The sequence below is a fragment of the Orussus abietinus genome, unplaced genomic scaffold (genome assembly GCF_000612105.2).
Source record: "Orussus abietinus isolate OABI.00-Male unplaced genomic scaffold, Oabi_2.0 scaffold258, whole genome shotgun sequence".
Taxonomy (NCBI): Eukaryota; Metazoa; Arthropoda; class Insecta; order Hymenoptera; family Orussidae; genus Orussus; species Orussus abietinus.
The window spans coordinates 1-135,702 of record NW_019394414.1 but is presented as its reverse complement, the minus strand read 5'-3'; the positions used below and the strand labels follow the sequence as shown (position 1 = coordinate 135,702).

The 135,702-nt window shown below is 38.1% G+C and overlaps 6 protein-coding genes across 19 annotated transcripts; 3 read left to right on the top strand and 3 right to left on the bottom strand.

Annotated features, from left to right (window-relative positions):
• Window positions 1–34,342: 34,342 nt before the first annotated feature.
• LOC105702693 (sodium-independent sulfate anion transporter) lies at window positions 34,343–62,261 on the top strand. 3 transcript variants are annotated; one of them, XM_012430443.1, is made up of 12 exons: window positions 34,343–34,353; window positions 34,819–35,033; window positions 51,867–52,045; window positions 53,004–53,199; window positions 53,851–54,071; window positions 55,831–55,975; window positions 56,727–56,891; window positions 57,066–57,227; window positions 58,583–58,723; window positions 59,598–59,743; window positions 60,921–61,082; window positions 61,843–62,261. In XM_012430443.1, the coding sequence occupies exons 2-12, from the start codon at window positions 35,012–35,014 to the stop codon at window positions 61,984–61,986; spliced, it is 1,683 nt and encodes a 560-aa protein (XP_012285866.1). In that variant the 5' UTR covers window positions 34,343–34,353; window positions 34,819–35,011; the 3' UTR covers window positions 61,987–62,261. The 3 variants fall into 3 exon arrangements, with proteins under 3 accessions (XP_012285866.1, XP_012285865.1, XP_012285867.1); XM_012430442.1 differs by having other exon boundaries at window positions 34,343–35,033; XM_012430444.2 differs by lacking the exons at window positions 34,343–34,353; window positions 34,819–35,033 and adding an exon at window positions 51,089–51,273.
• A 7,060-nt stretch (window positions 62,262–69,321) lies between these two features.
• LOC105702694 lies at window positions 69,322–77,264 on the bottom strand. The gene is made up of 3 exons (XM_023432240.1): window positions 76,665–77,264; window positions 73,686–73,817; window positions 69,322–70,132 (listed from the first exon to the last, which is right to left on the bottom strand). Exons 1-3 carry the CDS (start codon window positions 76,845–76,847, stop codon window positions 69,929–69,931), a joined length of 519 nt encoding a protein of 172 aa, XP_023288008.1. The 5' UTR covers window positions 76,848–77,264; the 3' UTR covers window positions 69,322–69,928.
• A 686-nt stretch (window positions 77,265–77,950) lies between these two features.
• LOC105702695 (autophagy-related protein 9A) lies at window positions 77,951–86,945 on the bottom strand. Of its 7 annotated transcripts, none has more exons than XM_023432238.1 (8): window positions 86,891–86,945; window positions 86,146–86,812; window positions 85,336–85,655; window positions 84,799–85,265; window positions 84,531–84,715; window positions 82,072–83,019; window positions 80,305–80,676; window positions 79,346–79,498 (listed from the first exon to the last, which is right to left on the bottom strand). In XM_023432238.1, exons 2-8 carry the CDS (start codon window positions 86,197–86,199, stop codon window positions 79,346–79,348), a joined length of 2,499 nt encoding a protein of 832 aa, XP_023288006.1. In that variant the 5' UTR covers window positions 86,200–86,812; window positions 86,891–86,945. The 7 variants fall into 7 exon arrangements, with proteins under 7 accessions (XP_012285875.1, XP_012285874.1, XP_012285873.1 ...); XM_023432237.1 differs by having other exon boundaries at window positions 86,146–86,356; window positions 86,429–86,938; XM_012430448.1 differs by having other exon boundaries at window positions 86,146–86,254; window positions 86,429–86,938.
• Window positions 86,946–107,274: 20,329 nt separating this feature from the next.
• Window positions 107,275–112,501, top strand: LOC105702692 (basic helix-loop-helix transcription factor amos). The gene is made up of 5 exons (XM_012430441.1): window positions 107,275–107,378; window positions 108,434–108,591; window positions 109,972–110,083; window positions 111,782–111,993; window positions 112,379–112,501. The coding sequence occupies exons 1-5, from the start codon at window positions 107,275–107,277 to the stop codon at window positions 112,483–112,485; spliced, it is 693 nt and encodes a 230-aa protein (XP_012285864.1). The 3' UTR covers window positions 112,486–112,501.
• Window positions 112,502–118,258: 5,757 nt separating this feature from the next.
• On the bottom strand, window positions 118,259–125,138 carry LOC105702690 (transmembrane protein 26). Its single transcript, XM_012430439.2, has 5 exons — window positions 124,942–125,138; window positions 122,269–122,446; window positions 120,788–121,195; window positions 119,362–119,729; window positions 118,259–118,613 (listed from the first exon to the last, which is right to left on the bottom strand). Exons 1-5 carry the CDS (start codon window positions 125,133–125,135, stop codon window positions 118,259–118,261), a joined length of 1,503 nt encoding a protein of 500 aa, XP_012285862.1. The 5' UTR covers window positions 125,136–125,138.
• Window positions 125,139–126,968: 1,830 nt separating this feature from the next.
• On the top strand, window positions 126,969–132,854 carry LOC105702696 (sorting nexin-13). 6 transcript variants are annotated; one of them, XM_012430457.2, is made up of 11 exons: window positions 127,162–127,242; window positions 127,337–127,524; window positions 127,904–128,016; window positions 128,097–128,196; window positions 128,273–128,359; window positions 128,446–128,570; window positions 128,684–129,245; window positions 129,518–131,089; window positions 131,194–131,382; window positions 131,478–131,692; window positions 132,396–132,854. In XM_012430457.2, the coding sequence occupies exons 3-11, from the start codon at window positions 127,904–127,906 to the stop codon at window positions 132,724–132,726; spliced, it is 3,294 nt and encodes a 1,097-aa protein (XP_012285880.1). In that variant the 5' UTR covers window positions 127,162–127,242; window positions 127,337–127,524; the 3' UTR covers window positions 132,727–132,854. The 6 variants fall into 6 exon arrangements, with proteins under 6 accessions (XP_012285879.1, XP_012285877.1, XP_012285876.1 ...); XM_012430456.1 differs by lacking the exons at window positions 127,162–127,242; window positions 127,337–127,524 and adding an exon at window positions 126,969–127,102; XM_012430454.1 differs by lacking the exon at window positions 127,337–127,524 and having other exon boundaries at window positions 127,119–127,221.
• The last annotated feature ends 2,848 nt before the right edge of the window (window positions 132,855–135,702 follow it).

Below are 135,702 nucleotides of genomic sequence, written 5' to 3'. Positions count from 1 at the left end.
CGTTTGAATTCTTCTCTCGAGCTAGTGGCTGCGATTTTGTTCGGAGAAGACACAGGGTTTGAAGTTTTTGTGAGGAGTTCATCACTTTTTTAGCTTGATGGGGAAGATTGTTCTGTTTAAATTATTGATCTCTCGAGCTAGTGGCTGCGATTATTTTTGGAGGAGGTACAGGGTTTTGGAGTTTTTGTGAGGAGTTCTTCACTTTTTCAGCCGGTTCTCCGGCTGCCCAGATTTGTAACAGGTGGTAAGTGCATTAGCCGTCTGCATCCTCCACCGGAGGTCGAACAGGACGCGGTCGCTCGATCCCTCCCGTGAATCTCTCAACTCATCTCTGGCGTTAGTCATGAGACAAGCCAGCATTGCAATCGTTGGTGAAAATATTTTCCATACTTTCCCATGTGACTCTGTAATACGGTATTCTAAATTTTTCGAGCTAGGTCCTGAAACTCTTCATTTTCGATTCCAAGCCTCTAAGAAGCGTAAAACATCGAAAACGTGCACGAACCACGAGCCACGTGGTTCCATGATATGTAAATAAATTTTTTCTCAAAAATGAATTTTCATGAGCTTCAGGGCCTACTTTTAAGGCCTCCATATTCGCGAGGTAAAATTTGAAACGAATCGGTACACCCAATTCGAAGAATACTTTCCCCATCGATTTGACTTCTCAGATATATATAAAGTGACTTTCATACCACCTTAAAAGACTTGTTTTAGCTGCTTTTCTGAAATGAGTATTAATGATTTCGCGTAATGAGTATCCATGGCCTCGAGGTACGTGCCATTATATACCGCTGAATATACAATATTCAATGAAAACTTTCTTTTTTCTCCGAAATGAAAATTGGTATCAATATAAAAGAAAGAAATCATTAAGTTAGGTTGAAGCAGCTGGGAAGGGGTTAAATAAGAATTTACGAGTGCGGGTTTTTAGACGTCTCTTTAAGATGGTACCTCGAGTAAGGAGTCAAAGTTTGCTTTAATTGGGAGGATGTGTAAAATAATTCGGGAATCCCCTGCGAGGCGAATTATGCGACGGAACGATCGGGAATGCATTTGCGTTTATACGATGGCCCGGTGCATTAATCAGAGAACATCCAAAGTTTACATTCCGCCTCAAGTTCACTTACAGCTAACGAGGAAAAGGGTTAAAATGTCCGAATCGGTATTACTCTTAATTGCGTGTCGTACGAAGTGAATGCATCTGCCTAGAATACTGAAATCGATATAATCCATAAATATTAATAACGAGGAGATAATCCCTCGAGCCCATATTTTCCACTTTCTCTATACAACTTTTGATTTATCACTTAGAATTTAATGTCGCACATTTACCTATATGATATTTTGATATTCTTATTTTATGTTATTCATATTTCTTTGGAAATAATGTATAAGTAAATTTAAAATGAATTGCGCTTTAGAAAAGCGGAGAATTTAATTTCGCACATTTACTTACAGTATATTTTCTTATTCTTGCATTATGTTATTCATATTTCTTTCGAAATAACGTATAAGTAAATTTAAAATGAATTGCGCTTTAGAAAAGCGGAGAATTTAATTTCGCACATTTACTTATATGATATTTTGCTATTCTTACTTTATGTTATTCATATTTCTTTAATAACGTATAAATAAATTTAAAATCAATTGCGTCTTAGAAAAGTGGGGAATTTAATTTCGCACATTTGCTATTCTTGTATTATGTTATTCATATTTCTTTCGAAATAACGTATAAGTTAATTCAAAATGCATTGTGCCTTAGAAAAGCGGCGAATTTAATTTCGCACATTATCCTACAGGATATTGTGTTAATCGTGCATTGTGTTATTCATATTTCTTTCGAAATAACGTATAAGTAAATTTAAAGTGAATTGCGTCTTAGAAAAGCGTCGGCCACTGATGAATGCATGACTTACTCGAGCGAAAAGCGACCATATGAACATCCCTTTACGGCGATGTCTACCCCTTAATTCTGGAAAACGTACAAGCGGGACGAGCGAAGGAGAAAAGTTGGATTTAGGTTCGGGTTATTGGGATTTGCTGATGTGCCCCGAACCGGAAACGGGTTCACTGTAAATCTTAAGCTGCCTATATGTATGGCCACAAAGCGGAATGCCAAATTTCGATTTTACGAACCACTAAAAACGAACTATTGAAGGAATATATAACTAATTATGATATGAAAGCATCCGAACCTAAAAATGCAAACTATTGTGTTTAGCTTTTATCAATGCGTTGACGATATATATTATATAACATATTTTCAATTAATGTTTATATTGACTAAGATTCTTATGCTTGCGTATCAAGAGACGCGATAATGTCACAGACAAGTTCAGTGGCGTAAACTATACCTATGGTTTAACTATTATGTTTATATGTCTTATCTTGTTGCTTATTAATTAATTTATGACGTGTATTAATGTATAGGGTGTTTCTGTGAAAACGATGGGAAAGGTTACTATTTTTGTTTGCGGTTAAACGCCATACAAAGAACTACTATTAGAATAAATATGTACTATTACTGTTACTTAAATTATTATTATTGTTATTTTTGGCAAGGATTTTACCATTGACACGTTCTGTTATAAAAGTGTGCTTAATTGCTGCAATATTGGAAATAGCTTTTTTGGAACTAATTAAAGAATGTTTAGGTGCAATAGAAATTTGTTATCTCCGTGAACATTACAGTTTGATTACTTTTCACAAGAATGCTTTTATTAGCATACTTCGCAAAAGAACGATTTTCATTAGCATACCGGTGGAAATTGAGTGCTGTTTGGAGAATCATTAAAAATTTTCATTTTCAGTAATGGGGTCGAATCATTTTGTCTCGATCGCAATTGACATTTCAAATTTGCGGAACCACTCAATTGTTGCGTACAAGCGTAATTATCTGCACAATCCACGTGATTCTTCATTTGCATACCCGTTGCAGATTCGACCGTATCGAATTAAATTGAGTACAAAATAAATTGGGTTTTCTGATCGATGAAATTCCCTGGAGCAACGTCATTCGACGTTCTTACTTTATTTTCACGTGACAATTTCGATTTTTAAAAAACACTACTTATTTTGTCATTTGCATGTCGCTGTGCGAAAAGATGGTGTCGTCTCCGGAATTCAATAGCATTCCTAAAATAGCGTTTTCGAGAAAATCCACTGGGATTCTGGAAAAAGTTCGATTTCTTTCAAGTTCTTTCAATAACCGTGCCGCTATTGTTATGGGACAATGTCTCGAAAATCTCAGGAAATCCGAAAATCTCTCGGAACCCTTCGGTATTCTCCATGACTTTGAAAAAACGGCCAGATTCATTCCAAAATTTCTAAGAGAGTTCAACGTTTCCTAAATCCTCATGATGGATCAATTTGATCCATCTCATCGATCGATTTCATTTTTTTTTCACGATTAATATACATTAAAATATCGATTCTTCGTTTTATCAAAGACACGTACAGTACGTCAGCACAAGATTTGTAATATTTTGCAATTTTGTTCTGTTTTCAATGTTATGTATATATCACTTTACCCACGACATATATATAAAATGCTCACCAAAAAAATTGCAACACCTAAAAATAGAAATCGTGCAAATCAGAGACTAACACATATTGTTTAAGATATTGTAAATAGGTAGTGACTAAAATTTTATTGAAAAACGATTTGTAATTGCTGTGGTATGGTTATATTTTTCTTTCACTATAGTAAATAATATACGCGGATGTCAATTATGCACATCTTCGACCTCGAAGTGCTCCAGTGTTTTTAATGCTATAATATCAATATAGCAGTCATAATACTATAATTGGATTATCTATTTTCCTGGATTTTGAGCTTCATTAACTAGTTAGCTTGGTTCATTCAGTTTTTTGAATTTAATATTCCGTGACGTTTATTAGTAAATAAAAGTTCGTTCTCGTCTCCCTCTCACTAATTATGCACATCTTCGACTTTGAAGTGCTCCAGTGTTTTTAATGCTATAATTGAAATGTCTGTTTTCCTGGATTTTGAGCCGTGAACTTCATTAACTAGTTATCTTAGTTAATTCAAATTTTGGAACTTAATATTCCGTGACGTTAATCAGTAAATAAAAGTTCGTTCTCGTCCCCCTCTCACTAATTATGCACATTTTCGACTTTGAAGTGCTCCAGTGTGTTTAATGCTATAATAGCATTATTGCAGTCATTACACTATAATTGGATTATCCATTTCCCTGGATTTCGACCCGTCAATTCCATTAACTAGTTAGCTTGGTTAATTCAGTTTTTTGAATTTAATATTCCGTGACGTTAATCAGTAAATAAAAATTCGTCCTCGTCCCACTCTCACTAACATATCTTCGACTTTTAAGTGCTGCAGTGTTTTTAATGCTATAATATCAATATAACAGTTATAATACTGTAATTGGATTATCTATTTTCCTGGATTTTGACCCGTGAACTCCATTAAGTAGTTATCTTAGTTATTTCAAATTTTTGAACTTAATATTCCGTGACGTTAATCAGTAAATAAAAGTTCGTCCTCGTCCCACTCTCAGCTAGCAGCAACTACATGGAATAAATGAGGAAAAACTTCTAAGAGAAATTGCATCCCAACACTCCTAACTGTTTAATGGATGGATCGTAACTGTGAGTACTCGTAAACTTGCAAGCTCGAATCGTCGGGGAGTCCGCAATGAGCACAAAGAGGGAACTTCATTATTTGCAAACACGACTAAATAAAGCTCGACAAAGTTTGAAGAATCTTTCGAAACTGGGAGGGATTTTCGCTGAAAAAGGCCGTCGGGAATTATTTAAGCACATTTGCGGAATTAGCAAGTTAGGGAAGCTGTCGGGGACGATTTTCGAATCTTCTGCTCCATCGATACCAACCGCCCATAAATCTATTGCCAATTGATCATGACCTGTCAGTGTCAATAGATTTGCGCGAATGCTATTCCGACGTACGTAAAAATATTTTCCGGTAAAGTGATTTGCTGTCGAATGACCTCGAATTAAATATTCTCAAAATTCATGTCTGCGAAATATTAAACACTTTTCTCGCGTAGGAACTGCCCGTCCATATGAAAACTATAAATCCTATTGTGTATGATAATATTGTAGACGTCGGGATGAATAATAAAATGATTTTACGGCACGCTCGGTTTTGCATATTTGTATTCTAAAGCACGAGGATTTGACAAACTTTCGTTGGAATTCATTTATAAGCTTCGGAAGGGAGATTTAAATATTTATCCTCCACTTCAGCAACTCGATGTCGAAAATTTTAAGCAATTCAAGTGATAAGCTGTACCCCATATATGTATGTATCGAAATAGGTGATAAGACTGTTCTTCCCTCGGTAGAAAGGGGAAGGAGGATATCAAGCGGCGTAGCATTACCCGGAGGAATTTATGAAATTAGTTTCCTGGAATATCATACCACATTCTGCCAGACAATTCCTGGAACGTCAAAAATACCTAAAACTTTCAAAGTTTAAATCCAAGGAAAATAATTTCTATATCTCATTAATCGTATAAATGAAAAATAATGTATATATCACGTCCCTCGTTCATAAAAATAATGTATATATCACGTCCCTCACCCATACCACATTCTGCCAGACAATTCCTGGAACGTCAAAAATACCCAAAACTTTCAAAGTTTAAATCCAAGAAAAATAATTTCTATATCTCATTAATCGTATAAATGAAAAATAATGTATATATCACGTCTCTCGCAAAGAAATATAGCGGGGCCATTTTTAGGGCTGGATGGAATTATTCTAGATGGCTTAACTAAAATTGCTTGTAGCACCGAGGGAATTGGAAACAGCTTGTTGGGAAGTCGTTTCGTATTCTGGTGGGCATTTCGCGACGCTTTCGAGAATGGCCACTTTCAAGGAGGAACCATGGCCCGATAGTAATTGGGAACCTCTTTCGTATCGAGCCTATGGGATGCCACGGGAAGATTGGAGAAGTTATTTTGGGAAAAGGGCCGATACCCCAAAGCGGCAGGGCGAATTAAGGGTTTGGTCCCTGACTATCTAAACGTCCCTTCCACAGATCGGGACCTCGAGGTCCCTCCTCGGTGTGACGGGAATCGAAATCCAATCCTCGTTAGTACCTTTCCGTCCAGGAGAATCCAAATCTGACGTCACTTTAAACAAACTAACCATTAGACGGCATTAAAGGAGTCCATCGTTCTCTCACTTCGCCATATAACATGGAAATTTATCCTTATCATTTGCGGATTTCGTAAACAACATACCCTGTACTAAAAATTTCATTAAATTTGACAGACTTATCGACACTCTTTCATTATTCTCCCATTATATGAAGCACACAGTTTTCCTGTACACGGTATCGAGTCTAGTAGATCTTAGGAACTGTCTAGATATTTTAGGAACTCGCTGTGGAAACGTATATCCCAAATATTTCTACATTGTAGACCCAAAATAAAGAGAGAGCGCATACAACCATGGGTTATTCAGACACGATGCCATAGATTGCGAATTTCATTGCTCTGCAAATTAATGTGCATCCTCCCATCGATGTCCGTGAGCCTCATTACCTACACGTTCAAGTAACAAAGCCCAAGAGCACCGTCTTGTAATTTTTTTAATTGCGTATTCGTTTAGAATTATATTTTATTTTCATAGTTAGTACCTGGAATAAAAATTGTTCGTATACACTTTGCTCATTTTCTCTTCCCAAAACACTTTATATTTTAGCTCTTACAAGCCATGGGGAGCCTTATTGTCTTAATCGATATTTCAGTCCCGGAAAAGGGGTAGAAAGCTAAAAAAAGTTGTTTCAGAAAAAAGGATGGAGCTAATCGTCCGAATCAGGGGTTTACTTCCTGGGAGCTCCGGAAATCCTTTTTTACAAGGATTTCCCTTCTCGATCCTTTCTGCTCGATTAGACGGAGGTCTGCAGCAAGGAGGCTGTCGAGAGAATCGTAAGGTGAGAAAAGGATCAGGAATCCCAGCAATTAGCAGGATTTACCGATGCTTTATTACGGACCGTCCCGGGAAGTCAGGAATCTACCCCTCCGCCCTTTTCCGGTCCTAATCTACCCTCTCGGGGGATAAATTATTCCTCCGGCTTCGGACGAGCGAGGGAAACTAAGAAAAGTGAGAAAAGTCCTCGAAGTGACGCCTCGGGTGGCTCGACAAATCGTCTTGTCTTTCGACAAAGTCGATGATGGAGAGTGATACAGGGCGAAGAGAAGAAAAGTTATGGAAAACGTCGTTAGGGCGGGGAAATTGTAATATATAGGTACGCGAAGACGACTTGAGAGTATATCGAGTTCCAAAATCGATGCTCATAAATAAATGAAAAGTACAGCCTAAAAGGGGCTTCCGATACCGCCGACAAAATCTCGATTTTATCGTCTACTCTTGGAAGGAAGAGCGTCGAAGTAAATTCGGCTTCCACCCCTCGAAAATCCGGGAGTAGAAATGACCCCTCGGAATCCCTGCAGGATTCAAATCCTGGGAAATCTACCAGGGGGGTGTACATAAAAACGAAAATGAAAAAGACAAAATTCTACCGGGCGAATAATAAGATTTCCCCCGACATTGATGAATCGCCGATCGACTTTGCGATCATTCCTCCTGTAAAAGTCCATCCGTCAAAGACATGCTCCTCGGTTTGGACCACCCCCCTTTTCCCACAAAACTCTCCATTTTTATGGGAACTTTCCATCCCTCGAGCTTCACCTCCTCTGATAAGAGATATTCTTAACCGATTAAAGCTCTGGAGAGAGATATGCTTTTTTCTTTCTTTCGTCTTCCAGGGAACGTTCTGTAGATTGGACGATTTCGAATTGAGCTTTCAGCTAATGTTTCCGATTTCTTTTCCGGGGGAATAAAATTCGGAATATTGTTATTGCTCTGTTATTTAATAAGGATTGACAGGACTAACCAGTGAAAATAATTTAGTAGGATTAAGAAATATGATAAGGCGATTGGAAATATGGATTAAGTGGTAGAACGACGAATGGATGGAATGATAAGAAAGTAAAATAGTATAGAATAGATCTTATATTATTATAAAAAATAAGGCACGAGAAAACTATTGCACTTAAGAGGATGCTGAACTTGTGTACTATTACCGGCTGAATGACAATTTACGAGTTCACAGAAATGGACATTTTTCCTCCACAAAATGAAAAGTGCTTTCCTAAAATAATAGATAACTAACGGATTAGTGGAATGACAATCCAAGTCATACTAAAATCGAGAAAACATAAAAATATTTCATAAATGTAGAATAAAAAATGGAACCCGTATTGGTATCACAATAACCCACATATTAAATCAGGAATAAAGTTCGACATAATCGATATTTCCAGAAGAATAAACACCCTCTGTCTTTAAAGCAAGATATTTCAGAATGTTGAACTAATAATGCTCCACCTTAAATTAGAGATTAATCACCGTAATTAATATCTCACCCGCAGGGTTCGCGTGATCCTTCGTTGCTAAAAGCGGCTGATAAGACGGTAATTACAAGGGGGACTGCTGTAAATCTAATTTTACATGTTCGGTGATACTAACTGGCTGATAGTACTATAATTTGATGTCCGGTGTTTAATCTATGCTCTTATCGTGCGCGCTAATTTGAAATATGATCCTTAAATCTGCTTGTTTGTACGTTTCCAAAAGCAAAAGATGTAATAAGCCAAGGATAATACTGCAACCTTCTCGTCGAAATGGTACTACACTGTCAACAAAATGTAGGGTAAAGTTGACTAAATCGTACCGGGTTTACAAAAATGCCAATAGAAACGTTTTTAGCAGGATATTTTAGTAAGCCAATTCATATTTCATTTATCTGTGAAATTCTGCATGCAATGTACACACATGCAAGTACATAAATGCTATTTAACACGATAGATATTCAGTAAAATATTCCTTACAATTGTACGATTTAAACAGTGCATCTGGTAAATCCTCCTCTTCTGTTATAATAAGGTCGGATAATTTGTACCACATACGAGTAATGGATTCAAAGCAACACATTGACCATATACGTAAAATTCGGAAAAGAAAATTGATTACATAAATCATATTTCACTACAAAAAAAACGAATATGTAGAATTCAATAGATTCTACATTAGCGCATTCTTCATGAAAACACTTTTTACCATTTAATGGCTTTTTTCGCATCTTAGGATGACCATGTTCCGTCATTCCTTTTGATGCCATTTCTAAACAGAATCACGTTTATCGAAGGGTGACTATTTAGATAACCAAAGTTTCAACTTAATAAACACAATTGAAATAATTGTACCGGGACGAATTACCCGATTATGTGGTGGGACAATATTGCCGACCGGGAGTTGTTTTCAGTTTAATAATTTTTAAAATGTCCGTTTAGGGTTGTGCAAAAGGTAATGCATGTATTTGGATGAAAATTACATTAACTTTTTAACAATTATTGGTAACAATTTTTGTAACGCACCCCATATGGTGTAATACCGCAAAATTAGTAACGCGTTAGCAAACTAATATAATATGCCTTTGACTATAATATTCACCAGTGCTGCTACCAAATAGTTATTATCGACTACCAGAGTGTTCTAAATTGTCCTGACCCTTTCGATCGAAATATGAGAACTCGACGCCATTTTGGTTCTGGTCTAGGCTGAGTTAAGAAATGTTTTTAAAAAATCCAAATTTTGAATGTCAGGACATTTCTTAAATGATCAGAAGTGATGTGTCAAAGTTTCGGACTGTTTGGTCTAATACCCTTAAAAAAAAAGTGTTGTATTCGAATTGACTGATTTGAAAGGGGTTTCTCTTCACCTTAATATCATTTTAAGTGAACATCAATTTTGAATATTCTTGCAGTAGTCGAAAGCGAGAAAGAGCGAAAATTGTCACGAAACGTCACGTTAGCCTCTCGAAATTGAAGTTTTTAAGCGGTTCAGGAGGTTCAAAGGAATTGTTCGCGAGAGAGTAATGTCGCATACGAGAGCATGACGGACATGCTGTGCGTGTCGGGGATGCTGAAAGTGTCAGGACAAGGTACAAAAGAGGCCATCAGGCCGAGGCGACACACGAAACGCTTTTCCCTCTCCCTCTGGAATCGAGCCCGCGGTTTCCCCGGGCTCCGAAATTTTCCTCGTTATTTCAAGGACTTTCCGAAACGACCAGTCTTCTCGGGGATTCAAAAAATCGCTCGAATACCGCGAACACCGTGAATCGCGCTACGTGGACGCGCCCTCGTAAATGAGACTCAGCCAGTGCGCTGATAATCCGCATTTGCAACTTTTAATGGAATTCTTTTCGCCCGCCGCTTCTCTGCCGATTCCCTGGTTCCGTTCTTGCGCCCCTTTTTCTCTCGTCCTCGAATTTCCTCCCCATAGGAAACGGCTGTGCGGTCAAGGATCACTTGATTAAATCACCCCAATCAGGAGATTTATTTCGAGTGGAGTTGTGTGCGTCGAGGCGTAAGGAAACTTTTCGCACTCGGCACTGCCGTCTGGAAAACCTCGTAGAGAATTTCAAAAGGATCGAGTCAAAATGGCGTGATTAAGGTGATATGAAAGGGCCATTCAATACATATAAAAATGTGAAAATATTTATGCAACTTTTCTCCAAACTGGGTGCGCCGAATTATCTGAAATCTTAACACGTGATTGTGGAGGCCCTAAAGAAGAACGCGATGATCGTGAAATTTAATTTTTCGAAAAGGAATGTCTTTTTCTGAGTTTTGTTCGAGATAAATACACATTTTTTCGAGAAATGAAATTTTAAAAAGGATCGAGTCAAAGTGGCGTGATTAAGGTGATATAAAATGGCCATTCTACATATATTAAAATGTGAAAATATTTATGCAACCTTTCTTCAAACTGACAATGAGTGCACCGAATTATCTGAACTCTTAACACGTGATTGTGGAGGCCCTAAGAAAGAACGCGATGATCGTGAAATTTGATTTCTAGAAAAGGGAAGGTATTGTTTGGTTCTTGTCCGAGATAAATACAAATTTGTTTTTCGAAAAATGAAATTTTACGAGCATCGTGTTCTTCCTGAAGACTATTTAGAATTTACCCTAGCGTGAAAACAAAACGAAAAAGCGGATCGAGAAAGGGTATCGTTTGTATTAAAAATGGGGTGCAACAACAAACGCATTACCAATGTAAGACATGTGACATAGGACTTTGGGTATACCCGTGCTTTGAAACTTTCCATACGAAATTACGTTGTTAAATTATATTTTCTAGTTGCATTATCAATAAACTTATCTTTTATCCGTTATGCATTAGTTTTCTTGCAATTTAAATAAAGCGTTAATAATTGACCTCACGTCCTTACACGTTAAAAGATACGTTCTCTCGGCAGTGAAATTTAAGGGCGTCTTCGTTGGGATTGCCCCGTACCGAGGCAGCACTTCTACGAGCCGATCCACTGTAGCGGAAAAGGTTAAAAGCGTGCAAACCTCTTGGAGCCCAAAACTGTTCCAATTCCCACCTAAATGTCGAGCTCGAAATTGGAGTGGAAAGGTTTAGGAGTCCTTACGATGGTTTACGTCGGTTCCCGGCTGTTTCTAAAGGTAATTGTTGCCCGCAATTCTGGCGACTTATCCGAAATCGTACGGGCGTCCAAAAGTTTCAAGAGTTAACAATAAGGAATAAGAACGCGGAAACGGAGTTTCATGGACGGTGGATGTTATGAAACTCTCATGGAGGTTGCTCTCGCTTTTTCCCTCTTCTTTCGTATCTCTCCGACTTTCATTTTTTTTACCTCTCACCCGGCGTCCTGGGCCTTTGACAAAATTCGATATCGGATTTTCCGCTGGTTTATCAGGGCCTTCCTTTTTATTCTTTTATTTTTTCATCTTTCCTTTTATCTCCTGAATATGTGCTGCTGATGGAATGAAGAATCGACCGAACAACTTGCGAGGAAGGAAACATGTGCGCAGAAGTTCGGAATTCATATCCAGAAGGAACAAAAATTATGATACGGGATGCATCTATGTAAATAATTGTACACCTTCTAAAGGTACATGTAGAAAACTTCTGATTATATTTGACTTTAAATAGTCATGATCTATTTTACTGTTGCTTATGGAACGAGAAAGGAGTAACAATTCTCAACTAGGAATGTTCCTTGAGACAGTGGAGGTTCTGAAATTAATTGCCAAAAGCGGGAAATCATAAAGATCGATAGGTACGTCTGGGGAACAGATTTTAGATCATCCGAGAAGAAAGGAAAAGAATTTTAACTCATACCGTACATTAAGTAGTTATGGAGTCGCATTGTCGTGGCTTACGGCAAACGAAATGGGCAGTAATTCTCAAGTAAAAAGGTTTTTAAGATGTGGTGGTTTTAAAGCCACTAGAAGCTAGATACGACTATGTCCAGAGAATCTAGATCAGATATGGATCTCGTTTTGACCTTACGACAAGACTGTATTAGAGTAACTAATGAAAAAATTGGCCCCTCTAACCCTGATTACTTTGATAAAATCGGATTGCATATTACGAAGAGATCCAAGATGACACAAGTCACAATTTTGGGCAGAATTAACGTATTTAAAATCAGTCACTATGAACTGATTCTTTAGATTTCATTCTGTAAATATAAGCCCACTCATTACGAATACAAGCCCAACATGGCCCATGGACATTTTCGATGTTTTACGCTTCTTGGAGGCTTAGAATCGAAAATGAGGAGTTTCAGAACCCAGCTCAAACAATTTTGCATACCATAAAAATGGAATATTACAGAGTCAGATGGAAAAATATGGAAAATACTTTCACCGACAATTGCAAGAGAATGCTGGCTTATCTCGTGACTAACACGTGTTTTTAGAGAAAAAATTTAGTTGCAGCTAAATGTCACAGATGGCGGCGTTGGTTCTAAACAGTCGTTAAAATATTGAATTCACGGAAATTCGATAGTTTAACATCGATCTCTTCATCGTTTCTTTACTAAAATGACACATGGAACGCTTCAGTTCGTATAATTATCAACGAAGACTGTAAAAGACTTCAATATAAATATAAATGTCGGTAATGAGACGCGCCAACTTATGTTACCACTCGAGTATTCAAAATGACGTCACCACCAAAAAGAGTATAGATGAATTTTATTTTATCGACCTCGATTAAATTTCTCAACGCCATTCATATCATCTTAAAGGTACCAATAGTTACTGAACCTGGTATATGCATAGGTAATGATCATAGAGATCGATGCTGCTAATTCGAAATTGAAAAGAAAACGTGTCTTATCATGTCCGGCTAGGTCGAACTCATCCAAAGCAAGTGTACAATTCTACAATTCGTAAATCTTTCTCATATTTCCTTCCCGCATAGCTTTGACCTCTTTATCACTCTAATATTGCCACTGCGGCTACGATTCACGTGCCAAGAAAAGATATCAGAATGCAAAAATGGAAAATAAATGACACTAGACAGGGGGCTTTGCCAAGAAAGAAGATGGCGCACTTTACTTTGCAAGGGTCAGATAAAAATTCCCATATAAACTTGGAGAGTAGCATGACCACATATATTCAACATATGCGACATCGAACGACGAGCCATGCAATGATAATAGAACTTTACTTATATATATATATATAGTATTTTCTGGTCAGCATTAAGGGGATGTGAACGTGGCATCCGAAAGCTCAATTGTTCATAAAACTTTTCTACGAACTAGGTGTCTCAAATCGTTTCATACTTTAAAACGTGAATATGGAGACCGTAAGGTAAGTCCTGAAACTTGGGAAATTTTTTTTTAAACTTTTTTTACTGACTGAACCATTTCTTGGAGAAAGTAATTTGATAAACTGTTGCAAAAAGCGCTTAATGTTGTTACAAAATTTTCACGGTACTTTATAATTTCGAAGTACAGGTTCCATTGTACATTGTCCTGAAACACAACAGGATGAACCGATTGTTCCCTCGGAGTACAGTGTCCAATCAAAACGCATTGTGTACTATCACTGAATGTCCCCTTCCTTTTCCCCTTTTCTATTCTCTTTTTACAGTAAAGGTCAGTTCTCCCTTTTTCCTGCAAATCACTTCAGCTTTTTCACTGCTTCAAGTATATCTTTATAAACGAAATACGATGTCATATTGGACACTTGATCAACGTTACATAAATAACTATAAATATAATACAGTGATTAATTTCAGACTACTATTTCCCCGCTCTACCTTTAATAAAAGGGAAAAAATAGAGAGTAAAAAATATTTCTATATATTAAATCTGCTAAATTAGAATTAGTTCTGTAATTTCAGCCGACAAGAAGCTGACAGCCCTTTCTTTTCAGAGATTTCTTCCAATAATTAATGTAAGATCTTGCAGATAAACGACGCGAACAATGTGTTGTCTAATAATAATGAAGTCCGAACAAAGAAAAAAATCTGAATGAGTTATTTATTTCCCTCTCTGTAGACCTAAATGATCTGTAAAAATCTGCGAGTAATTATTAAGGTGAAGTGAAACACGTTGAGGAACTTGATCGACGTCGATAAAGAAGATTTTTCTAAATGGCATACTCCACCTGTCGTTTTCGTACGATAATTATAAAGAAATCGAAGTAAAACTACAGAAATCCTCTGGATTCATGCTTTCTGAGGCCCTAATTAACTGCAGAGGGACCCCCTGCGCCATCTGTGATTTCCAGGTCGATTAAATTTTCACTCCGAGACCTCGTATTCCCATCGTTTTGGCATAGAAGCGCATACAACACTTTTTTTGCCTTTATCCCGTTCAAATGCGAGTTTATCGTTTACCAGAGTGTTTTAAATTGTCGTAAAATTGTCCTGACCCTTTCGTTTCTCATATCAAATCCCTCGATAATTGTATATTGATCGAAATATGAGAGCTCGACGCCATTTTGGTTAAAATGGCGTGAGTTAAAAAATTAAAAAAAAAATCAAAATTTTAAATGTGTCAGGACAATTCTTAGATAATCAGGGGTGATGTGTCAAAGTTTTGGACTGTTTGGTCTGATACCCTTTAAAAAAAGTGTTGGATTCGAATCGACTGATTTGAAGGGGGTTTCACTTCGCCTTAAGTATCCTCTCATTTAATTTATAGGGGAATTGCGGGGCTAGAATCAAACTTCACAGCTTTTCACGCCGTACATTATTCGAGTTGACTTCGTTGAATAATGATGTACTGCGGATTAATGCACGTACGCGTCACGTATCATAATTCCAGGGAGGCTTCGTCGAGTATTAAGCTCCAGGTGAATATTTAACGCAAAATATTTCTACCCCAGCAAGCTTAGTGCACGTCGATTAATCCCCGGCTTTTCTTCCTTATTTTAAGATGGACGCTGTTAAAACGTGACCAATAAATTTCTATCACGTCGGCTCAAGATTTACTGCAATAACGTACACATATAGCCTGCAATAACGAAACATATTAAAGTATTTTGAATGAAATCAAATATAATTAAATAAATAAGTTACGCGGCGAATAAAGGTGAAGTAAAACCCCCCTCGAATCAGTCGATTCGAATACAACACTTTTTTTTTTAAGGGCATTGGACCAAACTGTCCGAAACTTTGACACGTGACTCGTGATCATCTAAGAATTGTCCTGACATATTCAAAGATTTAAAAAAAAAATTGTTTAACTTAGTCCAGACCAGAATCAAAATGGCGTCGAGCTCTCATATTTCGATCAATATACAATTATCGAAGGCTCTGATTTGAGAATCGAAAGGGTCAGGACAATTTTACGACAATTTAGAACACTCTGGTAATCGATAAACTCGCATTTGAACGGGATAAGGGCAAAAAAAGTGTTTTATGCGCTTCTATGCCAAAACGATGGGAATACGAGGCCTCGGAGTGAAAATTTAATCGACCTGGAAATCACAGATGGCGCAGGGGGTCCCTCTGCAGTTAATTAGGGCCTCAGAAAGCATGAATCCAGAGGATTTCTGGAGTTTTACTTCGATTTCTTTATAATTATTGTACGAAAACGAAAGGTGGAGTATGCCATTTGGTACAATACCCAATATAATTCGACACAGCTGTTAATATAAAAACGACCATCGGTAACGTAGGCATTTAGAAAAGTCTTCTTTTCCGACGTCGATCAAGTTCCTCGACGTGTTTCACTTCACCTTAAAGGCAGCATAAAACGTAAATCGATAACAGACTTTCGGCGGGTTGTCTCGAAAACTTTTCAGAATATCGATTTCTGCTGTCTGTTTCGTACGAAATGCGCTTCGACATCCGCCGTGTCTATATATATTCCTCTCCTTAGTGTTCTTACGGATGGTTAACCATGTAAATGAGGTTATAGTAGCGACGCATGGCTGCAATTTCACGCAAGCATACAACACAGCTTCGCCTTCGTGGCACTGATTCATTAGCGCCTTTAATAATGTGCAAAGCTCATATTATGTACCCTGCGATGCTACTTACACGATCTTAGAAATTTCACATGAAAATCGATACACTCGCGACAACGTGTACTAGGCGCTTGTGATAATAATTGCAGTTAAAATTATATTTATGCAAGACTTCGTGATGTTTATTCAGTAATTACCGTTCAGTTTTCTTATGCCTGGTTCCACCAACCTCTGTTAAATCGTTGATTACCTAACCGTAGGTTAAAGTTAACATAAAGCGTACAACACAGCTTTGGCTTCGTGGTACTGATTCATTAGGACCTTTAATAATGTGCAAAGCTCATATTATGTACCCTGCGATGTTACTTACACGATCTTAGAAATTTCACATGAAAATCGATACACTCGCGACAACGTGTACTAAGCGCTTGTGATAATAATTGCAGTTAAAATTATATTTATACAAGACTTCGTGATGTTTATTCAGTAATTACCGTTCAGTTTTCTTATGCCTGGTTCCACCAACCTCTGTTAAATCGTTGATTACCTAACCGTAGGTTGAAGTTAACGTCTAAGTTAATCGTGGGTTAAAAGCGTGAATGTTCCTCCACGTTTATATAGAGCGCGGTTAACGAATCGTATACACCATTCGAAGTAAGTTGAATTATCGGTGAACGCGTTCGCGTAATTGACTTATAGTCTGATTTACTAGATAGCAAAATAGATGCGCCATTGTCGAGACACGAAATCCCACTATCTTCATGCAAGAAGTTATTTAACAGATAACCTAGTCTCAAGAAGTAAAGTTCTTTGGTTAAGAATTAATATAAAATATTTTCAAGCGTACTTCGATCATTAAAAAATTGTAAATAAAATCAAAAACGTCTTCATCCGTTTCGTCATAAGAAGATGTTAATACACCCTCAACATAATTCACGTTTTCCTCGCGTTTGTGCAGTTTTTATGTTGAAGTAGGATTAACCGAAATTGCACGTTCGAAGTTGACTGGTTAATCTAAACGGCGGTTAATGGAAATTAACTCGCCGTTAAAATGTGGAACAGCATGTAACTAGTTGTAACCGAGGATTAGCTTTTTGACCGCGGTTAGTGGGCCCGGGCATTAGTGTTGCTTAGTATCTTGCACTGTAAATTTCGTTGAATGGGTTAAAATATCCAGAGTTTATATTATGTTTAAGACAAATGTATTCTGACAACTGCAGCGTGAATGGTTGTGATTATTTCTCTTTTCTCTTAAATAAATGGATTTAGAAATTTCAGCACAATGGGTTTACGAAATGAGATCCTGTCGTTCCTAGTAATCATTAAATTCATGACATATCGGTGTCTCGATTAAACTAAGTTAAATAATAAATGAGGTGATTATTTGACTCACCGAAAAAGCAGCAGAAGAATACCACAGAGTACAATGTAATGAAGACGATTTTCACGTCGGTTCTGTCGAAAATGTACTCCTCGTTAGAAGTTGCGTTTTTAGGAAAGAAGGTCTCGTTGCTCTCGGATACGTTCGCATATTCTGCCATGTCCAGCTCCGAAAACATTCTGAAATCAATCGAAATCAAATTAAATCTTACTGCGAAAAAAAGGGATTGGAGTTAAATCGGGGATGAAGAAAAAATTTCTCTGTAAAATGAATTTCATTCCCACGAGATTAAACCTAGATTAGATGAACGTTGCACTTGAGATCTAACATGTTTTTATTAAAGTGCATCAAAATGCAAGACGTTCCCAAGTATGCGAGCAGCATACCTATTGCAGATTGCAGCACGTTGCACCTTGCAGTGGTTCTCTCTCTGATGCAAGTGTTCCTTCCTATATTTTTTCTCTCTGCAAAATTCATAATTGAATTTCTCGTTTGTTGTTAATTAGAGAAAAAACATAGCCGTATTTTTGCCAAACTCTGCAAAATTCATAATTGAATTTCTCGTTTGTTGCTAATTAGTGAAAAAACATGGCCTTATTTTTGCCAAACCGGAAAAACGCAAGGTCAGTTCCGCTGAAATGCATCCTTCGATCGCGGGTAATTACGTATGCACCCACCGACTGTATCCACAATGCAAGATGATACTTCAAGAGTTTTTATTCCCTCTGCAAAATTCACAAGTAAATTTTTTGTTTGTTGTTAACCGGCAAAAAATGTGGCAGTATTTTTTCAAACCGGAAAAACGCAATGTCAGTTCCGCTGAAATGCATCCTTCAATCGCGGGTAATTACGTATGCACCCACCGACTGTATCTCCAATGCAATATGATACTTCAAGAGTTTCTATTCCCTCTGCAAAATTCACAATTAAATTTTTTGTTTATTGTTAACCGGCAAAAAATGTGGCAGTATTTTTTTAAAACTGGAAAAACGCAATGTCAGTTCCGCTGAAATGCATCCTTCAATCGCGGGTAATTATGTATGCACCCACCAACTGTATCTCCAATGTATTTTTTTCAAACCGGGAAAACGCAATGTTCGTAATTATTGTACCCTTCGATCGAAGATAATTACGTATGCACCCACCGACTGCATCCACGATGCAAGACGATACTTCAAGAGTACATAGAGTACATCATTCAATAGTACTCCATGAATACAAACGATCACGCTTCGACTCGATTTAACGGGGTTCATGCATACAGGGTTGATAACAGTTTTGAGAGCAATAAAAAGATATTGCCCACGAGTAAAACAAAAGAGACATGAAGGTGGTGTTTATTTCGACGGAATCGTAAAACCTCGATACGGTTTTCCTTTCCATGCTTTTCACATATATGCAGGTTACCATATTTCTTCGACATTTAAAGTTGTTTCTAAAACCAAGAAAATAATTTATACAAAATAATCTGGAATCAATGAAAAGTAAGTACAAAAAGCCGAAAATCATATTTCTCTGAAGTGCAATTAGTGAATGTTGATTGAAAATATATTTCAATTTAATTTCAATATATGTCGAATTCTGGAACGATTGTAATCGGACAGGTAAAATTAGGTTAAAGCTATTGGATGTAAGAGCGAGGAAATCATAACGTATATTCTGGATGTTATGGAGTTTGAGAAATGAAATTTTCTCAGGAATTCGGAATTCATGCCGCTCCAAGTACACGAGATCGAAACGTGTATTGCGTTTACTGCTCTACGTCGGAGCAATTTCAACCCGACATGAACTGGTTCCATTGGGTGTAGACAGCCAGCAATTGCTATTGAACATCCAATAGTATCGATCCTCTATAATCTGATGAACTTCGCTAATTGCACCTTTCCTCGATTCTATATACGATACTTTACGTTCTCATCGTAAACGAATTCGGCCCAATTGCTTGGAAAATGTAATTCGTGTACGTACATTGTATGACTTCCGGATTGAAAGGCGATTACCGCGCGGAATTGGAAAATTTGAATTTTCGCCAAAAACTCAAATTTAGTTAGTTGATTCATCAACTTTTTTTGAAAAATCGAGTATTCACAAAAAACAATTGCAAACCATTTAAAATGGAACGGTTCATCCGAGTTAAACTTATAATTGACATTTACTTTATGTTCTCATTGTCAGTGAATTCGGCCCAATTGCTTGTAAAATGTAATTCGTGTACCTACATTGTATGACTTCCGGATTGAAAGGCGATTACCGCGCGGAATTGAAAAATTTGAATTTTCGCCAAAAAATCAAATTGAGTTAGTCGGTATATCAACTTTTTTTGAGATATCGAGTATTCACAAAAAACAATTGCAAACCTTTTAAAATGGAACGGTTCATCCGAGTTAAACTTATAATTGACATTTACAACTTTAATTCCCGGCGTTACCGGGGAGAGAAAATGTATTTTTATAGATTGCCGAGAACGTTACTTTATGGTTACATAAAATACGAATGGGAGAGCTTTTACATTTTACGGCGGAAATTAACTCCGAGGTGGAACGCACCTCATGTGCCGATACAATTCGACATTTTATTTCCGCGCAATTGCGCAACGGTCTAACTCAATATTAATATACCAGCGATATCGAAAGCGTTACCGATTAAGTCAAATATCAAGCATCCTTAATAATTTCATTTCTTTTAATTAAGAACGTTTACGATGATATGAAAGGCGCTGAGGAATTTAATCAACGTTGATAAAATAAAATTCATCGATACCCTTTTTGGTGGAAATGCCGTTTTAAATACTTAAATGGGAACAGAAGCTGGCGCGTCCCGTTACCGACATTTATATTTATGTTGAAGTCTTTTACAGTCTACGTTGAGAATTTTTCTTACTGAAGCGTTCCATATGTCATTTCGGTAAAGTAATGATAAAGAGATCGATATAAAACTGTTGGAATCCCGTGAATTCATTATTCCAACGACTGTTTAGGACCAGCGTCGCCATCTGTGACGTTTAGCTGCAACTAAATTTTTTCTCTACAAACACCTATTAGCTCCGAGACAAGCCAGCATTCTCTTGCAAATGTTGGTGAAAGTATTTTCCATATTTTCCCACATGACTCTGTAATATTTCATTTCCACGGTATTCTAAATTGTTCGAGCAAGGTCCTGAAACTCTTCATTTTCGATTCTAAGCCTCCAAGAAGCGTAAAACCTCGAAAACGTGCCCGGACCACGGCATGTTGTTTCTAGTCCATGATAAGTAAATAAATTTTTTCAATATACAATTATCGAAGGCTCTGATATGAGAATCGAAAAGGTCAGGACAATTTTACGAGAATTTAGAACACTCTAGTAATCGATAAACTCGCATTTGAACGGAAATATTAAATAAATTTTTTCCGAAAAATGAAATTTCATGAGTTTCAAGACCTACTTTAGGACCTCCACATTCCTATGGTAAAATTGAAACAAATCGGTTCACCGAATTCGGAGAATAATTTCACCACTAATTTGGCCCGTCGGATATATATAGGCTGACTCTTTCGTATCACTTTATAAGGTGTCTTTATGAGGATTAATGGCGTCCCTGTTAATGATAAAATCCTTTTCCCATTCTATTTAACCCCACACTCAGGTAATTTCTTCGCAAAATGTGTAGGTAATTATGCAAAAATTGCGACTTTCCAATGGTTAATCGCGCGAAAGAGAAATGAACCGTCCTTCGAGGCAGCCGAAAGAAGTATTCTACAAAGTTCAACTCCTGAGAGGTACCCATTTACATGAAAGGCGACATTTTTCTGAAACTTTCTAGGAATAATAATCTCTTTTGGTACATCGTAGTTGGTGTTAATTACTCATGGGGACCACGAGTTCCAGGCTCGTTATTATACCAAGTTTTGCATTCCTTTCTTGAGTCCTGTGCGTTTGCGAGATTTATGTACAAAGGAGAAGTTTCATTTTCTCGCAGTTATAAATTTTTACAGCACTGCAGAATACTCATGCTCAATCTTGCCATTATGGAAATAAAACTTAATATCTTCCCACATACGAAATTCGGACTTGCAAGGTCTCCCCCTTCGGTATGAAAATCATACCCGAAAAAAAAATTTAAGAAAGGCACATCAACGATATAAAACAGAAATAAAAGTTTCTTCTATTATTTCTTAAAAAAAGTATCAAGCCAAGAGAAGACTGATATAACTTAAAATTTGCAAACAATAAACGTTTGAAATTAACAATTTAGCTTATATATGTACAATATATATATATATTTTTATAAATTAAAATGTTTATACACGTACATTTTATAAATAAGTTCCTTGATTACGAAGAGGAAGAATAGTAAGGCGCTACGTTAAGCATTGTCGGAAACATCAAAATAACAAAAATGTCGATATACATATCAGTAACTGCAAAGTTATATGATATAGAGGATTAATAATGGTTCAAAAGTCACATTAAATATTTTATTGCAAATTTAACAGTTTATTACGACACATAGTTATATCAGTGAAAGTAGTTCTATTGAATGCGATTTGTAGTTCATCAAGAAATAGGTATGCCTTCGCATTAACTAATTGCAAGTCCCAAATCTTGGATCTTTCTTTTAATCCTTTGAATAAAGAGCCCTTTCGACATATGGACGAAATTCATCAAAGCGTGCAAGCAATATTGGACCAAACGCCAGACGCCTTTAAGTGCGTTTGGTAGTCAAAGGGTTAAGGCGATGTGAAAGTAGCATCTGAAGGGCCAATCGTTCATGAAACTTCTCTCCAAACTGGGTGTACCGAATCAATTCAAACATTACTACGTGAATATGGAGGCTATAAAGAAGGTCCTGACACCCATGAATTTTCATTTTTTACACATTTTGAAAATACGAACGAACAAATTTTTAAACAATTGAAATGTCATGGTTATCGGGGTCTTCCTTATAGCCTCCAAATTTGCAGTCTAAAGTTTGAAGTGATTCGATACACCCAGTTTGAAGAAAAGTTTCATGAACGATACTTCTTTGACGCCACTTCCACATCACCTTAAGGTGACATGAAAGGGTCATTCTATATATATAAAACGTCAAAATGTTTATAAAACTTTGTTTCAAACTGGACGCATCGAATCATTTAAAACTTTAGCATGTGATTATAAAGGCCCTAAGGAAGAACGCGATGCTCATGAAATTTCACGTGAGTTAGAAAGTGTACAGTCATTCATTTCATTTGGACACATTCATTTCCAAATGAAATGAATGACAATACACTTTCTGCTAGCCTATAAATGGAAGAAAATATTAAAAATCAGATTCATCCAAAATTTCTCCAGGTCTTAAGGGGATGTGAAAGTGGCATTTGAGGGATCGATCGTTTATGAAACTTTTCGCTGAACTGGGTGTACCGAATCGTTTGAAATTTTACGTGAATATGTCTATAAGGAAGGCTATAAGGAAGGTCCTGACCCTCGTGAAATTTCATTTATTATACAAAATTTTTTAAATACCTATATACAAATTGTTAAGAAATTGAAATTTCATGAGACTCAGAACTATTCTTATAGTCTCCAGAGAAAAGTTTCATAAACGAAAGCTCTCCGACGCCACTTTCACATCCATTTAAGAATACTGACAATATTTAAAAATGTAACTGATAATATATAAAAATATAAATATTGGCAATATTTAAAAATGCAACTGATAGTATATAAAAATATAAATACTGACAATATTTAAAAATGCAACTATTGACGAACAACCGTAGGTGCGTAGCAACATTTGATCCTTACAATTAGACGCCACGAATCGTAAACTTCGCCAGGGAGCCCCAAAATGTTTCGCATTTCCACGCAGGGACATTTAAAGCTTCTGTTCGTCGCGTTACGCTTAAATGTGGTGGAAGTAATTCGCGATTCGTGCCGAGGAAACGGGATAACCATCTCGAGTGGAGTTATTACATGGACGAGGTCGCGAAATTCGAGGACGCCTCGCAGGTGCAAATCCAAGAAAGAATTTCCACCTGATCCTTCGCTCCTCTTTCCTGTCTGGAATTTCTTCTCCTGGCGTGAAACCTCTAAAATTAATTTCGTTTACACTTTATTAGATATTTAAAAAAGTATTCGATCGACCTGAAGTAGAAAATTAAAATTAAGCGTTCATTCTATTGATCCTAGGATCAATCGTATCCCAAGAGATTACATTGAAATAAACAATTTAAACGCGAAAAAAAAAAGTTTAACAGTTTTCAATTGGATATGTACACTAATTGGTTGATATTTAAAGTTTTGTCGTGGCTTTTGATTAAATACATTTCAGGGAATAATTAAGGTGATATGAAAGAGTCAGTCACACATGACATATATACATATGGCATGTGTTTTGGAAACTAGAAGTTCTGTTTTTCACATTGATTCAAGTCATCGGTACCTCATATCGGTCTTTATGTGCTTAATCTTGATCTGAATCTGAACGGCGTCTTAAGTATTCGGCCATTGGTACATTTACTTAACAATTAGTGGCCCGAGTTGAATATCCGAAATTAGTCCAAGATCCGTAAACGTCGAAGCCTTTTCCCCAAAACCCCAATGACAAGGACCTGCTGCAAACGTATAATGGGAACGTTTCACGCAGGACTACAATGACCAGCAGAAGCACTTATCCCCCTAGTAGCCACCTTCGCCATCCTCGACGGTATCTTCCTTTTCCGTAAGGCACCACCTAGGATCCCGAAAATCCGAAGGAAAAGATTTCACGAAGAGAAAGGTACCCAAGCGGCGAGTAAGAATCCAGAGCGAGATAAGAAACGGGAGGAAGGTAAATGCTATCACTGCCGTCGTCGTTGATCCATCCCGTAACTCTACGACAAACGCTGGTGGCTTGTCGACGGATGTACCTTCCTATTGATGGCTTCCGTTGTTCTCGCTCGCGTCATTTGTTGTCGATATTCCAACAATGTCGGCGTTTATCGATACGTGTTACAGATTTGGTCCACGAGCCCAGAGTTGGGTAAGTATAATACGTCATATAATATACGTGGTTTTCTACGTGTATTTTTCAACGTATGATACGTCCCTAGTTTTCTACCCGATCGCAAAGTATATTACGCCCTTCTCTTTTTAAATAGAAAATAATAAATCCAATTAGCAATATCGACAGATATACCTTCCTATTGATGGCTTCCGTTGTTCTCGCTCGCGTCATTTGTTGTCGATATTCCAACAATATCGGCGTTTATCGATATGGGTTACAGATTTGGTCCACGAGCCCAGCGTTGGGTAAGTATAATACGTCATATAATATACGTGGTTTTCTACGTGTATTTTTCAACGTATGATACATCCCTAGTTTTCTACCCGAGCGCAAAGTATATTACGCCCTTCTCTTTTTAAATAGAAAATAATAAATCCAATTCGAGGAATACACTTTAAGTGGAATTTTCACTTGTATTAAATTGTTCTTTGCATGATAGGAAATGTATTTAGGAGGGTATGAAAGCATATAAGATCTTATGCCTTTGGCTTGCGAAACTTGTGCAATGGGTACCCGGATATTCGAATATTAATCAATGGAACAATTTTTGGACATTGACGTAAGGGTTAAGGTGAAGTGAAACACGTTGAGGAACTTGATCGACGTCGATAAAGAAGATTTTTCTAAATGCCTACGTTGCCGATGTTCGTTTTTATATTGACTGCTGTGTCGAATTATATTCGGTATTGTACCAAATGGCATACTCCACCTGTCGTTTTCGTACGATAATTATAAAGAAATCAAAGTAAAACTCCAGAAATCCTCTGGATTCATGCTTTCTGGGGCCCTAATTAACTGCAGAGGGACCCCCTGCGTCATCTGCAATTTCCAGGTCAATTAAATTTTCACTCCGGGACCTCGTATTCCCATCGTTTTGGCATAGAAGCGCATACAACACTTTTTTTGCCTTTATCCCGTTCAAATGCGAGTTTATCGACTACCAGAGTGTTCTAAATTGTAAAATTTTCCTGACCCTTTCGTTTTTCATATCGGAGCCTTCGATAATTGTATATTGATCGAAATATGAGAGCTCGACGCCATTTTGATTCTGGTCTGGGCTGAGTTAAAAAATGTTTTTAAAAAATCCAAATTTTAAATGTGTCAGGACAATTCTTAGATAATCAGGGGTGATATGTCAAAGTTTTGGACTGTTTGGTCTAATACCCTTTAAAAAAAGTGTTGTATTCGAATCGACTGATTTGAAGGGGGTTTCACTTCACCTTAAGCTTGAATAAAGAAGAGGAATACGAAAAAGGATCCGAAGAGATTCACTGCAGAAGCTGGCACTTCGTTATCCAATATTTCCGATCCCGGTGCTAGATTTCGAACACGCGAAAGTGGCGAGAGAGAAACTCCAATTTCAAGTTCGCGAACGTTATCGCGAGGATGCCGGTTCGTAGATCCTGACGAGCGAGCGACCCTGAATCCTAGGAACCGAGCGAGGTAGCGATAACCACGACTTATGTCGTGTTCAAATTCGACGAAAGTTAGACCTAGTACATACTAGCTCCTGATTAACTTCGCCCGTGGCTATTTGTGCGCGTGCGCCAGAAGGGGCCGGAGAAAAGTTGCGACGATGTAACTTTCGAGGAACTTTTTCAGTCAACCTGAAATCCCTCCAAATTGTTTGATCCTCTTCAGGGTTCAAGATGTAGAGATTGAAATAGTCATACCTTGGAGATGTTTGCACTCGTGGAGACATACAAGAAGGATAAATTCCGCATATATCGTCAATAAACCAATTACATGGTAATACAGCTTTTACTTAAATATAAACTTTTTGCGCCTCAACGTTTTTATACCATGATATACTAGTGGTTTGGATTTATTTTAGGTATATATTTTTTACTGAATGACGTATGATCATACTTGGATTGGAGCGAATTAACAATTGTTAAAATTATTACTCGGCGGTAGGTTACAATCATGAAGTATGATAAGGAGATATAACTCCAATGGTCGGTTACACAAAAAGTGACACCAGAATCAGCATCCAGGATCTTAGATTTTCGCTGATCTAACGACGCAAGCACTACTTGCGGAAAATTAGGGAACTCAAATCCTACGTGACCAAATCATTTCCTCCCGACGTTAATGTCCTAAAATGCTTTTAATTTTGCAATTAAGGGGCGCAAAGTCAAACGATAATCCGCGCAACAGAATATGATGTTATTAACGCGATGAAGACTAGCACACCCGCTATCAGACGATAATTTTATTAATTGCAAGCTTTCATCGAGGAGGCCGCTCTCGGCCCTAGATCGGAAAAAATCTAAAGATCATGGACCCCTAAAGTGGGGACGATTTCAATACATGGCGTTGGATCTCCTTATACTACTTCATGGATGCAACCGTGAAGTAGTATAAGCAGACCATGCCAATGATCGATTCCACAGAAAGTGGCCCTGGAATCAGAATCCAGGATCTCACATTTTCGCTGATCTAACGACGCGAGCGCTACTTGCGGAAAATTAGGGAACTCCAATCCTACGTGACCAAATCATTTCCGCCCGACGTTAATGATCTAAAATGCTTTTACTTTTGCAATTAAGGGGCGCAAAGTTAAACGATAATCCACGCATACAGAATATGATGTTATTAACGCGATGAACACTAGCAGACCCGCTATCAGACGATAATTTTATTAATTGCAAGCTTTCATCGAAGAGGCGCTCTGGGCCCTAGATCGGAAAAACTTCGAAGATCATGGACTTCTAACGTGGGGATGATTTTAATATAATTCATTACATCTCCTTATACTACTTCGTGGTCATAATCATGAGTGCCTTTTGTCCGCCATTTATAGCCCTGCACACGTAATTGATGTTATTTTACATATTGTTTAAAGCCGTTACGATTTTAAACGTCTTCATCCATCGTAAATGGTAATAGAAGTACAGGTGATAATTCTTGAGGCCGTCCATTTGGAACTGAAATCAATTTGAAACATGGCGCCCATCAACTGACCGCAATCTGCGCATGCGTGCGGCATGCATCAAAGGCTGTGCCAATCTCTAAACTAATAAATATTTAGTACGTCATATAATTCCCAGTAGGACGTACTAAAGGGGGGTCGAACACGGCCTTAGGTCCCTATTAGAGAATTCTGTAAGCCAGAAGCATCCAGTGAACACGAGGTCAACCCGATGCAAGTCCCCTAACCCTTTCGCTATGGCGGAACCAGTCCCCAATATGCCACCAATTATGGTCCTCCGTCCTATAAATGTGAACAATACCTCACGTTCTGAATCCCCCTATGTTCCGTTTTAGATAATTCCATTTAGAAGGTATAAATGCAAGACTTTGGAGGAACGTCTTCGTTTATGTAAATTCCCTGATACTTGGTTAAATGAACAGGATTATATTCAAGTTTATCAGTTCCTTCATGGAACGTATCTATACACCTATATTCGATAACCATCGTTTCACGGCCAATTTATAATGGCGTGAAATAGGCGAAGAGTGAGTTTGAAAGAGAGGGAAATATTTTGGTGATAGTTTGAATCATTAGAAAAAAGCTTATGCGAAGATAATTGATATTCTTAGTAGCGTCGACCAGAGGGCTGTTTAAATTTTCTCGATATACATGAAATAATAACGCATCATATACAGGTTACATTCCCAACAAATACTGTAAAATATGTAGCTGCTTTTAAAAATGCAGTTAAAAAAATGTGAATGTTGTTAAGTGTACCGTGATTACGATAAGTATATAAGTATAAAGCTTTTATTTCTTCCTTTCTAGCACGTGAGAGAATATATTTTTAATTCCTCCACTCCGATGATACGCATTTCTGTAATTATTAAGAGCTCTACCGAGTCTCTTGATATTCATAGCTCCATATGTTCATAGCTGTAAGAACATAGCCCTACATGTTCATAGCTGTATAATCATAGCCCTACATGTTCATAGCTCTATAATCACAGCCCTACATGTTCATAGCTCTATGATCATAACCCATGTTCAAGCAAACTATACTTGGGTGATGATCCGAAATATCGTCTTCCATACTATTTTTCTCTCTTGCTGACTCACCCTGTATATATGAAAAACGTTTACTAGCAAACAATTGCGGTCGCTTATTATAACGAGAACGACATGAATCGATGTTAGATCTACAAACCTCAAACCAGAGATTCCATTTCAACGAAACCGAGATCAGTTAGCTTTTTCAAGATTGATCCGCGCTCCTTGAGTTTTCCGCAAATTATCCCCATCGCTGAATTGTACTCCACCTCGTGAATGAATAATTAACCCCCGAAAATCCCATTACATTTTGAATATCCATCCATTCACATTTCTTCTCCTTAGTAATAAATCATACCGAGAACGGTGTTTATGTTAATGCTTAAAAAATATGCTCAGAAGCTTCACGCCAGTTTGAAGGATCGCGACGCCATTTGTCAATACGTCACAATTTATGACCTAGCATAAATCCAAACTTGGCATGACACCGGACAAATTCGGCCTCGGGACTTTCTGTGCTTTTCGTTTAAGAGAGGATAAAAGAAAAGTTTGCCTCGAGCAAACAAGAAAGTAATACGATTCGCACTCTAAAAGAATAAACAAAACATGTACAGTCGTCAATCATATTGACTAGATTTAATCGTTTCAAATAATAATATAGTAAATATCTGCCTACGATAAGTTGTGATAATTTTAATTTGAAAATTCACTACTGTACTCAATTTAAGTTTACCATAAATTAATAAGTTACATTTTAATCAAGGATATTAAGCGAAATTAAAACGAAAATTATATCAAATGCTAACAAACTTAAAAGCTTCACCTTGCTTTATAATTATTCAAAATGAATAAAGTGAACAATTTTGATAGAGTTGCAGATTTTCAATCTTCCAATCGATTTCCATCGTTTACTATTCGAGTTTATTCTTTTGCTCGCTTTATTCACGCGTATGTGTTGCACTCATATTTCATGTTTTCGTGTTTTTTACGATGTATTCAGGGGACAAAAAACGAAAATTCTATTTCAACGGGTAATTACACGATAGGCGAAGTCCCCAGCAAGATTTCAATTCATGTGCCGCAAGAGGTAACTTTAAAGGGGCACTTGATTAACTTCGATTAAAACAAAAAGAGAACTTGTGAAGTATCTGAAGAGCCCTCTCAGTCTTCCGAGGCAAAGTAGCCGATGAGCTGCTTTTTAAATTCGATAACGACTTCCGAAATGAGAAAAATCCTCAAATAACTAGTTTTTATCATTTTAGCTCTGAAATTACGAACCGTTTAGGTAAATCCAAGTCTTGGATTAAACAAATCCGGTCATGAATAAAAAACTTGCATAATCGTCTTATAAACACAAATTACCGCGGGATCCTTGGAAATATAAGTAATTCTCGCTTAAGTGACTTACTTCGTACGGTTTTAAAGGTTAATTAAGGTGAACTGAAATCCCCTCAAGTCAGTCGATTCGAATAAGACACTTTTTTCAAGGATATTGAACCAAATCGTCTGAAACTTTGACACTTGACTTGTGAGCACCTAGGAATTATCCTGACACTTTCAAAATTTGAAAGTTCGAAAATTACTTTGTAACTTAGTCCAGACTAGAACCAAAATGGCGTTGAGCTCTGATACTTCGAACGATATCAAATTATTGAAGGCTCTGATATGAGAAACGAAAGTATTAGGACAATTGTATGACAATTTAGAACACTGGTAATCGAGAAACTCCCTTTTGAACGGGATAAAGGCAAAAAAAGTGTCTTATGCGCGGCTATGCTAAAACGATTGTAATATGACGTCTCGGAAATAATTTTCTTTTATGATATAATTTCTTTTCTTTTATAGATATAATTTCTCTTTAATAATTTACCTCACGTCTCTAGACGTTAAAGGATACGTAAAATTTGTTATTTGAAAAATGAAATTTCCCGAGCATCGTGTTCTACCTTAAGACTATTTAGGATTTACCCTAGCGTGAAAACGAAACGAAAAAGCGGATCGAGAAAGGGTATCGTTTGTATTAAAAATGGGGTGCAACAACAAACGCATTACCAATGTAAGACATGTGACGTAGGACTTTGGGTATACCCGTACTTTGAAACTTTTCATACGAAATTACGTTATTAAATTATATTTTGTAGTTGCATTATAAATAAACTCATCTTTTATCCGTTATGCATTAGTTTTCTTGCAATTTAAATAAAGCGTTAATAATTGACCTCGCGTCCCTAGGCGTTAAAAGATACGTTCTCTCGGCAGTGAAATTTAAGGGCGTCTTCGTTGGGATTGCCCCGTACCGAGGCAGCGCTTCTACGAGCCGATCCGCCGTAGTGAAAAGGTTAAAGGATAATTAAATTACGGAGAGCACCACCTCATAAAAATGAGAAACAAAGAGATAGAGAAACAGTCGAGATACGAGCCCTTCCTCACAATGAAAAGGACATATGAATATGAGGAACATCGAGATAAGGAGAACCCGAAGGCGCTGGAGGTCGGGAAATCCAATCCCGAGGAAGCGGAGGGTGTAAAGGAAGCACGAAAAACGAGAACGGAGAAAATGAGCCGAGTACAAGGATTGCGGGCACCCACGCCGCGGGGGGTGCAATTGCACATGCAAATTTACTTTTCGATTTAAACGTATTACTGCTTGTCTACTCCGCCGACGCGAATTGTAATGCCACGTCAAGCACTGCACCTGTTCAAGAGTCTATATAGAGTGCACAGCGAACAGTGAATTCTTCAAGTTGTTCGGCAATTCTTTCTATTCGTAGGTAACAATCTCCCGGATTCCCGACATTCCCGAAAGGACATAATAACGCTTCCTCCCATCGCGCTTAATTGAATAATAAATATTGCGCAATAAATTGAATTAACACATTCGCGACAGGCAAATTTTTTCCGTTTCAAATACTGAGTACCGGCGAAAATAATGAAATTCTGAAACTGGTTGCCGTAAACTTGTATCGTTAAAGGACGTGATTCACGTCAACGGCAATCAGGAATAGAATTTAAAATGACGTGAATTCACGTCAGCGGTCGCGAATGTGTTAAGAAACTCAATAGAGTTCCGCGCCAAATATATTAGGGGGACCGAAAAGAAATCCATTATTTTTTATACTTACTACTAAGATATATAGACAATTTCCGTCAGTTTGAACGTATTACTACGGAATCTGGGACATCCTGTATATTTTAATGTTTCAGAGAAAAGGTTTTAAAAAAAAATGTATTTTGGGTTAATGAAGTTGTGCTCAGATTCATGAGCCCTAATAGCACAAAATATTTGTCCTATTTCTTTCTTTTATTTCTATTTATGATCCAATTAAANATGTTCATAAGTTAAAAAATATAATTTCTCTATATGTGTATAAATTATTGAAACTAAATGTGTCATTGAGATTTTCAACAAATATTTCAGATATGTTCGAATGGAATCTTCAAGAAATCTTAAAGAATCTGTCGCTTGAGATACTTAGCAAAGATGACAAAGAAATATTTAGAAATTATTCAATGCTACCAGGGAGTATTCAATGAAATTTGTCAAGCTGAATTCTGTTGTAGATTTATAAAGGCTCTATTTTGATTTTCTGAAATCTTGCCATGCAACGGCGACAGCTTTTCAAGAATAAGAATTCAAGAATCGGTCAATCAAACTGCTTGCGAAAATGGCTGACCGACTTAACCTCATTTTTGGGGAAGGTCCAGAAAGTTTAACTCGTAAAAAGTATAAATATTGATACTTCTCGGTGTATATCCTGTCAACTACATGCAGAGACATTTTCCTTAAATAAAAATATCTAAACGGAAGTATTTACAGTAATTTGTTCCTAATGTCTTTTACAGTTCACGTAGTAAATGTACAATGTCAGCGGAGGTGCCGTTCGTCTTCCCTGGGGCGACAAATGGGTCGACGGATATTACTATTCCTTGGAAATAAACTTGATAAATCGCAGCAATATACATTTAACCAGACTGTTAATAATGTTTCTTCCCAAGGACATTTCCGGATAGGATAAAAAGTTTCGAGGACTCGGACGAAACTTAATCCCAAGTTGATGCCGTCAGAAATTGGAGGGATGAAGCGGCGGATTTAAAGGGTGCCTTTCCTCGTTAAACAAAGCTTCCTTAAATATTTTTCTTCTTGCTTATGGAAACTTGTTAGACTTCACGGGAGGAAAGTAAGTAATTACGACAAGGGTTATCCGAGAGTCGCATTCTTCGTGATATCAACTAGAGGGGCATTTTTTAATGGGACACTTTCAACCATGTGTACACCTCCCACATGTGTAAAGCTCTCGGTAAGTACGGACATTTTATGACCCTACGGTGGTATCGCTACGAGATTACGAAATAACATTTCGTACATAATCTCTAAGTACCCCAGAATGAGAAAGTCATAACAGTTCTGCCCAAGAGCGACTTCTGCGTGCCAGTAATAATTTAAACAAAGTTATCAGATCTTATCAAAACCATGTTAGAGCAAATGGGCTCCGGAAATGGTTTAAATATACTTTTTAGGGCAAAAACAAGATAATCCAGTAGTTCTATATTGCTACCGAATTGATTATAACATTTCCCATGGAAATTATTTCAAAAGATTTTATCGCCACGGATCCATTTTACACCCTCCAGTTAACGAAGTATAATGAATTACAACGAATTCCACTTAGTTGAAATATGGATTGATTGAGAAATCTGTACATCTATTGAAAAGCTTTGTACACCAACATATTAAGACATATCCTCATTCGTTTGAATCCCTTGTCAGGAAGTACAGGAATTTAACCCCTTAAACACGGAGCCATTTCGACATATGGGCGAAATTCGTCTGACCGTGCATGGAATATTGGACCAAACGTCGAGCGCCTTTAGGCGCTCTTAGGAGCCAAAGGGTTAACCCTTATCATACCGATTAATAACAACATAAAGAATGAAAATTCCAAAGATATTAAATGAATAATCGTTATATAAGCTAGTTTCTTCAAAATGTCTCCCAACAATTTCAATTAATTCGTAGCTTGTCAGTAAATTGTGCAATATACATTTAAACAAACACCTACGCAAAACTATGTCCAACACCTCGAGTAAGACGATCAAACGTCAAAATGAAAAAAGAAAAGAACAGTCATAAACGTTGAAATCTATCCACAGGTGAAAAAGGAAGTACGAGACTGTATGACTTCCAAAATAAGCAGTATGTAAATATCTGTTATAAAAATGAATATCTTCGGGTACACGATGTTACAATTACGAAAGCGTCGCTCTGATAGTCCGAGAGAAAATGTCGACACAGGAGGAATTTTGTACTCCGACATTGGCATCACTGTCCGGACTGCGAAACGAAATAAGGAGCGTAACTACTCGGCGTACCGCGCCCGAGGAACCTCATTACAGCAACGAATTGCAATGGAACTTCTATCGAGATTACACCTCGTTAAAAATGCAAGAGGCTAATTTTTTTCCCGCAATTATCGCAAAACCGGCGGGGTAATGGAACGCGGGTAATGAGAGAAATTTTTTGCAATTTCTTTCGGGAATCCGGAGCCACGCCGTGAGTACCAGTGAGTACTTTGGTGGAGAACGTCAATCGCGCTCTCCCTACTCCGAGGAAGAAAGAGAGCTCGAGGCTATAGCGCTTCCATACATCGCTGGCCATGTAATCGGCACGGTGCGGTATTGTGATCGAAATGTTATCCCCGTAGTTTCCGTGTTCCGATTCGGTTATACGCGAGACATTTATTTCCCGAGTCGTTCCTAAGATATAAGTCGTATCGTCGAGCGGGGACGGGAAAAAATTAATATGTAGAACGCGAGTTGGCGGGAAGTTTTCAAATGTGATCGTGGCCCACGCGTGTAGTTTGTGTCAGTCGATTTGTGAATTATTGCCGACCTTCGCGAAGGTTTACCTCGTTTTTACATCGTGCCCACGTGTGCAGCTTGGGTCAGTCGATTTGTGAATTACTGCTGATCTTCGCGAGGATTTGCTTCATTTTTACATCGTGGCCCCCGTGTGCAATTTGTGTCAGTCAATTTGTGAATTATTGCCGACCTTCGCGAAGTTTTACCTCATTTTTACATCGTGTCCACGCGTGCAATTTGTGTCAGTCAATTTATGAATTACTGCCAACCCTCGCAAAGGTTTACCTCGTTTTTACATCGTGCCCACGTGTGCAACTTGTGTCAGTCGATTTGTGAATTACTGCTAATCTTCACGAGGATTTGTCTTATTTTTACATCTTGGCCCACGCGTGCAGTTTGTGTCACTGAATTTGTGAATCGCTGCCGATCTTCGGGAGGAATTACCTCATTTTTACATCGTATCCACCACGTGATGGAGCAGGGCGAGTTTGTAGGTAATGATGCCGGCGATACATGACAGTGACCCCAAGTTCTGTACAATTGATTAGTCACTAAGTAAAAAATTAGGAATGTTTAATTGCGTTGAAAATTAATGCCGTTGCATGTCACGTACACTGAGAGAACAGTTTAATCCTAACAAAGAAATTTCTTTAAACTGCATTTACTAGAGCAAAACAATTATTTATAACAATCGGCAAAACGTTTAATTGATTTCGGTAACGGACCGATTTTCACGTGCTTAAGTGAAATACGAAAGTGTCATATATATACGTACCAGAAGTCAAAATATCTATAAAACTTTTCTCCAAATTAGGTGTACCGAATGATTTTAAACTTCATCACGAGATTATGGAGGCCCTTAAAAAGAACGCGATGTTCGTGAAATTTAATTTTTTGACAATAATTTTATAATTATCTCGGACAAGAATCAAAGAATAAACCTTTTTCTTTTCAAAAAATGAAATTACACGAACATCGCGTTCTTCCTTAGGGCCTCTATAATCACGTGTTAAAGTTTCAGATAATTTGGTGCACCCAGTTTGAAGAAAAGTTTTATAAACATTTTCACGGTTTGATTTATATATATATAGGTGATATGAAATATTTATATTAATTAAGGTGATATGAAGTGGTCATTCAGAAAGGGTCAAGGGTAAGGGTGATCTTTGTTGGTTCAACCATAGAATACGGTTATTACATGGACAACAAAATATTTGATCGAAACAACAAAATTCTTTGGTTAATAACTCTTAGTTGATTATCTCAAATATTAATGTAATTTGGTGCATTTAACCAAAACATTCGGTTTATTGAATAAAATATTCTGTAAAATTAACAAAACGATTTGGACGAAGAATTTAAGTAGATCTAAGCAAATGTGTTTAATCAAGTGAACTTAAATTCGGTTCACTTAATCAAAACGTATTCTGAAATTAACCAAATGCAGGTGATCAAACAATTTCGTTGAATGAACAAACATTATTCCTGCGTGTGCAAGGAAATTATAAGTTATCTCAGCTTTTCACTCCTCGAAACGAATCGACGTTTCATTTTAATACGTTCATGTACAGAAAATCTAAAAGTAATGCATAAAAAGTACTTAAATCTAAGCTCAATAAAATCAAGTATTGTTTGAAATCAATATTCAATTCATTCAAGCGACCCTGCAACTTTTCTCGCTAATAATAAATAGAAACTTATTTAACATCAAACTTTTTTTACAAAATGAGTTTTTCACTCAATTTACGATGATTTCCGACTTTGAGCATTAAAAATGTGTTACAGCATGTGTTCTATTAACGCTTATTCTGCGAAAAAAAAGGAAATCTACATTATAATAGTATTAATCACCATGTAAGTAATCAGTACAATCTTGTAATCAGAAAGCTATTCTTGTAATTTCCGTTCTTTCCTTCAGACTTATACATGCGATGTATGTTCTATTGCGAACATATAAATAAGTAGTATCATTGAACGGTGATAGAAAAGTATTAACAAATATACAAGATGTGTGTTCATAGAAAGTTTCGAAATATGATCATGGCCAGTATGTGAAATCAATGTAGATTGTGTGATTACAGAGATTTAAATCGTATGTAGCATGTGCTGGAGCGATTGAACGTGTAGGTAATGTTGCAAGGAAATATAACAAGATTAGATTACATAATCAATAACTAAATAATTAAACAACTTTTTTCTGTTTAATTGTATCGATGAGTTGATATTGTCGTAGGTCACGTAACAGCCACGATATCGATACCTGTCTTTATCTCCATGATAAATTATTGATTACTTTACTTGCACTGTACTTTGAAACCTCATATTAAGAATATGATATTATAAAAAATATATCAAATAATATTGAAAATATAAATACTACAAAAGTGTATCAATATGAAAAATATGTGTTAGAAAGCATCAATTATTATAATTTTTTTCGGGAAAACAATGAGCTTCCGTCTCTCTGTGTAAGTTATTAGCATGATGTTACGACAGCAGTAAGTTATTCTCGCAAATATTTGGTACAAAAATATTAATTTACAAAACACACGTTTGCGAGAGATTTAAAATGTGAACATATCCAGTACAAGCAGTGACAGCTGATTTTATGAATTACAACTGACCTTTGGATGAATTTAAATTCTATGCAGTAATGCAAATTCTGGGCAAAGATCCCGACGAAATATGCCAGTATTAATACATATTGATGTATTAAACACATGGATTTTTTATCATTATAATTATTAAATTGCATTCGAGATTAATTTGCTGCTGTAGGTCACGTATCGGTCACGATACAGATATGTCCTTTAATCTGTATGATAAAGTATTGATTATTCTATTTTTATTGCCCCTTGATTTTAGTCTTTGAATATTAAAATCACGTTAAAACAATTGTTAAAATATTTACTCTACGGAGACTAGAAAACTCTGCGAAGCTGGAGTTACGTTCGCTGTGTGAATAATCAGCAAGGTATCATGATTGAAAAGTTATTCTTGTAATATCAGTGTTTTGATTCAGTTATACGCCAACAATTGTTTTTCCAGTTATTAATGGATGAAAAGAGGAAAATATTAATATGTAAGCCGTGTTTGGAAAGGCTCGAACTATAGACATAGCCGGTACTAATTTATGTAAAATCAGTGCCAACTACTTTTGTGATTTATTGAATGAAGTAGGCCAAGTTTGGAAGCCAATTTTCCGCGGACATAAATCATTTCTAATTAATAAATAATTAACCGTTTGAACGCCATGAGGCGTTGAGAAAATTTACTCGAAAAATTCCAAGCGGCATGCAGCTCCTTGAATTGTTCACATCTTCCCTGCCTCTTAATATTTACAAATTGAAACTAACGCGCCGATAAAGCCCATTATTTATTGGTATTTATTTACTTCGCAGCGACACTGTTCGACCCAAAAATGCGAACAGCGCAATCAAACGATAAAATAATTGACAATTAAACCTCTTCGGTGACACTTCAGACTGATGTTCTTTTATTGCACATCATATACCAATGCCGATATCAAGTCATGTGCTTTTATCCACGGATCATTTGTTGCTTTATCTTTATTGAGCCAAAAGCAAAGGCACTTGATTAATAAAAGCGCGTTAAAAAAAGTCTGTCGTTAAAGCCTGCTGAAGAGACGAATAACTCCGGGAAATCTCAGTGCTACAATCATGTGAGATATCCAGCAGAACGTTTTCATGGAAAAGTAAATAATCTTAAAATATCAATTGACTATCTACTTATATCTACCATAGAAGAGAAATAGCTTCACGTGAGGTTGCAGTGATATAGTCGCCGTGTCATTTGTCCAACACGGGCTTATGACTGAAAAGTTATTCTCGTAATTTCCCTTTAGTGCTTCAGATTTATACTGGTGATTATGCTTGAGGGGCTATGAACGAGAGGCTATAGCAAAATATTAATATTCAAGACGTGTGTTCGGGGGGACCGAAATTTAAACGTAACCAAGTGCAGCCAATCAGTCAGCTGATTTCGTGAGTTACAGTAGACCTTCGTGAGGGTTTACATATCGAATCCGGCACGTGATGGAGCAGGGAGAATTTCTAGGTAAATTTGATAGACCAAACTAGATAACAGTGATTTTCTTCCATATTTCATTCCTACACCCAATTTTTTTAAATCAACCCTTACACTTCATTTATATGCTTCGCTATTACAGCTGAGAGACGATCAATGGTGATTTTCTGATTTGCTTAAAATATGGCGCGTTGGTTTTTAAATTCTTGCTCCCGTTTACTAAAATTTCGCAGCTGATATATTCGGCCTGTAATGCAAAGTGAGCGAAACTTTTATTTATTTTTCATTTATATACTATAAATATCGAATTTATTTTCATTTCCGTTTACTACTCTTACCTTATCTACGTCATACAAAGTTATGCTTGAATTCCATGATAATCATTTTGCGCATAAGTGACCCTAAATAGTTTGAATTTGTTGCATCGTGAACACGACGATGCGAACATTAAAGATCCATGAAAAAATGATAATCGTTTATTGTTACTTTAATAGAGGAAGAGCGTTTTACGGTGCCATAATCCCCGTGCAAGTAAACTACTTCAGTTTTATGACTGGGAAGCAACTCTCATGATCTCCATATTATTCAAACATGCGAGGATAATTAATCCAATCTTTAAATACCAGACGTTAACACAATTTAACTAAGCTAACTTAAAAAGTTCAATTCGCGGAGGATCTCGTTTATGAATACAGCTGACGAGTATATTTATTAACTCATTATCGGTGCCGATTAGTCCCGAATTTCGCTTTCACTTTTTTGCAGACATACGAGCCAAGCTTTCAAGATTAATACCTGTCTGAGTAATATCCATCGATGATAATGAAATAGATCTCAGTTTTATGACTAGGAAGCAATTCTCATAATCTCCATATTATTCAAACATGCGAGAAAAATTAATCCAATTTTTAAATACCAGACGTTACCACAATTTAACAGTTCAGTTCGCGGAGGATCTCGTTTATGAATACAGCTGACGAGTATATTTATTAACTCATTATCGGTGCCGATTAGTCGCGAATTTCGCTTTCCCTTTTTTGCAGACATTACGAGCCAAGCTTTTAAGATTAATACCTGTCTGCGTAATATCCATCGATGATACATATATATATTTTCCACTCCACCTCAGAACTACCGACACGTATCTGCCATAAGATGAAACAAGGTAAATTTCCAAATAATATTTCAACGTAGTATTACCGATTGCGTCAACAGGAAAACCAGAGAAGTCACTCGACAATGCAAAACACGTCACAGCCTCCACAGAGTTGCTAAATTGCCGCGAATTCATTATAAACCGGATTTAAGACCCACTTATGGTAATAAGTTTCACATCTTTCGAGGTCAGTAGTTTTTAATCCTTTCAAAGTCATCTATACTTCTCTACTGATATACTTATATACTACTTATGATATGATAAATAGAACAAATTTCTTTGTGCATCTGAGGTGATTTCGGAACCTACATAATCAATTTCTATAATTATATTGTGCATAAAATGTAATAATAATGACCGTTGAATGGTTTTTTTTTTCTTTCCGATGGTCATAACCGCTGTATATAGTCATGCCTTATTAAAGGGATCAATAATAGTAAAATGATCGCAAGTAGTAGGAGAAACGACCGCCCGGGCGTCATTTATTGCATACCTAAACCTAAACTGCATACCTAAAACTGAAGGTTTAGGCATTGCCTGAAAAATGTTAAACCATTAATATAAAAAGAAAATTACTTTAAACCCTAATGACAAGGAGCTAAGCCGCTATCTGTGATAAGAGTGAGCCGAACAGTGACTGTTTTAGTGAAGCAAGTTGTTAAAAAAACGGCTTTGCAGGTGCTTTTTTGGCTCCTGTACGATGCCCAAGTGGGGGAATCTTAATTAATTATCAGGAAACTTTATCGAACACCTAAACTACTAAAACAGGGGTTGTACAATCTTTTGGCTAGTCCTGAGCCGTACTGAGTAAATAGAAATTGTCTTGGACCGCACATGAAATATGTATATGTATCGTTATACTTATCAAATCGTGCAAACGCGTTTCGGGAAACAATCAATCCTCCACTGCCCCCTTCCATATACAAAAGACCGGATCATCAAATATGTTACTAAAAATAAATAAACCTAGTGTTAGATGTCAATGATTAACTGAGAGAACAACGCACTAACGCAAATTGTGTCGATACTAAAACACAGAGCTGAACGTAAACAGTAATTAACTATTAAAAAGAGCGTTACACTTTCCGAATGGAGCTCCTTTTATACCATGCGAAATTACGCGTACTACTGTATCATAAGTTTTACTTCAACATAAAAGAAAAGTATCAATCAATCAAAGCGAAAAATTCTCCCAGAAATATTATTAACAGTGGTAATAATCTATAGGTCCTTTTATAGCATGCGAAATTACGCGTACTATTGTGGCATAAGTTTCACTTCAACATAAAAAAAGTATACAGAGTATTAGAATTCCTTGGAATCGAGGTTAAGAACAACCGTTCCAGCTGAATAGCTCAAAGCAATAAATTCTCCCAGAAATATTAGTTAACGGTGTTAATAATCTATAGGTCCTTATATAGCGTGCGAAATTACGCGTAGTATTGTGTCATAAGTTTCACTTCAACATAAAAAAAATATACAGAGTACCAGAGTTCCCTGGAACCGAGGTTAAGAACAACCGTTCTAGCTGAATGGCTCAAAGCAATAAATTCTCCCAGTAAAATTATTTAACAGTGTTAATAATCTATAGGTCCTTTTATAGCATGCGAAATTACGCGTACTATTGTGGCATAAGTTTCACTTCAACATAAAAAAAAGTATACAGTGTATTAGAATTCCTAGGAACCGAGGGTTAAGAACAACCGTTCCAGCCGAATAGCTCAAAGCAATAAATTCTCCCAGAAATATTATTACCAGTGGTCATAATCTATAGTTCCCCACGGACGTCCTACGCGATCAGTCGAAACGCCCCTCCGGGGGATGCCGGCAAGGTAGGTCTCTACACTCGTCCGTAATGACACCCCCGAACAATGGGAGCCGATGATGGATATTGATTACGTCTAATGGTTGCACTCCTGTTCATCGGAAAACAAGTAGCCGGACGTTGAATGAAGACACCCACGCTTCTTTATTATGCGACCTAGTGCCCATTAGGACGTCACTCCTTCGGACCGAGGACGTATCCTCAAAAGGACACCCAGTCATCCCGGGAATATTATTAACGGGGATCACGGAGTACTCGACGCGTACCGACTGAAATTAGAAGCCTCGCTTTGGCAGTAATTATTATTCTAGCAAAAAAATGCCGCGGAAAGTCTTAACGCTAATGGCCCGTCGTATGAGTTATCATTTATCTAGAGCATTATCGAATGGCTATTGCCAAAGATTAGCGCGTAAACGGCATTTGAGGGAAAATCTATTTTCCGAAGGATAATAAAACAGTCACCCCAAGAATATCCTGAAACACGCGATCCGTCAGAACGCGGACACCCCGCTTTTGTCGCCGGAATTTCCGGATGTCCACTTGGAGTATCCATCACCTTGCATTTACCGGATTATCCAGGAAGGTCCTCGTAATATCTTTCCACTCGATGGATCCAAGATCTTCGTTAATTTCGCCTTAACGAGCCGGGACAGACTTATACAACGTCGATTCGCGACCATCTATTCTGTCTCGGCCCCTCTTCTCGAATATCATTCGCTGATAAGCTGCATCCCGATATCACTCTTCCAGCACATTCTTTATCCACTTCGTCTCAACCTATTCTAGGCTTCGTTATTGGCTATAAACATCCAATAATGATATAACGCTTTCATCGCAATAAAGGGAAACATTGCTCCAATAAATCTTCCTGCACATTGCTTTCTTCCTTTTCTTCATGAATTTTCATTGCTTCTTTCCTATTATTTCATTAAAGTTGTTGTTATCGTTTTCGCTGCCGTTATAGTCGCTCATGTTATGGTTGTTATTAGTATTCTTGATATTGTCGCCGTTGTTGTCGTCAGGATCATTAACTTTATTCATGGTCGAAAAATTTCTATAAAAGGTAATACGCTATTCATTTATTGAAGGGGGTTAATAGGCTGTGAAATGCGTTTCAATTGAAGTAAGATTAAAGGAGAATGAAAAGGTAGAGGAAATATTTCCTTAAGGGGCTATACCCCTGCTACAACGAATATTATTGTAATTCCTATATTGGTGTAACATTGCTTTGCTATTTTCAAACGTTGTATAACCTTTTTTTACTTTACATTCTCCGTAAAGGATCAAATAAAACATCCCGATGAGCAAATATTTCCTGTATCTTTATTTCTCTTTTAATAACTCACCTCGATTAAAGCGCATTTCACATTCACTACAACCCTGGTAATTTACTTTGACTGATATTTCCACTTTCCACGTACTTAATTTCCTTCCCCCGGGGTACAAATTGTGGATTATCAACATTGGTTTTACAAATTGTTTCTCATCATTTTCTTCGTTATTACCACTCTTCTCTTTCATCCCATCTTTTTAAACACCAAGCCCATGGAGAGTGAAATATAAAAATTGAATCGATCTAGCTATTGTTTTGTTTAGGAGATTTATTATCGGCTCGGTTTCTATTTACGAGCGATAGCTGTTGTTTTTTCATTCCTTGGGATAGGTCTTTGCTAGATCGTCAACAGGACAGTTTCACAAATGGATCCCTCAAAGATACATTGTCGAAAGAAATTTCCAATGTGACATTAGAATGATATACACACGGTGGATGCAAAAGCGTTTGAAGCGAGCTTTTACGGAATCAACGCGGCTCCTCCGCGAGCAAATATTTCCGCTCGCGAATCGGAACAATATTTCTCAATCTCTCCTCTTCTCGCGTTGCAACGCTTATTTTCTTATTTCTCTTCACTTCCTTCTCCTCTCCCTCGCTTTTTCTCTCCACCCAACTTCTCCCATCTTCTTGCATTCGCCACTTCTCCCCGTTCCTTTTTTCCCCTCGGTATCCCCTTTGCAAGCAACAATAAATTCGATGAAAAAGTGCAAGAGACAACAATTTTCAACAAAAATGTTGCTTATTTTCTTATTTCGCTCCACTTCCTTCCTCTCTCCCTCGCTTTCACTCTCCCTCCTATTTCTCCCTTCTTCTCGGATTCGCCACTTCTCTCCGTTCCTTTATTCTCCTCGGTATCGCCTTTCCAAGCAACAATAAATTCGATGAAAAACGTGCAAGAGACAACAATTTTGAACAAGAAATGTCAATAAAACGATTGTTTACTTTATGTGAATTGTCCCAGCTAAATCTGCTTTGTGGGGCGACTGACGTGATTTCAATATTTCAACTTACTTTGATATCTACTTATCCGTTACACTGTTTTAATACTTTTTTTGCGATCCTCAAGACTCAACATTCACATTAGAGAAGTTACTTTCGAAAATACATTTATAGAACGCCCATTGATGTTTCAATTTCTTTCACGTATCATTTGAAAACGTCGAACTAATCTGCACATGCCATAAATATTTCACTTAACAAGGCCATTGTCAATCACAAAACGTGAACATAAAAATAAACTAAGTCCGTCAAATACATTTCGTTAAATACATGACATTTCGTGCTTTGCGTTTTCTTTTTTAGAAAATATCTCTCCATTCTTTATTAATGTGTTTCTTCCAAAATGCTTACTTTTATACCATGAATCGTTTTGTCAGTCATCATACGGTTTTAAGAGTGGTTCATAAAATATTTGTGCCAGGATACCTTAAATAACTTGACCCATCTTTAAGAGAAGTCAAGAAATTCAATATAACGCAGTAACTACAAAAATAAATCTTTCCTATTTAGTATGAAGTGCAAGTTTACCAGAGAACAATGCTGGAATAAAAAACAAAGTTCCAGCTAATGACGAAACTCCGCGAAGCATCGCACATTAAACGATATTCAATTAACAATTGAATTTGAAAAATGACTTCCCCTTGTTATGTCATAGACCGGTGTAAAAGAAAGTAAGCCAGAAATTGCAACAAAGTTTCCCAAATTTTGTTTCCTAGGTCACTTTCTTAATTACTAACTAAGCCAACTACTCGAGGACAAAGTTAGAGCCAATCTCGGCCTTCGCGTAAGAAAGTTCAATCGTTCTTTCCGTGCATTCAATTATAATTCCCAGAATATTTTATCCAAACAAGTTCGGAGTCGTTCGATCGGGAATAATTCAAGGGGACATAGAATTTCCGGAGCGATATCTCGCGTACCTTTTTAAGGTGAAGTTAAACACGTCGAGGAACTTGATCGACGTCGATAAAGAAGATTTTTCTAAATGCCTACGTTCGTTTTTATATTGACAGCTGGGTCGAATTATATTGGACATTGTACCAAATGGCATACTCCACCTGTCGTTTTCGTACGATAATTATAAAGAAAAGGTCAATTAAATTTTTACTCCGAGACCTCGTATTCCCATCGTTTTAGCATAGAAGCGTATAGAATACTTTTTTTGCCTTTATCCCGTTCAAATGCGAGTTTATCGATTACCAGAGTGTTCTAAATTGTCGTAAAATTGTCCTGACCCTTTCGATTCTCATATCAGAGCCTTCGATAATTGTATATCGATCGAAATATGAGAGCTCGACGCCATTTTGTTTCTGGACTGGGCTGAGTTATAAAATTTTTTCAAAAAATCCAAATTTTTAATGGACAATTCTTGGATGATCAGGAGTGAGGTGTCAAAGTTTCGGACAGTTTGGTCTAATACCCTTAAAAATAAATGTTGTACTCGAATCGACTGATTTGAAGGGGGTTTCGCTTCACCTTAAACCCTCATTTTCGTTTCCCTTATCCACTCACGCTTGATCTCCCGTTTGCCTTCCTTTTCCGCCGAACCTCATTTCTCCGCTGCCGGTAGAAAGAAAAATAGAACCGATGATAAAGCAGCCGAGCATGCCCGCTCTGATAGCGAATTGAATAGAAAAATATCCAAAGAAATTCAATGGAAAGGAAATTATATATATGTGTATATATATGTAATGCTCGTCAGTAGAATCGTGCCTCGTTAGTTGTATGTACCTTCCGGTTAGCAAATACAAGCCAAGAGAAGTTAATGCCGACAAATGGCTCCTGGGGTGAATAGTAACGGGTCGTTCCATTAAAATAAATGCTCCTCACTTTCTCGTCTTGAAAACCTTAATTTTTTACCATTTGTTATCCCTCCCCTACATAATCATCTCGAATTACGCATCGTCGCGATGCTCCGCGTCGTCGCTGCGATTTTCTCGCCGAAACGAAAAAGTTGGAGCTGTTCAAAATACCGGTAACAGTAAAAATTACCGAACTTCGGTATCACGAATTACCGAAGTGTCGGTATTTAACGAAACTCGGCATTTTTTAATACAAAAAATTGGAACGGTATTTATCGAATAATTGTTTACCTATCGAAATCCGAATTTCTAATTCTAATTTGTTATACTACTTTATTACCGAGGTATACCTGAAATACATGTATAGAGACACGTATAGAGAAAGTCAAGCATGAATTAAGTTACTTTAAATTGCCAGACACAATGAAAAACAATCAAAATCTGACATTATTTGTATAGCGAATTTCTACCTCTAATTTATTGTATTCCTTTATTACCGAGGTATACCTGAAATACATTTATAGAGCTAGAAAGACAAGCGTGAATTCAATTACTTTAAATTGCCAGACACGATGAAAAACAGAAAAAAACCTGACATTATTTGTATAGCGAATTTCTACCTCTAATTTATTGTACTCCTTTATTACCGAGGTATACCTGAAATACGTGTATAGAGATAGAAAGACAAGCATGAATTCAATTACTTTAAATTGCCAGACGCGATGAAAAACAGAAACAAAACCTGACATTATTTGTATACCGAATTTCTACCTCTAATTTATTGTACTCCTTTATTACCGAAGTATGCCTGAAATACATGTATAGAGACATGTATAGAGAAAGTCAAGCATGAATTCAGTTACTTTAAATTGCCAAACATCGTAGAAAACAGAAACAAAACCTGAAATTATTTTCATAGAGATTTCTCTTTTTCGCAATGCGTGATTTTTCTACTATAATAATGAAAGAAATACCTTTTGCAGCTAGCGAGACGATAGTTGTACGAATGCACCTTCAGTCTTTATTGTATAACTTAACTTCGCATTTTGAAGTGCCGTTTAATGCACCTCAAACTGCGTCCGCAGTTATTTATAATTTTCTTCTATCTCACTATTCGCGTCCTTTTGTTATGTACAATGTACTTCTCCTTCCCGGATGCTTCGCGTCGCTTTTTCGAATTCTCCTTTGGCCGATAAATGTTATAAGTCGAAGTCAATAACGCGTTTCTTTCCTCGGGGCACAAAGAAGAGGAAGTTCTCAATATCCCTCGCACATCGACACTTTGCATCCTAACGTCGCGACATATTTTCTACTTGAAAGTAGACCCGGACACGCTAAGGTGGTTTCGCTATTTCTAATTATTTTCAACGCATCATTCGATTAAGATTAAAATTCTACGACTACACAACATAAAGCTTGCGACCCCGAAATGGGAAGTTTTAAAATATTTATAAATATCCCACTGGAAACAAGATTCCTGCATTTCTGCATATCCTCATTTCTTTAATAAGTAACGATCAAAAGCATTGGTTAAATCTTTCCCAGGAATTTCATTAATTTTTCTTGCTCTTCTGCAGTATCCTTCCGGATTGGCAATTCGATTTTCCCATAGTTCTCGATAGAAATTCTTCCACATTTCCTAACAATTTCAACGTGGTTCCTTCCTGAAGAAGACCGAGATCTTTTAATTGAAGCTGCTGGTGGATCCGATGAGTCCTCATTTTTAAAATCTTCAGGCATCGGTTTAACAGGCGAGACTTTTTTCTAATACCTTTCAACCCTTCCCGATGATCCTTATAAATCGTATATAGGATCCTTGTCGCTTATCGGAATAATTTCAAGAACATTTTCTGCGAACGCTGTTTCAATTCCTCGCTGGGGATCTTTAATTGATGTTCTCAGTGGATTCGACGAGTCCTCATTTCTTAACGTTTTATTTAGTTTTGACGGGGTCACTTCCGATGTTCCCAACTTCGCTTGTTGTAACGTCAAACTTCAATGTACAGCTCGAGAGATGCAATTTTCTTTTTGCTCGTTACAGCGCGTATCCATCTCTGAAGGCAGGGCTTTAATAATATTTTTTTTTTTTCAGAGAATTTGGGGAAACCGACAACTTTATTCGCTTTTTAGAATCATGGAGAAATGCATATCCAATAGTCACACGTGACGGACGAGGAGTGTTTTTAGTCCTGAAAGTCCTGTCACGCTGCTTCGAAGCTCCGACGCTCGAAACCACCCTCCTGTCGGGTGCGCGTTTCGCGCGTCACTGAGGTACTCCGCGTCCATTCATGCGCTAAAACGGGGCACAATTTGGATCGACGCGCATGCGCGTCACCTTTCCACCCTTTGGCGGAAGAGCGCGACGTTTGAATATCAATTCGGCACTTCGCTTTCATCTCGAATCCCCGTAAGAAGGACGAAATCGATGTTATCATAGATGACACAATTGTACCTATGAATATTCTTCACATCTTTTAATATACTCTGGGTACTTGGAATATTTAGTCAATATTCTGTACATACATTCATAAGCCAGAACATGCTTTGAATATTTAAAAAAATGTATGCGTTCCGTGAATATTCCCTGTATATCTTAAATATTTCCATCGAGCTCTGATATTTCGATCGATATCCAATTATTGAAGGCTTTAATATGAGAAACTAAAGTGTTAAGACAATAGTATGACAATTTAGAACACACCGGTAATCGAGAAACTCGCATTTGAACGGGATAAAGGCAAAAAAAGTGTTGTATGCGCTTCTATGCTAAAACGATGGGAATACGAGGTCTCGGAGGGAAAATTTAATTGACCTGGAAATCACAGATGGCGCAGGGGGTCCCTCTGCACTCAATTAGGGCCCCAGAAAGCATGAATCCAGAAGATTTCTGGAGTTTTACTTCGATTTCTTGATATTTATTGTACGAAAACGCCAGGTGGGGTATGCCATTTGGTACAATATCCAATATAATTCGACACAGCTGTCAATATAAAAACGAACGTCGGCAACGCAGGCATTTAGAAGAATCTTTTTTGCCGACGTCGATCAACTTCCTCGACGTGTTTCACTTCACCTTAAATGTCTTATTCGCGGATTAGAGACATTTTTAATGCGAAAAGAGAATTCCTACACACCTCAGACGGTGTTATGATCAGTTATCGCCTCATACCAAAAGAGTTAATAGATTCTGAAGTTTTTACCTAGTTTTTAGAATTTTCGGGTGATCGCACACAAAATGTGCTAAAACTTTAAAAAGGTCGTAGGAGAGGCGTGCACTTTTCGCTGCCATGTCTCGATTCCGTGTTCCAGAGAGAAGGTCAGATCTAACATGGATTATAACGAAAATATCACCTTATTAATGATGCAGGACTAAAAATATGAGTGGCGGTAGGTTGCATACGATCGACAACGAAATAAGTAAAAATACTTGCTGATCTATCAAGAATTGTCAAAAATAGATATTTCAACTCAAAATCGGTATTTTTACTTCCTTTTTAACAGTAGAGACTTCCGGGACAAAATGTACAACTGGACAATTCTTCAGAGTTTAGTAATTATGTATAAAATATTTAGTAATTATGTATAAAATATTTAGTAATTATGTATAAAATATAAAAGGGTGATCCTCTCCGTATAACGATATGATTTGCTCGATTTTTATTCTTAGATGTTATTACTGGTAGTGTTAATATGCACCTATGAAATATAATTTTATTATTCATTTGACATACCCGTGTATGAAAACAATATGCTTACATCTACAATTCCCACCTTATGTAACAGTTACATAACACTGGAATAACATTATATATATATAACGAGTTATTCAAAAGATGCATGGATATCATGTAATGTTGAATTATTACCGTTCGGTAACATTATTACTAACTTGTCAGTATTTCAGCAATATAATATTGACATAACATATAACACGTCCCCAGTATATCATGTATATATTACGTTATTCGTTTTATAATAATGTTTTACAGCTGTGTAGGAAATAATAAGACAAACCTTACTTACATGTTACATGTATGTTACCTTACATGTTACAAATGTTATGCACCGTCATTTTCTTCCAAATGATGAAGATTAACAAACTTGCGCAATTCTTCGATTATATCGGTACTTCCTAAATACCTTAAATATGATCATTTCAATGATGTCATGTCTTTGACGTCTTTCATTATCACGAAAACACGTGACATAACATCCATTGATAATAACATACCTTACGGTTTAAGCCTTCAGACATGTTACGTACTTTTATCCAGTTTTATGAGTTGGATTTAAAATCCTCATATTTTCGTGAATTATATAATTTGTTATTCTTTCAAAAGCACCGATTATTCTGAAATGTCGATGACTGAAGCGTGTGACGTCCATGATACCTGGTTGTATAATGGTATTTTTTTTCATTATATAATTAAAAGATTACTATCACCGGTGCTTTTCCTTCCTTTAAGTTCACCTATAAATATCAATGCAGGTTTCTGCACTAATGTGTGACTAGGTAAATTAATATTCTTCCGAAATAAAAAAAAAAGAACTTAAGTGAAATCTATTTTTCACCAAGCTTTTATTATTCAATATCATTAGATCGATGTACATAAACGTCTTCGAATGCAAAGTTTTTGCAATTAAAAAAGTGAAAAACCTTGGAAAAATTAATAATATCCTCGTGCCAAAGTAAAATTCGGTAGCTTTATAGTATATTAGACGTTTTCTCTAAAAACTCTGACTGGTGAATTCACTGGCTGCAACTTGGAATATTCGCCATGAATAACTTTTTATAAAGAGTTATAAGTTGTTTACGTAAAACACAAAATTTGATCTAAAACGTGATATAACCTTCATTATCATTTTCAATATCTGAAATGAACTTCATACAAAAAGCTGTTTTCGCAATCTCATTTCTGTTTGATATACAAATGTTATTTGATTTGCAACGCCGATGATTTCGACAAAATCAATTTTGCCGAAGTTGACATTTTTTTAGCAAGGAACACGTTTAGATTGCCGTAATTAATTTCGCCTAGACAGTAAACTTTTCACTCAGCGTATACCCAAATAATTGTGAAGTTTTGTATAAAAAATTATACGCATTCATTATAACGAAAGGGTATGATGGTATAAACTGATTTTCCTTCGCCTAAAAACATTGGAATCAGTCGCGTGAGAAAAAGGTGCAATTCCTGATAAGCCATCGCTAGATTACATAATCCTTTCCTTCATAATTCGCAATTGGCGAGATTTTATCTCCTCTCACCGTCAGAGCTCTTTATTTTGCCAATTTGCGATAAAACGTCGGAGCCAATAGAAGGATCGATCAATCGATCACCATGACGACTTTATGTAACGCCCGAACACGATATCGCAATACAAAATGACAAGTGTAACGTGTCTGTAGGAAGCAGAACGCTCGTCAGCTTTAAAGAGCTTAGTACTCCGTACGGAGACTCGCAGAAGCTCCAATTGCATCGAGTAAAGCGCAATAGCAATCGCATAAATCGCCAACATTCTTACCTGTAACAATGCCTTAACAATTTCGAGAATTGCCTTAACGGATTGAAGAGTAAGTACTTAAAAAAGAACACCGAGTAAAGGTCTATCCAAGATCCATAAAAATTAGCAAGAAAATTGTCATTTACTTTCATGAATTTATGTCCGTTAGGCCCATCACTTAATGAACATCAGTGCAAAACAATTACCATTAAAACCGGGCAGTACGTGCAAGAAAGATAGTTGAACCAAGTGTAATGACTAACACTGTGTCGAGATTAATTTATTCTTGCTGATTACTATTTTGATTTTACCATTTAAATACATGCTTATAGAACTCAGGGATTCTGTAAATGAAATACTGTACATATGATGACTCGTTCTCCCTTTTCCTATTTTTTATTTTTAATTGTAATGCAACGCAAATATAATCATTTAAGAACTTTGATGAACATGAAGTAGGAGCATGGTAACATTTCAAGATTATGAATGGGGTAATTCCATTTTAAATCTAGCGGTTCAAAATGGTCCAATAAGAAAGTATTTTCTTTCAGAACCTGTCACGAGCTTTTCTATTGATCAGAATCGAAATGTAATATGTACTTATCAATCCGTTGCAAAGATTGGTGAAATTGAATGTAAATGAGGATAATTTCGTGGTTTCAGTGACCAGCCTACGGCAAGATTGCAGGTCATATGTCAAAAGGCGATTTCCAATACTCAGTTGGTTACCCCGGTATAAAAAATCATGGGTCCTTCAAGATATGCTGGCTGGTATTACAGTCGGCTTAACAGCAATACCACAGGGCATTGCTTATGGAATAGTCGCTGGTTTAAATCCCGAGGTAAATGTCCTGTAATTCAAAATCACGCATACCCCTAAATTCAAAAACGCGCAATACCTAGTGCCAGATTCAAATTTCTTTTATACATTTTCTCAGGAACTGCACCCAAAAACGACAAGAGAAATACGTATATTCAATATTAATAAGAGAAATTCGTTGAGTAGAAAATTAAGATTATTCTCGTTTTCTTTTCATTTTCTTCTTTCCATGATCATCCGTTTCGATCTCTTAAGGGAATGTGAAAGTGGCATCCGAAGAGCCAATCGTTCATGAAACTTTCCTCCGAACTGAGTGTACCAAATCGTTACAAATCTTACAATATAAACACAGATACTATAAGGAAGGTCCCGGCACTCATAAGATTTCATTTTTTATATAAACTCTTGAAATACCTATAAACAAATGAAACAAAAAATTGAAATTCCGTGAGTTTCAGGATCTTGGTTAAAGTATCCACATTTATGTTTTATATTTTGAAAGTTTCATAAACGACACCTCTTCGGCGGCACTTTTACATCACCTTAAGGGGACGTGAATGTGGCATTCGAGGGATCGATCGTTCATGAAACTTTTCGCTGAACTGGGTGTAACCGAATCGTTTCAAATTTTACAACGTGAATATGGAGTCTATAAAGAAGGTCCTGATCCTCATGGGATTTCATGTCTTTTGGAAATTTCAACAAATACCCGTAAAGAAATTTCTTGAAGAATTGAAATTTCATGAGTTTCAGGACCCTCCTTAAAAACTCGAGATTCGCGTTGTAAAGTTTAAAACGATTAGGTAAACCCAATTCGGAGAGAAGTTTCATAAAGGAAAGCTCTTCGACGCCACTTTTCCCATCGCCTTAATCGTATTGTTGTCGATGGAACAAATATAAATGCCTCAGTTAGTAAATTAATCCATCGAGTTTTATGATTCTGGAAAATCATGAGTAAAATAAGAGGATTTTCCCCTCAGTATGGACTTTATGCTGGCTTCATGGGACCATTCGTGTACATCCTTTTTGGATCCTGTGATAACATCACGATTGGCGCTACTGCTATTATGGCACTAATGGTCCAGCCTCTCGTAACGAGACTTGGACCGGACATGGCAGTCCTGATTTGCTTCCTCAAAGGATGTATCATCACCCTCCTAGGGATATTTCATCTAGGTAAGACCGACCGCAGGATCCTGGTTCCTATCTAGGTACCTTACTGCCTATAAACCACCAATCGCGTTCCTCCTCCAGCAATCCCCGTGCACGTGAGTACCGTGATTACCAAAATGATATTACTTATATTAAGTCGATGCAAAAGTAATGGCATTTTTTTACACGTTACGTTACGTGTTAAAAGTGTCATTACTTATGCATCAGCTTAATGCATCTCCCACACTTCGAACTTTGATGAAGTGCTTCCCTATCTACAACACTTCATTTACAATTAATTAATAATATATACCCTATTTCCTATACATTACCCCGAAAGAAGCCTCGTTAAAAGTCAAAGGTATGTCTAAATTGTACAAAAATATTACCATCGCCCTTCACTATTTCCGCGACAAAGTTCAATGTTTAATCTCTCATTGCTCTCCGCCACTCTTTTACGGGATGATTACGTAACGTCTTAAATTTCCCGCTGTTCCGCGTTTCTCTATTTTCCACCTGGATAACAACATTACAAGCCTCGACAGGGTTTCGAAATTAAAGCGCTGTTTAAAGGAAAATTTAATAAAGGTCAGGGAAACCTTTCGCTTAGTTCTGCAGAAGTTCTCGAGCTCGTTACGTACAATGGGGTAGTTTATGCAATTTCCTGTTTTCTAGGTTTCTTGCTGGACTTCATATCACTGCCTGTAATAACAGGGTTCACCACTGGTGCTGCTCTTAATATCGCTGCCGCTCAATTTAAATCCCTCCTCGGGATTGCTGGAAAAAGTGAATCCTTCCTGGATTCTCTGATCTCTATAGTGAAGAATATTAAACAAGTTGAATGGACGGATTCGTTACTCGGCTTCGGCACCATCGCTTTTTTGGTCCTTTTAAAGGTATTTGTGTATTAACAATTGTATTTAAAATTACCGAACTTCGCGACTAGAAATAAAAAGTAAGAAATGGCTAAGCAATATTTAATTTTAATGCCGGTTCAAATTGTGGTAAATATTTAGTCTCACTTATCGTTTTTGATTAGCGATATTTCTTTCGTAATTACAATTGACTTTTGACTTATTACTCGGCTTCGGCACCGTCGCTTTTCTGGTCCTTCTAAAGGTATTTATACATTAACAATTTTATTTAAAATTACCGAACTTCGTGACCAGAATAATAATAATAAGAGATGAGATGCAAAGGAATATTTAATTTCAATGCTGACTCGAGTTGTACTAAATATTTAGTTTCACTTATCGTTTTTGATTGGCGATATTTCCTTCATAATTACAATTGACTTCCTTGATTAAACAATACCTCCACGAATTGAATATTGAACTTTTTCATTTTCTTGATCTTTTTATTATTCATTAAACAGCTACGAGCGACTGTTTTGTTAATGAAAATTACAGCAAATTAAAGATTCTACTTATTTATCTCTAATATTGCTTATGGTGTTCTTGAAACAACGTGTAATACGAATTAACTTACTCTCCAGAATGTTATATTTCTACCGATATAATATCTTTCGTTAATCATTTGCACTCTCAATTATTAAGATATCAATTGCTGATGTCGAGTCACCCTCGACAAAGAAGTGCAAAGGGTTAACTCTTGCAAATTAAATATTTTACTTATTTATCTCTAATATTGCTTATGGTGTTCTTGAAACAACGTGTAATACGAATTAACTTACTCTCCAGAATGTTATATTTCTACCGATATAATATCTTTCATTAACCATTTGCACTCTCAATTATTAAGATGTCAATTGCTGTTGTCGAGTCACACTCGACAAAGAAGTGCAAAGGGTTAACTCTTGCGTTATGAATCTTCATACACAAGAATTTAAGAACGGATGGAGCAATGTAATATTTATCAGGAGGCCTTAAAATGTACTTATAATTGTTCTGAATTCGGTACAATGATTAATGTCAAACGACCCTATCTCAAACGCATTAAGAGTTTTCCCATTTCTCGAGGGACAATCGCTTTATTTCTTTCGTACAAAACAATGGCCGAAAGTTTTACGAGCAAAGCATACGACGATTTAGCAGAAAATCTCGACCAAATCGCGGTTGGGAGTTGAACAAATGGATTTTACCACAGTTTACATGACTATTTGATATCAGTTGTTATCATTACATAGGTTCGTTTAACACATTCGCGACCGGAAAATTTTTTCCGCTTCAAATACTGAGTACCGGCGAAAACAATGAAATTCTGAAACTGGTTGCCGCAAACTTGTATCGTTTAAAGCAAGGATAAAAGTGATAAAATTTGTCCGGCTAACAATTAGTGAGCCAACTACTAAGCAGGACGTGATTCACGTCAGCGGCGATCAGGAACAGAATTTAAAATGACGTGAATTCACGTCAGCGGCAACCAGGAATAGAATTTAAAATGACGTGAATTCACGTCATCGGCAACCAGGAATAGAATTTAAAATGACGTGAATTCACGTCAGCGGCAACCAGGAATAGAACTTGAAAAGACGTAAATTCACGTCAGCGGTCGCGAATGTGTTAATAACTATTCGATAAACTGAATTTCCTTGGGCGGAGAAGTAGAGCACATAGACTCTACGAGAGTTTACATAACTATTTGATATCAATGTTATCATTACATAGATTCATTTAATAATTGTTTGATAAACAGAATTTGCCGGGACGGAGAAGTGGGACGTGGGCGCAGAAAGTCATGTGGATGACCACGTTATCACGGAATGCAGTTGCAGTTCTGATAGGAACTGTCATGGCTTATATCTTCTATATCAACGGCGAAACACCCTTCCGGCTAACAGGTAATTATTGAAAATTGAAAGAAAATACAGAAACATATCCACAGATAAATACTTTAAGTAGAATTTCCAAATTGCTTTCTAAAACACACGCACTTCCTCTTATGCCAATTCAGACGTAATATCACCCCATCCTTAAGAAACGAACAAACTTTCATTAAAAATTCAATAATTGTACAAACAGATTAGCAGAGGATTTACGTATCTCCTTAAAGTCATATTGAAATGAACGACTCCAGATGAGAAATCTGACTGAATAATTGTTAAAGGATAATTGAAACCAGAATCTACTCTGATCGCTAAAACCCTGCAACACCTAAAACTCAACGCTAAACATATCTCATAACTATATATATATACTATTTACAAGGAAGGTATCCCAGGTCGATCTCTCCGATTTGATATCTTTTATAATATGTTACCACGTTATTTTTAGGCTCATTTGATTCCTCGCAAAATTCGAATCACGATTAACGTTACAATTAGGTACTGGAAAATGGTGTGACATTATGATTTCAAAATGATAACAGAATAGCGTCACGTTTTTTATGAAAAACCCTTATGACGTCAATATGCTATATTAAGAGTTTCATTAAGATTGCTTGAAAAGTAAGCCGATCGAATTGAAAAAAGACATCTCAAAAAGGACGCCCCGTATGTCGGTCTCTGATTTCTACAATTTTCATCAGGTGTTGCGATTTCTTTGCAAATTGTGTATTTAGATATCCCGATACCATCACATTTAATTTTGCAGGAACCCTAGGCGAAGGGCTTCCACCGCTCTCTCTGCCGCCCTTTTCGACGACATTTAAGAATCAAACCTACGACTTCCTGGAAATGACGTCGGCAATGGGACCGACTTTGATCACGATGCCGATCATCTCCACTATCGAGCACATCGCCATCGCCAAGGCTTTCGGTACGTTTCGTGTTTGCGGTGTTTCCGGGCCGGAAGACTCCGAAAGAGTCGGACCGTTTTCCGGATACCGTTTCCCAACTCCTTGGACGGAAGGAAACGGCCGGCTCGCTAAATTATTACCCTGACAGGCAATTTCTATTTCTCACCCACGTCCTTTCCATGCGCCTTTTCCAGCCATGGGGAAGTCGTTGGACGCGACACAAGAGATGCTGGCACTGGGACTGACCAACATCCTCGGGTCCTTCGTCAGATCCATGCCCGTCACAGGATCCTTCACCAGGACGGCCGTGAACCACGCCTCGGGGGTGAGGACTCCTCTAGGAGGGTTCTTTACAGGTGAAATGCTAATTGTATATTACCGAAAATAGTATTTAAGGGGATGTGAAAGCCGTATCCGAAAGACCAATCGTTCATGAAGCTTCTCTACGAACGGGGTATGCCAAATCGTTTCAAAAGTTACAACGTGAACATGGAGGCTGTGAGTAAGGTCCTGACGCTCGTGAAATTTCATTTTTTATCAGACATGCTGGAAACATCTAGAAATAAATTTTTAAAACATGAAATTTTATGGGTGTCAGGACCTTCCTTATAGCCCCCATGCTCATATTGTTAAGCACGCTCGAAAAATTTCATTTTTCATGAAAAATGTTGAAAACATCTATAAACAAATTGTTAAAATATAAAATTGTATGGGTGTCAGGACCTTCCTTATAGCCTCCATGCTCATATTGTCAAGTTTGAACTGATTCAGTGCACCCAATTCGGAGAAAAGTTTCATAAACGAGTCCTTTTTCATGCCACTTTCACGTCACCTTAAGGTGATATGAAAGGGTCATTTTATACATCAAAACGTCAAAATATTGATAAAACTTTTCTTCAAACTGGGTGCATCGAATCATTTGAAACGTTAACACGTGATTATGGAGGCCCTAAGGAAGAACGCGATGCTCGTGAAATTTCATTGTTCGTAAAAAAATATGATCTTGGTTCTGGTCTAGGATAGAAAAAAAAAAGTTTTTAAGAAACATGATAAAAATGAGTGATACATTTCCACTTTGTAAGTTTTGACCTTTTTTTGAGCATTCGAGACAATTTAAAGCTATATTAGCATAGATCGCTGAACTCATATTTTTATCGACTACAAGATATAATTAAGAAAACTGTAAGATGCGAATTAAAAAAACTGAAGATCAACGTAATATTTTAGAAGATATAGAACAGAAAGAATATCAATACTTCCATTCGACGACCTCCTCCGAATAAAATATATTTCATGTAAAATATTTGCTGATAACATTATTAAATAATGAGATATTTAGAATGGCGGCTTTCGTTGACTCTTCCTACATACTTTAAATTACCCTTACGGCAGGAAGATTTAATAAATAAATCTCATTTTGTAGTAATGTTACACAGACAATATTCTTTTCCGCCTAGAGTGCATTATTTAATTTCCTTCGTGTTCGTTACATTAACAACAAAAAGTAACGTGAAACTGCCTGGGAGTATCAAGGAAATTCTGAACGGAGGAGTTTAACCATTTGAGCGCTAAGCCCTTTCAGCGTATGGGCGAATTTCATCAGTACGTGGAAGCAATATTGGACCAAACGTCGGACCCACTTATGGGTCCACAGCTCTCAAAGGGTTAATTGGATTTTATTGCATTTTATTTGATTGAAATTTTTTTCCAGGTGCTCTGGTATTACTTGCAGCTGGACTACTAACATCCACTTTCCGTTTCATCCCCAAAGCAACTTTAGCCGGTGTTATCACGTGTGCCATGTACTACATGCTGGACTTCAAAACGTACATGCTACTTTGGCGGGCCAAAAGTAAATATGATATATTTTTTATCCTACTTATCGCAATACTTTACATGACGTACAAAGTTTTGTTTCTTTCAGAAATATAGGGTATCTTAGCGATTTCTAATGTTTTTTTTTAACTAGTAGTAAGTAATTAATTGAACGAAGTACGTGATAAACTGAAATCAAATTAATTATTAAAAAAATTGTGCCATAGAGAAAGTATTACTAGAAACTATTTCTCAATTTCAAGTGACCTCTTATTTAGCATTCATTAATCCAGTCAAAAAATCCTTTATTTTCTCCGATCAATTTCCTGGTTCGCTCGCACATTTCTCGGGAATAGCTGAGCTATGGAATTTTATGCGGAAATATCGTAGCACGATGTTTTATTCAGCTTCCCGGAAATTGCAACGTTTTTAAGGGACAACGGGAAGGAATATTTCTTTATTCCCGGAACTCATCGCCATATTTTAATATCGGCTGGGAAAGATTTCATAAAAATGGCAGAAAACGGTAACACATCGCGTATAATTCTACAACGGCGTCCTTGAAAATCTGTATAATCCCTCCAATACATTTTTTACTGATACCATCTCATTATTATTTTTCTACAATTACTGCTATATTATAAAAGATAAAATTCTAAAGTAAATATATCGCAAATATTTCAAATATCTGCTAGATATTTACAAAACGTACGATATTCGTTAAATATACAGAAAACATAAGAGAAATATTTTATGCTACTGAGGTGATTATTATATTCCTTATTAATTTGTATTATCACACGTTTCCTAATGTATCGGAGTGTTGTAAGTAGGGAAATATGTGATGTTTCGGGAAGACTATTGGAAAATATAGGGCAAAACTAATGATTGGGATGCAATATCATTTTTAGAGACCGACTTCTTAGTAATGTCAATCACGCTGCTGAGCTGCGTGTTTCTGGGCCTGGAAATGGGAATCGGCATCGGAATCGCGATGAACCTAGCCCTGCTTCTCTATTTCTCAGCAAGACCATCCATCGTAATGAAGGTGGAACAGGTAATGAAACAGACCTCGTAGCATACCTCACCTAATCAATTATTCATTCCATACCATTCTTGACATTTCGAACTGAAAACGTCAAACTTCAAAAGAACGTAACTTCCGTTTCCCAGGCGAACACCTTACAAATTTATATATCATCATATCTATACACTATATTTTATACTCTATACACTATTTATATATCTACGCTATACGCTATACAAATTTATGTTATCTGTCGTCATCCGCAAAGAATTCCTAGATTCATATGAAATAGGACATAATCTATTGATAACTCCCACAATAGAGAATGAAAATGATATATAATCTTACAAGAATACTTCCCGTTGAAAAATGTATCGTTGAAATTAATTTTGGCAAATTGAGCATTATCGTAGAATTTTACCAAAATCGCGTCTACATTGGAATCGCGATTAACCTAGCCCTGCTTCTCTATTTCTCAGCAAGACCATCCATCGTAATGAAGGTGGAACAGGTAGTAAAATGGACCTCGTAGCATACCCCATCTAAACAATTATTCATTCCAAACCATTCTTGACATTTTGAACTGAAAACCTGGCAGGAATTTCGTCCCCATTTGCGGTTAGACTGTTGCCGTGTAGATTTAATCCAAGCATTCTTGGAATTCTGAAACATCTGAAACATTCCTGCCTCTCGTCGTTACCGGAAAGTCCTCTCTGTGTGCGGAAATGCACTGAATAAAATAAATCTAAACTGTCCCGAGTGACAGAAAAAAGAAGACAGAGAAACCCTATTTTTGCCTTGGATTATTTTCTATTTTATTCGTCCTTTCTATTCCTTAAGTAACTAACCTAATACGATGTGGAAAAAACTCATTCAACCAAAAAAATACTTCTTTGAACGGTACCAATGAAATACTTAATTAAATCAAAGTACAATTATTTGATTGGAAATAATAGTCATAATTCCGAAGAAATGTCCATTCAATTTATTCGAATTTAGTCGAGTTCTTTGAATTAATAAAATATATTCTCCGGTATTATTCGAAAAAAAAATATTTCTTTGGTTCAATTAAATCTTTTTCTCTGGGTATGGTAGATTATGTACTTGCAATTTGTGAAGGAATCATGGATACTGCAAACATGAGCAACTATATTTGTAATTACAACGAATTTCTCTAGTGTAACGTTAATTATAAACGATTCTTCAGGTCGATGGTCGTAAAACAATTCATGTGGTGCCGGAAGAGGCGGTAACGTTTCCGGCAGCGGAAAATCTCCGCATTAATGTAATGAGGTTGTCGGAGGAAAACCTTGGCAACGTTATCCTGGACTGCAAGAACCTGAAGAGGATCGACGTTACCGTAGCGAAGGTATACGCCACTATTATTTAAAACTACTTTTTGTTCAGATAGGCCTGTAACCTTAAACAAGCCGTAATAACAGTTAAAAAGATGTTAAAGCTTTAATTTCACCAGCTACGATGAACTAAATGAGCATAGAAAAATATATGTACCATTATCGCGAGGAAACCCAAAACATAATTGCATTTGATATAACACTTTCCCAGTAAACAATTTCTGCAACAAAAAGAAACACCATGCGCGATTTTGTCACCCTTTGTGCATTCTTCAATTTTCACATCGTGTCCTGCCATCGGGTTGAAATGAACCCATACACATGACAATGAAATCTAAAGATAACAAGTACCACTGGAAATTTGATTACATAATTAAAATTTAGGTAATTGAAAACAACAGAGAATGAGAAACAAAAGCATGATTGCTTTCTTCGAGTCTCTTCGTCATTTCTACATTTTTGTTCGTATGTCTTTGTTGTTTTCAATTACTTACATTTTAATTATGTAATCAAATTTCCGGCGGCACTTATTATCTTTACATTTTATTATCATGCATATGGGTTCAATTGAACCCGATGGCAGGAAACGATGTGAAAATTGAAGAAAATTGATAGTTAATCGTTACATTTTCTTAACATTCAAGCATGAGACTTATTGCAGATGTGATACAATTTTGGGATTTCTTCAACTCTCTCGGTAATTCAGTTACCCTGACAGTTCAGTGGCAGGCCCTGAATGTTAATCAACTGATGTCTATGGTTTCTAATTTCCAGAATATCAAACTCCTGGCGAACGACCTTTCGCTTCGAGGACAGGAAGTCTTGTTCATTAACTGTAGTAAGGAAATAGACAATGTCCTCAGGGCAGTGGCTCCAGAATTGTCAAGTAGATTCAGAAGCGGTAACGAGATCTACTGAATGAAACCCACGAAGTCCTCCAACTTGTATCGTGGACGTGATACCGCGATAGTGAAACTGAAATTAATTTGATACGTAAGTTCCGTCATGCGACATTCGCGCATGATCGTAATTATTGCACGACGAGAAACAAGAACAGCTCCCGATAAGCTCCCTGAAATGAACAGAAAGGAGGATTCTTTACGTGATGTGAAAGTAACTACACAAGTCTCGTTTATGAAACTTGTCTCTGAACTGGGTGTATCGAATCGTATCAAACTTTATAAAGTGAACATGGAGGCTATGAGGAAGGTCTTGACACCCATGAAATTGGAATTGTTTAAAAATTTGTTCATAGGTATTTTTCAAATTTCTTTATTAGAAATTAAATTTCATGACGGTCAGAACCTTCTTTATGGCCTCCATATTCACGATGTAAAGTTTGAAACGATTCGGTACACACATTTCGGAGAAAACTTCCATGAAGGATCTACCCCTCGGATGCCACTTTCATATCCCCTTAAGTTGATGACAAACATTCTTTAACATTTTTAACATCTCCTACCAGCAAGTTCAGCAAACTCTGCGGTGATGAACTACCCATGACGACTTGAAAAAAAGAAATGGATCTTGTTAAGTCGTCCACCTAAACCTGCAAAGGGGCACAAAAGAACAGACAAAACAGAACATTGCAAAAAATCCAGGAAGTCTGAGATTAGACAGCGAATAAGTTACTAGAAGTCAAGAATATTAATGGTACATCGATCTGGTTAAATTTACTGAATTGATATTTTTCATATCACTAAGTACGCAAAAATATATTTAAATGTAGACTCGACAAAATGTAATCAAAATGATTGTTCGCCGTCTTTTCCCGGTCAATCCTGACAAAATGACATAGAAAAAAAATAGGAGAGACAACGTGGCCAAAAAATGGATGGCTGTCCGTTCGAAAGAACGAAAGGCCATCGTAGTTGCCCTCTTCTTAAGGGGCCGCTTCGGCATATAGCCTCTTCGACTCTTGCAGTCTCTTCGGGCAGAGCCCCCTACGTCTCGAACGCTTGGCAATCCCCTGCTTTTTCGGATTAAAAAAGAAAAAAAAAGAATCACTCCGCGAGCAGATCCAAAAGCTAGCAAAACGACAATCTGCGATTCGAGAATGCGCAGTCCGTACGTATTGCACATTTATCCGGATTCCCAAGCGCAGTCTAATTAATTTCAATCCTGAAAGAAGATTTTCATAATCGCGGGCGTCGGGAAAGTACCCTGAGCGAATAATTTACTTTTCAGAGTGAAATGAATTACTCGCGACAATTCAGACGTTTCTTGAACAAGAAATTTCATGGTTCCAATGAAATTGATTTTGTAAGAATCACGGTTGCGATCCAAACAATGACCAGATAATATCAAGCGGAAGCGACTTTGCGAAAAGAATTTTATATCCGAAATTAGTCTCGGCGTATTCGAAATATTAGTGAGAAATATATCACAAGAATTTCTTTATTTCTGGAAAGTAATTCTTACCCTCGGCGTAGAACCCCGGACGCAAGACGGACATCCTCCGCACTCCCGGGAGCGCGAACGATGAAAAAGTATCCCAGGTTCAGGATCTCCTCCCAACCCCCCGGGAAGAGATCCTGCCCTGGCCCTGCCTGCTTACATCTAGACATTCACTCCAAACAACTATCCTACCTCCCTAGCTACATCTAAAAGAGCAATCACATTCGTTCCAACACACTCACTCCACGGTTCTCTCGCATTCCACCCGGGGGCAAATAGCCTATTCCTAGAGAGCACATCCCGGGATGTCTCCGACCCCCGAGTTCAATTTTTGTTCACATACACATTATCGATTGCCATCACCGGTTGAATTTAAATAAATTATAGAAATACCCGCAATCGGAACACGGATGGCAATCGAAGGATTTTGCAAAATATTTATTTACCGCGTCTCCTGGCCCCGACCCGTTCGAGTCGCTCCTGGAGGAGTCGACGGGCGAGGGCCAGCAAAGGCCGCGGCCACAGAAAAAGGCACTTACCGTTGACGAAGCTGAAAAAATCCTAAGCTGATTAATTTTGACATAGCTAAAACGAGCTAATGACTCTACTTGACCTCGATACTTCAAAATTTCAAGAATAGAGACAGGCCAAGCCCAGCTCGCACTACGGCCCCAGGGTAGTGGAAGGCTTGACCGAAAAATGCTGAAATTCCTGAAGCCGTTCCCCTCGTCCAGGCGGCGACTCTAAGACGCAAGCACATCGAAGTGCCACCTCGACTCGGGTGCGGCTCCTCGCGAAACCCTTCTCCCGCATCGTTTTGGAATTAAGCGATGAAACTCCGCGAAACCGATGGCCCCGAAGTCGGAGGGTCGTCCGACTTCCCGGCGCTCGACGAAAGATCGCGAATCGAGATCTACCGCGGACCCGGGAGAAGTCTAACCCTGCTCTAAATTCATAGACAAAAAATCAAAGCAAATTCGCGCGGCCACTCGCGAGTCGGCGAGAGTTCCTCCCGTCGACTCGCGGTCCCTCGAATATACCGGGAAACATACAATCGGCCTTCGTGCCGGTACGAACCTTTTGTCCTGCGACATGAGAAGGCCGAAGGAACGAAATTTCAAAACTCACCGACGGGACGTTTCGTCTTGTTCGTGCGGTACTCCCCCAGGAGATCCCTTCCGAAGAAGACCTGGGGTTTCTGGCCTCTGCTCCATCTGCCTCCGCCCCGAAGATGGCTTTGGCTGCATTTCGTCTCCGCTTCCGCTATCTCTGCCTTCGCTGCTTCCGCTTCCTCTTCCTTCTGGTGCCGTTGGATGCAGACGATTGGACGATATTTTATCCTTGGCACTCGCGACCCGTAATCACTGCGACGCCCTGACCGTTTTCACTTCGCGTCTCCTGCGCGGCCACACGGAAACTGCGCGTGCCCTCCTCCGTTATGTACGGAGTCGACCCTGAATCTCTTCGCGAATAAGAATACCGTCGGTCAATGAAATATATTACGCGCCGCGTTGGTTTAAACTCGGAACGTAGCAAGTAATACGACCATCACATCCTTCATCATTTTCTAAACGACTCATGGCGTCTTAGCACGGCCGCTTCTCCGGGGCAACTGCCGGTCCGCCGGGCATGCCGTGACGCGTGGTCGCGACCCGGCTCTCGGATTGGTCGAAGCCGTCCAATGTTGGACCGCCGAGCGGGTCCGGCACGACAAAGAACGGCTTCGCCCAATCCGAGAGCCGTGTCGCGACCACGCGTCAAGGCCTGCCCGGCGGACCGGCAGTTGTCCCGGAGAAGCTGCCGTGCTAAGACGTCGTGAGTCGTTTAGAAAATGATGAAGGACGTGATGGTCGTATTACTTGCTACGTTCCGAGTTTAAACCAACGCGGCGCGTAATATATTTCATTGACCGACGGTATTCTTATTCGCGAAGAGGTTCAGGGTCGACTCCGTACATAACGGAGGAGGGCACGCGCAGTTTCCGTGTGGCCGCGCAGGGGACGCGAAGTGAAAACGGTCAGGGCGTCGCAGTGATTACGGGTCGCGAGTGCCAAGGATAAAATATCGTCCAATCGTCTGCATCCAACGGCACCAGAAGGAAGAGGAAGCGGAAGCAGCGAAGGCAGAGATAGCGGAAGCGGAGACGAAATGCAGCCAAAGCCATCTTCGGGGCGGAGGCAGATGGAGCAGAGGCCAGAAACCCCAGGTCTTCTTCGGAAGGGATCTCCTGGGGGAGTACCGCGCGAACAAGACGAAACGTCCCGTCGGTGAGTTTTGAAATTTCGTTCCTTCGGCCTTCTCATGTCGCAGGACAAAAGGTTCGTACCGGCACGAAGGCCGATTGTATGTTTCCCGGTATATTCGAGGGACCGCGAGTCGACGGGAGGAACTCTCGCCGACTCGCGAGTGGCCGCGCGAATTTGCTTTGATTTTTTGTCTATGAATTTAGAGCAGGGTTAGACTTCTCCCGGGTCCGCGGTAGATCTCGATTCGTGATCTTTCGTCGAGCGCCGGGAAGTCGGACGACCCTCCGACTTCGGGGCCATCGGTTTCGCGGTGTTTCATCGCTTAATTCCAAAACGATGCGGGAGAAGGGTTTCGCGAGGAGCCGCACCCGAGTCGAGGTGGCACTTCGATGTGTTTGCGTCTTAGAGTCGCCGCCTGGACGAGGGGAACGGCTTCAGGAATTTCAGCATTTTTCGGTCAAGCCTTCCACTACCCTGGGGCCGTAGTGCGAGCTGGGCTTGGCCTGTCTCTATTCTTGAAATTTTGAAGTATCGAGGTCAAGTATAGTCATTAGCTCGTTTTAGCTATGTCAAAATTAATCAGCTTAGGATTTTTTCAGCTTCGTCAACGGTAAGTGCCTTTTTCTGTGGCCGCGGCCTTTGCTGGCCCTCGCCCTTCGACTCCTCCAGGAGCGACTCGAACGGGTCGGGGCCAGGAGACGCGGTAAATAAATATTTTGCAAAATCCTTCGATTGCCATCCGAGTTCTGAGTGCGGGTATTTCTATAATTTATTTAAATTCAACCGGTGATGGCAATCGATAATGTGTATGTGAACAAAAATTGAACTCGGGGGTCGGAGACATCCCGGGATGTGCTCTCTAGGAATAGGCTATTTGCCCCCGGGTGGAATGCGAGAGAACCGTGGAGTGAGTGTGTTGGAACGAATGTGATTGCTCTTTTAGATGTAGCTAGGGAGGTAGGATAGTTGTTTGGAGTGAATGTCTAGATGTAAGCAGGCAGGGCCAGGGCAGGATCTCTTCCCGGGGGGTTGGGAGGAGATCCTGAACCTGGGATACTTTTTCATCGTTCGCGCTCCCGGGAGTGCGGAGGATGTCCGTCTTGCGTCCGGGGTTCTACGCCGAGGGTAAGAATTACTTTCCAGAAATAAAGAAATTCTTGTGATATATTTCTCACTAATATTTCGAATACGCTGAGACCAATTTCGGATATAAAATTCTTTTCGCAAAGTCCCCAAAGTACTCCCCAACGCCCGCGATTATGGAAATCTTCTTTCAGGATTGAAATTAATTAGACCGCGCTTGGCAATCCGGATAAATGTGCAATACGTACGGACTGCGCATCCTCGGATCGCAGGTCGTCGTTTTGCTAGCTTTTGGATCTGCTTGCGGAGTGATTTTTTTTTTTTAATCCGAAAAATCAGGGGATTGCCAAGCGTTCGAGACGTAGGGGGCTCTGCCCGAAGAGACTGCAAGAGTCGAAGAGGCTATATGCCGAAGCGGCCCCTTAAGAAGAGGGCAACTACGATGGCCTTTCGTTCTTTCGAACGGACAGCCATCCATTTTTTGGCCACGTTGTCTCTCCTATTTTTTTTCTATGTCATTTTGTCAGGATTGACCGGGAAAAGACGGCGAACAATCATTTTGATTACATTTTGTCGAGTCTACATTTAAATATATTTTTGCGTACTTAGTGATATGAAAAATATCAATTCGGTGAATTTAACCAGATCGATGTACCATTAATATTCTTGACTTCTAGTAACTTATTCGCTGTCTAATCTCAGAATTCCTGGATTTTTTGCAATGTTCTGTTTTGTCTGTTCTTTTGTGCCCCTTTGCAGATTTAGGTGGACGTCTTAACAAGATCCATTTCTTTTTTTCAAGTCGTCATGGGTAGTTCATCACCGCAGAGTTTGCTGAACTTGCTGGTAAGAGATGTTAAAAGTTGTTGAAGGATGGTTGTTATCACAGAGATGAGGAAGAAGCAGGGATGAGGAGGATCCCTGAGTTTAGCCGTCACTGGGGGGTATAAGGTGCCCGCGTGCAATCTCCCAACTCTTCTCTGGTTCTATACCCTGAGCGAAAAAATTTACTTTTTAGGTGAAGTTAATTACTTGCGGCAATCTAATTGTTTCTTGCTAAAGAAAATTCTTGGCTACAGCAACATTGATTTTGTAGCAATCATCAGGGTTGCAACCCAAATGATGGCTAGTTAATGTCAAGCAAACATGATTTTGCAGAAATAATTTCACGTACAAACTTGGTCTCAGATATTGAAGGTATTAAGGTGATATGAAAGTGTGATATATACATAAAAAAAAGTCAAAATATTTATAAAACTTTTCTCCAAACTGGGTGCACCGAATTAACTGAAACTTTAACACCGGATTATGGAGACCCTAAGGAATAACGCGCTGTTCATGAAATTTCTTTTTTCGAAAAGAATGTTGTACTTATCTCGGACAAGAATCGAAAACAGACATTTTTTTTTTGAAAGTGAAATTTCGTGGCCAGTGCGTTCTTCCTTAGAGCCCCCATAATCACGTGTTAAAGTTTTAGATAATTCGGTGCACCCAGTTTGGAGAAAAGTTTTATAAATATTTTGACTGTTTGATATGTATATATCACACTTTCATATCACCTTAACTCTTTGCACTCCTTTGTCGAGTGTGACTCGACATCAGCACTGGACATCTCAATAATTCGGAGTGCAAAGGGTTAAGATGATATAAAAGGGTCATTGTGTAAATATAAAACATCAAAATATTTATAAAACTTTTCTCCAAACAAGCTGCACTGAATTATTTGGAACTTGAGCACCTGACTATTGAGGCCCTAACGAAGAACGTGGTGCTCATGAAATTTAATTTATCATTAAAAAATATGTCTCCTTCGTTCTAGTTTGGGATGAATAAACAATTTCTTCTTAAATGAAATTTCATCAGCATCGCTTTCCTTCTTAGCACCTCCATAATCACGTGCTGGAGTTTCAAATGATTCGGTGAACCCAGTTTGGAGAAAAGTTTTATAAATATTTTTACATTTTATATACATAGAATGACCCTTTCGTATCACCTTAATGAAAGTAACATCACACACTGCATAGATGTTGTATTGAACTCAAACAACTTGGTAGTTGAAATAAAAGAAATTATTGCTGGCAAATAAATATTGTTCGAAGTTGCTGCAAGAACGAGTTCATCGGTAACCATTAGAAGTTTAAGAAAAGCATCAGACATACTATTAATTCCATTAAATCCTGGTTTGTTACAAGAATATTATTCATTCTTTCAAAGTTTTTTCCTCTTCGAAGTCAATCAACTTTTCATTTAAACATGCTTATGCATAAAAAATGCAACAATAATGAGTCAAACAGGCTTGGTGAAGCTGAACATAAGAAAATTGAGTATCATTTGCGATTTCCTTTAATTTCATTCGACCTTATTTTGTTGGTAGTAGCCAATAATGTTAAATTTGATACAAAAATTTCTTTTTTCCTTTGGAGTGATTTTTTCGCTCAGGACAAAATCGACGCCGTGCTGATAACAGTCCTCCTGTGCACTGATATGTTATGAGATATGAACATATCAACGTGTCCGTCAGTTGTTCGTATCAATACCAAATGCCTTTGACGATAGATACAAACTTCGTACTTATGTAATCTTATAATATTACAAATGTAAGGAAAGGAACGTTCTAATTGAAATTGTTTATTACCCGAATGAGGTTCCACTAATATTAAAGAAATAAGCGCAAACAATGAAACTAATTGAACGATTGCTTTCCATATATTTATTTTCTAGGGATACAGGATATTATGTTAAACAAGCGTAGTAATAAGACCTACGTCCGTTTTAATTTTTTACTTTACTACGTGCATACTTTTGTATAGTCGTACACAGCGTATCGTATTAAAAATATATCGGTTCTCTTTGTATAAATATAAATCTGGCGAAACCGAACATTGAAGTACCTTTTGTACGCTGTTAGGTTTATAAGTTATAGGAGATTTATAAAAAGCGTTTCAATAATATTAAACATCGAGACTTAAATGATGCGATTGCTACTTAAGTATTTACATGGATCGTCCGTGGACTTTCATGAGACAATAAATTGAGTGTTTGTCCATTATCGAAGGAAATAAATCTTTCAGGAGTGTCTGGAAAACGTTTCCTTCAAAAGAAATCTGTTTCTATCTAATTAGTAGACATCAGGCTCACATGTTCAGACTTATACCTGGTAGAATCCGATGTGAGCTTGCTACATGTTGCTCCATACTTTCATTTTCTGCTAAGACCCAGTAACATATTTTACAATATTTCTGGCAGTGGAATTTCACATGCGTAGACAGGGACAACAATGTGGCAATTGGCTCCTGGCAAAAATTGCATTCGTATCCTAGGACTCGTTTCTCAGGAATCTGTGGATATTCAAGGAGAAACTTTGTATCATTAAAAATCATTATGTACATTAAATAATTATTTTGATTACGTATAGGGTGAATATTATATAAACAAGTCATAGTCTCTAAATGTCTACCTAATATCGATCACGTATTATTTTTTCCTCTTTTTATTAATCTTCTTCACGTTATGATTTTCCCTTAAGGTGAAGTGAAACCCCCTTCAAATCAGTCGATTCGAATACAACACTTTTTTTTAAAGGTATTAGACCAAACTGTCCGAAACTTTGACACATCACTCCTGATCATCTAAGAATTGTCTTGACACATTCAAAATTTGGATTTAAAAAAAAAAATTGTTTAACTCAGCCCAGACCAGAACCAAAATGGCGTAAAGCTCTCATATTTCGATCAATATACAATTATCGAAGGCTCTGATATGAGAAACAAAAGGGTTAGGACAATTTTACGACAATTTAGAACACTCTGGTAATCGATAAACTCGCATTTGAACGGGATGAAGGCAAAAAAAGTGTTGTATGCGCCTCTATGCTAAAACGATGGTAATACGAGGTCTCGGAGAGAAAATTTAATTGACCTGGAAATCATAGATGGCGCAGGGGGTCCTCTACAGTCAATTAGGGCCCCAGAAAGCATGAATCCAGAGGATTTCTGGAATTTTACTTCGATTTCTTTATAATTAATGTACGAAAACGACAGGTGAAGGATGGATTTGGTACAATACCCAATATAATTCGACACAACTGTCAATATAAAAACGAACGTCGGCAACGTAGGTATTTAGAAAAGTCTTCTCTATCGACGTCGATCAAGTCCCTCGACTTGTTTCATTTCACCTTAAAACATTACTGAAAGTCGGGCGTTGGGTTTTCCATTTTTTATTTACTTCCTATTGATTTCATATGTCAAATCATCTGTTTAATGATCTATTCATGTTTATACCTCGTTTATCGCGGTCAACAATGTTTGCTTTCTTTAAATGATTACGAAGACTTAATTCCTGAATAAATATCGATGACATTAAAAGTTCCAGTTTTTTAATTACACGAACTGATTGTCTAAAATCATACTAAAAGGTAGCTGATGAAAAAATCTCTATTACTCCGCATATGGCAGCTGTTATCTATTTTTGTCACTAGACAAAACAAACACCTTCGCTCTAATCAACGTCCCGTTAGATAATAACTCGTCAGATAATAAAGAATGTAATTTTTGTGTCCCAGCCGTATGCCTTGTAAATTTATACACTGTTATCAGTCGTCATTCGCGAGAAGTTCCTAGATTCACATAAAGTCGAGTATAATCTCTTGATAACTGCCACAATATAGAATAAAAATGATATGTAATTTTACAATACTGCTCGTTGACAAATGTATCCAAAATCTTCTCGGATACTTCGCGAAATAATTGACATACATTTATACTATAAGTAATTACTATTTCAATATTGTACAATTTCAAATGAATATCAAATTTCGCGACGAATTATTATTCTCTATTGAAATCGATAATAAAGTAGCAACGAGAAACCGATTGCTCTATTTAAATTCTCTAACCAGCATTTTATGATCCATCAAAAATCACGAATAAATAATGATAAAAAACGACATTGTCTCCGGAATATATTTAACCGACCTTTTGATATCAGCACGAACCCGGAGAGCGATATCGTCAAAGTAGTTCCCCGACAATTCAAAATTATCTATTCCCGGTTAAATTGATCTCGAAGTTGGCCATAATTGATGGATTCGTAGAAATAAACCCATGTTGTACATATGAGCCGTTCGAAAAAAAATGAGTTAATGGTGATCTTAGTAAGTTATAGATATCCTCTTTTTATATTTATAATCATACATTCAATGGAGCACGATATCTTGATAAAGTAATCAAAAGAATTTTAGCTATAAAATGTTATCACAAAAATATTTTTTTTGAAAGTGGTATAAGTGCACTTTTGGAAAAAAATTAGTTAATGGTAATTTTAGTAAGATATAGATATCCCTTTTTTATATTTATAATCATACATTCAATGGAGTACGATTTCTTGATAAAGTAATCAAAAGAATTTTAGCTATAAAATGTTATCGCAAAAATATTTTTTTTTGAAAGTGTAATAAGTCCATTTGGTGCTAAAAAATCGTTTATTTTGTTTACCAATTTGAATAATTATTATTGCATAATAAAATTTAACAGGTTTGTAGTGTTAAGAACATCATCCGAATTGATTGACGTTTGCCAATATTTTTTAATTAATTAAAACGCAAACCCTTAAATATCTCGATACATGAAAAAATGAACTTATATCACTTTCAAAAATAACGGCTCATATTTTGTTTTCATATACAAATTATAAATACTACTAGAACGTCGACAGGTTTATAATACTGTAATAAATACCACAAAACAGTGATAACGTTAAAAGATACAATATAAATAAATAAGAAATCTATTTTCATTCGCGATAAAATGTCTTAACTGGGTAGCCCGATACTTCGCAGGAAAAAAACAACGCATCATGGAGCCTATTTACAGACCACATAATTTACAGACATAATGTCTTAATTTCCGATGGGCTCGAAGGCGAACCGAAATTTCAAACACGTATAAACTAAGTTTGACAAATCGTAAATTGTCATAAAAATTTTACCCAAATCGTGTCTCCATTGCCTTTAGTCGAAATGAGGGACCGAAATTTTAAACCCATATAAACTAATTTTGGCAAATCTTTAATTGTCGTAAAAATTGTATCAAAATCGTGTCTCCACTGCCCTTTGTTGATACGAGGAACCTACATTTCAAACCCGTATAAATTAATTTTAGAAAATCGTGAATTGTCATAAAAATTTTACTCAAATCGTGCCTAAACTGCCCTTGGTCGAAATGAGGAACCGAAATTTCAAACCCATATATACTAATTTTGGGAAATCGTGAATTGTAAACATTTTATCAAAATCGTGTCTCCACTGCCCTTTGTTGATACGAGGAACCTACATTTCAAACCCGTATAAATTAATTTTGGAAAATCGTGAATTGTCATACAAATTTTACCCAAATCGTGCCTCAACTGCCCTTGGTCGAAATGAGGAACCGAAATTTCAAACCCATATTAACTAATTTTGTCAAATCGTGAATTATCGTAAAAATGTTATAAAAATCGTGTCTCCACTGCCATTAGTCGAAACGAGGAACCGAAATTTTAAACCCATATAAACTAATTTTGGCAAATCTTGAATTGTCGTAGAAAATGTACCAAAATCGTGTCTCCACTACCCTTAGTCGAAATGAGGAACCTAAATTTCAAACCCGCATAAATTAATTTTGGAAAATCGTGAATCGTCATACAAACTTTACCCAAATCGTGCCTCCACTGCCCTTAATCGAAATGAGGAATCGAAATTTCAAACCCATATATACTAATTTTGGAAAATCGTGAATTGTACAAATGTTATCAAAATCGTGTCTCCACTGCCCTTAGTCGAAACGAGGAACCGAATTTTCAAACCCGTTCAAACTAATTTTGTCAAATCTTGAATTATCGTAGAAATTTTACCAAAATCGCGTCTCCACTGCCGCCATGTTCCCCCTTAGTCGAAATGACAGTATACTGTGGCATCTTCGAATTCGTACTCTGTTTCCGGCGAAGCTGGATCGGCAGCACGATGGGCCGTCTTCGCTCGACGAACTGAAAAGCGAAGAGTTACCTTTATGCCCAACCTCGGAGTAAAACAGCCGAAACCGCGGTGTGTGGGTCCGAAAGTATCCAGACGCGCAGCTCGCGTTTAATTCTAAAAAATGGGGAAAAACGATGCCTCAATAGAGTCGCATCTCGAGCAATTGATTCGTTCTCTGGTAATCGGACATACGTTTAAACGGTATTTCCTATTCGGAATTAAATTCCTCTGATTTTCAGTTTCTTGTAAGCCTGATTGCGCAATGGCTGCTCTTTATCGGCTTATCTATCGGTAGTTCCCCCTGCGGCCGCTGGCGGTGCCGAAGTCGCGATTACAATTTCTGAGAACGGCTCCTGAGAAAAATCTGACTTTCGAATGATATGGGCCATTTTTAAATGAATACATTTTCGAGGTTCTCGCAATCCCAATTTTACCAATCCTGATTGAATTCAAAAGATGTTGAAAAGAATTTAAAAGAGGCCGCGTTCAGTATTGCGGGATTATTCTTGATATTGGCTTGAAATTGAAATTTATAGTGTCGGGAGACTTTAAGCCAATACAATGTTTTCCAAATAACGATACGTCACACATTAATGAGAGATTTGGAGGGTATGAAAATTCGTTTGGCAGAACGCAGCCTAGTTTTTTTTTTGCATCGTTTCATGTTTGTTAAGGATGGTTTTAATAGAGGCCCTAATAGCACAAACAAAATATGTGTCTTATATTTTTTATATATTTAACAAATATCGTACAAATCGATCCCGAAATTAATCATCGATTCCAGCTGATCGGCAGAAAAACCAAGTGCAATTTTCAAGCTTTCCGAATCCCAGAGTTTGTATAAATCCTATATAATGTCTCCGCTTTCATTATTCTCTTCATAGGGATATTTAATATCTTTTTCTATTTTAAAATCAAATGGAAAGATTTTTTCCAAGGATGGCGATTAAAATGATATTTGCTTTTCCATTTTTCAAACAACGTCCGCGTAAAATTAGAGCTGAGGTGAACATATGTGTACGTTTAACAATTACACGCCTTTTAAATATTTAAAGTCCATAATAGTGGTCAGTTATAAAGAAATTCAACGTACACCTTTGTATCACATTTTGCAGTGGAGACCTCGCTTTTCATACCACATTTTGGCATAATATAAAGCTCTTCCTGCTATCGCCACTGGCGCCAAATTTGAAATTGCAAGTTTCTCAATTCTACGTTTCTACTCTTTGCCCTCGAAGCTTTTATCAGTCGAAATGCCGATAACGTTGGACAGAATTCAGACGAGTTTTAGCAGCACAATTCAGTCGCGCAACTATTGCATACAGTACATTGTATATAATTCCCCATAACTGTACGCAGCTATTTAGTCATACAATTGAGGCCGCAGTAAAAAATCCCCGCGATTAGTCCCCGTGATTCAGTTGCAATTATCTTTCGCATTATATGCGTCATACACGTTGACAATTTTTAACAGCACAATTCAGTTGCATTATAAACAACTCAGCACTGCTGAATTATTCCAACATGAGCAGGGCGTTGACAAGTTTCCATATTATCTAAACGTGTGTTAAATCAAACGATTATCTAAACGTGTGTTAAATTAAACGATTATCTAAACGTGTGGAATTATAATCGATTATCTAAACGTGTGTTAAATTAAACGATTATCTAAACGTGTGAAATTAAACGATTATCTAAACGTGTGTTAAATCAAACGATTATCTAAACGTGTGTTAAATTAAACGATTATCTAAACGTGTGGAATTATAAACGATTATCTAAACGTGTGGAATTATAAACGATTATCTAAACGTGTGAAATTAAACGATTAACTAAACGTGTGAGATTAAACGATTATCTAAACGTGTGAAATTAAACGATTATCTAAACGTGTGAAATTAAACGATTATCTAAACGTGTGTTAAATTAAACGATTATCTAAACGCGTGTTAAATTAAACGATTATCTGTGAAATTAAACGATTATCTAAACGTATGAAATTAAACGATTATGTAAACGTATGTTGAATTAAACGATTATCTAAACGTGTGTTAAATTAAACGGTTATCTAAACGTGTGAATTTAAACAATTATCTAAACGTGTGTTAAATTAAACGATTATCTAAACGTGTGTTAAAGTAAACGATTATCTAAACGTATATCAAAGTAAACGCACAACTCATTGTAACCGAGGATTACCTAACAACCTCAGTTAACAAACCGAAATTGGTAGAATCGAGTTTAAGACTCGGAGTACAAATAATTAACATTAACTGATATAAATCTCGAAATTACAAGTATACACATTCATTATTAAATTCTGCTATCTTTATGAGAAACAATAAATTGCAAATAGAGTATGCAGATAAGCGACCATAGCTCTCGTCGCAAGATATCATTAACAAAACCTTTCAAAGAAATAACTTTCTATCGGGTACGATACGTGGCGAATTGTTAACTTCTTTGAATATAATGGCTACTAAGTAACAATACAACCAATCAGCGTCAAGGAAACACGACCAACAATTACATTTCATATCATCGATCTCTTTTCGCGACTATATTGATAAGGGATCACCCAAGACAATTCCTTCTCCGCATCTTTTTTTTTCTTTTTTTCTTCATTAGATTAAATGAGTATAATATAGTACCGACTACCTGTCGCATTCATCTCTAATTTCACTATTGAGTAGCGTATCTTGTTCCGCAGGCTCTTAAACAAAAACAAAAAAAGAGACTACCTGTAGCTTGAAAGGTTCAAAGAATTTCATGAAGAAAGGAAACTAAGCAAGAAAGATCCAAGTAATTTCAAAGAGAAGAAAGAAATGTTGCACGAACGTTATCGGAAGTTCTTGTACCTTTCTTTGACATTGCATCGGCCTACGCATGTCGTAGATGAAATCCTTCTTTGTCATCTTCTCGCTGACATTTCTAATGCAACGCAAATTGTATTTCGTCACATCTCCGGCCGCCGTATTTGCAGGAATTTTTTCCATATTTCGAAACAAAAGCCAGTTATCGGTGACAACAGACGCTCGCATAGTTGCCTGTACTTTGTCTCCTTCTTTAAATCAAATTTCTCTGGATTCCGTGAACATATATGTCACTGTTATCAACAAATTTCCGAAGATGGCACTTCATTTTGCTCCGAAATATCAAATAACATCGCCGACGATAACTATTCCATAAGAAAACATAACGCGAAATAAAACTGTACGTATATTAAACAAAGTACAAATTAAGTAAACGAAGCGAGAACATTACGGTCATTACTTAACCATTAACAATTACTTGAAATTCTCCTAACCTTCTAACATTCCAGTTTCTTCATATAAATTTAGTTAACCGGAAATATATATTCTTCGCAAATATTCTTATGAAGTTACGTCCTACCTTTAGATCTATATTAAGGTGAAGTGAAACACGTCGAGGAACTTGATCGACATCGATAAAGAACATTTTTCTAAATGCCTGCGTTGCCGACGTTCGTTTTTTTATATTGACAGCTGTGTCGAGTTATATTGGATATTGTACCAAATGGCATACCCCATCTGTCGTTTTCGTACAATAAATATCAAGAAATCGAAGTAAAACTCCAGAAATCATGCCCAACCCCAGATTCATGCTTTCTGGGGCCCTAATTGACTGCAGAGGGACCCCCTGCGCCATCTGTGATTTCCAGGTCAATTTAATTTTCCCTCCGAGACCTCGTATTCCCATCGTTTTAGCATAGAAGCGCATACAACACTTTTTTTTTACCTTTATCTCGTTCAAATGCGAGTTTATCGATTACTAGAGTGTTCTAAATTGTCGTAAAATTGTCCCGACCTTTTCGTTTCTCATATCAGAGCCATCGATAATTGTATATTGATCGAAATATGAGAGCTCGACGCCATTTTGGTTCTGATCTTGGTTGAGTTAAAAAATTTTGTCCAAAAATCCAAATTTTGAAAGTGTCAGGACAATTCTTAGATAATCAGGAGCGATGTGTCAAAGTTTCGAACAGTTTGTTCTAATACCCTTAAAAAAAAGTGTTGTATTCGAATCGACTGATTTGCAGGGGGTTTCACTTCACCTTAAAACTGTAAATCTAATCCTTAGATCTAATTACTTGCGGCGCGAGAGGGCAATAATTGGCAGTGACTATTACAAAACGAATTTATTCATCCTATAACCTTAAAGGTACACGTAACTCTTAAGTGTAAGATTAGTTCATCCGTGGATCACATTGATACAAGATTTGTCTAGCGATAAGCCTCGCGGTTACAAATAATTACTAGATGTCAATTCGAAGATGGTTAAATCGGTGAGTGTCCTTCTCCTAATAAAGTAACAATTCGCTCCGACACTTGTAACGATCGGAACTTCCAAGATTGCACACAACTAAGGAGTTAAATAAAAACTATAAATCCCTCGATAAAAAAATCTCAGGACGAGCCACGTCATAACAACGAGACTCTTGTTATATCGGTACTTCTGGCCCGGTAAAACAGTCGAGAAGATTACACTTCGTATGCAACGTTTACCTATCACGCTGCACAGCCGTGAGAATAAATAATTAGTTTACTTAAGCAAGACGTCGTTATGTATCCTAAGGCATAGCTTCAATTTTGTATGACTAGAGAATTGTGGCATTGAAAAGTAGTTTTAAACATTAAGAAGCGCCGAGCTCGCGTGGACAGCCGTTGAGGTTGATACAATCTTTGTCTTGTCGCATCCGCCGGTAGAGAAACAATAACATCTCGACAATTTTTATTATTACAATTAGCCTGCCGAATTTACAGTGCTCGTTTAACCCTGTGAGTCCCAGACCAAACGACAATTTCGAAATCAATTTGACGTCGAGTCTTCGATCGCTCCGAGCTTGGAATCATTTTTGCATACAACTCGTACACATCCATCGACCCTTACAAATTTGAAACGTAAGACAACCACTAAAAAAAACCTAAGAATATATTATCTCCAACGGTACACTGTTAATTTCCCGTAGAGAGTACGAATTTGTACGATTTTAATATTTTTTAGCCACATCATCCGTTGCCGTCGGTTTTTGCGATGGACATTTTCACATTTGGAAACCAAGAATGTCCATCGGCAGGTTCGAGTGCTCCGTGAATGTTTAAATGACGTCAGGACTGAGAGGGTTAACTTATGCGGCTCGCGTTAACGTCTGGATCGGTTAAAAATATTTTGTGTAGTGAACAGTCGAAGGGGGATTCCCCTTCGGAACGCAAGTCCTTAGTATAGATTTTTTCTTTCTTTCCTGTTCAAGAGAAACGAACGGACCCTGCAGGTAGGCCCTAGTTATGGAGCATAGGCATCATTAGTGTTAATTTACAAAACACGACTGAAAGCGATCTGAAGTACCTTCCAGCATGAAAGAACAGCGTTTCACCTAGCTCCCGTCAAGCCTCGAGAGTCGTGTTAAATGAGTCAGAAAGTCATCCTCGTAAAAGTAGATAAAAATATGTTTATTTTAAAAAGATCATCATTACGCAAATAAGCTAACCGTTAGCTAGATGAACGTCTAAACGTAGTGCTAGGATTCCCTGGTGGTTCTGATCGACGAGTCTTGATGCAATAATAAAGGAGCCCTCTCCTGTCTGACTTCGGGAAGAGTAGCTAATTCTTCGACGGGACTTCGCTGCCATATACTTCTTGTGGCCATCTCTTGATAGCCACGTCTTTTTACCTGGAATTAGGATTAATGGTTCGATTACTCATTTATTACACATCCATGTAGCAAAAATCATCCTTATCTCCTTAGACATTAAGGTGAAGTGAAACACGTCGAGGAACTTGAGCGACGTCGATAAAGGAGATTTTTCTAAATGCCTACGTTGCCGACGTTCGTTTTTATATTGACAGCTGTGTCGAAGTATATTGCATATTGTACCAAATGGCACACTCCACCTGTCGTTTTCGTACAATAAATATCAAGAAATCGAAGTAAAACTCCAGAAATCCTCTGGATTCATGCTTTCTGGGGCCCTAATTGACTGCAGAGGGACACCCTGCGCCATCTGTGAGTTCCAGGTCAATTACATTTTCACTCCGAGACCTCGTATTCCCATCGTTTTAGCATAGAAGCGCATACAACACTTTTTTACCTTTATCCCGTTCAATTGCGAGTTTATCGATTACAAAAGTGTTCTAAATTGTTGTAAAATTGTCCTGACCCTTTCGTTTCACATATCAGAGCTTTCGATAACTGTATATTGATCGAAAATATGAGAGCTTGACGCCATTTTGGTGACGACATATAGTACAATACCCGATATAATTCGACACGGCTGCCGATATAAATATGAATTTCGGCAACGTAGGTATTTAAAAGAATCTTTTTTACCAGAAACTGGTCGATCAAATTTCTCAACCTGTTTCACTTCACCTTAAAGTCGTAGAAAAAGCTACATAACAATTAATAAACTGTCACTTATGAACCCCCTCAATGTTTTTTCATGCATTCATTCAGGAAATGTAAATGAATAGCCTTACTTGTCTATGATGAAGCTCGTGCAGGTACAATGTAGATAAGGACATATCGGCAGCAGTAAATTCTATGGGAACGGTCAGATCGCTTGACAATTCGTGTCCAGACCCAAAGACCGAAGCACCAAGGGATTGATTAGACATTCCCTGTTGCAGCCCGTACAGCAGGCCCTTGTCATTGAACAAAGTTCCTTCGGCTTTTCTCATGCCGCGTCGAACAGTTCGAGAAAGACTATCGGATCTTGTACTGGAGATTTGCTCGGGGGTAACATCAGTATTAGAAGTTCCTGGCTCATTATTGAAAACGTGGCTCATGCTCGGCACGCTCACATGATGTACTTGCGTACTGCGAATTATGCTAGACACTAAATCGTTGTACTGAAACGCAAAAACAAATATGAATATCCACTTAACTCGTCCATTACAAACTACCTTAAAAACGATCTTACTAAAGTTTCAAAAATATGATGGGTCAATTACAGAGATTCACTCAACCCCATTTACAATATCGTGTGAAAGACGTGGTATATCAATCGAGCCAAACGTGAACAAAACATGTGAGAGACGTGGTATATCAATCGGGCTAAACGTAAATAAAACGTATGAGAGACGTGTGAGACTTTGAACGTTCAGCCAAACCGTGAAATGGCCCAATGTATGACCGACATTTTTCTTGTTTATGGCACGCACTATTGGAATTTCAATCGTAAGGCAAGGGGTTAAGGAGAAAAGCTAATTTCATGGTATTTTTATAAATTAACATTTTCGGCAATATCCAAAACACCGACATATCGCTTAACAAAAAAATAGCGAATGACTAAGGTGTTTAAGTAAATTAAGTTCACTGGATAATAAATTAGTTGCCGAACCCTCTTAACTCGGTATTAATATTCCAATTTTGGTTTAATACAAAGTTATGAATACTATATCGACGCTGCGGTTATGCAAAGAGTATTCCAAAGTTCTCCCAGATATAATATCGAAACTCTTCCAATTTTAGATGTACACGGTCTTCTTTTTCTTAACCCTCGATGACGAAAGCTAAAAGCTTGTTCAAGTCATTTATAATGAAGGCTTTTAGACAGAATTAAGAGGATATGAAAGAGTCAGCCTATATATATATACTCTCAGGTATATATATATATATATCTGAGAAGTCAAATCGTTGGAGAAAGTATTCTCCGAATTGGGTGTACCGATTCGTTTTCGATGTTTTACGCTTCTTGGAGGCTTAGAATCGGAAATAAACAGTTTCCAGACCTAGCTCGAACAACTTGGAATACTGTATAAATGGAATATTACAGAGTCAGGTGGGAAAAATGTGGCAAACACTTTCACCAACGATTGTAAGAGAATGCTGGCTTGTTCTGCGGCTAACGCGTGTTTGTAGAGCAAAAATTTAGTTGCAGCTAAATGTCACAGATGGCGACGTTGGTCCGTCAAAATATAAACAGTCATGAATTCATGGGATCTCGGCAGTTTTACGTCGATCTTTTTATCATTACTTTACCGAAATAACATATAGAACCCTTCAGTTAGTATAATTCTCAACGTAAACTGTAAAAAACCAACATAAATATAAATGTCGGTAACGGGACGCGCCAGCTTATGTTACCGCTTGATTATTCAAAACGGCATTCCCACCAAAAAGGGTTTAGATGAATTTTACATTATCGACGTCGGTTAAATTTCTTAGCGCCTTTCATATCCTCTTAAACTCTGTAACATTTACAAAAGATCGGTAAAAATAGAAGATACAGGTGCAAGACTTACCCCAGGTCCTAAACCGGATAAACTATTTAGGCTTGTGAACAGGGGATTAATATCACAGGGAACTGCATTAACCTCCTTCTTGGCCCTTTCTCTCAACGCAGTGACGAAATCCTCCGCGTGACTCGGGGGTTTCCACTCCGGATTAGTCAAGGTAAAGTGTATCAAGGAGAGTTCCGTCTTCCCATCCTCAGCCTGCGTGTACTGATTCGACATGGGCACGTGGAGTTTCTCTTGATCGATCCCATAGTAGTTATCGAACCCAGCTGACCGATCGTCAACTGGACTCTGAGCGACAGTTTGCCACATGGGATTACCATGCTTGCGCACGTCCATTTGAGCAAAACTACACACATCTCCAACACCCGTGACTTCAATGGTGAAGTTGCGGTAAAAGTCAACAATGTCTAAGGACCTTTGCCTCATGCGAAAGCAGAGAATATACGGAGTCAACAGGGGCGACACCAGTTCCTCTAGGAGGTGGACTGCCCTGTACTGGAACAATTGAGCTACCTGGGCTCTGGTGGATTGTGTGTGGGCGTGACCTCGCCAGCTATCGGGCCTGTAGTGCGTATGAGCAAGGACGGCCGTCAACAGCGTCTCGGGGCACCAAACCAAATTTTCATCCGGTATGAATGCCCTAGCTCCTGCCACCAAAGCACCGAGAATAGTCATCAAAGTCAACACGTGTTCCACTGTCAACACATCTTCATCGTAGACTGTCAGAATCAGCAGCACCGCCAGGATGCTGCCTGCCACGAAGGCTACATTCTTGGCGATTACGGTTACGACGGGGGACGTGAATATACTCATGTATTTCGATGCAGGTTGATAGGCGCGATTAAGTCTAGCGTTCAATTCGTGATCGAGTTCGTTAAAGTGTCGGAGGTACAGGCGACCGTAAAGAGACCACATTCGAGTACCCAAGGTGCCAGGTTCTCTCTTTATTATCTGAGAAAATGAAACGGTATCATTTACCTATACAACCGACCTCTCGGGTGAAGATCCAATAAAGCCAGGTCGGAGTATTGAATTTTGACGTCAAACGCGAGAAAATCCCGTGAAATTCCCAACCATCATTCGGCTACATTTTTCACATTTTCGTCGAAATATGACCGTAATAATCAGTGGATGCATAAAATACGTCAGCCGGCCCGTGTTTGCGTTGACATTGTGTCCACTGTCGAATTATCGCCTTAGAATCCAAACCTCGTTAACGGGTCCATTTTCGGAGATCATCTCATTTTGCAGTGCACAATCTGCAATAAACTGATCGGTTGACACTTTTCGTTAACACCTAGGGTCTTCGTATCGTACTCTTCAGTGGAAAATGTAATTCGCTTCGTAGAATACCGATTGGGATTTTTATGCGATTTCTTAATCTCTGACATCAAAATTCAATATGGCTAACCTGACTTTACTGGGCCCTCAGCACTTTCCGTCCTACGGGTGATTATAGTCACTCATCATCGCACGATCGCTGTCCTATGGTTGACTATAGTCACCCATCATTATACAGCTGTTCTATGGGTGACTATAGTCACGTATCGTTGTATGCTCGCTGTTAAAATTTCGCATTGATTCATAACTTTAGTTGAATTTTTTTACTTTTCACTTTTTGATTACGGTAATCTTTTGTCGGCCCGTACTAAAGCGCTGTATACGCGATTCGCGTACCCGCACAGCGAAAAGTATGGCCATATGGAAAGAGTTAACCAGTTAAGGTGAAGTGAAACACATCGAGGAACTTGATCGACGTCGATCAAGAAGATTTTTCTAAATACCTACGTTGTCGACGTTCGTTTTTATATTGACAGCTGTATCAAATTATATTGGGTATTGTAGCAAATGGCATACTCCACCTGTCGTTTTCGTACGATAAATATCAAGAAATCGAAGTAAAACTCCAGAAATCCTCTGGATTCATGCTTTCTGGGGCCCTAATTGACTGCAAAGGGACCCCCTGCGCCATCTGTGATTTCCAGGTCAATTAAATTTTCACTCCGAGGCCTCGTATTACCATCGTTTTAGCATAGAAGCACATGCAACACTTTTTTTGCCTTTAGCCCGTTCAAAGGCGAGTTTATCGATTACCAAAGTGTTCTAAATTGTTGTAAAATTGTCCTGACCCTTTCATCTCACATATCAGAGCTTTCGATAACTGTATATTGATCGAAATATGAGAGCTTGACGCCATTTTGGTCCTGGTCTGGGCTAAGTTAAACAATTTTGTCCAAAAATCCAAATTTTGAATGTGTCAGGACAATTAGATGATCAGGAGTGAAGTGTAAAAATTTCGGGCAGATTGGTTTAATACCCTTAAAAAAAGTGTTGTATTCGAATCGACTAATTTGAAGGGGATATCACTTCACCTTAACTGCAGAATTTAACAAAATGCAGTTTTGGTTTGACGTGTATATTCCTCAAACGCGGTTAACTGATTAAGAACAAGTTGCACTCACCTCGCCGTAGTGAAAGAACGAGTACAAAATCTGCCACAGCAAGATCAAAGGGCAGAGTACAAAGTTTGCGATTCCCACCCACAATATGTGCTTGGATAACACTCGGGCTAGTTCTTGCCTTTTATTTAATTTCTTGTAGTCCTCTTTGAGATGCCAATTGTTTTCGAAAGGCGACCATGGACCCCCTGTGGATAAAAGGATATACTTTCTAGTGATTCTGGCGAACGATCGGAGATCATTTAACTTATGCAAGGATTAAAAGTCTCACAGAACAGAAGTAGCTCCATGTTGTATTTCAAGCCTCGGGTCATAAAGATGATTTCACCGATAACGGGAAACTTCAATCTCACTGGTATCAACGACTTGTTAATCATGGCAACCATATAATTTTTAAATCGTAATATCCTATGGTATATATCCAACTCTGTGAGCTCTCGCTTATGAATGCACATCTCTTGTTCCTTTTGAACCTCGATCACTTTTTTCTGGACCTCGTGCCAGGTAAGATTGTCCAAATCGCAGTCGTCAATTTTGAGGGCGACGTTAAAGAACAACTTAATGTCCCAGAATTGGGTAAGGTGGTACAAGACTTTGACGAAACGTAAAATCCAGAATATCACAGCCACTGTTATGCACATCCACGTAACCAAATTCATCGATGCTATACAAGTACCTGCTGATAAAATGGCATCGCTTAACGATGTTTTGTGCGACGTGTTATTTGTTACGTTGTTCCTGCAAAGGAGACGAATTATTATCAGTGTTTTGATTACATCCTGAAGTAGACAAGTGTTGATAGTCTTACTTGAACAGCACTGAGTAGTCGACACAGTTAAATAAAAAAGTTGAGAAGGTGACCACGAAGATAAATTGACCGAGCTCGAGGAATTCCTGTATCATCATGCAGGCAAAACCATGTTTCTGATGGTAATGGTACATTCTCGTGAAGAATGAGTCTAAATCTTCTATATGGTTCCATCGTGCTTTGTTCCCTTCTGGCACTACATGAATCATCACCCCCGATTCCTGAGGTGTTTCTTCGCCATCTTCGTCGCTATCTTCTCCCCCGCCGCCCTCCGTGTAGAGCTCCAATTGTTGGTAGCTGCCATCCAGCACAGAGGTCATCTGTGGTAATAATTCATATGTTACAAGCGATATCATTTACAAAAACTACAAATATACTACATAAATAAGTAAAATTAAAAGCATAAAATCCAGTGAACTTCCACGCTCTATATAAAAAGTACGATATTCTCGATAGGCAAATTATAATTGTATATTCCACTACGAAGAGATGCACAGACCTTGTTACACGGAACAAAGAGTAAAAGATATTCAACATACTTCTGGAAGCATAACAAACTGAAATTGAATAATCTTATCGAACTAGATGCTAAAGAGAAATAATGCTTCGGACCTAGATAAATTCAAAGGCACTCAATCTATTTCCATTTTGCATTTCACGATCACTTCTTACGACAAATAAATTGCAATCGAATCGAATTCAAGCTTAAGATATGAAACATCCGAGCACGTAAAAGAACGGTGTACAAGTGGCATGCACGTGATACGATAAAACTAAGAAAAAAAACCCATTCGACGAGCGGAGCCTTACCGTTTTAGCTCTGCGGTTCAACTCCACACAGGTAATGACGGTATCTCGTTTCATTCTTTCATGTCACTAAATGTAATTAACTACTGGTCTGTGGTCGTACGCCGAACATCTAAAATGCATGGCACAGGGCACTGAATACGGTGACAAATAGCTCGTCTCATCGAGACTCATCGAGACCCATCAAACGACCCCTTGCACCTCCCCGATGACTCTAAATGGAAGGTAGAGCTGCGATATCTAAGTCGAGTCGAACAGGGGGCCGACGCGAGAGCAACTGACGTACCTTTTGTCTTTATCATCGCGTGGAGCGATCGTGCGAGGATCCCCAGACGTGTGTCAAAGACAAAGGCACTCTGGACGGCCCTCGCAGGGGATGACACTCTTTACCAGGAACGCGTTCCTTGTCGAGTGACGTCTCCGGCGGTTAACCTGTTCGGCGAGCATTACTCCCTAGGTTCGCGGACTCGGGGCGAATAGACGGTCTCGAGAGGCCAGAATTGCGCGGCGCAGCAAAATGACACGGGTGTTTGCTGGTACAGCTGATTTCCATAAACAAAGCGTCTCGTTCCTACCTTCGATCCTCGTGCCTTGCCTCCTGCCCCGCGAGCTCGTCCACTCTTTTTATCTCGCTCGTACGATCGCCTGCAAACTCCCACTCACATATTGGCTGCGGGACATGCGATTATTTACTGCTAATTTAGACATTTAATTGTTAAAAGTGTCGAGGTTGTTGCGTGCGTCTCACCATTTTAGCGAGAAGTTTTTCTTTCCTTTTTTCGCCTCTCACATTTCGGTCCCCCACATAACGCGCGGCTGATTCGCGAACTTCTAGGCGAGGACTTTGAGCGCAGTTGGTAAAACAGGTTCCTACGAGGAAAACGGTAAAGCAGTTGGTAAACAGGTTCCTCCCTGGTTCCTCTTACGAGTAAAGCGGTAAGAATAGAGCAGGGTGACGTGGACAGGTGGCGCGAGTATTCAAATCCAAGTAGCCAATCGGACGTTACCTTCTAAGCAAAGCTGCGCAGTAACGCATTCACTCGAGATTTTTTTCCATAAAATACCCTACGAAGTACATACTTAACGTAAAAGAACAGGTATGTACCATGCATAGAGCTTATAGACATGGAGAGGCCATAGGAAGAAGTGGAGGTACAATGAGGAGGTTAGACAGAGAGGTCCTTTCTCTTTCTAAGTGTTCCGGAAGTTCTTCCAGCGCAAGGGTAGCATATACTGTAGCATGTTGTTTTTACTCCCCTATTTTACATAAATACGAAGAAACTACAAAAAAAAAAATGATGAGAAAAAATGCACCAAATTAATATTCATTCAATGTAAGGAACTTTTGCAACAAGAAATGCGGATCTTCGCATGATTTTTACCATTCATCCTATCGCTGAAGGTGATATAAAAGGGTCATTCTTTCATAATTTACCTCGTTTGTTTTATATAACTCAAATTTTAGAACCTTAATGAAAGGAGTAACAACTGAAAATTGAAAACGACAAACTTTTTAATTAAAAAACAAAAACCCATTTCAAAGAAGACACTACAGGGTAAAGAATAATTATGTACAAACTACTCATCTACTAACTACTGTAGGTTTTTCAGTAGTTTTTGCTTGGAAAGTTTGAACCCGGTGCAAAAAAAAAAGAAACAAAAGGTAACAGAATAGAAAATTGAAGAGACCGATACACGTTTCCTTTGTCCAAAAAAAACAGTCCCAGAAAAACTAATGGTGATACGCAATTATTTTAGCCCTATGATTACGAAACGTCACTATAGTGGCTCCCTTCATCCACATCTATTTAAAACTACAAATGAATATTGTATTCATATAAAATATCAGAATTCCGCAGCCCAGCTATCGGCACAGATGGATCCATCCCTCCGGATTTTTCTCGGGCAATGTAATTATATTACGAGTCATAAAATTGAGTGGGGTAAATTCTTAGAAAATAGTAGAAGAAGAATATATCCCTCCACCGGAAAAGATTAATAAGTATACACGTAGCGCGATATCTTTGTCACAATGCCATTCCAATTATGCCTCTAATTCTCAGGCAAGGTAATTATATTACGTATCATAAAATTGAATGGGGTAAATTCTTAGAAAATAGTAGAAGAGGAGTATATTCCTTCACACAAAAGGATTAATATGCATACAAAAGGATTAATGAGCATACACGTAACGCGATATCTTTGTCACAACGCTATCGCAATTATGCCTCTAATTCTCGGGCAAGGTAATTATATTACGTATCATAAAATTGAATGGGGTAAATTCTAAGAAAACAGTAGAAGAGGAGTATATCCCTTCACACAAAAGGATTAATATGCATACAAAAGGATTAATGAGCATACACGTAACGCGATATCTTTGTCACAACGCTATTGCAATTATGCCTCTAATTCTCGGGCAATGTAATTATATTACAAATCATAAAATTGAATGGGGTAAATTCTTAGAAAACGGTAGAAGAGGACTATATCCCTTCACACGAAAGGATTAATATGCATACAAAAGGATTAATGAGCATACACGTAACGCGATATCTTTGTTACAATGCTATTGCAATTATGCCTCTAATTCTCGGGCAAGGTAATTATATTACGAATCATAAAATTGAGTGGGGTAAATTCTTATAAAATAGTAGAAGAGTAGTATATTCCTCCACGCGAAAGGATTAATGAGCATACACGTAACGCGATATCTTTGTCACAACACCATTGCAATTACGCCGCCGAAAGGGAAATCAGCTGACGTAAACCCATCGAAAGTAAAAAGAAGAACCTTTATCCTCCCCGTTTGAAAAGCATCGGCGCGATGACTTGTCCGACGAATTCATTAAAGGGACGTGGCAACTATATCCGGAAACGCAAAATCGCCAAGCGCGGATCCTCCAAGAGCAAGTCGGTGAAAAAAAAATCGGGGAGAAGTAGCGTTCCCCGAAATAAAACCCGGAGCACCCCGCGCTGTCCCGTGCAGATTCTCGCAGTATTGATCATCGGCGGGAGGAAGGTGTGGGCGAGGAGAGGGTGCAGGAGGGCGACGAGGACGCGGGAACTGGGAGGTCGGCGAAACCAGATCCAGGATCTCCCGCAGCCGGAGAAGAACGGCGAGACGAAGACGGACGAGGGCGAAGCTCCCCTGCGACGCGCAGGAAGAGAGAGACCCGCGAACGGACAGGCGAAGTTCCCTTAGAACAAAGGAAAGGTAAAAGAGGAAGAGAGACACGACGAGGCGCAGGGTGGGCCGAAGAGAGAGAAGGAAATACCTCTTTCCCCTCCAGGAGAGAACCGAAGACGAGGGCGTTTATTACGTATTTTTCACGAGAGCGCTCACTTCTCGCACTTTCATCTCACGTGGATTTATTCCACGAATTACGTATTCGCTATATGAAAGAACGAGATCACTAGCACTAGTAATATTGCCAAATAAAGGTGGGTTATAGGCAGGAAAGGCGGGAAGATGGAAAGCCGTTAAAAGTAAAGAAGGGAACTCGAGTCTATCTATAATTTTTAAATATGCATTACATTCATATTTACATGAACTATAATAAGAAGTTCAACAATATAATATTCTTATCATGTCATTTAAGCATGAATTATTTAACAGTTTTCAATGTTTAATAATGTAATATAACCTCGCAATAACAAAAACTAACCTGTACATCCTAGTAAATTCTCATTCTTCTAACGAAAATGGGTATGGGGCATCACGTAATTCGCTTCTTCTTCTAATAAGGTTATTATTACGTCCCCGAATACGATTGTTGCCAAAAATCAAAACACCCAGGAGGTATTCCATTTTGAATTTCGGTGTCACAACCCGTGGAAGATGTTCACGGCGCTTATTTTTCTATCTTTTCTTGTATGCTTCACCGTTTCGTTTAAAAATTTGTGCCGAGCCAGTTCATATGGACGGTCTCGCATCTTTACCACCAGAAACGTTCCGTAATACCGTGAGCTACTCATTTTTCACATTTTCGCTCAATTTCCTTTACGTAATAGACCCGAAGTGGATAGACGCGATGGGCGCGCCGCGGAGCGGAGAGAGACGGAACCTCCGAGAGGAAGAGCGAAGAGACGATGCGGTAACGGTGGATAGAACGAGAGGAGGGAAAAGGAAGGGGGAAGGACGCGGAGGAGGTGGAGGAAGCGGAGGAAGTGGAGAAAATGGAGGAAATGGAGGAAACGCGGAGAGGGGGTGCGATCGCATGGGAGGGTTCGGTAGGACGAAGCGGATAGGACCGAGTCGGTGTTGGTATATAAGGCACGAGCAGCCAACGTCTGCCGCTGACAGCCCATTACCACTGTACAAACGCGGACTACGGAGCTCGGCGGGGCCGCGCGGAGAGCTGCGGGGCGGAAAAACTCGCGGGACGGGGAGAATATATGATCCGTTGGGCGCGGATAAGGCGAACTGGACCTAAGGTGATCGTCACCGGTCCGAGGGTTCCTCCCTTCCCTCGAGGGCCATTTATTTATTCCTTTCGCCTTTCGGCCGTTGTTTTAATCTGCATAGAGCATGTCGGTTCTAGAGCACGGCGGTCTCCTTGCAGCTGGAGACCACGGTCTATATTTTTCGTTTGTATCTGCCCGTTGCTAGGTAACGCGTTTATTAGGACATTAAGCTGTAAACCTTTGGATTTTCATTTTTCATCACTAAAAATTAAGAATTGAGCAATTTTCAATCTTCATGTTTCAGTTCAGCGAAATAATTATCTCCCTTTTATTGGGATACTTGTCTATTATCATGGGTAAAAGGGCGAAATGAAAATAATTTATAGAAATTACCTGAGATAGATTTCTTTACGTTTCTGTGATGATTGGACATTTTTAGGCTTCTGTGGGTAGGATTGGTTGAATGGGTCTTTGTGTTTCATTATTACTTCCTAAACTTCTGATATAATCTGGATGAAAATTTAGTTATGTTGTTTAGATCAAATGTGGCTACTGTATAAGATTCTTTGTATCATCCGCTGCAAGATACAAGGGTACCAGAAATCGGACATCAGACGCCATTTCGACCTCGTATATCATCTTAAACGGTTTATAGTAGTAACGTTGGTGCATCGATATGCAAATAAACAAATGGATAATAAACGATGCGAGGTGTCAGTTTGTTTAAAAATCTTATACCCTTAATCCAAATTTTGAATGTGTCAGGACAATTCTTAGATGATTACGAGTCACGCGTCAAAGTTTCGGACAGTTTGGTCAAATACCCTTAAAAAAAAAGTGTCTTATTCGAATCGACTGATTTGAGGAGGTTTTCACTTCACCTTAAGAAGATGTGAAAGTGGCGTCAAAGAGTTTTCGTTTATGAAACTCTTCTCCGAATTCGGTTTACTGAACCATTTGAAACTTCACAACGTGAATATGGCGACTATAAGGAAGGTCCTGAAACTCATGAAATTTCAATTTTTTAACAAATTGTTTATAGGTATTTAAAAAGTTTCGTATAAAAAATGAAATTTCATGAATGTCAGAACCTTCCTTATAGACTCCATATTCATGCTGTAAAATTTCAAACGATTCGGTACACTCAGTTCAGCGAAAAGTTTCATGAACGATCGACCTCTCAGGTGGCACTTCCACATCCCCTTAACGACGCTTAATTTGGAGAAATAGGAAAATAATCGGTAAGCCCGTTCGCTCGACATTTACCCCATTGTGTCGAAGGTTGCCTTGTCTTATCTCCGGCTCGAGGCGGAATCCATGTCGAATGAAATTTCCTGGGGCTCGTCTTGATCCGGGCTCAGGGTTGGCAAGGGTTCGAAATGGTTCGAAATGGTTCGCAAGGGTCTGCAGAATCGAAGCCACGCCCCCTACCCCTGGAGGGCTGCAAGCCACGCCCTCCACCCACGAAGAGCCGAGGGCTAATAATTCACGTCACGAGCACACCCCACCATAAAGAGTCAACAACAGGCTTCCGTCCTCCCGGCCGGATATCTCGCATAAACGCTATCCAGTTGCAGTTACTGTTAATTACCGATCATCTTTATAATTTATTGCCACACCTGCGATAACAGCGGTGTAATATCGACAGCCCGGACGATTTCTGGACCGTGATATGCCACCGGTTATCATTTCCGGATGTTCCGGAAATGACACACGGGGCATCCGGTTACATTCCACCGCACAAGTCCTCAATTTCCGAAATGAGGGTTTTCGATGTTTTACTTAGATTTCTGGATGGAAGGGAAGGGAGAAGCGCTTAATTATGGATGCTTAACGTGATATGAAAGTGTCATATATACGTACCAAAATGTCAAAATATTTATTTAACTTTTCTCCAAATTGGGTGCACCGAATCATTTGAAACTTTAACACGTGGTTATGGAGACCCTAGGGAAGAACGCGATTCTCTTAAAATTTCACTTTTCACAAGAAAATGTGATTTTGGTTTTAGTCTAGGCTAAATGAAGAAAGATTTTTTTTCGAAAAATCAAATTTCACGGGCAGCGCGTTTTTCCTTAGAGCCTCCATAATCACGTGTTAAAATGTTAGATAATTTGGTGCACCCAGTTTGGAGAAAAATTTTATAAATATTTTGATTTTTTGGTATGTATGAAAGGCGTTGAGAAATTTAATCGAGGTCGATGTATAGGCATATGTCGTATATATAGGCTGACTCTCTCATATCACCTTAAGGGGATCAGTCATCCCCAGTCCTCTGTCATTTAAATTTGAAATATTTTCTAACAAGGAAAGTATCCCAGACCATTCTCCGATTTGATTTCTTTTATAAAATGTTATAGTAGACTAAAAACTAAACGACACGTATTTTTTTTTATCTGCCATTAAACATTTTAAGGGGGTGAAACCACCATCCAAAGTAAGGCCTGTGAGGGGTGGCTCAACCCTTAATTTTTTTTTAAATTGAGTAAATTATATTTTTCATTTCTCGTTATGAGAAAGCTTTTCCAGGTGGATTGGTTAAGAAATATTATGTTCTTGTGGGTGAAACTGCCAAATCGCCCCTTGACATGCCGTATTTTGGATGGTGGTTTCACCCCCTTAAAGTGTTTAATGGCAGATAAAAAAAACACGTGTCGCTTAGTTTTTAGTCTACTATAACATATTATAAAAGAAATCAAATCGAAGAGATCGACCTGAGATACCTTCCTTGTAAGAAATGGGTACATAAAAGTAGTAACTGGAAAACATCTACTTGACCAGACGAAGAATATCAGGGGCAACGACCAACACGTTTGTATCTCGTTAATACATAATAATATTTTATTACAAGGAGGGATACTTGTGAACGCGACACTGAGAAAAGCGCCGTTTTAATTACTGCTATGTTCACAGTAAAAAAGAAGGAGTGACGACAAAAAAGAATACGAATGCTTGTAATTATTTTGAAAGAGGCTTGAATTCAGAACAATAATTAAACAATCCTCATGTGCTCTCGAAAAATAATGGTCGTTAAGTCAACAACATCTCATGGTATTAAGATTTAACAAACTGACGCCCTCATCCTCAAAATATTTAACGTTTAAATACGAAACAAAGTTAAGTACATGCAATATCTCAATGTTTGTATGTACATGTGCAGGAAAATTAACCTCACACATTGCTGATAAAGAATTGCAGCGTCTATAGCTCACATTAGAGCCATGGAGTGACAAATTTACCGCAAACTTGCCTTCAAATTTATTGTGCAACGTGCGTAAATGCATTGCAGACATTTCATGCATCAAATGGTTTGCAAATTAGGAAAATTAACCTCACACATTGCTGATATAGAATTGCAGCGTCAGAGCCATGGAGTGACAAATTTACCGCAAACTTGCCTTCAAATTTATTGTGCAACGTGCGTAAATGCATTGCAGACATTTCATGCATCAAATGGTCTGCAAATTATTTCCAAACCGATTTTCCACATCATGTGATGATCACGGATATTTGGGTACTGTAATATCTAAACTACGGTGATATTACCTTCCGCAAGTATCTGAATTTAATGTCCTAACGCGAAATGAACGAACCCTCTTTAACTCTATTTGCGTAATATCGACAAGCCGAGACGAGCGCTCTTGTTTCCCGTCGTTTGATCCACATAAACGGTGGGATTTCGAGGCTCCTCCCGAATCGCCAGTTATCGCCGCATCACCGGAGATGAAAGATTCCGCGAGGTCAATTCGCAACGAGCGACAGTTTTTGATGTCGACACCGCCGCCGGCACGCGCCGTCCCTGAAATTAGCCACAGTGACATATTGTACGACGCGCGCGAACCGCTCGACGAGAGCGCCAGCCCCCTGTAAACCTTGTGCGGCGCATTGTTGCACTACCGTATACCGCAAGTGAGGGAGAGCGAGAAGCCCTGGGAAAATCAACTGACGCGTAACTAACTGATGTATCATTAATTCTAATATGTATGTTTATATCGCGGCTGGTTAGGCGAAATCGTACCAGGCCAATTTTCCGCTGACCGTGCTCCTTTTAGGGTGACGCTCTCGACTCCGATTTCAAGATGGCGGCGCTCCGAGAATGACGCAATCCCTACGTATTGTTACGTTTGCGGAATCTCATGTATCTTAGCCAGAGCTCGGAAAGGCGACTTCCTGTCTACTCGAGCATCAGCAGATTAGGATTTCTGTCCTTCGGATACGCTCCGTGAGAAGATATTCTTCTCCACCACGGTTACTACAGAACCGACTAACAGCGAGACCAGCCTGGGATTACAAAATTCTAAAAGACTTCCATTTTCGACTCGAAAGAGAGCACATCCTCGCGATCATTCTAACTCGGCGACCGTCGCAACACCTGGACCCTTAGCTGCAATCGTAACGGTATGAAGATGTGTCGTGACTTTGTGCTTTCCTTTTTTTACGTAGAGAGTTGCCCAGCTAGTTGTAAGTTAATGATGCTGCGATGCTTCTCTTCCTTTTTACCGTTTTTTTAAGTCTAAAGATGTAGCGTTGTTAAATATTTGGCACTCTTATGGTTTATAGGATTCGTTTGTATGATTTATAGGTTAAAAGATTTGTATCTCATGCATTTAAGGTGATATGAAAGGGTCATCTATATATATATATCAAAACGTGAAAATATTTATAACACTTTTCTCCAAACCGGATGCACCGAATTATCTGAAACTTTAACAAGTGATTATGGAGGCTCTAAGGAAGAACGCGATGCTCGTGAAATTACATTTTTCGAAAAAGAATGTCTTTCTTTTGCTTCTTGTCCGAGATAAATACAAATTTTGTTGCGAAAAATAAAATTTCACGATCATCGCTTTTTTCCTTAGGGTCTCCATAATCTCGTGATAGGCTTTCAAATGATTCGGTGCACCCCGTTTGGAGAAAAGTTTTATAAATATTTTAACTTTTTGGTATGTATATATTGCACTTTCATATCACCTTAATATTTCATACTGCCGATCGTAGGCTATTATGGAAATGTGATACAAATACTCAAGGAATTCGATGTCTATATTGAAAGCAAAATTATTTTAGAGAGGCTGCAATTTTTTGTTGTCGGGTGGATAGGGTAATTATAGAAACCGAAAGAATAATGTTATATATTACACGGGCGTAAGTATATACCTGATAGTAATTAAATTAAAAACCATTTGGAGGTAATCGAGTCTTTGTTTATCCTTTTACGTACATCAAACACGTACATGTATATATACAAAATTCATACATACATAGAGTCTCTCTATCTATAATATACATAATATATTTACATCCATAATATACATAATATATATAACATACATATAAATGACTCGCATACGACTAAATGAAAGTTTTAGAAAAAAGTACTTTCACATAACTTTCACCCATGTTCACAGTACCATTTGAATATTATTAACGCTATATCTGGTTGTGCCTTTTGTCGCTAATCTTCGCTTATTTATTTATTTGCCTATTAATTTATTTATTCGTTCAATCAATGATTTTGATAAATTGTTGAAATCTCCTTTTCCGCTTAACAATTCTTCTGCACTCGAAGCTGTTTTCGTTCTGCACTCGAAGCTGTATTGACATCGCTGTTCGTATTGTTTTAAACTTCACCTAGCTGCCCATTGTACCGGCGAAACGTCAATGTTTCCAGCCGAATTATAGAGAATTTTCCCACGACTTCATTCGTCGAAACGTTCGGCATGCTATCGTAAGCGAGACTTTCGATATCGACAATCTCGTGCCGCTTTGAATCGACACCGCTGTCCACAATTGTCGCAATGCGGTAGGATAAGTTAAAAAGCGAGAAATTCCATTGCAAAACCGTTACTCAAAATCCTTTTATCGTTAGATCAATAACAAACGTTCTCATTCGTTATCTCCCGATACTTATAATATCTTAATACCCATTTCCATTAATAGGGAATAATTATAGTCACTTGAAATCAACACAAATGTAACGAATATGTATCTCCGTAGTGCATCTAATCCCTAGTAGCACAAAATATTTGTCCTATATTTTCTATATATTTAACGAGTATCGTACATTTTATAAATATTTACCAGACATTTGAAATATTTGCAAAACGTTTATATAAAAAGTATTAGGTCCATCTATTGAAACTTTCGGAACTCTTTTTCCACAAAACAAACCCAAGATAGGACAACAAAATAATAATATCCCTATATCGGCAAACGCTAGACTTAACCCTTATCACTCGAAGAATATTAGAAGAGTATTAGAAGTTGGCAGAATTACTGCCGGTTGGAGTGATAAGAGTAAAAACAGTTTACCTCTATGGTCCAGATATGGGACGAAGCATTTGCCACGCTTTCTCAATCCCAAAATCGGCCAGCAGAAAAAAAAAGAATGCCACGCCGAATTACAAACCCCGAGATTCAAATTAAACCAGATATTGACGGAAATGAAACCAAACCGAGGAATTTAAATCCCAAAATCAGTCAGCAGAAATAAAGGGTGCATACACAGCTCACTCATAACCACCTAATTCTAAAAACAAATCCCATGCACCGTGATGAAGATAACAGTGAAATTACAACAATTGCAACACATAATCTCTGAACGTAACAAAAACATCAAATGGCAAGAAAAGGCTTCAAAGTACCCAACTCAATCACCAAAGCTCTCGGGGACCCACAAGAAGTTAACAAAACACTAATGTTCTTAAAAGACATTAACCTCCTACATGAATTGTAAAACTTGATCGCCATGATGTACACACTTAGAGCATTTGATGCAACGTTAAAGAAATAAATAAATGAAAAAAAGAAAAGGGTGCCACGCCGAATTACAAACCCCAAGATCGAAATTAAACCAGACATTGACGGAATCGAAACCAAACCGAGGAATTATAACAAACCACTAATGTTCTTAAAAGACATTAACCTCCTACATGAATTGTAAAACTTGATCGCCATGATATACACACTTAGAGCATTTGATGCAACGTTAAAGAAATAAATAAATGAAAAAAAGAAAAGGGTGCCACGCCGAATTACAAACCCCAAGATCGAAATTAAACCAGACATTGACGGAAATGAAACCGAACAGAGGAATTTAAGGAGACGCTGGATCGGCTTTTGCACTAATTCCAATTGGTTCGAGAGCGATCCTTCGGGACCCTCCTCGGTGGCCCAATGGCAAACAAGTTTGGGACCACCAAACCTATTCGGTACACGTGTCTTTGCGCATAGACCGGCCTCCATGCGCCAAGGGCGGCCAATTCTGACAATAGGCCTGCACACGATGCACACGCGATGCACACGCGACCTCCTGTGCTCCGGGCTAAGTAAGTGCCAGAAAGCACGGTGGACACAAAGGTGCCTCCTCGATTGCCCGCAATTTAGTGCCGCATCGGTGCACCTACGATTTTACCGCTCTCCGGACGTCAACTGCATTGCTCTGCATATTTCATCGGCCGATGCGACTCGACCTGAGTTACGCACATCATTTACGCGCATCACTTACGCACTCGAGTAGACGCGCGTTAGATCGCCTTTATTGAGGTTAGATAAGAGCCAGCGATCTTCCTAACCAGGGCCCGTTTTGCAAATAGCCGATTTTTGGTTGTTTAACTCGTTCGCTACCAGCCACATATGTCGGACACACCGCTTTGTTATCCCTCTGGACCTGGGAGCGAACGAGTTAAGGTGATATGAAAGTGGCATCAAAGAGGTTTTGTTTATAAAACTTTTCTCCCAACTCGATTTACCGAATAGTTTGAAACTTTACAACGTGAATGGGGAGACTATAAGGAAGGTCCTGAACCTCATGAAATTTCAATTCTTTTCAAATTTGTTTATAGGTATTTTAAAAATAGTTTATAAAAAATGAAATTTCGCGAGTTTCAGGACCTACCTTAGGGTCTCCATATTCACGTTTTAAAGTATGAAACGATTTGAAACACCCAGTTCGTAGAAAAGTTTTATAAACGATTGAGCTTTCGGATGCCACTTTCACATCCCCTTAAGGTGAAGTGAAACACGTCGAGGAACTTGGTCGACGTCGATAAAGAAGATTTTTTTAAATGCCTACGTTGCTGATGCTCGTTTTTGTACTGACAGCTGTGTCGAATTATATTGGGTATTGTACCAAATGGCTTACTCCACCTGTCGTTTTCGTACAATAATTATAAATAAATCGAAGTAAAACGACAGAAACCCTCTGGATTCGTGCTTTCTGGGGCCCTAATTGACTGCAGAAAGTGTCAGGACAATTCTTAGGTGATCATCTTCATCACGAAAACTGAAAATAAATAAATGCCAGAAAATAACGTTGACGGAAACACTGACTCCTCGATTGGCCAGAATTTGCAATTAATAACGCGAGGATGCATTTGCAACAATACCGTTCTCTGAATGTCAACTGCATTGGTCTGCATGTTTCATCGCTCTGACACGAATGAACCTGAATCACGTTTTTCATTTTCATCCGACCATGTGCAGTACCAAACAAATTTAAGTTGCATCACTGGTAATTATTAATTTTCTTAATAAAACCTGTTGAGAGCTAAAGTGCTTAATAGATAATATATTGACGCAAGTTTAGCTGAAAAAGTGAACAAATCTGTAATTTATTACATTCACGGTTAAATGTTTGCACAAACATTGTTGCATTACACGTAGATTTATTAAATAGTTGAATAAATAAGAAACTCACAATAGAAGTAACTACAGCGACGAGAAAATTGAAAGAAACGTTTACTTAAAATCCACAATCAATTTTGAAAAATTCCCTTCGCCGACCATTGTCGTCGACAAAACACTCAATAAGCGAAAGTGTGTTTTTCGTGCAATTTGTGAAGAGCAAAAAAAAATTTCACGCGACATTGCGTATCCGTCGGTAAAGTTCCCGTCGGATACATGTCGTCGAATTGTTCACGATACTAATTACATTCATAGAAAGGAAAAATCAGAAACTTCGAAACTACAATTAGCTCCATCTGCAAGAATATCAAGAAAATACGATCATTAGGAAAACGACAATAGAAAAATGACTTCAAAGAAATATATTCAAAGGAGTGAAAAACATAGAATTTTTATAAGAAAAATTTGATAGCCTAACTAAAGTGTACATAACACGATAGAAAAAAAGACACTTGGTTTATAAAATGATTTCTCGAAAAATGATTAATCTTAACTTAAGGACCCAACTATCTTGTATTAAATCAGACTTCTGTTTGTTCAATATCGTTTGTGGTAGATACTACTTTGTGGTTATTGTTGCTAAATTTCTGTAGAACACGAGGATTCAATCGAGGCTTTGAAAAATTAATAAATTCTAACGATTACACATAAGTTGCTGGAAGACCCTTTTCGTAGATAGAAAAAATAAAGGAGTACCTACCCTCTGAAATTATAGACATCTAAATTGGTTATTTGCGCTGTTTAAACAAATTCCGACGCGCTTCTTTCGAACCTTGATCGCAATCGAGACGGACTCGTTTGTTTTTCCCAACCACGGCGATCCGAATATCAAACAGATTTTCGGTAAACCGTGTCCAACCACTCGTGCGACCTCGTAAGCATATTTGACCAATAAATAATTTAGCAAACAAATTGATCCCCAAGGACTATAAACAGATACTTAGAGGCACGCGTCCGAGCCGAGGGGGCCGCGGAAATAGCGTTGTCCACCTCCGAGGAAGTCCTTTGCAAATTGAAGCATGCCAGTCGCGGATCGGGGTACCGAAGAACGGTCAATTGTTGTGCGGGGCACGAGAGGACCCCTACTGTGAGAACCGAAGGGGGCCCGCGGCGTGAAATCTCTATTATGGGGTCTGGAGGTGCCCCTTGTTGGGCGCGGTCTGCTGGTGCTGACAGGGGGCGCCCCCTTTGCGGCCCGGCCGGGCCCTCCAAAACGGTGTAATCGCGAATTAAATGTTTGCGAGGAAATCGAACGTGCAAGGATAACGAAGTCGATTCCCTCTCCAGAGGAGTCTTGCTTCCTCTCTTACCTTTGCGTCTCGTGACCTTATCTAAATATTCATGGTGTTTGAAAATAATTGTGAAAAATGTAGTAGGATTGATGAATTAAATGTTTGCGAGGAAAGTGAACGTGCAAGGATATCGAAGTCTATTCTTCTATCTCTAGAGGAGTCTTACTTCCTCTCTTACCTTTGCGTCTCACGACTCTATCTATGCATAGTGTTTAAAAATAATTCAGCAAAAAATACTGGGAAATATATGGAAATGTCCCCTTTGCGATTCGGCTGGGCCCTCCTGGTGTAATCGGGAATTAAATGTTTGCGAGGAAATCGAACGTGCAAGGATAACGAAGACGATTCTGCCGTCCATAGAGGAGTCTTGCTTCCTCTCTCACCTTTGCGTCTCATGACCTTATCTAAATATTCATGGTGTTTGAAAATAATTGTGAAAAAAGTACTGGGAATGACGAATTAAATTTTTGCGAAGAAATAGAACGTCCAAGGATAACGAAGTCTATTCTTCTATCTCTACAGGAGTCTTGCTTCCTCTTACCTTTGCGTCTCACGACTCTATCTATGCATAGTGTTTAAAAATAATTCAGCAAAAAATACTGGGAAATATATGGAAATGTCCCTTTTGCGATTCGGCCGGGCCCTCCAAAACGGTGTAATCGTGAGTTAAATGTTTGCGAGGAAATCGACCGTGCAAGGATAACGAAGTCGATTCTTCCGTTTCAAGAGGAGTCTTGCTTTCTTTCTTACCTTTACATCTCATGACATTATCTAAATATTCATGGCGTTTGAAAATAATCGTGAATAAAAATACTGGAAATGATGAACTAAATGTTTGCGAGGAAGTCGAACGAGCAAGGATAACGAAGTCGATTCTTCCGTTTCAAAAGGAGTCCTGCTTCCTTTCTTACCTTCACGTCTCATGACCTTATCTAACTATTCATGACGTTTGAAAGTAACCGTGAAAAAATACTGGGAATAATATTGAAACGTCCCCTTGCGAAAACAAATTTCATGTATTTATATATTTAAAATACACGCAATTCAAGTTATAAATGGTCGCAAACAAATTGTCATTAATGAACTACTTAATCATTTCTAATTATGAACAATCCACCAAGCACACTACGTTACAATTACGTAACACTGGAATAACATGATATATAACAAATATTGTTCAAAAGATACGTAAATATCATATAACGTCGAATTATAACCGTTCGGTAACATTGTTACAAACTTGTTAGCATTGCCCTTATATAATATTACCAAAACATGCAACATGTTATGTATACGTTACATTATTCGTTTCATAACAGTGTTATATCGCTCCCGAGGAAATAGCAATACAAATCATACTTATATATTATATGTACGTTACATTACATGTTACAAACGTTATGTAACCGTTACATTATTGTTACGTAACCATGTTTAGTGGGAACAACCGAAGCTAAAATCTTTAAATATAATCTGATAAAGTTCCTAAAATTAAAGTGAAATATAAATAAACTATATTTGCAGATTTTACACACTTTGTAATCTATTCCAAATGTTATTTTAAGAAACGTTATGTAACAATTACATTATTGTTACGTAGCCATGTTTGGTGGGAACAACCGAAGCTAAAATCTTTAAATATAATCTGATAGAGTTCCTAAAATTAAAGTGAAATATAAATAAGCTATATTTGCAGCTCTTACACACTTTGTAGTGTATTTCAAATGTTAATTTAAGAAATTTCGTTAGCGTAGAACAATATTCTAAAATTCCAGATAAATTCATGCTATCGACAGATCATCCCGCGTTTGCAACGTGTATCCATTCTCAAAGTTTCGGGAGCGTGTCACTTCGAGTATCGCTGTGACAAATTTCAAGTGGCCATTGTTACGCTGACAACAATTATTTATCTGAATTTGTCACGTTCGAGGGTGAAGGGACGAATCCACTGTTGGGAAACGGAGATTCAAATCATTTTGATTCACCTCGTATGTCTCGGTCAACCCACAACCGCGAGAATCCGTCTGGCAAATAAAAGGAAATTATTCACAGCTAGTTACTACTTATATATTATCAAGAGGTTTGTCAAGGTGATATGAAAGTGTCATATATATACATACCAAAAGGACAAAATATTAATAAAACTTATCTCCAAATTGGGTGCACCGAATCATTTGAAACTTCATCACGAGATTATGGAGGTCCTTAAGAAGAACGCGATGCTCCTGAAATTTCATTTTTCGAAAAAAATGTTGTAATTATCTCGAACAAGAATCAGAGAATAAAGATTCTTTTTAAAAAAATGAAATTTCAGGAGCACTTCGTTCTTCCTTAGGGTCTCTATAATCACGTGCTGAAATTTCAAATGATTCGGTGCACCCGGTTTGGAGAAAAGTTTCATAAATATTTTGACGTTCTATGTATGTAGAATGACCCTTTCATATCACCTTAAAGCGTACAATTGCTTTTCCAAGAATTAGGTAAAGTCGACAATTGTTTCCTTTAACAATTAACCCGCAACATATTCTTTTGAGTTTTGACACTAACCAAATTAGGATGGGAATACTGCCGAGTGTATGAAAAATGTACACTCAATGGGTAGAAGATAGGGACAATATAAAATATAAAGAGAGATAGAGAGGATGAAAAAAGCGAACTAGGCCGAAATTTGTGCACCTAGGGTGCAGGAATAAGTCTGCTCTCCAGAAATTTTGCAATGTAAAGGGTGGAAGGTATAAAATTCATTAATCCATTCATAATTTAGTGGGAGCAAGATCAATCGGTGGGAGCGAGATAACATCGAAAAATGCAAATTGGCCGTGGCGAAATAATTTAATCCTTTGAGTGTCACAGGGATCAGCGGGTGCTCTCGAACGGGTCCAAAGCCGATCCCAATTATCGGCGAATGTACGGACAATAAGAGCACACCTTCTCGAGCTTAAACCTGTGGAACTTATTTCGGGGAGGCCGCCGAAGGACCAAACTTCCCCAGTTGTAGGTACAACCCTACCGAACTATTGTGGCCGTATTAACACCTTGCATAATTGCGGGCGCTGCAGCTCATTGTGCGCTAAACATACCTCATTTGAATATCGGCCTATTCATATCATTGGGAACGCTAATATTTGAGCCATCTCGTTTCGAAAAGGGTCCGACCGCTTCTTGGGATGCTCCACGTTTTTCGCTACTCTCTCAGGCTGTCACGACGATTTTGGATCATCTGGACGAGCCTCGGTAACTCTTAACGATGTTGTTAGTCATTTATAAAGAAAGATGTACCAAAAGATATTCGCAAGGATTGATGTGCATTATCAAACTGAGGCAACGGTTTGAGACATGGGTCACGACGCTTTGGATCATCTGGAGGAACCTGAGTAACTCTTAACGATATTGTTAGTAATTTATATAAAAAGATGTAGCAAAAGATATTCGCAAGAATTGATATGTATAATCAAACTGGGGCAACGGTTTGAGTCATGGATCATGACACTTTTGGATCATTTGGACGAACCTGAGTAACTCTTAACGATATTGTTAGTAATTTATAAAGAAAGATGTACCAAAAGATATTCGCAAGGATTGATATGCATGATTAAACTGTGGCAACGATTTGAAACATGGATCACAATGCTTTCAATCATCTGGACGAACCCGAGGACCTCTTAACGATATTGTTAGTAATTTATAAAGAAAGATGTACCAAAAGCTATTCACAAGAATTCATATGCATAATCAAACTGTGGCAACTATTTGAAACACGGATCACAACGCTTTGGTTCATCTGAACAAACCTGAGGACCTCTTAACGATATTTTTAGTAATGTATAAAGAAAGATGTACCTAAAGGTATTCGCAAGGATTGGTATGCATAATCAAACTGTGGCAACGATTTGAGACATGGGAAGGATTTCTTTTTTTCGATGAAGTATTCTTGTTAAATCTAGATACAACTATAATGGAAGGGATAAATAACTGCTAGTGCTTCTAAATAGAATTTGTTGGTGATACACGCTACCTCAAGGGCAGTTACTTTTCCATCCACGGAAGTTTATGCAAAATTAAATTTAGAGAAGGGAAAGAGAGTTCCTTGATGTCAAATGTTTTCGTTAAATAAAAATGAAAGGAATAGAGGGAACCGGTTGCTTTGCTTTGAGGAAGGATCTCAATATTGGTGACCCTTTTCAGAAATAAATTCGTTTCCAAGGAAGACTCTTCTCTGCAAAGAAGATCCACCCAACCGTTGATAAGAGTTTATGTAATCCTATAGGGATGACTATACTTAGTTATCTCGGAGGTGGTTCCAGAAGGAAAAAACGAGATTTCCTTGTCGCCAATTGTTATCCTTTATGAAAAAGATTTCTTAACTTATCCTATTATCTTTAGTTCTTGTTGATATCTTGCAATTTCGCTCCCTTAACTTTCTTAAGACTTTTATTCAAAGGGAGGATCTCGCTTCTGTCAACGAATGTTTACACAAACCTAAAATCAGAAACGGGAAATAAGATTCTTATTACTTATCCATCCTCTTTCATTATAAAAATGATAAATGATTACTTCGATCACATCTTTTGATATTAAAAGCCCTCTCGTTATAATCCTTTTCCTTGCAGGACTTCCAGAGCTGAAGAAAAGTTCAAGGAAAGCTTACAAATTAAAGAAGAATAGGGATCTCCATTTAACCAACCGTTCTTTCTGAATAATAAAGAAAAGAAAAGTACAAAACAGTACTTAGCAGTTTTCCGTCTTCTACATAATCTGTCTGTATCAAGGACCCTCTTACAAGAAACTTCTTTCATTGCAGGACCTTCTAACAGCCAAAGGAACTTTAGGTAAACTTTAAATTGGAAATCGGTAAGGATTTCCTTCCAGTCAATCGTCCTCCTTAAATTGAAAACATAAAATTAAAAGCAACTGAAGATTTTTTGTAATCCCGACATATACCACTCCTCGAAAAAAGACTACAGCACTTAAAAATCAAGGATATGCATATCGGATAAATACATACATTGTTTAAATTAAATAAAGGACATTGTGGATATATCTCGGGAGTAACAAGAATTTTTTAAACCAAAATTGAATATACTATCTCATCACATTACCCTACACAATGTACGTTAGTGTCTGATTTGTGTGATATTTCTTTTTAGGTGCTGCGATTTTTTACCCTATAAATCAGTCAGTCAGCCCTTTGCTCTTTATGTATAGACACAGATTTTAAAAATTCTATTATTCTATAAGTCTATATTATATATAACGGAAGTTCCCTTGAAATAACGAATCGAAGAAAAAAATCCGTTCTTAAAGTACGTTCACGTTATAAAAGGAACGCATCCTCAAAATTTCTTGTTTCTAACTTCAGGAGAATGAGTTTGGCGATATTGAATCAGTCAATCAATCAGTCCTTGCTCTTTATACATACACACAGATTAGAAAAGTTAAATTATTCTTTATTTCAAGGGAACCTCGAAAGATTCGTTCTTAAAGGACGTCCACGTTATAAAAGGAACGCACCCTCAAAATTTCTTGTTTCTAACTTCAGGAGAATGAGTTTGGTGATGTTGAATCAGTCAATCAATTAGTCCTTTGCTCTGTATGCATACTCACAGATTTTAAAAATTCGATTATTCGTTATTTCAAGGGAACTTCGAAAAATCCGTTTTTAAAGGTCGTTCACGTTATAAAAAGAACGCACCCTCAAATTTTCACGTTTCTAACTTCAAGAGGATGAATTGGATAATGATGAATTAGTCAGTCAGGCCTTTACTCTTTATGTGTACACACAGATTAAAAAAAAAAACTTGATTATGCGTTATTTCAAGAGAACCTCGAAAAATTCGTTCTTAGAGGACGTTCACGTCATAAAAAGGACGCACCCTCAAATTTTCACGTTTCTAACTTCAAGAGGATGAATTGGATAATGATGAATTAGTCAGTCAGGCCTTTGCTCTTTATGCATACACAGATGATAAAAATTCGATTATTCGTTATTTCAAGGGTACCGTACCCCCTTAACACTCCTCCCGCCATAAATCGTTTCCCTTCCTGCGAGCAGAGAGATCCTCAAGGAGGTTTACACATCCCCGAATCCGGAAAAGGAGAAAGAAGATTTCTCGGAATTAGTCGTTTCGGAGTCCTCGGACCAATGGCGTTCCAGCAAAAGGGTTTCATAACGTCCGAGCGGGGTCCAAGTGCGGGTCGCCAAATTGAAACGACTCACTCCAGCTCGGCGTTGTGCTCGGGGTAAAATAAAATCCCGACGGCAGTAACAATAAACCGCAGGACCCTCGTCGTCCTCCAGGGTGCGGAGATAAATGCGCTATTAAGTTTGGACCAATCCCCGAGCTGGCTGATAGCTATTTCGCCCCCGCGAGTCCTGGATTGGTCCCAGGCTCCTCCCAGGGGTTGGTATCGATCATCCCCTCGCGACTCGACTTTCTCTATATAAGCCCAATCCCCCTGGGACGACTCCGATAGTCCGACCTGGAACCTAACCGGGTTTACGCATGTCTCTAATTACCCCGCGATTGCGTCCCTCGGGAATTGCTCCGGGAATTTCGGAAATCTTCGGGATCCCCTCCGACTCGGAAATTCCGCGAGTCGCGAGAGAGTTCTACCTCCCAGTGGCCTCAGCTTCGGATCCGCGAATCCTAGACACCGTTTTCGGGATCCTGTGCTTCCGTCGATGAATTATCCTCTCGGTACCCTACTAGCCAGTGGTATTTGAAGGTTTAGAGGACGTTTTGGAAAAATGGCGACGCACCCTGCTTACGAATTCGAGGACCGAGGTCAAAGAATTAGGCACCGCGTCGGGGCGGCCTCCAGGCCTGCTGACTCCACGGTTGCGTGCACTAGGTGATCTTTAGCTCATCTTCGATTCTTTTTCATATTAATTGGCCCTTATCTTTTTAACAGAGATGTTAGTCTCTTACTCGGTAATCACGGATCAATATTGAGAGAATCTAGGTAGACGTATTAAGGTCCTAGATATTGGTTACTGGGTTCTTGGTGCTATTGGGTTGATGCATAAGTAATGGCATTTTCTTACACGGAACGTAACGTATAAAATACGCCATTACTTATGCATCAACCTAATAGATACAATTGGACAAAGTCGTGTTGCTTCATTTAGGATTTTGCTCCTAAAGGGTTGTATAAGGGTGGATTCAGAGAAACCAGTAAATAGATGTATTATATGTTAGGTTTTAAGTAACGTAGTAACAGTTTATGTTCAAAGTCAAGAAGGGTAATTGAATATCCTGTAATATTTAATAGATTATTGTCAGAGCCTCATTATACGTTCTCCGAAAGAGACATTGTCTGGGAGGAAAAAAGTTTTAAATGAAATCTACCAATCTTAGGATTAAAAATTCTGTGCAATTATCGTTCGATCTTCGTACAACTTTGGTACGACATATTAAAAAAGATCTTTTCAGAATGTAAATCAATTCTAGAACTGGATAGCAATGCAATCGAGATTCGCCATTTAGAAGGAGACTTAAAAATATCTGTTTCGCCATTATCGAGAATCCTAAAATAACTCTTGAGATTTATTAACAGCAAATTTCTCTGTAGTCTTGCTCATTAAGCGTTTCCACATTTATTTATAAATTACTCACTGAATATTGCTGCTCGTGTACGAGTGTTATCACTTGATATCTTTGATTTTAGTACTTAATCCCACTATATGGATTCAATTACTCTTGGTGCAATATTTCTAAAAAATAAATTAAACTGCTTGCTGTCTATTGAACAGTTTTCATTTTACACGGAGAGTTCAAGCCGATGGCGTGGACAAAAAGTGAATTTATGAAACTTGCTCACGAAGAAATGTCAATTTTAGTCCTCCCTTGCATCGTTACGTTAGGCGTTTCCTCGTGAGGAGTAAAATGGATAAATTCTTTCCTCAGTGCGCAATATTACGTGGGTCCAAACAGCGACATCAGCGAGGAAGACATTGCGGAATTGCCGTCTTGCGTTTACGCAGGCAGAGCAACGCAACACGTGGCTCACGCACCACCGCACACCCATTCCCCTCTTCATTATCACATGCCAGTGTCAACTCCAGGTAAATAAAAAGAAAAAAATACCAACAACATATTAGCGTTGATATATCCAATATATATAAAAAAAAACTATTAACTCATTGCGGACGAGTGTCGGCAAATAGCCGCCCAAAAGCCTTCAGAAAGGAAGTCCCGTCCGCAAAGGGTTAATAACTAAATAATTTGTACGAACTATCTTGTGACAATATAGGTTGCTTTAACTTCCTATGAATTACATATATTTGTTAATGCATTTTGCGCTATTGTGTTGATATATCGAATATATAGAAAAAAAAACTATTAACCCTTTGCGAACGAGTGTCAGCAAATAGTCGCCCAAAAGCCTTCAGAAAGGAAGTCCCGTCCGCAAAGGGTTAATAACTAAATAAACTGTACGAACTATCTTGTGACAATATAGGTTGTTTTAACATCCTATGAATTACATTTATTTGTTAATGCATTTTGCGCTATCCTTTTGCATCTACCACTTAGGAAGCTTGCTTAACAACCGGCGGCAAATGACCTTATAAATGTATTGTACATTTACGTAAATTCTATAGGAGGCAAATGTGACGCAAAGGGTGTAAATGTATTTCTACCAAGATAATTTATTAACAATTTGTGTAATATTCGGTATGCATGAAAGTAATTCTCTGATTTTTTTTTTTTTTTAATGAAGAAGTATATTCTCGGAAATTAAATGAAGTTATGAAATTAGCGTATATTGAACTGCTTAGAGATTAGTAATGTATTTGTCGTAGCCAGATTGTAAAATACGGCGTTTTGTAAAAACAGACAGTTAAACGTTTGTCCAATTAGCTTCATTTTCAAATCCGGCTGGTCATTTCATAAAGCGTTTTATAAAACGACCAAAGAGACACCGCCGAATAGTCAAACTCATTAAATTACCGTCTGTACCGGCTAAATGATTTCGGTCATTCTATAAAAAGCGTATTTTTCTATAATTCAACTTAACCCAACCTACCTACTTACATCGAATAAAGTATATTATCATCTATATATTTGTTCTACTTATGTATATACTGATTACGTGAATAAAATAAAGAATGCTATCCTAAACCCTTCCCCATTTTTTAGTAGAATTTGTTGATTAAAACCGTATTTATAATATACCAGAAATTATTTAATTTAATTTAATAAAATAAATTAAAAATTAAATTAATATGAAAAGCAGACAGTAATTTAATGAACTTTATATAAAATACCTAGTCACTTTATAAAATGATTTGTCGGATTGTAAAATGAAGCTAAGCCAACGAAGGTTTAACCGTCTAGCCGTTTTTTATGAAACAATATGGCTAGGCTTTTTACAAAACGCCGGTTTTTACAGTGTGGCTACGACGTATGCATATTTGTAAAATGTTTTGTTATGAAATTTTCAGACCATCCCGATACCGAGTTGAACGGAGTTGAAGAAGGTTATTACCCAAATGGTAGCCCGTATAGAATCCAAAGACATGCCGCCAACATTCGCGAAAGGAAACGAATGCTCAGGTGAGAAAGATGTCCAAATGTTATACTTCAGACCAACTAAATTTAGTCGAGCCCTTGAATCAATATGAATATTTCAACAACTCTTGAAAAACCTAAATCACCACAAAAACACCTGCGGTGTAAAGAAAACAAAAAAACGTGCCAAATACTCCCTAGTAGCACAAAATATTTGTCCTATATTTTCTATACATTTAACGACTATCGTACATTTTGTAAATATTTAGCAGACATTTGAAATATTTGCCAAACGTTTACTTTAGAATATTATCTCTATAATATTTATATTATATTAGCTCCATGTGTTTTCGTAATATTTTTCTATCAGATATACAAAACATTTCGTTTCATTTTAATATAAGTATTTTTTAAATATTATCTGCCCAATACATTATAAAGGTTTTAAAAATATTTAAAATCAAATTCACACGTTTTGCTCGTATAATGAAATAGCGGAACGAAAATATTAGAAAAATTTCTCCAGTTTTTTGATACCAAATGAAGTGTTCGATAATAGTCGTGAAGTAAAAAATGTACTTTTATTATGTTAATAAGTTAAAAAATATAATCTCTCTATATGTTTATAAATTATTGAAACTAAATATGTCATTGAGATTTTCAACAAATATTTCGGATATCTTCGAATTGAAATCTACAAGAAATCTTAAAAATCTGTCGCTTGAGATATTTAGCAAAGATTACTAAGAAATATTTAGAAATTATTCTATGCTACTAGATTCTATTTGAAAAGTCCATTTTGCATTTCAGCTACTCTTGAAAAACAAGAATATTCGAAAAGAAACAGCATGGAATCGATATCGAGAAACTCGGTAGAGTTTCGCACCAAATATTAGGTGTGAGGGAAAGTTCTGTCGTTTTTAGAAACATAGAAGTGTACGTGTTAAAAATGGCAGACTTTTCCCTTACATTTTCCCTTATATTTACACGTCCTCATCAAACCCTTAACACCAAATTTAGACATGTTGAGAATGATTAACTCCGTATCTAAGATTCCTCCTGGTCCACGACTGATTACATAAATATAGCAATAGTTATCGTGGTTGTTCTATCAGAATTAATAATATTTTTTTTTAAGTTTATACCTTTCGAAACTTCACAAATTTTTTTTTCTTTTTGTAAACCATCAAGACGGTTCCAGGATTATTGATCGACCGACAATATAAACAACATTACCGCCCTTATTAATTTAATATTACTTAATTCAGAATGTTATATACACGGTGTTCGCTTTTATATCTATACAATTAAAGATAGTTTATCCTCGTCTACGAATGGTATTACAAAAATTACATATAAGATTAGTTTGAATTCGGTTTGACTGAAGGATCAATAATCATGAAAAAAAAGTTTTGATTATTATGCTTATTATTCGACATTTTACATATAACAAACGATCTGGGACCGCCTCTGAGTTTGTCTGTCCAGGTGCTTGGACACCTTTTGCACCCCCTCCAGGAACAGCTCTGTAAACCAAATGATTTGTCTTTAGTCTAACGAAAAAAGGGAAACTGTACATAAATAAGTCGTATAATTATTTACTGAATTAAAAGAAGTAATAAAATGTCAACATTTTAGAGGAATTTCGGGAGAACTATTGAAACTGCCGAAGGATTGAACTTTCCGTTAATGACCCTCGGGAATAACGAGTAGCCAAATTGTAAGTGTAATTACGATTTTTAGCAGCATCAACTCGGCTTTCGACGAGCTTAGAGTTCACGTGCCGACGTTTCCCTACGAGAAGAGACTTTCGAAGATAGACACGCTACGATTAGCGATTGCGTACATAGCTCTACTTAGGGAGGTCTTAGCAGCAAGACTCGACCCTTTGACGTACGTGGAAAGGTGCCTTAGGGGTGAAATTAGTGGCGAACGTGCCGAGTGGAACACAAGTGGTGAGCCATAAACGTAATAATGATAATTTCCTTTAATTTGTCATTCATATGAATTCGTTATCTTTTTTGTTAAAGGTAACAAGATGTATATAAAATGAAAGGTCCTTGGACGGATTCATTTCTATTTTCTTATATATAATTTCCACGGTGAAGAAAAAAAAAAATGCAGTCATGNCCCTCGTTTGCTAGGCATAAATATTTAATTTCATTAATTACAAGAGTTTTATAATAGTATATCTGATAAACGTCATCTATGATAATTGAAGATATGTCTAAAAACGAGAATGTAAAAACATCCTTTGCTGTGTCCTTTTGTCTCCTCTGTTCTTGATGAACCGTTCTGTTCTTTCAGAACTCATGGATAATTGTTATTTCTTTCTTCCAGACTTAACGGCGAGGCTGTCATGGATAAATTGGGAAAACTTGGGCGTGAACCCACACCGACGATCCGTGCTGACAACTCTCGCTCTAACGACAGACAATATGAATTAATGATGCTGAATCCGAGCGACGAGCGATTCTTTCTTTGTACATACCTTTCAGTGGAGCTAGAGTACCAAAAATCCAACTATTTTAATTTCTAGTCTATGTGCAATACATGCGCCGCCGTGAATTTCGTATCTAGCGTCTGAGTAGCGTACTAGCCAGTAACAGTTAGTATTCATTTGGAATAAAACGAGAGAACCGTACATCAATGTGTATAATCTTGAAAAGAAATAACTTGAAAATGTAAACATATACGAACGTCCCAAATCAATTAGAGACGGAGCGAGTACTGGTAAAACATCCTGCTCCATAAATTTCGCCAAGTTTGTAACAACAGACATTTAATAATATCAAATCGATCAGCGTAGTGCATGCAGATTGCCAAAAAGTCCGACAGGTGGCCCCACTTTATTAACATCTGAAGGATGCTAAAGGGTGGAGTCGACAAAAGCGTTTTGCGACTGCAGTAAATTTTCATCAACCGATGAATTAACCTGGTCGGCGGAAAAGTATTCCTCGAATCTCGCCCAGAATTCCCATTCTGTTCGGGCGATTTAGCGATTTACCCCTGCGATTATATCCAACAGAGGTAAATTTCCGTCAAAGGTGATCGTGAAAATTGCCTAACGTATTGAAAAAAAAAAAACTAAGAAGAGGAGGAGGAGAAACTATATCAAGGTACCCCAAGCGACCCAGTTGCCATTTTCCCTGACTTCGCTGCATCGTCTACGTGTAAATATTTTTCCGAAAAACAAAGATTTAAAACATCTTTAGTAAGACATAAAATATATCGAGTAACCTTTTGAGGAAAGAAAGAGTTAACCGGAAGAGCAAATCGTCGCAGAAAAAAACGGAATTCCACTGTTCATTGATTATTCCAAGTCCGGGAGAATCGGGTGAGTTTGCCACTTTTTCAGGGAAATTGAAAGCTACGAAGATGGAGGAAGTGAGGGCAGAGGATTTCTATGATCGAACCTCTTCCGGGACGGAAGACGACGAAACGAACGCTGGGGAAGAGAAGGTCAGCGATGTCAATTATTCGGATAAAAGGTGCTCTGACAAGATGGCAAGCACTGACTCGACTGTGCTGAAGTTCCCCGAGGAAGGGTCCCCGGAGGTTATCAATCTAGATCAGCCGATAACTTCCAGAAATATGCAAAAGGTTACCGCAAATGAAAATCCGCGAGTGATCGAACTCAGCGACCGGGATTCCAAGATGGCGCTGCACCGACAGTTCAACGTCGACTGCGCGAGCCCAGCGCGCTCTGACGGCGACGCGGAGTACTCGGTAACCAACGACGGCGCGACAAGCCTTGAGATCCTGCAGAAACTTCCACCAGGAACTGTGTTGATAAAACAGGAATCTTCGAAAATTTACCAAGAGGACAGCGATTACGTACACGAGTCTTCCAAGGACTCGACGGAAACTACAAGCAGCGGCGGAAGTACTACTTCCGGCACCCTCAATAAGCCAAAAAGGATCCACAGATCGATTCGCAGTAAAAAGTGAGTACGCCAGAAGATCAAAATAACCCAGAACTGATTTCTAATCGTTTGAGGTTACCGATGCAGTTATTACATTCATTTCAATTTTTTCTTTTGTACTTCCTAACTTGAAGGTCCATTAAGATGAGACAATTTCAAAATTGTAGCAAGCAATAAAATATACTTACCAACGTGTCATAATCATTTCGTTAATCACTCCATTTTATAGTGATTTCTTTTATTTAGCCTAGACTAGAATCAGAATCACATTTTCTTGTGAAAAATCTAGTTTCACGAGCATCGCGTTCTTCTTTAGGGTCTCCATAATCACGTGTTAAAGTTTTCAAATTATTCGGTACTTCCAATTTGCCGAAAAGTTTTGTAAATATTTTTACGTTTTATATGTATAGAATGACCCTTTCATATCACCTTAATTCGTGATTGTGAACATTTCGTTTAATTTAATTTGCTTGCCCAAAGGATCACAGAAGTCCGCAGGAATCCCGTCAGGGTCACGAAGAAGGACATGAAGGACAAGGACTTCCCGAGACCGCGACAACGACTACTTTCTGTGAGAAGAAGAGAAGGTCTCGTTATACCGGAAGCGAGTAAACGCTCGAAATCTACGACCATGCCTTACATGAACACGAGGTCCGTGACTCGAAAATTATACACTGTTGGTGCGACTTATCAAGCACCCACAAAACGAGACGAAACGGAGTGGAAAGAGTGGCCAGTTCATGGAATGCACGAAAGGCCAATATTTCATCCCGAAGTAATTATTTCATCTAAGAGTTATTAAGATATACAAGGATTTAAGTTCATTGAATGCATGCAAGGCCGATATTTCATCCAGAAGTAATTATTTCATTTAAGTTATATTAAGATATACAAGAAATTAAGTTCATGGAATACATGAAAGGCCGATATTTCATCCCGAAGTAATTATTTCATCTAAGTGTTATTAAGATATACAAAAAATTAAGTCCATTTAGTTATGTATATATTTAATATTCAGTGTATATCGGGTTAAAACCGAAGTTCGCTTTAAAAGTTAAAACCATGTTAATCTCGATGTCTAAAGTTAATCAGAAACACTGTATAAGATTGTCGTGTAATTTTATCTTTTTCATGAATACGTATTTAAATGATGAAATTTATCAGAGTCAGTGCTTGATCAATATACAATCTTACTGTCCAGACATTCAAGAATGAACGAACTCAAAGTAATTCTTAGTGTGCATTTCGAAAAATAATAAGCGGCAATGTCGGTAAACTTAAGTAGTAAATAATTACCTTCAAAGACCTTCAGTTACTTAAAATTTACATGAATGGCATAATACCGAAATGTAAATCATTTTAGGTGGGATTAGCTGCTGGATACAATGGAAGAGTCTTCACGAGCTTGGATGGCTATTCTTATCAGGAAGTCGTCGTGCAGCCGGAAGTGGAAATCGTATTAGTGGATCCACAGCCAGAAACATCGCTAGAGGAAAAGAAGAAGAGAAAAGTTGGAAGCAAAACTAAAAAAGGTGATCTAGAAACCAACCCCGAAGACGAGTCCTTTGTAACGTGTATGCACGACACGTTGCACTCAGTCTTCGCATATTGCACCGAAGTGATCAGTCCTTCCTACAAAGAAAACGTAGAAAAACGAATTGAGTCCCTTGCATCCACGTCAAAACAGTCAGAACTAACGCTGGAAAAGAAAAAGATGAAACTAACAAACTGCAAGGAGATTCCTGGCCCTCCAGAAACGTTGCAGAAGGTGAAAATAAAAACTGAAAATCCGAAAGATGAGCCGAGTTCAGACGCCAGGAAAAATCCAAGAAACGATCCGGGGATTCCGAAGGCCGAAGAAAGTCGGAAAAATGTACAGGAGGTTTCTAAAATTGCCGTTCCTGCTTCTTCCGCGTACTTTTTCTCTCGGAAGCCCCTGAGCGAGCTGTCCAAGATGAAGAACCTCCCGATAAGTCAGACGAAGCTTCAAGAAGTGCTGCAGAACTCCCCGAGGAACACCATATTGTTGGTGAGGACTGCTCAGTCCTCGAAAACGGAGAAGGTCGTTACGAACAATAGCAAAGTTCCCGGGAAAATCTGCAGCGATCTGAACCTAACCAAGCTGGAGGATTTCGCCATCAGCGATGAAACCTTGATGGAGATATCCTCAGTCTACAAGAAACTGGTCCCAACGGAGGAGCAGGATCCGAGTTGCGAGAATTCGCCAAAGAAGGGCACTATTTACAAGAAAATACCAATTAAGGGTCTTAGTGATAAATTGATTCCAAAGCCAATTGGAATTAACGTTGCTAGATCTGCTATATCATCTCCTAAAAGGCATGACAATATCAGGGTCTTTACCACCAGTGAGTCTAACTCGGGTCGAGGACAGATTCTTTGCCAGATGAAAGACCCTAGAGACCTTAAATGCGTATCGATACGCCCTGCTGACGAGTTCTGGAACACGAAAGAGACCTCGGAAATAGCCAGAATCCTTTCAGAATACAACAAAAGCTCCGTAAAGCGACCTGCAATGCAGAGCATTTATTGCTCTGCCGCTGATCTTTCAAGCCCGAAATTAAAAGCGAGGAGACTGAAGGACTCCGAAATCACGGAGGAATTAGAAGGTGAAAAGAAACCTGTCGGGCCTTCTGAAACCACCATTGAATTCAAGATACAACAGAAGAAATGGAAAGAGTTAATAGCCTCGCGGAAGCTGGAAATTAAGGAGAAGCAACAAAACTCGGATTTTACCGTGTTGACGAAGGTGTGTCAAGAGAAGGATTCTCGGATTATTGAAGCATTTTCCTCTCAATGTCAGATTGATCAGAAAGATCAGAAGGATCAGAAATTTAAGGAGGAAACGCAGCAAAAGGTTACACTGGAGAAGCCGTTAGATGCCGATGATGAAAAAAGAGTAAATGCAACAAACGGGACGCAATGGCTGCAAGAATTGCTCGAAGACACCGCAGTTCTTTATTGCGCCGCTGCTGGAGTTCATCAGGATGATCTTGTTAACTATATTAATACATTGGATACTAAACAAAGTGCCCTGTGGCTGAAAGAACGAGAGAATTACGTATAAGGATGGCACTGTTTAATTCACTTGACATTCCGAGAATTCGTTGAAGAAATACTCGGAAGAGTCTCCTAAGATGTGACTCGAGACGTTCTGTAATTTAAATAAAATGATTTGTAAAGTCAAAACAGGACGCACAGTCTCTAAATTCGAATATATTTAAATATGCTGATATAAACTCCAGGTGTGTAAAAGTCAAGTCGTATTTAAACAATTCATGCGCATTCCTGGCACCGTTTTACGAGCAACACCGATTGCTGTAACTGGTATAGGAAAGTTGTTGCCTTTTATTTAGCAAAATAAGACCATCATTAATCCCCGCGTGGATGAAAAGCATACACACGACGAGAATGCCGCTGTAGAGAAAGAAAAGAGCGATAACGCCGAGACTTCTTTGTCAATCTCTGTTCTGACGACGTCGATGTCGACTATATCTGAAATTACACATGATGAACAAGTTAACGTACATTCGCGCTCTAATGCCCGGTCCTACCAACCTCGGTTAAATCATTCACTACCTAACCATAGGTTAAAGATAACGTCTAACAAAGAAGGTACCTGAGGTGTCCCCTTCCGATTTTGTTCATTTTTAAATATGTTATAGAGGACTAAAATCTAAGGGACCCGTGTTTTTTTTTATCGGCGGATAAACACTTTTAGGGGGTGAAATCAGGCTTCAAAGTTGGCCGTGAAAGGGAGTGAGTTTGCTGTTTCATATAGAAGCACTCGGCCGATTTTCATGGAACAACCGTCAAAATGTAGGGAATGAAGAATTATGAAACATACATTTGGAATTTTTCAAAAAAATGTATTTTTAAGGGGTGAGCCACCCCTTTGAATAATTCTTTTACCCCTAATCTTTTATTTTTTTGCCAAGACAATGTTCTAGTGCTTTTTTACATACAAAAAAATTGATTTTCTTTGGCCGGTTTTTTTTTTAAATCTGTGCGTTAAGGGGTTAACCGAAGCTAAGCGATCGAATTTGACTAGTTAATCTAAACGGCGGTTAATCGATAATTAACCCGCTGTTAAAATGTGGAGGAACGGGCAACTCATTCTAAACGAGGATTAGTTTTTGACCGAGGTTAGTGGAACCAAACATAAGTCCAAAAAGTCCTAGTTTCTGAATCCAAAACATCTCTTTAAAACATACTCAACAGTTTCCAGTTAAGAAAATGAATCATTGAAGATTGCACTGGAGGTGAAAACTATTATCTACCTCCTGTCAGATTCGGATTGATCATCCTCGGAAGCGGTTTTACTCTTATCGACGTCCTCTCCTGAAGAAGTTGAATCTTCCGTCTCAATCCTGTCCTTGCGACTTTTTCCGGAATTTTCGAGTTTCGACTTTGCGTTGCATTTCGAACTTTCCGCTGATTTTCTCTCTTTCCTATTCTCGCTAGCTTTATCGACTCTTTTTCTTCGTCCGTCGTCCTCGATGTTGCGTTCGCGTCTGGTTTCCTGTCCCCGAAAGGAATTTCTCTTATTCTCTCTTTTCTTCTGGATTTTGTCGAGCTTGGAAGAATTTCTGGAACTGGAAGTAGAGTATCCGGTGTCTTGTCTGGCGCGTCTAAAATTGGGGAAATTAATGTCAGTAGACACAGATAAAGTAGAAAAACCATTACTATAACCTAAGGAATGTATTAAATCAGACGATGTGTGTCCTGGCGGACATGAATGTCTTCCTATCACGGTAAAAACATATTTACACAGAACATATACACGTCCTTGACTGCCTTTCGGAAGTAAACTTTTCTAAGAATTAAATAACAACTGTTTTAACCTCTTATTCCATTATTACATTTCCAAATAAAAGTCTAACATTAAACTTTTAAGAAAATAAAAGTTATCCCAATTGCTGATCTTCTCATCTCGTCTCGATGGCCAAACTGTGTTACGTATGTTCAAAATGTACTTTTAGGATGATTAATCCAATACGGGTCAATACAATCAAAAGATACTTTGCCGATATAGCAGAATTTGTCACCGACTAAAGTCGGCGCTCGTAACGAAAGGGTTAACTCGTTTAGAGTCATTATTTTCATAACTTGTATGAACAAACTTCATTTACTACAAGTCATCCAAAAAGGATTACAAGAACTTAATTGGTGTAATCAAATAAGAATGTTGCTGATGTGTAATAAATTGGAACGATACCATAGAAAAAAATCACGGAAAAATGAATTAGTACATGTTAGAAGGACGCGTAAAAAGAAAAAAGGATTGCGTAAATTGAGGAACCAGTGTACTAACTGGCGATCTAAGCAGTACTAATAACTAAATGAAATGTAATGTTCTTTCTTATTTTATGAATTAACCGTTTCTTTCGTTCCAAATTCCTCGGTGAGTGCTCATATCTGTCCAGCTCTTCGGTAGAGTCCTCGGAGTCCGTATAACTCGCTTCCAAGTCTTTTAGACGGCGTTTCCTCGATTTGTCCACTTCTCGACGCTTCCTATATCTATTATCGTCATACATGTCTGCCCGTGAGATAATGCTTATACTCGGCATCTCGTATTTCCGCAACTTTTCCTTCCTCTTAATTTTACTTTCGCTTTGCACGACGTAAAGTCTGTACAGCTGCAGAAGTATCACCAGCGTGTTCTTGCACGTAAAGAAGATATTCATGTAACTGACTATCTGGTAATGAATTATCAGGATCAGTCTGAACGCCAGAAACGGTCCGTCCTAAACAAACACACATTCCGTTTGTTAATAATCAAGTATACGTTGATGAACTTATAGTAATCCCGAAAGTTTCTTATCTACATTCCTATGTTCAGATTACTTAGACAAGATATTTCTTTAAACTGAAGTTAAATTTGTTGAAAATGTTAGTTCTGCGCGGGACAATGAGTTTGTTTCTTTTAATTAAGCTTAAACTTCAAAGAAAATTTTATCTTACTAAATGGTGGAGGGAAACAAGGGCTAGCGACGCATGAAATTTTACAATTGGTATATCGATTTAAGATGATATGAAACGCGATGAGAAATTTAATCGAGGTCGATACATTTAAAGTCATCAATACCCTTTTTGGCGGTAATGTCATTTTGAATACTCAAGTGGGAACATAAGCTGGCGCGTCACTTTACCGACATTTATATTTATATTGAAGTCTTTTACAGTCTGCGTTGATAATTATGCGAACTGAAGCTTTCCATATGTCATTTCAATAAAGTAATGGAGAAAGGATTGACGTAAAACTATCGAAATCCCGTGAATTCATTATTCTAACGACTGTCTAGAACAAACGGCGCCATCTGTGACGTTTAGCTGCAACTAAATTTTTATTTTAAAAACACGTGTTAGCCCCTGGACAAGCTCTTGCAATCGTTGGTGAAAGTATTTTCCAGATTTCTCCATCTGACACTGCAACATTTCATTTGTACGGTATTCTAAATTGTTCGTGCTAGGTCTTGAAACTCTTCATTTTCGATTCTAAGCCTCTAAGAAGCGTAAAACATCGAAAACGTGCCCGGACCACGTTGGTTCTAGTCCATGATAAGTAAAGAAATTTTTCATGAAAAATGAAATTTCGTGAGTTTCAGGACCTACTTTAGGGTCTCCATATTCCCGTGGTAAAATTTGAAACGAATCGGTACACCCAATTCGGAAAATAATTTCACTTCTAATTTGGCTTCTCAGATATATATATAGGCTGACTCTTTCATATCATCTTAAGGACCCATTGTATTTAACGATATGGCAATGACTATCGTTTTGGGACAAGAATTTCTCCCCTCACCTGAAGAACCATGTTTAAAGCGATTCCCCAAACGTCGATACTACAGCAACTAGTTTCCGTAGGCACCTTCTTCTTGATAGCACTTCCGGAAGACAATCTGGATTTCCTCGACTTCGTAGCGGTCAATACGACTGTAAATTGCATCAACGACCATGCCCATATTCCTAGAGTCAAATACACAAGTACCGGCTCTCGAGCTATCCTATCTTCCTTAAAGGAATCAAAAAACTCGATTATATCAGCCGCAGTTCCGATGTACACCAAAAGCAGCTGGCTCAACTGGTCGCGAGTTAACTCTCCTTTTGGTAACATCCATCTACCGATTATTAATATTAGCATTAAAAATTGCTCGATTAACGTCACCCAGGTCTCGGTAGATATTTGGATGTCGGGTAACTTGATGTTCACCTAAAAACATGAAAACAAGAAATAATTGTATTAATCAAAGGGATTTATAATTGATAAGTACTCCTAGTAAACTTATGAAATGTTAACACTTTAGCGACCGGCAAATTTTTTCCCTTTTAAATATTGAGTACCGGCGAAAATAATGAAATTCTGAAACTGGTTGCCGCAAACTTGTATCGTGTTTTATTTTGCAATTCTTGCAATTTAATTTGCAATGACGTGAATTCACGTCAGCGGTCGCGAATGTGTTAATCCTTTAGAACGTAACGCGTTTAAAAAGAATGGTTTCAATTCATCAGGGAAGACACGTTAATAATTAATTACATCGATTACATGCGTATACGGAAAAAAATGACCAGGAAAACGACAATTCTGATAATCGACACCATGTTGTTCTGCAACAATAAGCATCTGCATAATATGGGATAAGCTTATCGATTATCACAACGATTTTCACAATTGTGTGTTGTGTGTTTTCACCATGGTGTCGATTATAATATAGGATAAGCTATGGGAAATTATGGCAACTAAAGTGACATAGTAAAAGTACAAAGTAACGGTTACCTCACTGTTTAGTCAAAGTAATTACGAGGTACCAGTTGATATAACGTTGTACTAATTGTAACATCACTGCATGGTTAATATTACCATTCCAAATGGTTATCACTACTGAAACCTTTTAGCGCAGCTTCACAGATACAACAACTATTGACAAGATTACATTTACCATTTAATGTGATCAGTCTCATCATTTGTGTAATTCATATTACAACATTTTATCCATATTGCCGTAGTAATTGTAGCCAAATTATTTTTTTTCCGTGTAAGTAATAATTGATAAATAAATTATACGGAACTAAGTGCTGATATGGTACATAATTGTCGTCTTCCTTTTGTTCTATTTTGAATTTCCAATGTACGTTTTGGAATATTCTGCGACGATATTATAAAAGGTTAATCGGTGTTATAATTATTATATATCATTTGTCATCGTTTAAGTTTATGTGTGCGTTATACATTATTTATAGCGTAATTAACAAATATGTTTGTAAAACGCGCAATGATAAACTTACTCCAAAAGCTCTCTCCAGATGCTTCAAGTCAGCGCTAGCTAAATTCGTTAAATCGAAGGTCTCGGATATATTGAGGTTAGGTTCTCGCACGCGTATTCTTCTTTCAACTTTGTCTAATTCCAGGAGCCAAATTGCGGGAACGACGCTGCTGAGATACAGGAAGACGGATGGGCAAAACCTGAAATTAAAACGGTCTTATAATTCACATTAAGAGGATGCGGAAGTGGCATCTAAGAGGTCGATCGTTTATGAAACTTTTCTCTGAACTGAGTGTATCAAGTCGTTTCAAACTTTACAATATAAATATAAAGGCAATAAGAAAGGTCCTGATACCCATGAAATTTCATTTTTTATGAAAAATGTTAAAAACACCTGCAAACAAATTTTTAAAAATTGAATTTTCGTAGGAGTCAAGACCTTCCTTATAAGACTCCATATTCACGTTGTAAAATATAAAACGATTCGATACACCCAGGTCGGAGAAAAGTTTCATAAACGAGACCTCTTTGACTCCACTTTAACATAGCCTTGAGGTGATATGGAAGGGTCGTTCTACATGTTCGAAGAAAAATTTTATAAACGAGACCTCTTTGACGCCACTTTAACATCGCCTTAAAGTGATATGAAAGGGTCGTTCTATATATTCGGAGAAAAGTTTCATATACGAGGCCTCTTTGACTCCACTTTAACATCGCCTTAAAGTGATATGAAAGGGTCATTCTATGTATTCGGAGAAAAGTTTCATAAACGAGGCCTCTTTGACGCCACTTTAACATCGCCTTAAGGTGATATGAAAAGGTCGTTCTACATATTCGAAGAAAAGTTTTATAAACGAGACCTCTTTGACGCCACTTTAACATCGCCTTAAAGTGATATGAAAGGGTCATTCTGTGTATTCGGAGAAAAGTTTCATAAACGAAACCTTTTTGACGCCACTTTAACATCGCTTTAAGGTGATATGAAAGAGTCATTCTATGTATATATTAAACGTGAAAATATTTATAAAACTTTTCTCCAAACTGGGTGTACCAAATCATTTGAAACTAACACGTAATTATTGTGATCCTTAGGAAGAACGCGATGCTCGTGAAATATAATATTCCAAAAATATTATTTTTTTATTTAGCCTAGACTTAAACCAAGATCCCACTTTTTGTGAAACGTGAAATATTACGAGTATCGCGTTCTTCCTTAGGACGTTCATAAACATGTACGAAAATTTGAAATGATTCAGTGCATTCAGTTTGGAGAAAAGTATTATAAATATTTTTACGTTTTATATATATATATATATAGCATGACCCTTTCATATCCCCTTAATACATATTACCTCTATTAAAGGGACTCTAGGCTGGCTTTCAACCAATCATTTTAATATCTCAAGAATATTTGTCACAATACTCCAAACGGTCATGAAATGTTTTCTTTACAGAAATTGTAACATTGTTTATCTAGGGTGTGGTGAATTTCCTTTTAATGTTTTCGTTCAGAATTTCACAAGAAGGGACGCTTGTTCTATCGAACGAAAACTCCAAGGGACGTAAAGCGAGATTTGACCTGGTTTTTACGAATCGACGAGGTTTCGCCTCGATATGAGGTTACTAATGCTCAATTTCCGCCTGTCTACTGTGAAACGGTCGCACAAAAACGAGCCCTCGCCCTAAGAATAATCGACGCCGTTTTTATAACAGGGGTCGAGCACTGAAAAATTCTTCGACTCCTAGGACATTCATTTTAAATCCTAACTCTTGTATAAACAGTTATAATCTAGTACTTAGAATTTTTAATTTAGAATTTAAAATTATAATCTAATATTTAGAATTTTTAATTTAGAATTTAAAATTATAAACTGGCATTTAGAAACACGTTTTGCACCCTCTTGCTGAATATCTTTTAAGGTGATATGAAAGGGTCATTCTGTACATCAAAACGTGAAAATATTTATAAAACTTTTCTCCAAACTGGGTGCACCGATTCATTTTAAACATTAACATATTATTATGCAGGCCCTAATGAAGAATTCGATGTTCGTAAAATTTCACTTTTCAACAACAATTTTTTTTACTTACCCTACACCGGAACCAAAATCACATTTTCTTGGGAGAAATGAAATTTCAAGATAATCCCGTTCTTCCTTAGGGTCTCCATAATCACGTTTTAAAGTTTCAAATTATTCGGTGCACCCAGTTTGGCGAAAAGTTTTACAAATATTTTTACGTTGTATGTTGTAATGTATATAGAATGACCCTTTGATATCACCTTAATAATCCCAATTCCTTAAGAACGTGCGACATTTTCAAACTAAGCGAATACATTATAACTTATCTTCAAGCCGTTATTTATTAACACATTCGCGACCGGCGAATTTTTTCCGTTTCAAATACTGAGTACCGGCGAAAATAATGAAATTCTGAAACTGGTTGCCGTAAACTTGTATCGTGTATCGTTATGGACGTGATTCACGTCAGCGGCAATCAGGAATAGAATTCGAAAAGACGTGAATTCACGTCAGCGGTCGCGAATGTGTTAATGCAATAATTCCATACAAAATTATCACAAAGCCAGATTATGTTAATAATTCAAGTTGAGTGAAACATATGTTAGAAAATCTGCTGCAAAGTGTAAAACGAAAGAATATATTTACGTTAGAGGTATTGATAGTTAAGTCCTTACCATTTCCACTCTTGATTTTCCTTGATGGTGAGAGTGAAAATTCCCTCAAAGAATAATAACAGGATAGGACAACTGAGGTACCAGAAGAGCGGATTTTTCTTGAAAGTTGTCACTTGCCAAATCGCAATGAAACCGTGAGCGGCGAAAACCAATCGCGTTAATATAGCCTTGATTGTGGCGAGGAATCTCGCCATTGTCTACAAAATTCCCTCCGGAGTGAACTGAAAAGTACTTAGAAACCACGTGCTGGTTTCAAGCTAAAACATCTCACCGATGCACCATTGCAGTAAATAGATTATTTTTATGAATACTTGCACAAACACGTAAAATAAGAAGTAGGGCTCATTTTTCATATCCACGTGTTAAGTACCGCATTAAAAGTAAACTTCTATTGGCAAGAAAACTACGGCGGAAAAAATGAGCACCTGTAAGTACGGAAACCGAGGGACTACTCTGCGAATACTGTGCGCAGTCGCTTATCAGTTTCAAATGCGCGCGCGCAAGTGTTACGTTCAAGATGGCGCTGCCATCTTTTGGAGAGCGATGCAACTTTTCAGCTTTTAAATTGAAAACCACACTCAGAACTCGCTTCTAAGGTGATATAAAACGTGATTTTTACCGATCAGTGCCAACCTACTTCCTCAAATATGCTTTTGTTTTTTAATGCATGAGCCGATTTGTCTAAAATTTGATTATAAAGTGATTATAGAGATACTGAGACCGTTCCCCGCGTTCTAAAAATTCCACTTTTGAACAAATTTTCTTATTTACCTCGGACCAGAACCAACCTCGTCACATATTTTACACATTGTTCACTTATAGAAGGCAAAATAACAATTGAAAGTGTGAAGAATCATTCATTAATGTAAAGCATCAGAAATAGAAAATTATACATTCGGGCTCGAAAAAAAAAAGGGGAACTAGTGTCTCTGAGCAACGTAAATGTTTTAGAACAAATATTTAGTTCTCACTGGGTGCATCAGATGGTCCTGCAGTCGATTAGAATATTAAAAATCATGGATCTAAAAAAATTTTTTTGAATTTTACTTAAATGATTTTATAATCATTCTACCGAAACATGTTATATATGCCATGAGAATTATACTATGTCTTATCACTCTTAATACAATACCGTCAATACAAATGTAAACATCTGTAACGTGGTGCGCTGTTTTAGGTAATTTATCAGTTGGAAAAAGTGATCTCAAAAACAATTATAAACGCAGTAATTGTTAAACTTAGTTATCTATTATCTGAAAACGAATTATTAATATTAAAATCGAATTTTAGTATTATCGAGTTATTTTTATTTTCACGCACGCTTTAACGGCATTCGACTTTCTTTGCCAAAAGACATTAACGGGAAAAGATATTACACATTTCATAATTGTACAGATTCGATATCTTTATTTGTATAATCCCAATGATACAAATCTGAAAATTATTTTAATTCTAACTACAGCGGGGAAGAATTTTTGAATTTCCGCGGGAACTCAATCTGGAAAGAGATGGCGGTATCTGTCGGCTAATTATTGGAACTTATACCCCGAAATAGAGAATTCTACTTGACAATATATTATTAACCCTCAATAAAGTACCGACGGAAAGGTGCATTAAGAATTTAAATAATTCTACGCGTTCTTTAAAGATATTGAAATAAAACTATTGCTGTATTACGGACTGATATTTAGATAAAATAAAACTATATAAATATTATTTCGGTGCGTTGAGTAACTCTAAAGAAGAGTCTCCAACTCTATGTCGGTAAAACAGGGTTCTGCCGGACGATAAATGTTTTGCGGTTTTTTTGCCGCGCAGTTGAAGGTTTCGCGTACTTGCCAGGATTTCCGAAGGCCGTTTCTGGAATGGTTCCGGTAAATCGTCATAAGACGTAACGAAATCACATTCGAGAGATAAAATGGTGCGCTTTTGAGAAAATCCCGCAAAGTGAGTGCACGTCGGTTCTGTAGACTATCATAGTGCGCTTGGCCGTGGAGGTGCGCAGACTCCGGAGAAATGTCGAGACTGTCCAGTGGGTTAATCTTCTCGTGTAAAAATGTAAATAAACTATTAACCAGCTGACCAGGCATCGTCGTCACTATCAGTGTACCTGCAATATGCGTGTAACCGTCTACGTGGCTGATCGCACGAAAACCCAAAGGTGCGTATGCTAGGTTAGGTCCGATGGATCATCCCGCATCGCTGCATGCCGAGTGGATGCACTCTACTGCAGCCGATGCTGCAGCTCGGTTTGACGTTAGCATCTTCTTCGGTGCAACGGTACGTCGAGCTCTGCAAAAGGTATGCATTGTAGCTGCCTATCTACGTTTCAAACATGTTCTTCAAAATGTCATTCGAGTGATTATGGAAATTCTCCCTTGCTGCTACTGTGTAGCTTTTCTAAAGATAAAGACCGAATGCATGTGTTGTGTGTATCTTGGTGCTACGATGCTGCTGGTTTTTAAGGACAATCAGCGTATTGAAGCACAGTATCTATATTAAGGAATGCTTGATAAGACGTTTGAAGATCGTGAACGAGCAATGTGGTCTGAGCTGTGTTGACCGTTAAGGTAAGGTGACGAGGTAAGGAGCATGTATTTTGAATCGTTTCTATTGTTAACGATTAATAAAGTGCATTTGACCTTACGTCATTCTAAATGATGAATGTGAATGATGTTTTTGCCAATGCAGGGCAATTGATTTCTTAACTTGTGAGAGTAGCGATAAAGAGTGCGAATGCATTGTAATGTTGAAATCCTGTGACATGTTTTTCACTTGATAGCATTGAATGTAAGTAAACGGGTTGATAGCCCTTGTGCTTACATTTAATTAGGATCCCTCGGTCTTTGGTATGATATTATGGATTTGTGGCTACCGATGGAATTCATTTTGTTAAATGTAATTACGATATAACGTTGAATCTTAAATTAAATAATTGTTTAATAATTCTGTATTATTTCAGATGAACGTGTCCCTGTACGCAATTGCTGGTGCGGTTGTGACATTATTTGGTGCACTTCTCGGCCTAGGAACCGTTTTACAAATTCTCGTCTGTCTAATAATAATACTCTTAGGGTAAAGTTAATGTCTATCTCGTTGTATCAACTATTTTTGTTATGTGAGTACATAATATTAAAACTCTGTTAATTTTTCAGACTATTAACTTGTATATATAGGCAATATTCTCCGAGTCTTGAAGATGAAATCAAGTCCGGAAAAGAAAACTTACATAAGAAGACTGAAAAATTGCGGCAGGTACTAATAATCCTTCAGAAAAATTAAATAACATTTAAAGAACATTGAAATTCTCCTTAAACACTTTCTTTTCTAGTATCTTGATGAGGTGTCCAAAACAAAAATGACGTTCACTTTAGATAGAAGAGTCACTGGTAGTCATATTATCGACGAATCCTTACAAGTACGTATATCCATTGAATACTCTTAATTTCTATCAAAGTTATTATTTTGATAACACTTTATAATCTCAATTTAAACCATTTCTAGGAAATTTTAGATTTTGTTTTAAGAGACTATGTGGAGCCATGGTACAGTATTCTTACGGATGACGAAGAATTTCCGAAATCCGTCCGAGACACAGCTCAGAAAATCGCCATTAACGTTGCAAACAGGTACGCACATGCAGATTAGTTTACATCGTAACTCTAATTGCACTATTAAAAGACTAAAATTAGGGGCTGTAAGAAGTAATGTCATAAATTCCATAATTACTTTTATCCGACAGAGTAAAAGACGTGGATTGGATACCATACTTAACAACCCGCCTCGTAGACGATGCAGCTTCGCACATGCGATTGTACCGTCAAGCAAGGGCAAAGATGAAACAGCTTCGGTCTAATAGAATGCAAAAAGGAAGCAGCAGCTCGAGTACATCAGGCGGTACTCCCAAGAAGACTCCAACTCATCGTAGAAACAAAAGCGAAACTGACATTTCCTGGTATTCGCAGTCAAAGTTCTACGTTCCTAATTTGTCATCTTTAACCGAACCGATCGAGTCCAACGGTGAGAAAGGGGACGAGTCGTTAGAGAAGATATTCTTTGATCTTGAGGTACAGATGGAGAACAACCTAATCTGCCGAGACCTGGTATGCACGAGTCCTGCACAGGAACTGACATTTTTGGGCGAATTGTCAGAGATCCTTCTCTATCTCTTGTTGCCAAAGGTGGATTTCGATTGTTTGATCGTTAGATTTATTTTAAGAGAGCTCCTTGTGAATGTTATAATTAGACCACTGTTGGACTTGTTTTCTGATCCTGATTACATCAATCAGGCGTGTATATGGCTGGTGAGTGTACCAAATCAAATTAATGTTATTTCTGTAGTTGTATCGATCTATTATCGTGAAATTTGTATGTCTGAACATTTTCCTGAACTTGGTTTTTTTTTCATCTTTTTTATATCGTTTTTTAAATAACCTACATTTGCACCAAAATGATGTAGACATCAAATTTTAAAACTTTTTAAACACGATTGTGTATAATTACGAAACATGTATAGTATGTAAAAATTACATAAAAGTACTTTATATGTGATACTCATCCATACGGTTTCTTTCAGTGTACGAAAGATGGGAGTTTACCAAGCGACGTATTCCTCACGGTAATTCGCATGACCGACAGTCTGGAAGAATTAATGGCAACAAAGAACATTGTTTCCAAAGAGATAGCCCATTTACGTTCGAAGGATTCCGGCGGGGAGGATGACCTACCGGTAAAACAGCAACTGAACAGCCTTCTATACGTGAAGAAGATCTTAGAAACGAGGATTGTCAGCATGCAAGAGGGACTGGAGTCAGAAGCCGACGGGATCGGCTCTAATCCAGACTGGAACAGGTTGCTGATTCCTGGACAGAAATTAGTCAACATACCACTAGATGAGTTGCTGAAGAACAACATCGCACTGAGTTACTTCATCGACTACATGACTTGCATAAACGCGGAAGCCTACCTGTTCTTTTATCTAAACATCTACGGATGGCGAGTATCCGCGGAACAGCAGATCTCCGACATCGAGTTGCAGAAGCTGCGAGCCAACCACGTACCTTCAACTGGCGGTCTCTCTAAACAGAGAAACGCAGATTTAGAGAACCTGAAAGAAGCCGCCGTAAAAATCTATCAGCAATATCTTAGTGATAAGGCGTCGCCCAAGGTGCAGCTGGAGGATACGCTAGTCAGAAACCTTGTAACTAGAATAAAGACCGAGCCCATCAAAGAGACTTGGTTCGACGAGTTGCAAGCCTGCTGCTACGATAAATTGCAGAGTGAAGACAGGTTTCTCCCTGCCTTTAAGAGATCCGTCTCCTACGTGAAACTGTTGGCTGAGCTGGATCTGTTGAAGGACCCGGCGTCGGAAGACGACGCCAAATCTCTGGACAGCATCAGCGTATCCAGCATAGGCAACGAGCTGGACACCTTGGAGGAATTGTCAGAGAGCTACAAGGAAGACGAGGCAAAATCTCGAATTTCGAGGGAAGAAGCCAGGCCCAATTCAAACTCAACGTCCAATTTAGCCAGCTTAGTGGAGAAAGATCCAGTTGGTATCTTTGACGAAGTCGATACGTTTTCGACTACCCAGTTGAAGGAACCGAGGAGGTTGCAGAAGACCGCCAGCGCTGACGTCGAGAGAATAGGCGACCCTAAAGACGTGACATTTTACGTGGATTCGACCTCCAGCGATCGAATCGCCGAGTTGTCGAACGAGCAGAACGCTATCAAAAAACTTCAGCAGGGGCGCTTCGAGATCTTCGCGCAGATCATTGAAACGGGGATCGTGAATGATCGGGGGAAAACCTACGGCATTTACGCACTCGCCGTAACCAAGAGCTACGACTCGGGCTACCAGGAGAAGTGGCACATTTACAGGCGTTATTCGGACTTTTACGACCTACAGCAGAAGATCAAGGAAAAATACTACACCCTCGCGAAGATCCCCTTTCCTGGGAAGAAAGCCTTTCACAATATGGAGCGGGCCGTTCTGGAATGCAGGATGACAATGTTGAACAGCTGGCTACGGCAGTTGACCAGGCCGGTGATCGTAGAATCCCACATGGGCTTGCAAGGTCTATTGCTGGCCTTTCTAGAACAAGGGGATTACGACAAAGGGGTAACCGGCGGTCACATATCCAGAACGGTAAGCAGAAAGTGCTTTCAGTTCACCTTGCATAGTTTAGGATAAAGTCTCGACAAAAGTCAAGGCTTGCTGCATCGCATCCTATGTATTATTTTTTGTTTTAGATCGATACCCTGGTCAATCCCTTGAAGACGTCCGTCAAGACCGTTACCCAAGCGGTTAAGACCATGCCGGATAACATGTTAAGCACCGTAGATGGAGTCATGGATAACATAAGCAGGTTTTTCGGGAACCCAAAGAAGAATAGCATGCTCTACGAGAGTGTGAAAGTCGGGGCTAGCATCGATGCTGAGGTATTGAGGATTTCCTTGTTTTCTTTCTATCTTCTTTATACAAGATAGATACTTGGAAGGTTCTTCTTGATTTAATATACCTGTATGTTTATCAGTCCGACGATAACATTCCCCTGAGGATAATTCTGCTCCTTATGGACGAGGTGTTCGACTTGAAAGTAAGAAATCAGTGGCTGCGGCGGAGAATAGTTACTTTATTGAGGCAGATCATCCGCACCATGTTTGGCGATATCGTTAACAGAAGAATAGTGGAGTACGTCTCGTTGTTAACAGGCCCGAAGAACGTAGCAACGTACTTACGTTTATTCAAGTGAGTACTTCCGACTCGAACACTGTTCTAATCACGTCTGTGAATGTATTTGAAAAGATTAATCTTCTCTTTAAGGGGATGTGAAAGTGGCATCCGAAGAGTCAAATATAACGAGTTTAAAAAATATCTATGAACAAATTTAAAAAAAATTGAAATCTCACGAGTTGTAGGACCTTCCTTATAGTCTCCATATTCACATTGTAAAGTTTGAATCGATTTGGTAGACCCAGCTTGGAGAAAAACTTCATGAACGAGAACTGTTTGACGCCACTTTGACATCCCCTTAAACCTTCTCAAAACCCACTTTCTGGCTTATTTCCTAATTTTTATAAAGATATGCAAAATAGGTAATAATTACGACGTCCATATATTAGTACCCATGTCCTATTTTCATTGTCGTCTCGAAAGCCGAAAATTTTACTCCAAAAACTGTTATATATATGCCTACAACTCAAATTTGGTTGTTTCCAGACACTTTGCTTCCAATACTTTAACCCCTTGCGCTTCGATTTAATTATGAAACCACGCTATATGCATAATGAATCTAGCTCGTAATTGTAACGCAAAGGGTTAAACTTCGAACGACTTTAAAGTATTTTTTAATTTCTATGTTAAGAGTAAATTCATGTTTAAGAAGAATTTCATTAGAATAGTTAATTCAAGTGGAAAGTATCAAAGCTAATTGTGAAAACTGAATTTTCAGGCACAGTTTCTGGCCAAACGGCATTAAAGCCGAAGCAAAACCACCTCGGGATTCAGAGACGAAGAATAGAACACGAGTCGCAGCCAAGGTAGCTCTACTTTCTTGTCTCTCGGACGAGCTCAAGCATATCATCGGTAGTGATACCACGAGGCGAGGCCTTTTGAGGGTTTTTGAGCTCTTCCAACGTCCCGTACTGAACAGAAGACTGCTATACGTACTATTAGAGGGGATCATAGAAAATTTGTTTCCCCAGACGGACCTGGTAACCATCATTAGGAAACTGTACTCGGTCTCGCCAAGGGTGAAGGGAAAAGGTCCAAACAAGTCCTAATACGTAAATTGAGGTAATCGGTATCCCAGGACAGTGAGACAGTTTCCGCGTGTTTCTTTAAGGTGAAGTGAAACACGTCGAGAAATTTAATCGACGTCTGTAAAAAAATATTCTTTTTAATACCTACGTTGCCGACGTTCGTATTTATATCGACAGCTGTGCTGAATTACCTTGGGTATTGTACTAAATGGCATACTCCACCTGTCGTTTTCGTACAATAATTAGAAAGAAATCGAAATGGAATGCCAGAAATCCTCTGGATTCATGTTTTCTGGGGCCCTAATTGACTGAAGAGGGACCCCCTGCGCCATCTGTGATTTCCAGGTCAATTAAATTTTTCCTCCGAGACCTCGTATTTTCATCATTTTAACGTAGAAGCGCATAAGACACTTTTTTTTGCCTTTAGCCCGTTCAAAGGCGAGTTTATCGATTACCAGAGTGTTCTAAATTGTCATAAAATTGTCCTGACACTTTCGTTTCTTATATCAGAGCCTTCAATAATTGTATACTGATCGAAATATGATAGCTCGACGCCATTTTGGTTCAGGTCTGGGTGAAGTTAAAAAATTTTGTTGACAAATTCAAATTTTGAACATGTCAGGACAGTTCTTGGATGATCACGAGTCACGTGTCAAAGTTTTGGATAGTTTTGCCCAATACCCTAAAAAAAGTGTTGTATTCGAATCGACTGATTTGAGGGGGGGTTTCACTTCACCTTAAGGAGGCGTTGTTCAGGTGGAAGACGTAAGTTCAAACATCGAAGACTGCCGATGTGCAATGTGCACCCATTCGGTGCGTGTCGCGTTCAGTGGAGTTGTCTGGCAGAGCGGACTGCCTTAATGAAAGGGTTAAACGACTTACGGGGACCCATTAACTTGGGATCAGCAACATCTTGGAAAGTCAATGTCGGAGCCAGGTCTAGCAATCGAATCTAGTTCGTCAAGTCTTGATATTCCTAGATAATAAAAAAGTGAAATGTGTATATTAAGGGTACCAGAATACGGTTCAGAATTATTCTCATGCCGCTAGATTCGATAGTTCTGAATGGTATTTTTGTACGCCCAATAGTTTATATTCCTGTGTAAGGGATAGCCGTTAAGGTGCTGTACATTAAATGAAATTAGAGAAGGGTATGAAACGGATAATAACCATTTTCGACGGGGAACAATCTGATAATTCGAGCCTCGAGGGGTGAAGTCCGCTCATTCGTGAAGGTCTCGAAATAGGAAACCAGTGGCCAAAAATATTACATTTTATGAGTCTTTTTTTTTTTAATTTTAAAACCTTAAATGATCTAAACAAGTCTTGGTCGGACTTACCGTATTACATAGGATTATGCTAAACGAACTTCTTGTGATTACTTCCTAGATTAGAAGTCACGTTAGGAATCGTACAATCATTCCACTTGCATTTTAAGATGTACCCTTACCTACACAATGCCGAAAGACAACGTCATGTCGCTAGGTTGCACTTAAAATCTTCCGTAATATTTGCGGAATGCCATATACATATATACATAAATATATACATACATGTATACATATATTATTGTATAAACGGAACAACTTTCATAAAGTTCTAGAGCGCCGATAGTAATAATTTATTATGAGACTATTTAGCGGATCGTTACGAGTGCCATCGAGTCGGCGGTATCTATTTATTTATTGGACGGGTGCATGTAAGAGCCACAACAAATTAAAGATCTATGAACACTTCAGGACTTATACGGCGAGGAAACATAATATAGTGTACAAATCAAGAATTGTAAATCGATGTCGTAATATCCTGTATGTACATAAAGTTATTTCTATCGTGTTAAGAGCTAGCGTCGTTATTCTTTCCTGCGCCGTTTAAGTAGCATCTCAAATTGTGTAATCGATATTAATCGTCAAGATCTTTTAAAAAGTATTATGTCAAACGTGGTAAAATTTTATTTTTTTAAGCACTAATAGGAATAGAGAATGTCTTTCTCGACTACGAAAGAATAATGGTAAGTCGGAAGTCATGAACTAGCGGGTTGGATCTCCGTATAGATCATAGATCGGTTTCATCTCCTATTCTCAATCATTTCATCGAAAAGTAACTCTGAAGAATAATGATTTTTCGAAGAAAACTATTGCAGGTTTTCGGAAATCATACGTTCTGCATAATAAATGTGTTATGCCAACCGTATACAAGTTGCCCGTTCCATCACGTTTTGACGGTGGGTTAATTTTCATTAACCAGCCAAATTCGATCGTTTAGCTTCAGTGAATCGAACTTTAGCCTAAAGACTGCACAAACGCGAGGAAAACGTAGATTATATTGAGAATGTATTAACATTTTATAACGAAACAAATGAAGACGTTTTTTATTTTATTTACAATTTCTTAATGATCGAAGTACGCTTGAAAATATTTTATATTAATTCTTAACCAAAGGACTTTACTTCTTCATGCTAGGATCTGTTAAATGGTTTAGTATAATTCAAGGTGTAAAGTACGTTACATCTGACGTCATACCGACTACGTCAAGCTGTGTTGTTGGGTATCTCCTTCCATCTAGGTTTTATGTGTTCCCTAGGGAACATTCATTATTTTTTATATTAATTTCCGTAGCTTATAAAAATTGTATATAAAGTATAACTCAACTCTCGAGCACCCTCGTTGTAGTTTTGCCTGTATCATTAGCAGATAAAATAAATAAGGTAAGTGAAGGATAAAGTCAAAGCGGGCGCCACGAGTGTTCTTCCCTTACCATCAAAACGAGCAGTGTCGATAAACGTAGCTAAGTCCCCACCGTCAACTGCCGCATGGTATTACCAGAGATGAGTTGTGGGAGATTGCTCACGGGCAGGGTCGCGCGATCGCACCGTGTGCTGCCCTCTGGTTTCGTACGTTAGCTTTCACCGTTTTTTGCCCCCAAGGGCGGCGCAACGAATTTCTGGTAGGGGCTCGCGCAATCGCGATGGCTGTGCCATCTACCAGTTGCCGTTGG

Coding starts and splice junctions, on each gene's coding strand:
- LOC105702696 (XM_012430453.1), top strand. CDS start 127,126: ATGGATCATCCCGCATCGCTGCATGCCGAGTGGATGCACTCTACTGCA. Junction 127,243..127,903: donor TACGTCGAGCTCTGCAAAAG/GTATGCATTGTA, acceptor GTATTATTTCAG/ATGAACGTGTCCCTGTACGC. Junction 129,246..129,517: donor ATCAGGCGTGTATATGGCTG/GTGAGTGTACCA, acceptor GGTTTCTTTCAG/TGTACGAAAGATGGGAGTTT.
- LOC105702690 (XM_012430439.2), bottom strand. CDS start 125,135: ATGGCGAGATTCCTCGCCACAATCAAGGCTATATTAACGCGATTGGTT. Junction 121,196..122,268: donor ATCTGGAGAGAGCTTTTGGA/GTAAGTTTATCA, acceptor TCATGTTTTTAG/GTGAACATCAAGTTACCCGA. Junction 118,614..119,361: donor AATTTGGAACGAAAGAAACG/GTTAATTCATAA, acceptor CCCCAATTTTAG/ACGCGCCAGACAAGACACCG.
- LOC105702692 (XM_012430441.1), top strand. CDS start 107,275: ATGGCGACGCACCCTGCTTACGAATTCGAGGACCGAGGTCAAAGAATT. Junction 107,379..108,433: donor TCCACGGTTGCGTGCACTAG/GTGATCTTTAGC, acceptor TTCTTTCCTCAG/TGCGCAATATTACGTGGGTC. Junction 108,592..109,971: donor CATGCCAGTGTCAACTCCAG/GTAAATAAAAAG, acceptor TGAAATTTTCAG/ACCATCCCGATACCGAGTTG.
- LOC105702695 (XM_023432238.1), bottom strand. CDS start 86,199: ATGAAACGAGATACCGTCATTACCTGTGTGGAGTTGAACCGCAGAGCT. Junction 84,716..84,798: donor CATGGAGCTACTTCTGTTCT/GTGAGACTTTTA, acceptor TTTTATCCACAG/GGGGTCCATGGTCGCCTTTC. Junction 83,020..84,530: donor CGTTCTTTCACTACGGCGAG/GTGAGTGCAACT, acceptor TCATTTTCTCAG/ATAATAAAGAGAGAACCTGG.
- LOC105702694 (XM_023432240.1), bottom strand. CDS start 76,847: ATGCGAGCGTCTGTTGTCACCGATAACTGGCTTTTGTTTCGAAATATG. Junction 73,818..76,664: donor CGATGCAATGTCAAAGAAAG/GTACAAGAACTT, acceptor TTCGCTTTTCAG/TTCGTCGAGCGAAGACGGCC. Junction 70,133..73,685: donor GCAGTGGAGACGCGATTTTG/GTAAAATTTCTA, acceptor GAATATCCACAG/ATTCCTGAGAAACGAGTCCT.
- LOC105702693 (XM_012430442.1), top strand. CDS start 34,793: ATGAATTACTGCCAACCCTCGCAAAGGTTTACCTCGTTTTTACATCGT. Junction 52,046..53,003: donor TCGCTGGTTTAAATCCCGAG/GTAAATGTCCTG, acceptor TTTTCCCCTCAG/TATGGACTTTATGCTGGCTT. Junction 56,892..57,065: donor CGCCATCGCCAAGGCTTTCG/GTACGTTTCGTG, acceptor CGCCTTTTCCAG/CCATGGGGAAGTCGTTGGAC.